At 43.8% G+C, this 144,179-nt stretch overlaps 5 protein-coding genes and 3 long non-coding RNA genes across 20 annotated transcripts; 4 read left to right on the top strand and 4 right to left on the bottom strand.

The window, feature by feature from the left end:
• Positions 1 to 66: 66 nt before the first annotated feature.
• LOC115168586 (leucine-rich repeat neuronal protein 4) lies at positions 67 to 2,601 on the bottom strand. Its single transcript, XM_029723992.1, has 2 exons — positions 2,406 to 2,601; positions 67 to 1,100 (listed from the first exon to the last, which is right to left on the bottom strand). The coding sequence occupies exon 2, from the start codon at positions 1,096 to 1,098 to the stop codon at positions 295 to 297; it is 804 nt and encodes a 267-aa protein (XP_029579852.1). The 5' UTR covers positions 1,099 to 1,100; positions 2,406 to 2,601; the 3' UTR covers positions 67 to 294.
• A 10,103-nt stretch (positions 2,602 to 12,704) lies between these two features.
• LOC115168572 (monocarboxylate transporter 8) lies at positions 12,705 to 50,696 on the top strand. The gene is made up of 8 exons (XM_029723976.1): positions 12,705 to 13,751; positions 36,996 to 37,140; positions 39,210 to 39,447; positions 39,596 to 39,850; positions 45,721 to 45,864; positions 46,363 to 46,591; positions 48,502 to 48,768; positions 48,939 to 50,696. The coding sequence occupies exons 1-7, from the start codon at positions 13,244 to 13,246 to the stop codon at positions 48,750 to 48,752; spliced, it is 1,770 nt and encodes a 589-aa protein (XP_029579836.1). The 5' UTR covers positions 12,705 to 13,243; the 3' UTR covers positions 48,753 to 48,768; positions 48,939 to 50,696.
• An 11,420-nt stretch (positions 50,697 to 62,116) lies between these two features.
• On the bottom strand, positions 62,117 to 86,307 carry LOC115168558 (coagulation factor VIII). Of its 3 annotated transcripts, XM_029723946.1 has the most exons (26): positions 85,974 to 86,307; positions 85,669 to 85,769; positions 85,419 to 85,541; positions 83,734 to 83,946; positions 82,596 to 82,772; positions 82,372 to 82,475; positions 81,853 to 81,973; positions 81,367 to 81,628; positions 79,785 to 79,950; positions 79,585 to 79,672; positions 79,110 to 79,327; positions 78,703 to 78,853; positions 78,346 to 78,555; positions 76,881 to 78,123; positions 75,958 to 76,123; positions 75,393 to 75,641; positions 74,972 to 75,200; positions 74,629 to 74,811; positions 74,311 to 74,427; positions 73,084 to 73,155; positions 72,611 to 72,696; positions 72,245 to 72,406; positions 67,784 to 67,928; positions 67,355 to 67,503; positions 63,071 to 63,253; positions 62,117 to 62,799 (listed from the first exon to the last, which is right to left on the bottom strand). In XM_029723946.1, the coding sequence occupies exons 1-26, from the start codon at positions 86,123 to 86,125 to the stop codon at positions 62,644 to 62,646; spliced, it is 5,226 nt and encodes a 1,741-aa protein (XP_029579806.1). In that variant the 5' UTR covers positions 86,126 to 86,307; the 3' UTR covers positions 62,117 to 62,643. The 3 variants fall into 3 exon arrangements, with proteins under 3 accessions (XP_029579806.1, XP_029579825.1, XP_029579815.1); XM_029723965.1 differs by lacking the exons at positions 85,419 to 85,541; positions 85,669 to 85,769; positions 85,974 to 86,307 and adding an exon at positions 84,319 to 84,327 and having other exon boundaries at positions 62,644 to 62,799; XM_029723955.1 differs by lacking the exons at positions 85,419 to 85,541; positions 85,669 to 85,769; positions 85,974 to 86,307 and adding an exon at positions 84,219 to 84,232 and having other exon boundaries at positions 62,644 to 62,799.
• Positions 73,479 to 73,871, bottom strand: LOC115168581 (uncharacterized). The gene is made up of 2 exons (XR_003870703.1): positions 73,734 to 73,871; positions 73,479 to 73,690 (listed from the first exon to the last, which is right to left on the bottom strand). It is a non-coding gene; the product is annotated as an uncharacterized LOC115168581 (long non-coding RNA).
• A 5,492-nt stretch (positions 86,308 to 91,799) lies between the features above and the next one.
• LOC115168501 (MORC family CW-type zinc finger protein 3) lies at positions 91,800 to 112,386 on the bottom strand. 6 transcript variants are annotated; one of them, XM_029723868.1, is made up of 16 exons: positions 112,118 to 112,386; positions 111,895 to 111,967; positions 103,178 to 103,310; positions 102,629 to 102,849; positions 102,263 to 102,410; positions 101,704 to 101,866; positions 101,052 to 101,180; positions 100,731 to 100,850; positions 100,380 to 100,483; positions 100,102 to 100,245; positions 99,812 to 99,928; positions 97,153 to 97,230; positions 94,015 to 94,332; positions 92,869 to 93,394; positions 92,481 to 92,650; positions 91,800 to 92,365 (listed from the first exon to the last, which is right to left on the bottom strand). In XM_029723868.1, exons 1-16 carry the CDS (start codon positions 112,154 to 112,156, stop codon positions 92,206 to 92,208), a joined length of 2,643 nt encoding a protein of 880 aa, XP_029579728.1. In that variant the 5' UTR covers positions 112,157 to 112,386; the 3' UTR covers positions 91,800 to 92,205. The 6 variants fall into 6 exon arrangements, with proteins under 6 accessions (XP_029579728.1, XP_029579712.1, XP_029579721.1 ...); XM_029723852.1 differs by having other exon boundaries at positions 93,970 to 94,332; positions 112,118 to 112,385; XM_029723861.1 differs by having other exon boundaries at positions 92,869 to 93,391; positions 93,970 to 94,332; positions 112,118 to 112,385.
• On the top strand, positions 110,785 to 120,343 carry LOC115168529 (synaptonemal complex central element protein 3). 5 transcript variants are annotated; one of them, XM_029723922.1, is made up of 4 exons: positions 119,022 to 119,102; positions 119,350 to 119,409; positions 119,801 to 119,909; positions 120,135 to 120,343. In XM_029723922.1, exons 3-4 carry the CDS (start codon positions 119,801 to 119,803, stop codon positions 120,293 to 120,295), a joined length of 270 nt encoding a protein of 89 aa, XP_029579782.1. In that variant the 5' UTR covers positions 119,022 to 119,102; positions 119,350 to 119,409; the 3' UTR covers positions 120,296 to 120,343. The 5 variants fall into 5 exon arrangements, with proteins under 5 accessions (XP_029579789.1, XP_029579766.1, XP_029579782.1 ...); XM_029723929.1 differs by lacking the exons at positions 119,022 to 119,102; positions 119,350 to 119,409 and adding an exon at positions 110,785 to 111,002; XM_029723906.1 differs by lacking the exons at positions 119,022 to 119,102; positions 119,350 to 119,409 and adding an exon at positions 111,361 to 111,799.
• Positions 120,344 to 123,728: 3,385 nt separating this feature from the next.
• On the top strand, positions 123,729 to 125,969 carry LOC115164704 (uncharacterized). Its single transcript, XR_003869969.1, has 2 exons — positions 123,729 to 124,351; positions 125,803 to 125,969. It is a non-coding gene; the product is annotated as an uncharacterized LOC115164704 (long non-coding RNA).
• A 5,575-nt stretch (positions 125,970 to 131,544) lies between these two features.
• Positions 131,545 to 132,625, top strand: LOC115164697 (uncharacterized). 2 transcript variants are annotated; one of them, XR_003869967.1, is made up of 3 exons: positions 131,545 to 131,957; positions 132,226 to 132,313; positions 132,550 to 132,625. It is a non-coding gene; the product is annotated as an uncharacterized LOC115164697 (long non-coding RNA). The 2 variants fall into 2 exon arrangements; XR_003869968.1 differs by having other exon boundaries at positions 131,545 to 132,102.
• The last annotated feature ends 11,554 nt before the right edge of the window (positions 132,626 to 144,179 follow it).

Below are 144,179 nucleotides of genomic sequence, written 5' to 3'. Positions count from 1 at the left end.
TGGCATGCACATCCCATTTTTATGCCCCACCAAGATTTACATGTTAAAATCACCACTGTACACAAGTTAATTTGCCAGCAAACAACCTGCAGTCTCTTTAGTCACAAAGCTTCTTAAGCTTTTGTTAGGGTTATTTAGTCCACAAAAGTCAAAAGTTATTATTTAATTTCCATATTCCTAAGTGCAGGATTCTGAACAACCTGAGCCCTGTGCTGGTGAGTCACTGGTGAGGGAAGCCATTTTGTCTCTGTCCCAGTTACTTTACTCTTACATTCTCTGCTACACAAAATTGCATCACAGCGTTCCCTCCGTGCTGTAGGAGGGGTTCCCCAGCCCCTCTGCAGAGTTTTCCCCTGTTTTACACGTCTGTCGCCTCCAGAGGACCAGGGCGACCAAGGAGAGGAGCAGGAGAAATCCCAGCCCCCCTCCGATGACCCCCACTCTTAGGGCCAGGTTGGTGGCCTCAGGGGGGTCGTAGCGGAGGCAGGAGAGCTCCGAGGGGGCACTAGTTCCCGCTATGTTCACTGCCTCCACACACACCTTGACACCTGCCTCTAGTTCCCCCAGCACCCCGCTCCGAGAATCACCCCTGAACTGGAGAGGCGCTCCCTTTCGATCTTCGATCACGACCCGGTATCCAGATACCACAGAGGCTGGAGCGCACCACCGTACCTCTGCCCCTCCATCAGTGCCTGGCACTAGCTTCTGGAGGTGTGGAGCGTGAGGGGGCTCGTCTACCCCGCTTAGCCCAGGGCAGAGGCACCCGGTCTGGGCAGAGAGCTGGGAGCAAGGAATCTGGTTGTCCTGGCAGGGGTGGTAGTCACAGGGTTTGGGCTGCATCGGAACCAGAGTAGAAGCTGATGAGGTTTTGCTGTAATTGGGAGGGGAATGGGAAGCTTTCGCTTCAGTGTAGTCATCTTCGTCGTAGTCAAAGCCCACGCCGGTAACATATTGGATCTTGGGGTGTGTGACCGTCGGGGAGGTGGGGATGGCGTGTGTGAGGAGGGGTCGGGTGTTGATGAGGTGGGTGGGAAGCAGGTCAGGGGTCAGTACTAGTAGAAGGAGCAGAGCCACCCAATTCCAGCAGAATGACATCATCTCTGTGGGACAGAAATGGAAAGATTATAACCACAAGTAGGAATTAACTACCACATTATTACCGTGTGAACCCGTACAGGAGGAGACACAGGATACAACAGACAGAAAGATACAGAACAATAATGTACTGTAGGACAACCGGTTTACAGAGAGCTAATGTACTGTGAAGACAACTGGTTTACAGAGAGATAATGTACTGTAGGACAACCGGTTCACAGAGAGATAATGTACTGTGAAGACAACTGGTTTACAGAGAGATAATGTACTGTAGGACAACCGGTTTACAGAGAGATAATGTACTGTAGGACAACCGGTTTACAGAGAGATAATGTACTGTAGGACAACTGGTTCACAGAGAGATAATGTACTGTAGGACAACCGGTTTACAGTGAGATAATGTACTGTGAAGACAACCGGTTTACAGAGAGGTAATGTACTGTAGGACAACTGGTTCACAGAGAGATAATGTACTGTAGGACAACCGGTTTACAGAGAGATAATGTACTGTGAAGACAACCGGTTTACAGAGAGATAATGTACTGTAGGACAACTGGTTCACAGAGAGATAATGTACTGTAGGACAACCGGTTTACAGAGAGATAATGTACTGTATGACAACTGGTTCACAGAGAGATAATGTACTGTGAAGACAACCGGTTTACAGAGAGATAATGTACTGTAGGACAACTGGTTCACAGAGAGATAATGTACTGTAGGACAACCGGTTTACAGAGAGATAATGTACTGTGAAGACAACTGGTTCACAGAGAGATAATGTACTGTGAAGACAACTGGTTCACAGAGAGATAATGTACTGTGAAGACAACTGGTTTACAGAGAGATAATGTACTGTGAAGACAACTGGTTCACAGAGATAATGTACTGTAGGACAACCGGTTTACAGAGAGATAATGTACTGTGAAGACAACCGGTTCAAAGAGAGATAAACTAATAAGGCTGATTCTCAAGGAGTAAAAAAAAAGTATCCACCACTAGTGCTCTCTTCTCAGTTGGCAGGGTGCCAGACAAATCTGTGGGAAACCCGAGCTGTACTCTCAACACATGCTAGTCCTCCTTTTAGCTTCCGCATACTTTCATCCATAGAATAACACATCATCAATCTAAATGATTTGATGTTGATTGAGTTGAGTTGATGTTGATTATGTTAATCAATCATTTGTCATATTTTTCATTGTTGTGAGAAAGTGAGAAAGATTAAAACAGTCATGCTCTCAAATGTATCACCATAGCAACCAATTGAAAGAAAACTAAAACAAACCAATGCGAGTAGTGATCTTTTACTATACCTGAATTGAAGAATAATAGGATATCTAATGTCTCTTTCCACTCTTCACTCTTCTTTGTTCTTTTCTGAACTCTCACATTCTCTCTCTCTTTCTTTCCACATCAGCGTCTTCTTTTATTCTCACCAAACTTTCCCCTCCTTTATAACACACCCTCATTTTCTCCCCTCTGTGCCCCTTTCTCTCTCTCTCTCCTTCTCTCTCTCTCTCCCTTTCTCTCTCTCTCTCCTTCTCTCTCTCTCTCCCTCTCTCTCTCTCTCTCTCCCTCTCTCTCTCTCTCTCTCTCTCTCTCTCTCTCTCTCTCTCTTTCTCTTTCTCTCTGTTTCGCTCTCTCTCTCTAGGTCCCCTTGGCTCTTTCAGGAGGGGGGATGGTGTACTGTTTGTTTGTGTCCCTCCTTGCATACCAATTTACTCATCAGTAGCAAGCTTGATGTGACTTTTTTGTGTGTGTGTGTTTGTAGGTATATTGTGTGTTGGCTGTTCATGACATCATTGTATGACAAAGTGCCCATGTATTTCTATGTGTAATGTATGTGAATAGAACACGAGTTTGGCATCAGATCATATTAAAGCATGTGACCCACATACTCACATTCAGGTGTGTACGAGAGTGTGTCAGCGTGTGTGAGGGTGAATGCTTGTGTGTGTGTGTGTGTGTGTGTGTTTGTGTGTGTGTGTGTGAGAGAGAGAGAGAGAGAGAGAGAGAGAGAGAGGGAGTGAATGTTTGAGCATGCATGTTTATTGTCACAATCCCCATGGTGTGCATTGTTGCAGACCTGAAGGAGAGGAGGAGGAGGACAGAGATTTGACTCCAGTCCTTATATGGAGGAGAGCTGGCAAGGTGAACAAGCTGGGACATGATAGAAGTAATAGCATCTGATTGAGAAAGACAGAGAGCGAGACAGGAAACCAGAATCAGAGCAGGAATCACCTAGCTTCCCCTTTGTCTTGTCCTACACCCCAAAACACAATACTTCCCTTTGTCTTGTCCTACACCCCAAAACACAATACTTCCCTTTGTCTTGTCCTACACCTCAAAACACAATACTTCCCCTTTGTCTTGTACTACACCCCAAAACACAATACTTCCCCTTTGTCTTGTACTACACCCCAAAACACAATACTTCCCCTTTGTCTTGTCCTACACCCCAAAACACAATACTTCCCTTTGTCTTGTCCTACACCCCAAAACACAATACTACCCTTTGTCTTGTACTACACCCCAAAACACAATACTTCCCTTTGTCTTGTCCTACACCCCAAAACACAATACTTCCCTTTGTCTTGTCCTACACCCCAAAACACAATACTTCCCTTTGTCTTGTCCTACACCCCAAAACACAATACTTCCCTTTGTCTTGTCCTACACCCCAAAACACAATACTTCCCCTTTGTCTTGTACTACACCCCAAAACACAATACTTCCCTTTGTCTTGTACTACGCCCCAAAACACAATACTTCCCTTTGTCTTGTCCTACACCCCAAAACACAATACTTCCCTTTGTCTTGTCCTACACCCCAAAACACAATACTTCCCCTTTGTCTTGTCCTACACCCCAAAACACAATAATTCCCCTTTGTCTTGTACTACACCCCAAAACACAATACTTCCCTTTGTCTTGTCCTACACCCCAAATACTACTGCTACACAACACCTCACCATACCCTGAAGTGCTATTGTTATCTAGTACTACTACAATCCACAACATGACACATCATCTTGACTATAAGTTGTAGTTACCTAATACTACCCCCAACATGTTACCTTAAGCCCAAAATATTACAAGTTGTAACTTTATTAGTGGGCGTTATGCAGGGGCTTATCTGAAGTTCAAGTAAATACTTGATGTATGAAGAAATGGAATGTATCAGTGGAGGCTCTTCAGAGGAGGAAAGGGAGGATCACCCTCCTCAGTTAATTTCATAAAAATGTAAATCTTAAAACATTTAAAAGTTATACTTTTAGATAATACGATACTAAATATAACCACATGTCACCAAATAAGGTCTACAGTAGCCTGTACAGCACTCTGTAGGGTAGCACCATGGTGTAGCCGAAGGACTGCTAGCTCCGGTCCTCCTCTGGGTACATTGACTTCAATACAAAACCTAGGAGGCTCATGTTCTCACCCCCTTCCAAAGACATACAAAGTAATTATGACATCTTCCAGAGGACGTCCTCCATCAGAGCTCTTGCGGCATGAACTGACATGTTGTCCACCCAATCAAAAGATCAGAGAATGAATTTAGTACTGAAAACATAAGCTACAATTAGCTAGCACTGCAGTGTATACAACGTGGTGAGTAGTTGACTCGAAGAGAGAGAAAGACAATAGTTAAAAAGTTTTGAACAAATTAATTTCTTCCAAAACAAAGGAGAAGCAAGAAAGAAAGAGAGAAAGAGAGAGATTTTGTCTTTTTTTCACTTTCAGTTTCACTTGCTTAGCTAGCAAATGCAGCTATCTAGTTTAGCCTACTGAAACACCCTGCTCAAACTGAGGGATGCTATGTTAGCTAGCTGGCTTTGATTTTCCAAAACAGCACTGGAACTTTTCCAAGTCAAGGTACGCTTTTGGTATTACTCACTTATTGCCACCAGGGCCCGCCGGTGTAACTGCTTACTGACTGTACACTAATGTTACTGCATGATTATAGCGAGTTTAACTAACGCGTTAGTTCTATTAGCTATGCTGACTATGACGTTAAGCTAATATGGTGACAACGATGTAGGCTGTGTGTAGCGGTTTGGCTTGGAAAGTTTTTTTCACCTGGTCACATACAGCTGATGTGTAATAAATCATGCTAACATGACATCACATAAATCATGCTAACATGACATCACATAAATCATGCTAACATGACATCACATAAATCATGCTAACATGACATCACATAAATCATGCTAACATGACATCTCTCACTGACAAGAATGGAAGAACACTGACAACATACACAAACATACTTTACCTTCAGCCTTTCCTCGTGTTTGTTTTGTTGTTAACTTCTACTTGAGTCTGGTTCTAACCAGATGGAAACAGGGGGACAGATGGAAACAGAGAACCAGATGGAAACAGGAGAGCAGATGGAAACATGGGATCAGATGGAAACAGAGAGCAGATGGAAACAGAGAGCACATAGAAACATGGGACCAGATGGAAACAGGAGAGCAGATGGAGACATGGGACCAGATGGAAACAGAGGGCAGATGGAAACAGAGCCCAGATGGAAACAGGAGAGCAGATGGAATCATGGGACCAGATGGAAACAGAGGGCAGATGGAAACAGAGCCCAGATGGAAACAGGAGAGCAGATGGAATCATGGGACCAGATGTAAACAGAGAGCAGATGGAAACATGGGACCAGATGGAAACATGGGGCCAGATGGAAACAGGGCCCAGATTGAAACAGAGAGCAGATGGAAACATGGGGCCAGATGGAAACAGGGGCCCAGATTGAAACAGGGTACCAGATGGAAACAGGAGGCAGATGTAAACAGGAGTGCAGACGGAAACGTGGCACATGTCAGACAATATCTACCAGCAGGGATCACTGGATATGTGCATGTTGGTACTGCTAATGTAGCAGGCCTTGAACAGTTCCTTAAAAACATAAACACCTATTCAGTCCATTTGTTTTCACATTGATGAATAGCCAACAAGTACTTTTAAGTGGATAATTTATCATGTACATTTCCATGAGTCTAGACTGTCAGGGACAATCATTGCTAGATGCTGTCTGGTCATGTACCCTGAGATGAAACCATGCATGTCCCTTCAGGAGACTGTCTAGCACAGTGTGTCACACAAAATATTGTTTTGTCTGAAAGTATTTTCCCCACTGCGTCACTGTGTGCCAATGACTACAGGTATGAGGGTGAGGGTGTCACCTTTCGATAGAAGAAGTTTGCTTCGAATGCGAACCACACCAGGATCACACACATCAGCTATGGAATACAGACAGGGACTATTGATTTGTTTTTGATCCACTGACAGGCATAAACCAGTGAATTGAATTACATAGAACGAACTGTATCACTTTCAGAACCCTGAGGGAAAAGAATGTGATGTGAGTCACAGCAGTGTGATAATGGTTCTGCCAGCGTCACCCCACTCCCTGCTGGCTGCTGCTGCATGTTCAGGCATGCTGAACATTACTTACATTACCTCTCTCATCCTCTCTCTCTCACACTCACTCAACCTCTCTTTCTTACCCTCCCTCTCTCCCACTCACCCTCTATCCCACTCACCCTCTCTCTCTTTCCCACTCACCCACCCTCTCACCCTCTATCTCCCATTCACCCCCTCTCTCTGCCACTTACCCCCTCTGTCATCCACTCACCCTCTCCCACCCTATCTCAATCAGTTCCGGTCTGATCCAGACAGCATGCATCATTCAGCCCTGCTGACGTCTCAGTCTTTCCTCTGTTGGGAGAGCAGCTGACCCCAGTCCCTGTCATTCCTCTGTGTTCTTGAGCCTGGACCCCCCGCCTCCACCTCTCAGGGGAATTAAAGAATCCCAGAATCATTGACCATCTTTCTCCTGGGCCCCCTGACCTTTGACCCCTTACATGTGTGAACTGCCGGAAAGTTCTAGAAACAGGACTCCTCAATCATCTATTTATAGGCTTCATAAAGGAGTGGGATGATGCTCCCACAGAGATAAATCCTATAATATAGGGATCTATGATTATAAAACAAAGTCATCAGTGCATCAAGCCAGAGGGATTGAAAGATCAGGAGAGACAAAGGACACTTATCTACAGCCATACACTGAGATCAGTCAACTGTTGCATGTTGGCCCCATCCAATGGAGAAAGTTAGCTATTGCATCACAGCTGTGGCCTACAATTAGGGCTAGTTGTTTTTTTTTTTTACTGTTATTTTCAGCATTGTCCACTACATTTACATTTTTGTCATTTAGCAGACACTCTTATCCAGAGCAACTTACAGTAGTGAATACATACATTTCATGCATTTTTTTTTTGTACTGGCCCCCGGTGGGAATCAAACCCACAACCCTGGCGTTGCACACACCATGCTCTACCAACTGAGCCACAGGGAAGGCTAGGGTTTGCTGCAGGTAGAAAATCTTAGGAAATGCTTTGTAATTGACACAAGCTGTCTTCAATCAATCAATCAATCAATCAATCAATCAATGTCTGGTTGTGTGAGCATTTGGTGGGGAGGTGTAGCTCTAAGATTTTTAATTGCACAAAGCCTATTATTTGGTAGGGAATACCATTTGTAGATCACTGATTCTACACCTCACTTTGCTCAAGCTGATCCTCTCCAATGGACTTGGAAGTAGTAGCTAAAAATGTGTCAAATAGGGGAAGTTTAGAGACGCAATGAGCAGTAGAAACAATAACAAAGCATACTCCTCGCACCTGTTTCAGTAAAAAGCTGAGGGATAGGGCTGGAGAAATGTAACTACTCTCAAATTCATAGATAGCTATGGATGCAAGGACGGACCATCCATGATATCAAAATTATAGTTTACTTTTAACCATGTTTTGAGGCTGTATAATGTTTGTTTACATTTACTTTGAAAACAAGCTTATTTTGGGTTCTGATGGTGTATGACCGTTGAATTAAACTCATGAGACATTTCTAAGTTATATTCTTGAAGAATTTTGGGTACTTTTCATTCATTTATTAGTCCAAAAATGGATATAGCAACTGCTAATTGCCCACTTCAAGGGAAGAGTCAATGAAACCAACTATGGAAGTATGTTGTAGCGAAATCGAGGCCTCGAGCCCAGATCTATTGACCGTCAAGCCAACACATTAACCATTACGCCAAGAGGTTTGACAGGGCTACCTCTTTAAATGCAGTCATAGAAGAAGCCTGTTTTACAAGCCTCAATTTCCGTCATTAGACGTAAATCGCATGTTTTAACAGCATTTTATTCTGATCTAAAATGCAGATGTATGGGATGTGATGGATACTGTGCATATTTTCCCTTAACACAGAGGCCGCACAGGGTTGTGTGCTTAATCCCCTCCTGTACTCCCTGTTCACCCACGACTGTGTGACCACGCACAACTCCAACACCATTATCAAGTTCACTGACGACACGACGGCGATAGGCCTGATCATCACTCATCGGCGACGATGAGTCAGCCTACAGGGAGGAGGTCAGTGAGCTGACAGTGTGGTGCCGGAGCATCAACCTCTCCCTCAACGTCAGTAAGACCAAGGAGCTGATCATGGACTACAGGAAACGGGGGGGGGGGGGGGGGGGGGGGGGGGGCAGCAGTGGAGCAGGTAGACAGCTTCAAGTTCCTCAGTGTCCAAATCACTAAAGACTTAAAATGGTTAAAACACACATGCACAGTCGTAAAGAAGGCGCGACAGTGCTTCTTCCTCCTCAGGAGATTGAAAAAGCCTGTCATGGGCCTGCAAATGTTGTTGTGATGGTGCCGGAGGGGAAGGCTGCTGTCTTATCGGCTCTTAACCAACCATGCTATTTTGTTTGTTTTTTCGCTTTGTTCGTAACTTGTTTTGTACATAATGTTGCTGCTACCATCTCTTATGACTGAAAATAGCTTCTGGACATCAGAACTGCGATTTCTCACCTCAAACTGGACAAAGAGTTCTTCTTCAATGAGTCAGATGGGAGGGATATAATACAGACACCCGACCAGGCCCAGATCCCCGTTATCCGCTGGTGAAGGAAACGCAGATTTCGCAGAAAGAGATCAGGGTGCCTTGTGAGGATTACGCGATGAGTGGCTAATCTGCCCATGCCTTCTGTCCTGCTAGCTAACGTTCAATCGCTGGAAAATAAATGGGACGAACTGAAAGCACGTTTATCCTACCAGCGGGACATTACAAACTGTAATATCTTATGTTTCACCGAGTTGTGGCTGAACAACGACATTAAGAACATACAGCTGGCGGGTTATACACTCTATCGGCAAGACAGAACAGCAGCCTCTGGTAAGACACGGGGCGGGGGCCTATGCATTTATGTAAACAACAGCTGGTGCACGATATCTAAGGAGGTCTCGAGGTTTTGCTCGCCTGAGGTAGAGTATCTCATGATAAACTGTAGACCACACTATCTACCTAGAGAGTTTTCATCAATATTTTTCGTAGCTGTCTACATACTACCACATACCTATGCTGGCACTAAAACCGCACTCAATGAGCTGTATACCGCCATAAGCAAACAGGAAAACGCTCATCCAGAGGCGGCGCTCCTAGTGTCTGGGAAGTTTAATGCAGGGAAACTTAAATCAGTTTTACCTCATTTCTATCAGCATGTTAGGGGAAAGAAATTCTAGACCACCTTTACTCCACACACAGAAACGCGTACAAAGCTTTCCCTCACCCTCCATTTGGCAAATCTGACCATAATTCTATCCTCCCGATTCCTGCTTACAAACAAAAATTAAAGCAGGAAGCACCAGTGACTCGGTCTATAAAAACGTGGTCAGATGAAGCAGATACTAAACTACAGGACTGTTTTGCTAGCACAGACTGGAATATGTTCCGGGATTCTTCGATGTCATTGAGGAGTACACCACATCAGTCACTGGCTTTATCAATAAGTGCATCAAGGACGTCGTCCCCACAGTGACTGTACGTACATATCCCAACCAGAAGCCATGGATGACAGGCAACATTCGCACTGAGCTAAATAGTAGAGCTGCCGCTTTCAAGGAGCAGGACTCTAACCCGGAAGCTTATAAGAAATCCCGCTATGCCCTCCAACGAACCATCAAACAGGCAAAGCATCAATACAGGACTAAGATCGAATCGTACTACCCCAGCTCCGATGCTCGTCTGATGTGGCTGGGCCTGCAAACTATTACAGACTACAAAGGGAAGCACACCCGAGATCTGCCCAGTGACACGAGCCTATCAGATGAGCTAAATAACTTCTATGCTTGCTTCAAGGCAAGTAACATTGAAACATGCATGAGATCATCAGCTGCTCCGGACGACTGTGTGATCACGCTCTCCGGAGCCGATGTGAGTAAGACCTTTAAGCAGGTCAACATTCACAAGGCCGCAGGGCCAGACGGATTACCAGAACGTGTACTCCGAGCATGCGCTGACCAACTGGCAGTGTCTTCACTGACATTTTCAACCTCTCCCTGTTTGAGTCTGTAATACCAACATGTTTCAAGGAGATCACCATAGTCCCTGTGCCCAAGAACACTAAGGTAACCTGCCTAAATGACTACCGACCCATAACACTCATGTCTGTAGCCATGAAATGCTTTGAAAGGCTGGTCATGGCTCACATTAACATCATTATCCCAAAAACCCTAGACCCACTCCAATTTGCATACCGCACCAACAGATCCACAGATGATGCAATCTCTATTGCACTCCACACTGCCCTTTCACACCTGGACAAAAGGAACACCTATGTGAGAATGCTATTCATTGACTACAGCGCAGTGTTCAACACCAATAGTACCCTCAAAGCTCATCACTAAGCTAAGGACACTGGGACTAAACACCTCCCTCTGCACCTTGATCCTGGACTTCCTGACGGGCAGCCCCCAGGTGGTAAGAGTAGGTAACAACACATCCGCTACGGTAATCCTCAACACAGGGGCCCCTCAGGGTTGCGTGCTCAGTCCCCTCCTGTACTCCCTGTTCACTCATGACTGCATGGCCAGGCACGACTCCAACACCATCATTAAGTTTGCTGATGACACAACAGTGGTAAGCCTGATTACCGACAACGATGAAACAGCCTATAGGGAGGAGGTCAGAGACATGACCGTGTGGTGCAAGGACTACCTCTCCCTCAACGTGATCAAGACAAAGGAAATGATTGTGGACTACAGGAAAAGGAGGACCAAGCACGCCCCCATTCTCATCGACTGGGCTGTAGTGGAGCAGGTTGAGAGCTTCAAGTTCCTTGGCGTCCACATCACCAACACACTAACATGGTCCAAGCACACCAAGATAGTCGTGAAGAGGGCACGACAAAACCTATTCCCCCTCAGGAGACTGAAAAGATTTGGCATGAGTCCTCAGATCCTCAAAAGGTTTTACAGCTGCACCATCGAGAGCATCCTGACGGGTTGCATCACTGCCTGGTATGGCAACTGCTCAGCCTCCAACCGCAAGACACAACAGAGGATAATGCGTACGGCCCAGTACATCACCGGGGCCAAGCTTCCTGCCATCCAGGACCTCTATACCAGGTGGTGTCAGAGGAAGGCCCTAAAAATTGTCAAAGACTCCAGCCACCCTAGTCATTGACTGTTCTCCCTGCTACCTCACAGCAAGCGGTACCGGAGCGCTAAGTCTAGGTCCAAGAGGCTCCTAAATAGCTTCTACCCCAAGCCATAAGACTCCTGAACAGCTAATCAAATGGCTACCCAGACTATTTGCATTGCCCCCCCCGAACGCTGCTGCTACTCTCTGTTATTATCTATGCATAGTCACTTTAATAGCTCTACCTACCTGTACATATTACCTCAACTACCTCTACACCGGTGTACCGGTACCCCCTGTATATAGCCCCGCTATTGTTATTTACTGCTGCTCTTTAATCATTTGTTATTCTTATCTCTTACTCTTTTTTAGGTGTTTTCTTAAAACTGCATTGTTGGTTAAGGTCTTGTAAGTAAGCATTTCACTGTAAGGTCAACACCTGTTGTATGTGACCAATACAATTTGATTTGATTTGAAATTCTGAAAAGGTCACACAGCTGTAACATTGAGATAATTTAGACTGTTTGCATCACTGCTTTGTATGGCAATAGCACCGCCCTCGATTGCATGGCGCTACAGAGGGTTGTGCGGACAGCGCAGTACATTACTGGGGCCGAGCTTCCTGCATCCAGGACCTCTATATCAGGCTGTGTGAAAAGAAGAGTCGGAAAATCGTCAGAGACCCCAACCACCCAAGCCATAGACTATTTAGCATTTTGGGGCTTTGAGTTTGCAAGAAAGGCATTTCATTGTACTTGTGCGTGTGACATTAAAACTTGAAACTTGATCAAATTGGCTGCATCATGGCTGAGTGAAGTTAAATCAGTTGCGATAAACCCGATACAACGCTGCGCCGAGAAATTGTTATATTGACACTTTTTCGCGGGAAACTGTAGCCTTCGACAGTTGCAACATTGTAACAATAGACCAACGTTGCTATATTTTGTGGAGAATGCTGCAGGCCCATTCCATCAACATCATTCATTGAGTTGCGGCTGCGGCTGCGCCTGCGCCTTCCAATGTAGTTCGAGTCGTGTATGGCAGAGGCAGCAGAAGGGGTGGGGCGACATTCGAGTCTTTCCGTAATCTCGTACTGCAGGAATTTTTAATCCATCCCTGAGCTCGGTCATTGGTGACGGAGGTCGTGGAGGCGGGGGTTATTTTCTGTGTTGGCACGGTGGTCCTGAAAACCCCGGTTCGAGAGATTCACATATTCCAATGTAACATTAAACCCATGAAAGAGGAGGAGCCGACACTCATTTGTTTACAGATTAGGCTACACGATGTGGACAGCGGTGACTCTGTGCAGCGCCAGGACGAGATTCAGTTGAGGTTGGCGAGCAGCAGACGTTTTCACAGGTTGATTTACATTTTTCACGGAGCAGGAAAGCAAAAGTGAAATATTTTCTGGCGTCATCATTTCCCCTGTAAATAGGCTTCGTGGACACCTGCTTTATACCATGATAAATAAATAAGACGTGCCTGTCCTTTCACTATACAACCGATTTTATAGCAGCACTTCGGATACTGAACTTGGTGCTGGGACTTGACTTTGCCTTCAATTACTGAAAGAGCAGAAAGAATCCTACTTTTTATTTTCTATAGACAGTCCTTGTCAATCAATAGGCTACTGTCGCTGTCTGATGCATGAGCGATGCACCCAGAACACAACAGTAACCCCTCTACTGGACAGGATAAAATGGGGGTCAACGGGATAGGAGAAAATCGGACCGAGGAGGAAGTATCGAGCGGCGAGCCGCCGACCGAAAACGGTGATGAGGCTACTGCTGACTCTGAAATTGAGCAGAACGCTGGTTCTCTCCAAGACCAAGAGAACCAGCGAGCACAGGAGAACCAGGGACAGGACCTGGGAGATAGCGAATGCAAGATTCCACATGAGGACAGTACTATCCAGCTCATCGAGGCTGGATGTCTCGATTGTAAACCCGGTGTGTCCCCGGATTCTCAGTCCCCGGCACCGATGCCAGGGCAGAGCCCCGGGTTCGTCCCACCCGAGGGCGGGTTCGGCTGGTTAGTTGTTTTTGCTGCTACCTGGTGTAATGGATCCATCTTCGGGATACAGAACTCCTTCGGTATCCTCCACATGATGCTGGTGAAAGACCACGCAGACCCCAATGACAAAACGTCGCAGTTTAAAGTAGGTGAGTCTGTCCTGTAACTGTTGCACCTGTTAAAGTTAGCCTACTGATGGTGACTTACTGTTGAAGGTAAGCGAGAAGGGTCAAATTAACCCAGTCAGAACTATACTGAACGAAAATATAAGTGCAACAATTTCAGCAATTTTACTGAGTTACAGTTCAAATAAGGAAATCAGTCAGTTGAAATAAATTCATTAGGCCCTGATCTATGGATTTCACATGACTGGGCCAGGGCGCAGCCAAGGAGGGCATAGGCTCACCCACTTGGAAGCCAGGCCCACCCACTGGGGAGCCAGGCCCAGCCAATCAGAATGAGTTTTTCCACACTAAAGGGCTTTATTACTGACGTAAATACTCCTCAGTTTCATCAGCTGGCAGGTCTCAGACGATCCCACAGGTGAAGAAGCCGAATGTGGAGGTCCTGTGCTGGTGTGGTTACGGGGCTGGTTGGACATACTGCCAAATTCTCTGAAATGACGTTGGAGGTGGCTTATGGTAGAGAAATGAACATTAAATTATCTGGCAACAGCTCTGGTGGACATTCCTGCCATCAGCATTCCAATTGCATGCTCGCTCAAAATTTGAGACGTCTGTGGCATTGTGTTGTGTGACAAAACTGCACATTTTAGAGTGGAGTTTTATTGTGCACAGCACAGCTTCTTGATATGTCACACCTGTCAGGTGGATGGATTATTTTAGCGAAGGAGAAATGCTCACGAATAGGGATGTAAACAAATTTGTGTGCAAAATTTGAGATACATTTTGTGCATATGGAACATTTCTGGGATCTTTTATTTCAGCTCATGGAACATGGGGCCAACACTTTACATGTTGTGTTTATATTTTTGTTCATTATAGAAGAATGCCCAGCATTGTCTCAAGAAGATATCGAAGTAAAACATGAATGACATTTTTGATTATTGATCGTATCCATCTTTGCTCTTCAGATGTGTCAGAGAATTTAGGCTACTACTTCAGTCTCAGCATCATGTGTCTACTTCAGCCTTCTTCAGTCTACTTCAGCCTACTTCAAGTTATTGTATAGACTATACCCAGGCCATATAGCACCAGAGTTGCCTTACGTTAACTTTCTGGTCACGGCTCTAATTCTTTCATACTGCTGGATAACATGCGTCCTTATGTTCTCCGCTCATGTTGTTCATTTATTTTCCATGTGACAAAGGCACTAGTGTGTGCCACTATATTGTGGCCTCAATCTTCACCCCCAATCTGTTTAGGATTACTATCAGGCTTTTCTTTTATAACACACACACACACACACACACACACACACACACACACACACACACACACACAGCTCTTTTGCCTCACTACATCAAGGCCGTCACAAAGCGTGTCAGAGTAGGAGTGCTGATCTAGGATCAGGTCCCATCCTGTTCATGTGATCTAATTCATTATGATCTATAAGGGAAAACTGAGGCTCTTAGTGTATACAGGCCCTGATGCAGACCAGGGATGACCTACAGTATAAGGGGTAACTCTTTAGTGTATACAGGCCCTGATGCAGGCCAGGGATGACCTACAGTATAAGGGGTAACTCTTTAGTGTATACAGGCCCTGATGCAGGCCAGGGATGACCTACAGTATAAGGGGTAACTCTTTAGTGTATACAGGTCCTGATGCAGACCAGGGATGACCTACAGTATAAGGGGTAACTCTTTAGTGTATACAGGTCCTGATGCAGACCAGGGATGACCTACAGTATAAGGGGTAACTCTTTAGTGTATACAGGCCCTGATGCAGGCCAGGGATGACCTACAGTATAAGGGGTAACTCTTTAGTGTATACAGGTCCTGATGCAGGCCAGGGATGACCTACAGTATAAGGGGTAACTCTTTAGTGTATACAGGCCCTGATGCAGGCCAGGGATGACCTACAGTATAAGGGGTAACTCTTTAGTGTATACAGGCCCTGATGCAGACCAGGGATGACCTACAGTATAAGGGGTAACTCTTTAGTGTATACAGGCCCTGATGCAGGCCAGGGATGACCTACAGTATAAGGGGTAACTCTTTAGTGTATACAGGCCCTGATGCAGACCAGGGATGACCTACAGTATAAGGGGTAACTCTTTAGTGTATACAGGTCCTGATGCAGACCAGGGATGACCTACAGTATAAGGGGTAACTCTTTAGTGTATACAGGCCCTGATGCAGACCAGGGATGACCTACAGTATAAGGGGTAACTCTTTAGTGTATACAGGTCCTGATGCAGACCAGGGATGACCTACAGTATAAGGGGTAACTCTTTAGTGTATACAGGCCCTGATGCAGGCCAGGGATGACCTACAGTATAAGGGGTAACTCTTTAGTGTATACAGGCCCTGATGCAGGCCAGGGATGACCTACAGTATAAGGGGTAACTCTTTAGTGTATACAGGCCCTGATGCAGACCAGGGATGACCTACAGTATAAGGGGTAACTCTTTAGTGTATACAGGTCCTGATGCAGACCAGGTACGTGCGGTTAGTTTGCACTTCTATAAATGATTCACAGTAGGTGAGGAGGGCTGAGGGACAGGCATTGTGGTATAGGTGAGGCTCAGTTGTTATTGAGCTGCAGCTCAGTTAGTGTTTTAATGTTTAACAGCTTAGGGGCCACCACAGACACTCACGGTGAGACCTTGAGTTGTCTCAACCACTTATATTGTTAGGATTGAATGTTTGTGGCTTTAGAATAAAACATGTTTGTGGCTTTAGGATGAAACTTGTTTGTGGCTTTAGAATGAAACATGTTTGTGGCTTTAGGATAAAACATGTTTGTGGCTTTAGGATAAAACATGTTTGTGGCTTTAGGATAAAACATGTTTGTGGCTTTAGAATGAAATATGTTTGTGGCTTTAGGATAAAACATGTTTGTGGCTTTAGAATGAAACATGTTTGTGGCTTTAGAATGAAACATGTTTGTGACTTTAGAATGAAACATGTTTGTGGCTTTAGAATGAAACATGTTTGTGGCTTTAGAATGAAACATGTTTGTGGCTTTAGGATAAAACATGTTTGTGGCTTTAGAATGAAACATGTTTGTGGCTTTAGAATGAAACATGTTTGTGGCTTTAGAATGAAACATGTTTGTGGCTTTAGGATAAAACATGTTTGTGGCTTTAGGATAAAACATGTTTGTGGCTAAAAAGAAAGCCAATTGTCTTTTCTCTAACGCTCTCTCAATTCTCAGAAAGGGTCTGACGATGGCCCCTAGGTTCATTTTTAGGACCGAGATATGTTTACCTCTGTATACATTCTTGCTATGGAAGTGTACACGTTCTCAGGTTTTCAACTGAAACTTTTAGGCCATCATCCAGGGGAGTGGTCTTTCCTCTCTACCAAAACAACGACCCCAGTTTAGTCAGATGACTAGTGTCAAGAATTCTCCCTCTCTTATTTTCCCTTCGTTAAGACTTTTTAAATGTTTGGTTCCAGTCAGGATCCTGATTTCTAATCTTGAAAAAGGCGTCCACTGTTCTCATATCAAAAGGAATTAGACTAGTGAACTAGTCAGATCCCCCAGCTCCACTAGCTCGCCCCGGGAAACAGTACGCTGCACAAGGGGCTTCTGAGGGGAGGACGGCTCATAATAATGTCTGGAACGGAGCAAATGGAATGGCATCAAACGCAAAGAAACCATGTGTTTGATGTTGTTGTTACCAGTCCACCTATTCCACTCCAGCCATTACCATGTGCCCGTCCTCCCCAATTAAGGTGCCACCAACCTCCTGTGGGGCTTATTGACTGCCTGGCACAGAATCACATCTCTCAGCTGAGCCCACCCTGAGTGCAGTGCCCAGGCCAGAACCCACTCCAAATACCTCTCTAGAGTGAGACATGAAGGAGAATTTACATTGATGTGAACTCTGTGAAATCAGTGCCCATTGCCCAGTTAAAAACATATCCACAGTAAGACAGACTAGTTCTCCTCATAAGAGCTATGAGGAGGGAAATGAGGTACCAATCACTTCCCAGTGGTGCTTGTTTTGATCAATGAGTCCAGATCTCTACGAAACATCATGTCATGTTTAGATTATTACTATGTAATTACTCAGGTACAAATAATGGCCTGAGATTATCTGGGGGTATCAACAACAATAGGTTAAGTGTGTAGAAGGATCCACATGTCAAGATGGAAGAAATCCTTTCATCAAAACAATAGTTTCATGATCTGAACCAGGTGGGTGAGAGGGGAATCAACAAAGGAGTGCCTGAGGCGGCAAGTTATGGAGGTATCACGGTGAAGCAAAGGAAGGAAGGAAGGAAGGAAGGGAGTGAGGGAGGGACATGTAAGAAAAGAGAACGAGGGGTGGAAGGAGTGAGGGAACATCCAGTTCCTTGAAGTTAATACCGTTTGCGTCCCAAATGCAGGTTGGCATTTATTGTCATGAATCTTGCCCTGGAGGCAGCGCTGAAGAGTGTTCACGAGCTGGCACAGCCACAAAGTCATAAAATCTGATTTTAAACATAACCCTAACCACACAGCTAACCCTAACCTCAAATTAAGACAAAAAAACACATTTTTGGTTTCATTCATTTTTACCATGTAGCAAATTTTGAATTTGCAGCTGGACCATCTAGCAGAAATTACAAATTTCTGCCTCCAGGACAAGATTAATGCCAATTTATATCAATATGCGTCCCAAATGGCACCATATTACCTTTGTGATACACTACTTTAGACCAGGGCTAATAGGGCACTGAATAGGGAATAGTGTTTCATTTGGGACGGACCCACTGTACATCTGAGAGCGTTGTCTTGGTGAATGCAGAATGGTGGAAACTTTGCTTTCACATATCAAATCGCATACTGACCAGTGATTAATTACCTGAAGGAGAGAAGGAAGGAAAGGAGAGAAGGAAGGAAAGGGGAGTGAGGGGAGGAAAGAGATTGAGAGGGTGATGGACATACAGTATGGGGTCAGTGATCCCAGGTCAGGGAGTTGCTAAAAGAGATACAGACTCACAAGGCTTGGAATGGCTATGGGTTCCAGTGAAATAGAGTCAGGGATTTATTGAGGGTGTGTGTGTCCTGTTATTGTAGCTTTCTGGACTCTAAAAGAACTTATGGCCCTGCTCATAAGGGTTATTTACTGTTAGCACCTTATGTCTTTATTCAACCACCGGAATTGCATTTTATGTTGGCTGTATTTGGGGAGTTGATGCCCTCGAGATGTCCTATGGCCTGAAACATGAATAGAGAGCAAACATGACAGTCTGGTGCCATTCATTTACAGCACAACAAACAAGAATCCTCTTACTCCATCTGTCTGGACCTGCTGGCTCAGCGCATTTTACTACATTTTATTTGCCACGAAAAAGAAATAGCTCATCTGGCTTACAGACTGAGGGAAACGTTTAAAATGCCTCAGATATCTCGCGCACGTTGACCAAGATTTAAACACTTAATGCTTAAAACATAGACACTAGTTTGTACATAACATTCCTGCGTACAGTACACTACAGCAGTGGTTTCCAACCAGGGGTACTAGGACCCTGGGGGTACTTGGCCTATCCACAGGTGGTACTTGAAAAGACTCCTGAGTCCATAGGGTTAGTGGTAAAATGCACACGAGGGGGTACTTCAGGGGTACTCGGGACAGAGCAAAATTCAGTTGGTGGTCCAGTAACCAAAAAAGGTTGTGAACCACTGCACTACAGCACAGTATTATGGTCAGTTAAACAGGAATAGAATACAGTTGTATGCAGTAATGGAACTATCCCTAAAATTGGCAGTTGGTCCATAATTTCAAAAATGAATCTATTCAACGGCCATCTGTATGCGGTCTCTCTCCAATCCTTCTGTTTCCATTATTGAACAAGATACTGTTATTACAGTACTGTTCGATAGACTAGCGTCCTGTCCAGGGGGTTTAGCTGTACATCAAGCTGCCTCATGCTAGCAAAAGAAAATACAAATAACAGTCTCCTGCCTTATGGCCCGTTCTGGCTCTGTCAAGACTACTCACTTTGTAAGACTATACATTATCATTACCATGCCTTATCATTTACCCATGAGTAATTAGCTTGTTCCGATACTTCACCCTCTCTGTAGTCTCTCTAGACTAGAGCAGCGACCAGCTACATTATAAATCCTAACAACTTGCAGCTTAAGGAATAATGTAGCGTGTTTGGCATTCCAGAAGGCTGTGGAATAGAATGGATCTCAATCGGATCAGGGCCCTTTGTCCAGTCCACTCCCTCCACTTCCTTCACATTTTAGAGCCAATCAAATACTTGTTGTGTTTGTAATTTAGGCCTCTTAGTTGTGCACAGAAGCTGCAAGGTAGTTTCACTCCTCATAGTGTATTTAGGCCCATTGAACAACCTGTTTTTCAGTTCACTATACTGTAACTGTGCTTATACTCCAGGCCAAGGACTGCTTTTTTTTGTGTTGAAGCTAAGCTAAGCAACCGATTAGACCCATTGAGCAATTTGTTTAAAAAGCACACTTTAGTGTGCAGCTGTGCATATAGCCTACTCATGCATACAGCAAATAGTGTGTATACCCAGCAAACCAAAATTGGTTCTGTGAACATTCCCAGAACATTCATTAGGTTGTCCAAAAAGTTATAAAACACAAAAGCTGTCCAGTTGTGCTGAAGATTATACCATGTTTGTATAAAGCGTTTGTCTGATGTTGTAAGAACATTCCCAGAACACATTCTGTTATTACATTAGTTGGAAATCTAATAAGAACCTCAGGAGAATGTTCTGTGGTGGTTGTGCACAACATTTTAGTAAATATTAGGAGAACATTCCAATGATATTTCATAAAAAAACAAAATGTTTTTGGGATGTTATCCAGGGGTTAGAACCGGTTCAGGGAACAGAACTGGTTCCAGAAACAGAACTGAAAACTGGAAAATAACGTCAATTTTCAAGGATCAGAAGTGGAACAGGGAATGAAAGTGATCCATACTGTTACGGCTCACTAGAATGATGGGGGTGAAGTCAGGCGCAGGAGACCACATATACGGAGTTGGGTGTTTATTTTCCTAATTCCACACAAAATCCAAATGTGAAAAATAAACAAGGAAAAACCGTACCAGACAAAAATAACCATGTCCACCTAAAGCGGTTGGAGCGCAGTCCAGTAACAGAAATCACGTCCTCTACAGAAATACTGGAAAACACACCACATAAACCCCACGAAAAGCAACAAACGAACAATCCCGCACAAAAACCTAAACCTAGACAGCAAGACTAAATACCCCACTAATTACCTAACTCAAAACAGGTGTAACACAAAACCAGACAAAACCAAACGAAAAGGAAAAGAGGATAGATGGCAGCTAGTATGCCGGCGACGATGACTGCCGAGCGCCGCCCGAACAGGGAGAGGAGCCACCTTCGGTAGACTTCGTGACACATACTGTTCCAGAACAGAACCATTATTTTAAAAGCATGGCAACAGGTTAATAACATCATTTTATGTTCCAGGCATATCTTTCTAGTCCCACAAAATAACACAACAAAGCGCCAATGCAAAGCCCTCACTCTGTCACTCAGAAACGTATTCCAGTGTCTGCCTGCATGCTGAAAATCTCTGCCTGTGTGTGTTTAGGCTCCTCCCCTTCCGAAGCATACAGTAGGCTACTGTACTGACATTACAGGCTTGATTCAGAAGATGGGGAGGGAGAGAGATTTTTTATTAGCTAGAGAAGAATGGATTAACTTTTTCAATGCTAGTTAAGGGTACTATAGGCCTAGTGATCACGTTTCATGTTGGATTTATTAACTACAAAAAGGTTTGACGTGTTTTTAATTCTCTGCCTGCTCTATCCACACTGATTGGTGAAGTAATGTATTGAGCTTAATGTAAAAAAAATAAAAATTGGTTTCAAAGGTTAAAAAAGGAACAGAAGTTAACAATATAAACATATGTTTTTTGGTTCGAACTGGCTCAGACCTTTCTTTAGCTGGTCAGAACAGTGGAATGGAATGGAAAAAATAGGGGTTCTGTTAAGAACAAACGATTGGAAAATACACTACATGACCAAAAGTATGTGGACACCTGCTCGTTGAACATCTCATTCCAAAATCATGTTTATTAATATGTAGTTGGTTCCCCGTTTGCTGCTATAACAGCCTCTTCTCTTCTGGGAAGGATTTCCACTAGATGTTGGAACATCGCTGCGGGGACTTGCTTCCATTGAGCCACAAGAGCATTAGTGAGGTTGGGCACTGATGTTGGGCGATTAGGCCTGGCTCGCAGTCATCGTTTAAATTCATCCCAAAGGTGTTCGATAGGGTTGAGGTCAGGGCTCTGTGCATGCCAGTCAAGTTCTTCCACACCGATCTCTACAAACTTTTTCTGTATGGACCTCGCTTTGTGCACGTGGGCATTGTCATGCTGAAACAGGAATGGGTCTTCCCCAAACTGTTGCCACAGTTGGAAGCACAGAATCGTCTAGAATGACAATGTTTTTGATTTAGCGTTAAGATTTCCCTTCACTGGAACTAAGGGACCTAGCTCGAACCATGAAAACATCCCCAGACCATTATTCCTCCTCCACAAAACTTTGCAGTTGGCACTATGCATTGGGGCAGGTAGCATTCTCCTGGCATCCGCCAAACCCAGATTTAGTCCGTTGGACTGCCAGATGGTGAAGTGTGACTAATCACTCCAGAGAACGCGTTTCCACTGCTCCAGAGTCCAATGGTGGCAAGCTTTACACCACTCCAGCCAATGCTTGGCATTGCGCATGGTGATCTTAGGCTTGTGTGCGGCTGCTCGGCCATGGAAAGCCATTTCATAAAGCTCCCGACGGACAGTTATTGTGCTGTCTTTGCTTCCAAAGGCAGTTTGGAACTCGGTAGTGAGTGTTGCAACCAAGGACAGATTTTTACGTGCTATGTGCTTCAGCACTCGGCGGTCCTGTTCTGTGAGCTTGTGTGGCCTACCACTTTGCGGCTGAGCCGTTGTTGCTCCTAGACGTTTCCACTTCACAATAAAAGCACATACAGTTGTTCGGGGCAGCTCTAGCAGGGCAGAAATTTGACAAACTGACTTGTTGGAAAGGTGGCATCCTATGACAGTGCCACGTTGAAAGCCACGGAGCATTTCAGTAAGGCCATTCTACTGCCAATGTTTGTCTATGGAGATTGCGTGGCTGTGTGCTTGATTTTATACACCTGGTGGCTGAAAGCTGAATCCACTAAATTGAAGGGGTGTCCACATACTTTTGATGATGTAGTGTAACTTTGGTTTCCAACCCTTGATGTTATCGTCCTAATGTTGGATAAAACCCTAACTAGAACTTAATGGGAATGTTCCCGGTTTGCTGGGACCAGTTAATGCCTTGAGCAGAAGCTGCAAGGTAGCTTACGTCCTCACATTGCATTAAGGCCAATTGAACAACACATTGAACAACCTGTTTACACTATACTGCAACTATGCTAAGCCTAGTAGGACTGCTTTTTCAGCAAGGGGGAGAGAACAGTGTTGCATGTAGGATCAGAAGAAAGTGGACTCTTTGTTTTCAGTTTAGCCGAGCAGCAATACTCTGATCATTTAAATTCAACAATTGCGAATAGTATTATTTCCATCACACTTGTAATAATGAATATGATATCATGAGATGTTCATTATTTAATAGTTAGTTACAGGATTCTAATAGAATAACAATGTATTGCTGTTTGCTGCTCCACTTTCATTCCTTTCATCATTGTTTTCTCTTGTCTATTGTGAGTGTGTTCAGATACCCATGATGCATCCCAAAAGTAGTGCACTAAATAGGGAATACGGTGTCATTTGGAACGCACACGCTGTGATTCTCTTAATGAGGCCTCGTAAACAATGCTGTCATCACCGGCTTAACTCACACAATTAGTGTCTTCCGTGGGGTCACTGTCTCTTTAAATAGCTAACAGCCTCCCCCCTGGCATCTGAGGAACAATCATGCAGTCAGGGGCCTGAGAGGAGGGAAGGGGGGAGAGAAGGAGAAAAAGAGAGCCTGTCACTATGCGTCTGTCACTGCTACTGGATCATGCTACTAGAAAGTGTTTCTCTCTCCCTCTGTGTGCTTCTCTCTCCCTCTGTGTGTTTCTCTCTCCCTCTGTGTGTTTCTCTCTCCCTCTGTGTGTTTCTCTCTCTCCCTCTGTGTTTCTCTCTCTCCCTCTGTGTGTTTCTCTCTCTCCCTCTGTGTGTTTCTCTCTCCCTCTGTGTTTTCTCTCTCCCTCTGTGTGTTTCTCTCTCCCTCTGTGTGTTTCTCTCTCTCCCTCTGTGTGTTTCTCTCTCTCCCTCTGTGTGTTTCTCTTTCCCTCTGTGTGTTTCTCTCTCTCCCTCTGTGTGTTTCTCTCTCCCTCTGTGTGTTTCTCTCTCCCTTTGTGTGTTTCTCTCTCCCTCTGTGTGTTTCTCTCTCTCCCTCTGTGTGTTTCTCTCTCTCCCTCTGTGTGTTTCTCTCTCTCCCTCTGTGTGTTTCTCTCTCTCCCTCTGTGTGTTTCTCTCTCTCCCTCTGTGTGTTTCTCTCTCCCTCTGTGTGTTTCTCTCTCCCTCTGTGTGTTTCTCTCTCCCTCTGTGTGTTTCTCTCTCTCCCTCTGTGTGTTTCTCTCTCTCCCTCTGTGTGTTTCTCTCTCTCCCTCTGTGTGTTTCTCTCTCTCCCTCTGTGTGTTTCTCTCTCTCCCTCTGTGTGTTTCTCTCTCTCCCTCTGTGTGTTTCTCTCTCCCTCTGTGTGTTTCCTCTCCCTCTGTGTGTTTCCTCTCCCTCTGTGTTTTTCTCTCTCTCCCTCTGTGTGTTTCTCTCTCTCCCTCTGTGTGTTTCTCTCTCCCTCTGTGTGTTTCTCTCTCTCCCTCTGTGTGTTTCTCTCTCTCCCTCTGTGTTTCTCTCTCCCTCTGTGTGTTTCTCTCTCCCTCTGTGTTTCTCTCTCCCTCTGTGTTTCTCTCTCCCTCTGTGTGTTTCTCTCTCCCTCTGTGTGTTTCTCTCTCTCACTCTGTGTGTTTCTCTCTCCTTCTGTGTGTTTCTCTCTCTCACTCTGTGTGTTTCTCTCTCTCCCTCTGTGTGTTTCTCTCTCCCTCTGTGTGTTTCCTCTCCCTCTGTGTGTTTCCTCTCCCTCTGTGTGTTTCTCTCTCTCCCTCTGTGTGTTTCTCTCTCTCCCTCTGTGTGTTTCTCTCTCCCTCTGTGTGTTTCTCTCTCTCCCTCTGTGTGTTTCTCTCTCTCCCTCTGTGTGTTTCTCTCTCTCCCTCTGTGTGTTTCTCTCTCCCTCTGTGTTTCTCTCTCCCTCTGTGTTTCTCTCTCCCTCTGTGTTTCTCTCTCACTCTGTGTGTTTCTCTCTCCCTCTGTGTGTTTCTCTCTCCCTCTGTGTGTTTCTCTCTCTCACTCTGTGTGTTTCTCTCTCTCCCTCTTTGTGTTTCTCTCTCTCCCTCTTTGTGTTTCTCTCTCTCACTCTGTGTGTTTCTCTCTCTCACTCTGTGTGTTTCTCTCTCCCTCTGTGTGTTTCTCTCTCTCTCACTCTCATTCTTTCTTGTTTTGAAGCATTCATACCTAATTCTTTATGAGTGCACTCTGGCTGTTTTATTATTCAGACCCTGGGCTGCTGTGAGAGAGGGAGAGAAGTGGGGGATGAGGGGAGAGAGGTGGAGGGATGGGGTGATGAGATGGAGGGGTGGAAGGTGGGCGAGTGAAGATGTTGAGAAGATTATAGGGCTCGGGCTGGATGGAATGAAGGGCTGTGGAGTTGGTCAAGCATCAAGGGTTTCTACTATATGCTTTCTGTGTCTGCCTCTGAAATGGCACCCTATTCCCTATATAGTGCAGTACTTTTGACCAGGACCTTGGTCAAAAGTAGTACACTATATAGTGATTAGGGTGCATTTTCAGATGCAGTCTGTCTTTATTCCCCCACTGGTCCGTTCTGCATGGTTTGCTTCCTTTTGGCTGATGTGAGTTACAGTTAGCCCTTTGTCTTAAAACAAACACCAACTAACTGGAGGTTTTACTGTAAAACAGCATGTTGTATGGAAAACATGTTGGATGAGTAATAGTCTCTTTCTTCTCATGTTCTATCATCAGTAACCCCAGAGAGGTCGAACCTTATATTTCTATCAACTCTACATTCTACAAGTCTCCTACATTGTAACAAGTTAGCTGATCTATATTTTACTTTAACCTGGGTCGCGGTCCAGTGTCACCTGTCATATCGACAAATATCCAGCTGTCATGTTTGCTTACTGCTTTGGCCGGGGATGAAGAAACATTGAATGGCTGCCAAGGGCAATATGGGGTCTGCTCAGATTTCACATCATCCCGACTGTCCGTTCTAATGTGTAACCAGTGGGCATGTTCAGTGACCCAGGACACGTCCCAAATAGCACCCTATTCCCTATATGGTGGACTACTTCTGACCAGAGTCCTATGGGCCCTGGTCAAAAGTAGTGTACTCTATAGGGAATAGGGTGCCTTTTGGGATGCAGTCCCATTCTGTTGGACCCAGAACAGACTGGAGACATTAAAGCTACCTTTGGCCCTTAAGACCCAGGGATGGTTTGCCCTGGAGGGTAAAGCATGTCTCTGCACAGTAGTCTGAACACATTAACCCCACTGGGCACAGTAGCACCGCATGTTATTATCATTGGCCAATTGTTATTTTCTAAGTTAAATAAGGAGGGTGGGGTACAACATGTTTCTATTCAGGTCAGGTTAACCCTACTGGGTACAGTAGTACCGCATGGACCTGGATCTCTATCCATGGCTGAGTCTGCTTTCTTAGCTAATAATAATAATAGTTTGGATTTTATATAGTGCTTTTCATTCCAAACACAATCTCAAAGTTGCTTTAAAAAACATGGTTATTATTAGAGCTGAGGCGATAAACGGAAAATGATCGACACCGATCACTTATTGCAGGCATTTTGCTGATATTGTTCATTAAGATAAGTAGCCTATACTAGAGAAATATCTAGTTTGAATTGAAATACGTTTGCTAATATGGGGGATTGTCAGTGGTGGAAAAAGGAACCAATTGTCATACTTGAGTAAAAGTACTTTAATAGAAAATGACTCAAGCAAAAGTGAAAGTCACCCAGTAAAATACTACTTGAGTAAAGTCTAAGGTATTTCATTTGAAATATACTCAAGTATCAAAAGTAAATATAATTGCTAAAATTTACCTAAGTATCAAAAGAAAGTATAAATCATAAAAAAATCCTTATATAAAGCAAACCAGACGGCATCATTTTCTTGTTTTTTAATTTTTTAATTTACTGATAGCCAGGGGCACACTCCAACACTCCGATATAATTTACAAATGAAGCATGTGTGTTAAGTGAGTCCGCCAGATCAGAGGCAGTAGGGATGACCAGGGACGTTCTCTGTTTAGTGAGTCCTCCAGATCAGAGGCAGTAGGGATGACCAGGGATGTTCTCTGTTTAGTGAGTCCTCCAGATCAGAGGCAGTAGGGATGACCAGGGATGTTCTCTGTTTAGTGAGTCCGCCAGATCAGAGGCAGTAGGGATGACCAGGGATGTTCTCTGTTTAGTGAGTCCTCCAGATCAGAGGCAGTAGGGATGACCAGGGATGTTCTCTGTTTAGTGAGTCCTCCAGATCAGAGGCAGTAGGGATGACCAGGGATGTTCTCTGTTTAGTGAGTCCTCCAGATCAGAGGCAGTAGGGATGACCAGGGATGTTCTCTGTTTAGTGAGTCCACCAGATCAGAGGCAGTAGGGATGACCAGGGATGTTCTCTGTTTAGTGAGTCCGCCAGATCAGAGGCAGTAGGGATGACCAGGGATGTTCTCTGTTTAGTGAGTCCTCCAGATCAGAGGCAGTAGGGATGACCAGGGATGTTCTCTGTTTAGTGAGTCCTCCAGATCAGAGGCAGTAGGGATGACCAGGGATGTTCTCTGTTTAGTGAGTCCTCCAGATCAGAGGCAGTAGGGATGACCAGGGATGTTCTCTGTTTAGTGAGTCCTCCAGATCAGAGGCAGTAGGGATGACCAGGGATGTTCTCTGTTTAGTGAGTCCTCCAGATCAGAGGCAGTAGGGATGACCAGGGACGTTCTCTGTTTAGTGAGTCCACCAGATCAGAGGCAGTAGGGATGACCAGGGATGTTCTCTGTTTAGTGAGTCCGCCAGATCAGAGGCAGTAGGGATGACCAGGGATGTTCTCTTGATAAGTCTGTGAATTGGACCATTTTCCTGTCCTGCTTAGCAATCAGAATACTTTTGGGTGTCAGGGAAAATGTATGGTGTAAAAAGTACATTATTTTCTTAAGGAATGTAGTGAAGGAAAATTTGTACAAAATATAAATAGTAAAGAAAAACTACAGATACACAAAAAACGACTTAAGTAATATTTTAAAGTAATTTTACATACGTACTTTACACCACTGGTGATTTTAAATAGGACAATTGATGGCCACAACAATTCAAACTAATAGTAGTTGTTTAAAGGAGAATAAAAAAAAACTGTGGTGCACTTTGTTATTAACTTATCGTTCTATTTATCATTATTGCATAAATTCAGGCAATTTATCACAATATGGATTTTTGTCAATATCGCTCAGCTCTAGTTGTTTTACAGTACAGGTTACATAAGGTGGGATACAACATGTTTCTATTCAGGTCAGGTTAACCATACTGGCAAAGTTTGAGTTTATTTATTTTTACAGGGACAGTGCACAGTAATCAACGCTTCAGTAAAAGTGCCGGTTTTAGCCAGCCGGCTAATTTTCAACCGCAGTCCCTGGGCAGGTTATTAAAAACAATTACAATACAGACAATCATTGAGCAGTGAGCACACGCAGAGCAACATAGGACAAGCAAGACGTAGCATACAGACAGAGCAACATAGGACAAGCAAGACGTAGCATACACGCAGAGCAACATAGGACAAGCAAGACGTAGCATACAGACAGAGAAACATAGGACAAGCAAGACGTAGCATACAGACAGAGCAACATAGGACAAGTAAGACGTAGCATACAGACAGAGCAACATAGGACAAGCAAGACGTAGCATACAGACAGAGCAACATAGGACAAGTAAGACGTAGCATACAGACAGAGCAACATAGGACAAGCAAGACGTAGCATACAGACAGAGCAACATAGGACAAGCAAGACGTAGCATACAGACAGAGCAACATAGGACAAGCAAGACGTAGCATACAGACAGAGCAACATAGGACAAGCAAGACGTAGCATACAGACAGAGCAACATAGGACAAGCAAGACGTAGCATACAGACAGAGCAACATAGGACAAGCAAGACGTAGCATACAGACAGAGCAACAAAGGACAAGCAAGACGTAGCATACAGACAGAGCAACATAGGACAAGCAAGACGTAGCATACAGACAGAGCAACATAGGACAAGCAAGACGTAGCATACAGACAGAGCAACATAGGACAAGCAAGACGTAGCATACAGACAGAGCAACATAGGACAAGCAAGACGTAGCATACAGACAGAGCAACATAGGACAAGCAAGACGTAGCATACAGACAGAGCAACATAGGACAAGCAAGACGTAGCATACAGACAGAGCAACATAGGACAAGCAAGACGTAGCATACAGACAGAGCAACATAGGACAAGCAAGACGTAGCATACAGACAGAGCAACATAGGACAAGCAAGACGTAGCATACAGACAGAGCAACATAGGACAAGCAAGACGTAGCATACAGACAGAGCAACATAGGACAAGCAAGACGTAGCATACAGACAGAGAAACATGGCACAAAAAGCAACAAGACAAAATCCATAAAAGCAACAATGTGTTTCCACACCTCACAAGCTACAGACAACATGGAAAGCGGCAATACACAGCTAGGGATTATGTTCACAAATCTGATTGACCTTTAGCCATGTCTTCATGTTTTTTTGTGAAAGTGTGATATGTGGTGCAGTTATATGTGTCTGATGGCAGTGTATTCCAGACATGGGAAGCTCTCACAGAGAAAGTGGATTTACTAAAGGTGCTTTTCCTTAAGGGAACTATACATTCACCTCTCATGGCAGACCTTATGGATCTGCTGCCTTATGTTTGAGTTTTCTGTTTAACAAAAGTACTGAGTGGAGGGGGAGCCAGGCCATTTAGGATCTTGAATACAAGACACGCGTCGGTGTATTGCACACGATTGTCCCAACTCAGGAGCTCATGCTTTCTGAGGTTGTAACAGTGATGAGAGCTATTGGGCTTCCTATCAAGCACTTTGAGAGCCTGTTTGTAGACAGACTGAATGGGTTTTAATGTTGTACAGCAAGCTTGGGCCCAACTAGTCAAGCAGTATGTTAAGTGGGGGAGTATCATGGATTTGAAGTACAGTTTTGCTACCTCTGTAGTCAAACAATTTCATATAAATTGGAAATTAGCTAGGTTGAATTTGGTTATTTGAATTACATTTTTCACCTGCTTTTTAAAAGAGAGGTTGGAATCAAGTATGATGCCAAGGTACTTAAAATCAGATACCACCTGGAGCTTCTCCCCTGACAATTAGACATCTGGCTCAGTAGCAAGAGGGCAACAGATGCAAACACGAGTCACTTAGCCACTTTGTAACCTGGACCATTACAGTAGTGAGTTCTTGTGCAGCTTGTTGTTTGCTCTTTGCATGCACATATATCACTGTATCATCTGCATACATTTGAACTTCAGACCCAGTACAGACTAATGTACAGGCTGAACAGGAGGGGCCCCAGTATTGACCCTTGGGGCACGCCCACATCATAGCTAAGAGTGGGCGACAGCTCATTGCTCACTCTGACACACTGAGTTCTGCCTTCAAGGTATGATTTCATCCATCTCAAGGCATCGGGGGAAAAGTTGAACTTAGACAATTTTGTGATGAGAATCTCATGGTTAACAGTATCAAAAGCCTTCCTTAGGTCCAGAAACACAGCCCCAACAACGCCCCCTTTGTCCATCTTGGACTTCACATTTTCCAGAAGAAAGCAGTTGGCCGTTTCTGTGGAGTGTTTTGCTCTGAAGCCAAACTGCATGGAGTGTAATGTGAAGGGGCTGTTGTTGAGGTGGGCAATCAGTTGTTCTGCTACACCACAGGTCCTGTAGTTACTCACGTCAGCAGGGTCATCCGATTTAAAGATGGCCGTTATTTTGTCGGACTTCCATACCCTTGGAAACAGCCCCAGACCAATAGATGTGGTAGTACAGCATGTAGTACAGCATGTTATTTTATAATTATCCCAGATCAGTGGTTATTAAACAGGTTACATAAGGTGGGGTACAGCATGTTTCTACATGCAGATAAGCCATATTGAGAAGCCTATTGCATGTTTTATGCAGGTCAACTAAGGATTCTGCATGTTTCTATGCAGTGCAGGTTAACCCTACTGTGCACAGATGTACAGCATGCTATTATTATAGATCAATGGTTATTCTACAGGTTATATAATGAGAGTACAACATATTATTATAGATCAATGGTTATTCTACAGGTTATATAATGAGGGTACAACATATTATTATAGATCAATGGTTATTCTACAGGTTATATAATGAGGGTACAGCATGATATTATTATAGATCAATGGTTATTCTACAGGTTATATAATGAGGGTACAGCATGATATTATTATACATCAATGGTTATTCTACAGGTTATATGATGAGGATACAGCATGATATTATTACAGATCAATGGTTATTCTACAGGTTATATAATGAGGGTACAACATATTATTACAGATCAATGGTTATTCTACAGGTTATATAATGAGGGTACAGCATGATATTATTACAGATCAATGGTTATTCTACAGGTTATATAATGAGGATACAGCATGCTATTATTACAGATCAATGGTTATTCTACAGGTTATATAATGAGGATACAACATATTATTATAGATCAATGGTTATTCTACAGGTTATATAATGAGGATACAGCATGATATTATTACAGATCAATGGTTATTCTACAGGTTATATAATGAGGATACAACATATTATTACAGATCAATGGTTATTCTACAGGTTATATAATGAGGGTACAGCATGATATTATTATAGATCAATGGTTATTCTACAGGTTATATAATGAGGATACAGCATGATAGTATTACAGATCAATGGTTATTCTACAGGTTATATAATGAGGATACAACATATTATTACAGATCAATGGTTATTCTACAGGTTATATAATGAGGGTACAGCATGATATTATTATAGATCAATGGTTATTCTACAGGTTATATAATGAGGGTACAGCATGATATTATTATAGATCAATGGTTATTCTACAGGTTATATAATGAGGGTACAGCATGATATTATTATAGATCAATGGTTATTCTACAGGTTATATAATGAGGATACAACATATTATTATAGATCAATGGTTATTCTACAGGTTATATAATGAGGATACAGCATGATATTATTACAGATCAATGGTTATTCTACAGGTTATATAATGAGGATACAACATATTATTACAGATCAATGGTTATTCTACAGGTTATATAATGAGGGTACAGCATGATATTATTATAGATCAATGGTTATTCTACAGGTTATATAATGAGGGTACAGCATGATATTATTACAGATCAATGGTTATTCTACAGGTTATATAATGAGGATACAACATATTATTACAGATCAATGGTTATTCTACAGGTTATATAATGAGGGTACAGCATGATATTATTACAGATCAATGGTTATTCTACAGGTTATATAATGAGGGTACAGCATGATATTATTACAGATCAATGGTTATTCTACAGGTTATATAATGAGGGTACAGCATGATATTATTATAGATCAATGGTTATTCTACAGGTTATATAATGAGGGTACAGCATGATATTATTACAGATCAATGGTTATTCTACAGGTTATATAATGAGGGTACAGCATGATATTATTATAGATCAATGGTTATTCTACAGGTTATATAATGAGGGTACAGCATGATATTATTATAGATCAATGGTTATTCTACAGGTTATATAATGAGGATACAGCATGATATTATTACAGATCAATGGTTATTCTACAGGTTATATAATGAGGATACAACATATTATTATAGATCAATGGTTATTCTACAGGTTATATAATGAGGATACAGCATGATATTATTACAGATCAATGGTTATTCTACAGGTTATATAATGAGGATACAACATATTATTACAGATCAATGGTTATTCTACAGGTTATATAATGAGGGTACAGCATGATATTATTATAGATCAATGGTTATTCTACAGGTTATATAATGAGGGTACAGCATGATATTATTACAGATCAATGGTTATTCTACAGGTTATATAATGAGGATACAACATATTATTATAGATCAATGGTTATTCTACAGGTTATATAATGAGGGTACAGCATGATATTATTACAGATCAATGGTTATTCTACAGGTTATATAATGAGGGTACAACATATTATTACAGATCAATGGTTATTCTACAGGTTATATAATGAGGGTAGAGCATGATATTATTATAGATCAATGGTTATTCTACAGGTTATATAATGAGGATACAGCATGATATTATTACAGATCAATGGTTATTCTACAGGTTATATAATGAGGATACAACATATTATTATAGATCAATGGTTATTCTACAGGTTATATAATGAGGATACAGCATGATATTATTACAGATCAATGGTTATTCTACAGGTTATATAATGAGGATACAACATATTATTATAGATCAATGGTTATTCTACAGGTTATATAATGAGGGTACAGCATGATATTATTATAGATCAATGGTTATTCTACAGGTTATATAATGAGGATACAGCATGTTATTATTACAGATCAATGGTTGTTCTACAGGTTATGTAATGAGGGTACAGCATTTTTCTACATGCAGATGAGCCCTATTGAGAAGCCTACTGCATGTTTTATACAGGATATCAGTTACAGCATGTGTATAAACAGGTGAACCTTACTGCTGTGGTCATGAGCACCATGTCGAAATGAACAGGTTAGATCGCGCTGACGTGTTCTTCTGCAGTGCACAGACGTGTTCTACTGCAGTGCACAGACGTGTTCTACTGCAGTGCACAGACGTGTTCTACTGCAGTGCACAGACGTGTTCTACTGCAGTGCACAGACGTGGGCTTCTGGAGGTTGTCAACGGGTTCGTTGTGAAAGTTTGAGGTTGTACATGGGTTGTAAATATGTTGCGGACAGGGCATAGACAGGTAGCAGACATGTTGTACTTTAGATAGACTGTCCAGACATTACAGACCTTCAGAAAGTATTCAAACCCCTTGACTTTTCCCACATTTTGTTATGTTACAGCCTTATTCTAAAATAGATTAGATGTTTGTTTCCCCCTCATCAATCTACACACAATACCCTATAATGACAAAGCAAAAAACGTTTTTTTATTCATTTTTGAAAATGTATAAATAACACTATTCAGACCCTTTACTGAGTACTTTGTGGAAGCACCTTTGGCAGTGATTACAGCCTTGAGTCTTCTTGGGTATGACGCTACAAGCTTGTGTAACAGTGTAGGTTCCGTCCCTCTCTTCGCCCCAACCCGGGCTCGAACCAGGGACCCTTGCACACATCAACAACTGACACCCACCGAAGCATCGTTACCCATCGCGCCACAAAAGCTGCGGCCCTTGCATTGCAAGGGGAAACCCTACTTCAAGTCTCAGAGCGAGTGACGTCACTGATTGAAACGCTATTAGCGCGCACCACCGCTAACTAACTAGCCATTTCACATCGGTTACACTTGGCACACCTGTATTTGGGGAGTTTCTCCCATTCTTCTCTACAGATCCTCTCAAGCTCTGTCAGGTTGGATGGGGAGCGTTGCTGCACAGCTATTTTCAGGTCTCTCCAGAGATGTTCGATCAGGTTCAAGTCCGGGCTCTGGCTGGGTCACTCAAGGACATTCAGAGACTTATCCCGAAGCCACTCCTGCGTTGTCTTGGCTATGTGCTTAGGGTCGTTGTCCTGTTGGAAGCTGAACCTTCACCCCAGTCTGAGGTCCTGAGCACTCTGGAGCAGGTTTTCATCAAGGATCTCTGTACTTTGCTCTGTTCATCTTTCCCTCGATCCTGACTAGTCTCCCAGTCCCTGCCACTGAAAATCATCCCCACAGCATGATACTGCCACCACCATTTATTTTTTTATTTCACCTTTATTTAACCAGGAAGGCTAGTTGAGAACAATTTCTCATTTACAACTGCGACCTGGCCAAGATAAAGCAAAGCAGTGCGACAAAAAACAACAACACAGTTACACATGGGATCAACAAAAGTACAGTCAATAACACAATAGAAAAATCAGTATACAGTGTGTGCAAATGGAGTAAGGAGGTAAGGCAATACATAGGCCATAGTAGCAAAGTAATTACAATTTAGCAAATTAACACTGGAGTGATAAATGTGCAGATGATGATGTGTAAGTAGAAATACTGGTGTGCAAAAAATTTAATAAAAACAATATGGGGATGAGGTAGTTGGATGGGCTATTTACAGATGGGCTGTGTACAGCTGCAGTGATCGGTAAGCTGCTCAGATAGCTGATGCTTAAAGTTCGTGAGGCAGCTATAATTCTCCAACTTCAGCGATTTTTGCAATTCGTTCCAGTCATTGGCAGCAAAGAACTGGAAGGAAAGGCGGCCAAAAGAGGAGTTGGCTTTGGGGGTGACCAGTGAGATATACCTGCTGGAGCACATGCTACGGGTGGGTGTTGTTATGGTGACCAGTGAGCTGAGATAATGCGGAGCTTTACCTAGCAAAGACTTAGATGACCTGGAGCCAGTGGGTTTGGCGACGAGTATGAAGCGAGGGCCAGCCGACGAGAGCATACAGGTTGCAGTGGTGGGTAGTATATGGGGCTTTGGTGACAAAACGGATGGCACTGTGATAGACTGCATCCAGTTTGCTGAGTATAGTGTTGGAGGCTATTTTGTAAATGACATCGCCGAAGTCAAGGATTGGTAGGATAGTCAGTTTTACGAGGGTATGTTTGGCAGCATGAGTGAATGAGGCTTTGTTGCGAAATAGGAAGCCGATTCTAGATTTAATTTTGGATTGGAGATGCTTAATGTGAGTCTGGAAGGAGAGTTTACAGTCTAACCAGACACCTAGGTATTTGTAATTGTTCACATATTCTAATTCAGAAGCGTCCAGAGTAGTGATGCTAGTCGGGCGGGCGGGTGCGGGCAGCGATCAGTTGAAGAGCATGCATTTAGTTTTGCTTGTGTTTAAGAGCAGTTAGAGGCCACGGAAGGAGTGTTCTATGGCATTGAAGCTCGTTTGGAGGTTAGTTAACACAGTGTCCAAAGAAGGGCCAGATGTATACAGAATGGTTTTGTCTGCGTAGAGGTGGATCAAGGAATCACCCTCAGCAAGAGCGACATCATTGATATATACAGAGAAAAGAGTCGGCCCGAGGATTTGAACCCTGTGGTACCCCCATAGAGACTGCCAGAGGTCCGGAAAACATGCCCTCCGATTTAACACACTGAACTCTATCTGAGAAGTAGTTGGTGAACCAGGCGAGGCAGTCATTTGAGAAACAAAGGCTGTTGAGTCTGCTGATAAGAATGCGATGATTGACAGAGTCGAAAGCTTTGGCCAGGTCGATGAAGACGGCTGCACAGTACTGTCTTTTATCGATGGCGGTTATGATATCGTTTAGTACCTTGAGCGTGGCTGAGGTGCACCTGTGACCAGCTCAGAAACCGGATTGCACAGCGGAGAAGGTACGTTGGGATTCGGAATGGTCGGTGATCTGTTTGTTAACTTGGCTTTCAAAGACTTTAGAAAGGCAGGGCAGGATGGATATAGGTCTGTAACAGTTTGGGTCTAGTGTGTCACCCCTTTATGAGGGTGATGACCGCGGCAGCTTTCCAATCTTTGGAAATCATTGGAAAAAGTCAAAGGGTCTGAATACTTTCCGAATGCACCTTACCTTTTGAGTGTGTCAATATTGAAAATAACCATGTATTCATGTGTAGATTATATTAACCATTTTCTTTGTCCCCCATCCCCTCTCCACCTGCCCTCCTTTTTTCTTATCTGTCCCATCTCACACAACCTTCAATCTCCCTCCCTCCCTCCCTCCCTACCTCCCTCCTCCCCTCCCTCCCACCCTCCCTCCTCCCCTCCCTCCCTCCCTCCCTCTGTCTCTACCTCCCTCCCCCTCTCCTACCTCCCTCCTCCCCTCCCTCCCTCCCACCCTCCCTCCTCCCCTCCCTCCCTCCTCCCCTCCCTCCCTCCCTCCCTCCCTCTGTCTCTACCTCCCTCCCCCTCTCCTACCTCCCTCCAGCCTGGGTGGGGGCCCTGGCGATGGGCATGATCTTCTTCTGTTCCCCGGTGGTCTCCATGTTCACCGATCACTTCGGCTGCAGGAAGACAGCTGTGGGCGGGGCCACTGTGGCCTTCATCGGACTCCTCAGCACTGCCTTCGCAACGTAAGAGAACCTTCTGTTCTAGAGCCCTTCTGGAACCCTCCAAACATTCTAGAATCATTAGAACACTCCACACCTTCTATAACTATTATAACCCATCTACTCTAGAGCCCTTCTAGAACCCTTCACAATTTTTAGAACTCTCCTTGAATGTTTTGCCACAACTTTTGCCTATCATATCATTTACACGTCCTGCCCTCAGTGACCTGAGAATTACACATTCATGCTAAGGTGTCACAGGCTCTGTTCCATATTGACACTAACTTACTGCTTATAAGGAAGTCATTTATTTGATATATATTCTAGGTGCTATGTTATGCTAGTGTGGGTAGTGTGGAACATCGCACAGTACTGAGAATGCCTACCTCTTCACCCATTATAATTAAAACTAGTTTTGCAGTGTTTACTTACAGTTGAAGTCGGAAGTTTACATACACTTAGGTTGGAGTCATTAAAACTCGTTTTTCAACCACTCTACAAATGTCTTGTTAACAAACTATAGTTTTGGCAAGTCGGTTAGGATATATACCTTGTGCATGACACAAGTCATTTTTCCAACAATTGTTTACAGACAGATTATTTCACTTATAATTCACTGTATCACAATTCCAGTGGGGCAGAAGTTTACATAGACTAAGTTGACTGTGCCTTAAAACAGCTTGGAATATTCCAGAAAATTATGTAATGGCTTTAGAAGCTTCTGATAGGCTAATTGACATCATTTGAGTCAATTGGAGGTGTACCTGTGGATGTATTTCAAGGCCTACCTTCAAACGCAGTGCCTCTTTGCTTGACATCATGGGAAAATCTAAAGAAATCAGCGAAGACCTCAGAAAAAAAAATTGTAGACCTCCACAATTCTGGTTCATCCTTGGGAGCAATTTCCAAATGCCTGAAGGTACCACGTCCATCTGTACAAACAATAGTACGCAAGTATAAACACCATGGGACCACGCAGCCGTCATACCGCTCAGGAAGGAGACGCGTTCTGTCTCCTAGAGATGATCGTACTTTGGTGCAAAAAGTGCAAATCATTCCCAGAACAACAGCAAAGGACCTTGTGAAGATGCTGGAGGGAACCGGTACAAAAGTATCTATATCCACAGTAAAACGAGTCCTATATCGACATAACCTGAAAGGCAGCTCAGCAAGGAAGAAGCCACTGCTCCAAAACCGCCATAAAAAGCCAGACAATGGTTTGCAACTGCACATGGGGACAAAGATCATACTTTTTGGAGAAATGTCCTCTGGTCTGATGAAACAAAAATAGAACTGTTTGGCCATAATGGCCATCGTTATGTTTGGAGGATAAAGGGGGATGTTTGCAAGCTGAAGAACACCATCCCAACTGTGAAGCATGGGGGTGGCAGCATCATGTTGTGGGTGTGCTTTGCTGCAGGAGGGACTGGTGCACTTCACAAAATAGATGGCATCATGAGGAAGGAAAATGATGTGGATATATTGAAGCAACATTTCAAGACTTGAGTCAGGAAGTTAAAGCTTGGTCGCAAATGGGTCTTCCAAATGGACAATGACCCCAAGCATTTTTCCAAAGTTGTGGCAAAATGGCGTAAGGACAACAAAGTCAAGGTATTGGACTGGCCATCACAAAGCCCTGACCTCAATCCTATAGAATATCTGTTGGCAGAACTGAAAAAGCGTGTGCGATCAAGGAGGCCTACAAACCTGACTCAGTTACACCAGCTCTGTCAAGAGGAATGGGCCAAAATTCACCCAACTTATTGTGGGAAGCTTGTGGAAGGCTACCCGAAACGTTTGACCCAAGTGAAACAATTTAAAGGCAATGCTACCAAATACTAATTGAGTGTATGTAAACTTCTGACCCACTGGGAATGTGATGAAATAAATAAAAGCTGAAATAAATCATTCTCTCTACTATTATTCTGACATTTCACATTCTTAAAATAAAGTGGTGATCCTAACTGACCTAAGAAAGGGAATTTTTACTAGGATTAAATGTCAGGAATTGTGAAAAACTGAGTTCAAATGTATTTGGCTAAGGTGTATGTAAACTTCAGACTTTAACTGTAACTCTACCCCTGCCCGCCCAGGTCCCTCAGCCTGCGGTATTTCACCTATGGGATCCTGTTTGGCTGTGGCTCGTCCTTTGCCTTCCAGCCCTCCCTGGTGATCCTTGGCCACTACTTCCGGCGGCGCCTGGGCCTGGCCAACGGCGTGGTGACGGCTGGCAGCAGCCTGTTCTCCATGGGCCTCCCAGTGCTGCTCACCAAGGTGGTGGAGCCGCTGGGCCTCAGCAGTACCTTCCAGATCCTCAGCCTCTTCATGCTGGTACTGTTGTGATGTGTTCAGTGATCATCCATGACACTGCCTTTTTGTTTACATCTTACAGATTTTTTTTGAATGATGTGACTCGTTGAAGTAAACGTTAAATTCATCTTTGAACAAGTGTTTATTTTCGTTCTCATCAACAAAACAGGTCCAGGCCCTGCTGGCCCTGACCTTCAGACCCCTGCTGCCCCAGAGAGCTCCAATGGGACCACCAGGACCAGGGGGCCCCGTCGGGTCAACACCTCAGGAAGGAGCCACTGCCCGGGGCAGCCGCTGGAGCAGGGCCCTGACCCAGGTCAGGAAGGCCTTTAACCTGAAGGTGTTCCACATCGTCACCTACCGGGTGTGGGCTTTCGGGGTTGCTACGGCCGTGCTGGGTTACTTTGTGCCCTACATCCACTTGGTAAGAGCTCAGGGACCATCAATATAATTTCTTGAAGATTTTACCATGTTCTTGATATTGTGTTGTATTTAGGGCACCGTTTTCAGAGACACCTGTGCTGTGAGTGAATTTATAATGATAGAATTATAATAATCTGCAGCACAATTTATGATGTGTAAGCTTTCCATTTAGAATGTTGCTGTTTTTGCGAAGGGAAATAATGCCGCCCTTACTGATTTTAGTGTCACCTTGATTGGCATGTTACTGTATGTTGGAAAACGAAACTTTCCAACCAAACGTTCACCAAGTCAACTTCAGAGGAAATCTGTAATATTGTTGTGTGTTAGGTTACATTGTGTGTTGGGTTAGGTTGTCATATTGTGTCAGACAGACCCACTTATCTAAAATAAGTAGCTAGTGACTAGAGGTCGGCCGATTAATCAGAATGGCCGATTAATTAGGGCCGATTTCAAGTTTTCATAACAATCGTAAATCAGTATTTTTGGAAGCCGATTTGGCCGATTTTATTTTAATTTATTAAAAACAATTTTTTTTTTAGACCTTTATTTAACTAGGCAAGTCAGTTAAGAACACATTCTTATTTTCAATGACGGCCTAGGAACGGTGGGTTAACTGCTTTGTTCAGGGGCAGAACGACAGATTTTTACCTTGTCAGCTCAGGGATTCAATCTTGCAACCTTACGATTAACTAGTCCAACGCTCTAACCACCTGCTTTACATTGCACTCCACGAGGTTACGCGAATGCAGTAAGAAGCTAAGGTAAGTTGCTAGCTAGCATTAAACTTATCTTATAAAAAACAATCAATCAATCATAATCACTAGTTAACTACACATGGTTGATGATATTACTAGTTTATCTAGCCTGTCCTGCGTTGCATATAATCGCTTACACGTTGCTCCAACCATAAACATCAATGCCTTTCTTAAAATCAATACACAAGTATATATTTTTAAACCTGCATATTTAGTTAATATTGCCTGCTAACATGAATTTATTTTAACTAGGGAAAATGTGTCACTTCTCTTGCAAACAGAGTCATGGTATATGCAGCAGTTTGGGCCGCCTGGCTCGTTGCGAACTGTGAAGACTATTTCTTCCTAACAAAGACAGCCGACTTCGCCAAACAGGGATGATTTAACAAAAGCGCATTTGCGAAAAAAGCACAATCGTTGCACGACTGTACCTAACCATAAACATCAATGCCTTTCTTAAAATCAATACACAGAAGTATATATTTTTAAACCTGCATATTTAGCTAAAAGAAATCCAGGTTAGCAGGCAATATTAACCAGGTGAAATTGTCATTTTGCGTTCATTGCACGCAGTCAAGGTATATGCAACAGTTTGGGCCGCCTGGCTCGTTGCGAACTAATTTGCCAGAATTTTACGTAATTATGACATAACACTGAAGGTTGTGCAATGTAACAGGAATAACGTTTTGTTTTCGAGATGATAGTTTCCAGATTCGACCATATTAATGACCTAAGGCTCGTGTTTCTGTGTGTTATTATGTTATAATTAAGTCTATGATTTGATAGAGCAGTCTGACTGAGCGATGGTAGGCACCAGCAGGCTCGTAAGCATTCATTCAAAATAGCACTTTTGTGCGTTTTGCCAGCAGCCCTTCGCAATGCATTGCGCTGTTTATGACTTCAAGCTTGTCAACTCCCAAGATTAGGCTGGTGTAACCGATGTGAAATGGCTAGCTAGTTAGCCGGGTGCGCGCTAATAGCGTTTCAAATGTCACTCGCTCTGAGACTTGGAGTAGTTTTTTCCCTTCCTCTACGTGGGTAACGCTGCTTCGAGGGTGGCTGTTGTCGATGTGTTCCTGGTTCGAGCCCAGGTAGGAGCGAGAAGAGGGACGGAAGCTATATTGCTACATTGGCAATACTAAAGTGCCTATAAGAACATCCAATAGTCAAAGGTATATGAAATACAAATCGTATAGAGAGAAATAGTCCTATAATAACTACAACCTAAAACATCTTACCTGGGAATATTGAAGACTCATGTTAAAAGGAACCACCAGCTTTCATATGTTCTCATGTTCTGAGCAAGGAACTTAAATGTTAGCTTTTTTACATGGCACATATTGCACTTTTACTTTCTTCTCCAACACTTTGTTTTTGCATTATTTAAACCAAATTGAACATGTTTCATTATTTATTTGAGGCTAAATTGATTTTATTGATGTATTATATTAAGTTAAAATAAGTGTTCATTCAGTATTGTTGTAATTGTCATTATTACAAATAAATAAAATAAAAAATTGGCCGATTAATCGGTAGCGGCTTTTTTGGTCCTCCAATAACCGGTATCGGCGTCGAAAAATCATAATCGGTCGACCTCTACTACTGACATTGTTGCATGGTGATGTGAGGAGTATCAAGGAGAAACCTTGTCACAGCAGTATGTTTATGAAAACTCCTGGAGGGATGAGGAAGGAGGACAGATGGAAAAAAGGAGGGAGGGAAGGAGTAGAAAGAAGGGAAAGAGATGGGGAGGGAGGGAGGGAAGAGAAGGGGGCGGTAGATGTGTAGTGTGACGTTCCGCTACATCTTAGATGTTTAGGCAGCCTCCCCACCGCCTGTCCTGTTTTCTCAGGCCCCAGAGCCAGTCCCAGATGTAAACAAAGCCACCGGCTTTTGTTGTGTGAGCGCCCATGCTGCTAAACTGACTCAGGAAGCTCTTTGCTTTAGGTCAGCCCTAAACATAGTATCCTATGGCCCTTGATGTTATTCTGGTGCCATGTAGTGCAGTATCAAAGCAGAGGAAACATTTCACATGAACTTGATAGGAGAGAGAAGCTTCTGGTCAGGAAAGGACTTCAGAGGGTTTTGTGTTTTGGATCAGATTCAGGTGTTGGGTGGAGAGGAGAGAAATCATTCACCTTTAGCTCCGCCCCTTCCTTCTTCACTGTTTACGGGTCTTCTGAGAGGAGGACGTGGATGAAAACATTTGTTATTCCAAAGAATGGTTACAGAAGTTTGGAATGTTATAAGGAGAACAAATTCCAGGTTCTAACACGACTCAGGATGAGACCCAAATGCAGACACAGGAGGCAGACCGTTTGTATCTCAGATGTTTATTACAAAACAGGGGGCAGACAAACGGAAGGTCCAGGGCAGGCAGAGGTCAGTAATCCAAGGCAGCATAAATCAGGGACAGAACGGCAGGCAGGCTCAGGGTCAGGGCAGGCAGAATGGTCAGAAACGGGAGGACTAGAAAACAGAAACTAGAGATACGGGAAAGCACGCTGGTAAGATTTGACAAGACAAGACGAACTGGCAACAGACCAACAGTTAATGCAGGTATAAGTACACAGGATAATGGGGTAAATGGGAGACACCTGGTTGGGGGTGGAGACAAACACGCGACAGATGAAACAGTTAAGGGTGTGACAGTTTCTCCATTGAAATCCCTTCACCAAGATTAAAATCAATGTCCTCTATGTAAGGTGATTTCAACATGGGAACAGAAAAAATCCATGATCACATGCAAGAAATTACTGCGCCTTTGAGGCGTAATTCAGTGTTTTTTTTTGCTGCTGTTTTGTTTGGCTGCTTCCAACCCCCACAGTGTTTGTATGTTTCCAGGGGGCTTGGTTTGGCTGCTTCCAACCCCTCAGTGTTTGAATGTTTCCAGGGGGCTTGGTTTGGCTGCTTCCAACCCCTCAGTGTTTGTATGTTTCCAGGGGGCTTGGTTTGGCTGCTTCCAACCCCACAGTGTTTGTATGTTTCCAGGGGGATTGGTTTGGCTGCTTCCAACCCCTCAGTGTTTGTATGTTTCCAGGGGGCTTGGTTTGGCTGCTTCCAACCCCTCAGTGTTTGTATGTTTCCAGGGGGCTTGGTTTGACTGCTTCCAACCCCTCAGTGTTTGTATGTTTCCAGGGGGCTTGGTTTGGCTGCTTCCAACCCCACAGTGTTTGTATGTTTCCAGGGGGCTTGGTTTGGCTGCTTCCAACCCCACAGTGTTTGTATGTTTCCAGGGGGCTTGGTTTGGCTGCTTCCAACCCCACAGTGTTTGTATGTTTCCAGGGGGCTTGGTTTGGCTGCTTCCAACCCCTCAGTGTTTATGTTTCCAGGGGGCTTGGTTTGGCTGCTTCCAACCCCTCAGTGTTTGTATGTTTCCAGGGGGCTTGGTTTCAAAGCAACAAGACACCTTTCCGTCATCTTCAATTTAAGCCTACTAGAAAGTGTGTGCCCTCTGGCCTGGAGGGAAGCAAAAGTAATTTGCCTACCTAAGAATAGTAAAGCTCCCTTAACTGGCTCAAATAGCCAACCAATCAGCCTGTTACCAACCCTTAGTAAACTTTTGTTGAAAAAAATGTGTTTAACCAGATACAATGCTTTTTAACAGTAAACAAATTGTCAACAGACTTTCAGCACGCGTATTGGGAAGGACATTCAACAAGCACAGCACTTACACAAATTACTGATGATTGGCTGAGAGAAATTGATGGTAAAAAGATTGTGGGGGCTGTTTTGTTAGACTTCAGTGTGGCTTTTGACATCATCGATCATAGTCTGTTGCTGTAAAAACGTATGTGGTATGGCTTTACACCCCCTGCTACTGTGGATGAAGAGTTACTTGTCTAACAGAACACAGAGGATGTTCTTTAATGGAAGCCTCTCCAACAAAATCCAGGTAGAATCAGGAATTCCCCAGGGCAGTTGTCTAGGCCCCTTACTTTTTTCAATCTTTACTAACGACATGCTTTGAGTAAAGCCAGTGTGTCTATGTATGCGGATGACTCAACACTATACACGTCAGCTACCACAGTGACTGAAATGACAGCAACACTTAACAAAGAGCTGCAGTTAGTTTCAGAATGGGTGGCAAGGAATAAGTTAGTCCTAAATATTTAAAAAACTTAAAGTATTGTATTTGGGACAAAATCATTCACTAAACCTTAAACAGCTTAATCTTGTAATGAATAATGTGGAAATTGAGCAAGTTGAGGAGATTTAACTACCTGTAACCCTGGATTGTAAACTGTCATGGTCAGAACATATTGATACAAAGGTAGCTGATGGGGAGAGGTCTGTCAATAATAAAGTGCTGCTCTACCTTAACAGCACTATCAACAAGGCAGGTCCTACAGGCCCTAGTTTTGTCGCACCTGGACTACGTTTCAGTCTTGTGGTCAGGTGCCACATAGACAGAGCAATGCGGGGCAACGCGGCTGGCCCTTGGATGTACACATAGAGCTAACATTAATAATATGCATGTCTCTCCTGGCTGAAAGTGGAGGAGAGATTGATTTCATCACTACTTGTATTTATGAGAGGTATTGACATGTTGAATGCACCGAGCTGTCTGGGGGGGTGGGTGTTTAAATGACTAGCTCACAGCTCAGACACCCATGCATACCCCACAAGACAGGCCACTGGAGAGCTCTTCACAGTCCCCAAGTCCAGAACAGACTATGGGAGGCGCACAGTACTACATAGATCCATGACTACATGGAACTCTATTCCACATCAAGTAACTGATGCAAGAAGTAGAATCAGATTTAAAAAACAGCTAAAAATACACCTTATGGAACAGTGGGGACTGTGAAGCAACACAAACACAGACACATGCATACACACACACGATAACATACGCACTATACACACATGTACACATGTATGTTGTCTTATAGATATGTGGTAGTAGAGTAGAGGCCTGAGGGCACACACTTAATATGTTGTGAAATCTGTTATGAATGTATTGTAATGCTTTTTAAATGTATAACTGCCTTAATTTTGCTGGACCGCAGGAAGAGTAGCTGCTGCCTTGGTATCAGCTAATGGGGATCCATAATAAATACAAATCTGAAAAGAAAATGGACATGAAAGTATTCCGCTTGTTCTTTTCCACCAGATGAACTTTGTGAAAGAGCAGTTCAAGGAGACCCAGAAAGAGTGGATCTTGTTGGTGTGTATAGGAGCCTCATCTGGCGTGGGACGCCTCCTCTTCGGGAAAGTAGGAGACCTCATTCCCGGAGCCAAGAAGATCTGGATGCAGGTGAGGTAATCCTCTTCAGCATCTCATTGTCAGCTTAATTTGAACAAATTCAGATTTTAAATATGGGTTAGCACATCAGCCACATCCCCTTAGTTTTTTTTTTCCATGAATGGTGATGGCTACTAAAAACTTCAAATATATTACTATTTCTGGTCAGATCCATTGGTCAAGTACTTGTTGCGCTTCATTTAGTTTACCCGGTAAAATGGAACCAATAGAATTGGTTGAACGTTTTTGACATGGATTTGACCCAAGTCGGTTGCCATATTGCCATGTTGGTCGGTTACTTTGTAGTTTCTGTATGAAGTGAAAGAGTGTATAAGGGACAAGGTATTAGTCAGGAGAGATGTATTGGACAACATTAACCTAAGACTCCTAAGAGTCTCTGACACGTTACACAATGCCAGTGTACTGTAAGTTACTTTGGATAAAAGCGTCTGCTAAATGGCATTCATTGTTATGTGTTTATTATATTGTCTCTGCTCTTCTCTCCCCCAGTCGGTGTCGTTCATGGTGCTGGGGCTGATGTCCATAATGATCCCCCAGTGCACTGTGTTTGAGGGGCTGATTGTGGTGTGTGTGTTCCTGGGGCTGTGTGATGGCTGCTTCATCACCATCATGGCTCCTATAGCCTTCGAGCTAGTGGGCCCCATGCAGGCCTCCCAGGCTATAGGATACTTACTGGGACTCATGGCCCTGCCCATGACCGCAGGACCCCCCATCGCTGGTGAGTACTATCGGTTCCTCAGTTTACTTAACACTGACCTCAAAGATTTGAAATGGCAGGTGATAAAGAGATGGTTGACTGCTATCTGACAGGCAATCGCTGCTGAGTATCACCTCAACGTTGGAGTGGAAGCCAAGGTGGTAAAAAGAGGGTTGCTTTCTCTTCAACAGGAACCTATTCCTTCCAATCGAGAAAAGTCCATTCTGTAGCTGGCATAGTGTTACCATATAAGTCCTTTGAGAATAGCCACATTCCATAGGGAATTGTAAACAGGGTAGGATTAGGATAATGTATTTTGTGTTTATCATGCCGTTGAGCTGACATGTTTCAGCCATATACATACGTATATTCACATCATTGGTCTTGGCTCTGAATGTAGCTGGTCTACAGAGTAAATAGAATGAGGTTGCATCCCAAATGGAACCCTATTCCCTATTTAGTGGACTCTTTTTCACAAGGGCCCATAGAGCTCTGGTCAAAAGTAGTGCACTATGTAGGGCAGGGGTAAATTTGAGATGCACACTGAGTAAAGTGACTGAGTTCCAGTTCCAGGGCTGGTGATTTGTTACAGAGGGAATAAGATAGTCTTGGATAGCGGATAGTTTAGTGATGGGTTGTAAACACTATGGCTGAATTTTCTGGGGCTCTACCACTCTCCATTGCCACCCTTCAGGCTCCACCGTCACTCCCCACATTCCTGTTCAGACCACCAGGGTGCTGTTCAGAGTGATGCAATGATTCTGATAGAAATGTATTATGTAGAACAAATATCATCAGTCATGTTGAATAGGAGTCATTTCATACATTATATTTCTATGTGCAACATTGAGAATAGTTTCCTCTGGCTGAATACACCCCAGAGGTCGCAGTGAGGAGGAGGAATCCTGCCCCATCAGCCGACAGCAGGAGCACCCAGACTGGACATAAGTCTGTCTGCTCGCCTCCCTGCAGACCTAGGTTCAAATAATATTCGATTAAAAAAAAAATACTTTGAGCTTTGCTTGAGTCTGCCCTGAGTGCCAGATGTGCGGAGTTTGCATGCTGCACTTTAGTGGACTATTCTGTTGGTTACATCACGCCAAGCAAGCTCAATCAAGCACGGATAAAGTATTTGAAAGATTGTTAATAATATTTGAACCCAGGTCTGTCTCCCGGCTCGTCCTCCTTCTCAGAGCCTCAGTGTTCTGTATTGACATTGCGTCCTGTGAGGCCTGGCTGAATCTCTCTCTCTGCTTAGTACCAGATGTTGGATGAGTTATATATCTCGTTTCCAGCTCTTGTTTATGGCAAGGCCACTTAGCTAGCTAGCTCCTTACTGAATATTTTGGCCAGTGTTGCCCATCACCCTGGACACACATTAGATACACTTTACTGAGGATTTTCTTTTATAAAATGTTCCCCAATCTAGTGGTACTCGTGGTTTCTATGGTTACCCTATAATAATAAAGCTTCTGACTGGAACTTCTTAGTCCACATTCACTCTTCACAGATACAGAGCAGCATTTAGGACTGCACGGTATTGTTTCTTGGAAGAACAGGCAAACCACTAAACCAACTTGAACAACCTCTCACAGTTATTAGAGATGCTGATGCTGTACCACCCGACAGCCTTGGAGACTAATAAACTATGACTTATCTTCTTAGAGATGTTTATGACCGCTAATTATTAGTTCTGAGCTACTTCCTGGAAGTAGAACAGACAAACGGGTGAATCTCAAAGCACATTGGAGCAAAAGATCTAAAGCTCCTCCCCTCAGATCTTCTCCACCAATGAATTTTGAGAAAGAAGCGTTGAGAGTGGACACAAGGAATCAAGGAAATACAATTAATTTGCTCAGTGATTCTCTCTTGAATAACGAGTAGTGGTTCCATACACTACATCTGAAACCTCTCCCTCCCTTGTCCCCCAGGACTCCTGCATGACTACTGTGGTGATTACAATGTGGCCTTCTACCTGGCAGGAGGCCCTCCCATCGTGGGGGGCATGGTGCTGTTCTTTGTGCCCCTGATACACCAACGGCAGCAGAGAGCCCTTGAGGGCCAGGGTGGTGGGCCGGAGGACCCCAGCTCAGATCACATGCTGCCCCCGGCAGGAGGCCCCAAGGGCTGCTCTAACGGAGAAATGTTGCCTGGATACACCGACGTGGAGACACACATCTGAGTAGCACTTCACTAAGGTATGAGAAGGGAGGGGTGGGGGTGTGTGTGTGTGTGTGTGTGTGTGTGTACACACGTAGGCATGCATGCAGACACAGACAGACAGACAGACAGACACACACACAGAAAGATAAGATCCTAGATTGAAATTGCAGGCATTTTCTCATGTTGTCCTTCTTCCTTCTCTCAGGGATTCTATTCACCAGCACCTGAGATCTGACCGTTCCTGCACCTCCTCCCTTCCCCCGGTCCCTGACCCCTGGCCCCTAACCACGGACTACCTGCTGATGTACCTCTCAACCTCTGACACAGTTTCTATAGGAACCCTCCTCCTGTCTATAGGAAGCCCCCTCCTCTCTGAATGCCATTAGTTCCTTATAGTGATCCCTGTGGTCTAAGGAGAGAGGGGGAGAAGGTTTTTTTGCCCTCTGAAGCAAAGGAGGAACACATCGCTGACCAACCTCCTTGAACGAAGAGACAAACGGCATTATCATAGGATCTGGGCTTCACACAATCCGAAACAGTGTTCTCTTTCCCTGTGGCTTTAAGCTCATCTAAAACGGGAATGCACACAATAGGTGTGTACCGTTTAGAGCTGGCCGCCTGGAAGAAATCATTTTTTAAATCCTATAGCGTCTGGAATCAGAGTATGTAAATGATTTAATATGCTTCAGTAGGTTTTTAAATGACAGATTATTCAGAAAGATAAATAGTAGTAGAGTAATTGTATGGAGTACTTTGTTCTACTCTGTCTAGACCACAAGCATCTCACACTATATTTCATATGTTCCTTCGGTCTCTAGGTGTTTCATTAGATAGGTCTAGGGCATAATATAGGACATTGGAAAGATTTCAGTTATTATGACAACTTATTGCAGTTACATTTTACAAGTCTCAGTTAATTTTGTTTATGATAGACCAAGGAAGAACACATATCTGTTTCAGTAGTGTGTTATACTATAGGTCTCCATGGTGATTCCCCCTTGGAAAAGCCACTAAAACAGTCACCTCAACCACATACGTACTTCTGCAGTTTTTCCATATGTAACCCGTGCCATGGTGGAGCTACAGATAGAGAGCCAGACCACACAGAATGGATTATTTACCGGCTTCTGACTTTGTCGTCTTAAATCTATTTTTTTAACAGTTATATTTCTAAGACTTTAAGTCAATCAAATTTTAATTGAAACTAAATACACCTCTCTGAGATGTTTTGCCAAATTTGTATTTACTCTGCAGATTTGTTTTTATTGTTTTAAGTTTCGAATGTTTTTTATTTGTTTTTACCGTCTGTTTCTTACAATGGCATTGTGATCTTGTTATTCCCATGGGGGTGAATCCTGACTTCCACTTTCAGACTCCCATTGACATCAATGTATGACTATGTGAAAATTCTACTTAAGTGAAAGTTTTACTTAATAAATGGAAGTTAGGATTCTCCCCATTATCAGTCAAGAATTGAGCCATAGATCTCCATGGTCCGGGGTCTGAAATCTAGCGGTGCTAATAATGATAATGAATCATCCACTGATATACAGTTGTTGAGAAATAAGACTGGCAGTTTATTACAAAGAAAAAGAACCTTTAGTCTGCAAGATTTTTTGGAAACAATCAAAATCTATATTAAGGGCATTGAGCTTTGTGTGTGTGTGTGTGTGTGTGTGTGTGTGTGTGTGTGTGTGTGTGTGTTAGTTAGGGCATTGGGCCACAGAATGATTGCCATTACATACATGCACTCATTGGCTATATCCTTTTTTCAGCCTGATCCCCATCGGTCCACATCAAACATCTTTGTTGATGAGTTTGCTGCTTCTTATCTTCAGATGACAACATACTGTTTGTTGGGTTCATACGTCGTCACGGTAATAACCAGATACTGCCTCATGGAGATTCTAACTCTAGTAGAGAAATTCATTAAATTGCAGTTGCTGTTACGTTTCATTAATGTTAAACGGACCACTTACCTCCTTGAGATGACATTTTCCGCACGACAGAATGGTTGAAAAGGAGTGTCCCAAATGGCACCCTATTCCCTATATAGTGCTCTATGGTCACTCGTCAAAAGTACTGCACTAGTAAGGGAATAGAATGCCATTTGGGACACAGTCTAGGCCTAATGGAGGACAGAGAGGGAAACAGAGAGAGGACAAAGACGTCAATACCTCAGTAATCTAGTTAAATATGTTGGCATTCTTCAAATCATGACATCATACTTCCAAGTGAAATGAAATGGTTGCTATTTTTTTTCTACAGTTGTTAGCTTCAGCGCCACTGAGCTGAACATACTGCCAAAAACTTCCAAAAACCCTATTCTCAAACTACAATGCTTCACTCCAGTTATTAATACTCGTTAGTACTTGTGTGTGTGTCTGCCTGTGCGTTCACTGTGTCTGTGTGTGTGTGTGTGCACTCAGATTTATGAGATTTACCTTCCCTCTCCCCCATCTGGCTGTGATCCATACTTTTTAAACTCTTTATTTTTCCGTCCTGCTGCTCTAAATGTCATTCCCTCTGACAGTTTAGTCCCTGCCATGTAATATAGATATGATCACTATGGTCCTTGCCTCCATTAAGGCTGCAGACTGAGTGGACTACTCTGACTGTTACCTCATTAAGTTCCTCGGTCTCTCTTCTGATGATCTCACCGCCATGCTGCTCCTATATCTCCTACGGCTGTTCTGAGAGCCCGCTAGCTCACCGTGCATTATCACCCTTAGCTCACCGTGCATTATCACCCTTAGCTCACCGTGCATTATCATCCTTAGCTCACAGTGCATTATCACCCTTAGCTCACCGTGCATTAGCACACTTAGCTCACCGTGCATTATCCCCCTTAGCGCACCGTGCATTATCATCTTTAGCTCACCGTGCATTATCATCCTTGGCTCACCGTGCATTATCATCCTTGGCTCACCGTGCATTATCACCCTTAGCTCACCGTGCATTATCAACCTTGGCTCACAGTGCGTTATCATCCTTAGCTCACCGTGCATTATCATCCTTAGCTCACCACGCATTATCATCCTTGGCTCACCGTGCATTATCATCCTTAGCTCACCGTGCATAATCATCCTTGGCTCGCCGTGCATTATCACCCTTAGCTCACCGTGCATTATCATCCTTAGCTCACCGTGCATTATCACCCTTAGCTCACCACGCATTATCATCCTTGGCTCACCGTGCATTATCATCCTTGGCTCACCGTGCATTATCACCCTTAGCTCACCGTGCATTATCAACCTTGGCTCACAGTGCGTTATCATCCTTAGCTCACCGTGCATTATCATCCTTAGCTCACCACGCATTATCATCCTTGGCGCACCGTGCATTATCATCCTTAGCTCACCGTGCATAATCATCCTTGACTCACCGTGCATTATCACCCTTGGCTCACCGTGCATTATCATCCTTGGCTCACCGTGCATTATCATCATTGGCTCACCATGCATTATCATCCTTAGCTCACCATGCATTATCATCCTTAGCTCACCATGCATTATCATCCTTAGCTCACCATGCATTATCATCCTTAGGCTATAGATGGAAGAGGAAACCTTGTTTGATCAAGCAGGCTGTAATACAAAATGTACTTTTTGATAATTAATTTTGATCGTTCTATAGTTGGTCAGAGAGCTTGCTGGCTCTTGCCAGGTTAAACCAGATTGAACCATTGTGAGTGCAGCATTCAGTCTGGTCTACCAGGCTATGCTCCTGTCTCACCATCTGTAGAGATGCAGAGTAAACTGTGCTGTTTGCTCGCTGTAGTCAAACACTACAAGATGTACTTTTGATCATTCTCTTGTTTAGTTTGCACGTGTCATTGTTCTGTTTGTGTTTTGATGAGATAGGCTATTGAGATATTTGATTTTTAACTACTGAGATAGAACCTATTTGGACACGAGTGGTTAATGACTGATAATGAAACATGCAGCCTTCATAGTGTTGTTTGCTTAACCAGTGTTTGGCTAGTCAAAGTCCTGTTGTCTTTGCAGCCTTGGTGGCCCAGCGGGGACAGTGGTTTCTGAGTGGGCACTAGTGCAGATTGCACCCTAAATGTCTAGGCCCAGTACCAGTTCAAGGAACGGTCACTGATAGGGTCACATGTTACATAGGCTTACATGTACACTATGAGAGTAGAATCTCATCATAAATCTACATATTTACACAGCTTAAATAACTCAATGTTTTAATTTTATGTTTCCTAATATTGTTGATATTTTAATTGTATCTCGCCCTATAGCAGCCATAACATTCTCAACCCGAGTGATCTTTTGGGAGTTTTCTCCCATTTTCTTTTGTCAAGATGTAATTTTTTTTGTCCAATCCAGCCCAGTGTGTGTTAGACAGGGCTGTCAGATAAGGTCAGATGCAGTCCTCTTTTTATTACATCCTTGGGCTGGTGTACACCATGGCTCTGTCCCAAATGGAACCCTATTCCTTATATAGCGGACTACTTTTGACCAGAGCCCTATGGACCCTGGTAATTGTTTTTACACTATATAGGGAATAGGGTGCCATTTTGGACGTATCTCTTGTCTTTATACTTCTGACCCCACTTATCTACCCTACCTACAGTCTCTTCTTCTATAGCTTTTGCCGTATCACCCATAGACTGTACACCACCCAGACTGTATCGCTCGTAGACTGGTCATCACCCTGACTGTATCACGTGTAGACTGCACATCACCCTGACTGTATCACCCATAGACTGTACATCACCCTGATTGTATCACCTGTAGACTTCACTTCACCCTGATTGTTTCACCCGTAGACTGCACATCACCCTGGCTGTATCACCTGTAGACTGTGCATCACCCTGACTGTACATCACCCATAGACTGTACATCACCCGTAGACTACACATCACCCTGACTGTATCACCCGTAGACTGCACATCACCCTGACTGTATCACCCGTAGAATGTGCATAACTCTGACTGTATCACCTGTAGACTGTGCATCACCCTGACTGTACATCACCCATAGACTGTACATCACCCGTAGACTACACATCACCCTGACTGTATCACCCGTAGACTGCACATCACCCTGACTGTATCACCCGTAGAATGTGCATCACCCTGGCTGTATCACCCATAGAATGTGCATAACTCTGACTGTATCACCTGTAGACTGCACATCACCCTGACTGTATCACCCGTAGACTGCACATCACCCTGGCTGTATCACCCATAGAATGTGCATAACTCTGACTGTATTACCTGTAGACTGTACATCATCCTTGCTGTATCACAAGTAGACTGTACAGTTGAAGTCGGAAGTTTACATACACCTTAGCCAAATACATTTAAACTCAATTTTTTTTTACAATTCCTGACATTTAATCCTAGTAAAAATTCCCTGTCTTAGGTCAGTTAGGATCACCACTTTATTTTGAGAATGTGAAATGTCAGAATAATAGTAGAGAGAATTATTTATTTCAGCTTTAATTTCTTTCATCACATTCCCAGTGGGACAGAAGTTTACATACACTCAATTAGTATTTGGTAGCATTGCCTTTAAATTGTTTAACTTGGGTCAAACTTTTCGGGTAGCCTTCCTCAAGCTTCCCACAATAAGTTGGGTGAATTTTGGCCCATTCCTCCTGACAGAGCTGGTGTAACTGAGTCAGGTTTGTAGGCCTCCTTGCTCACACACGCCTTTTCAGTTCTGCCCACACATTTTTTATGGGATTGAGGTCAGGGCTTTGTGATGGCCACTCAAATACCTTGACTTTGTTGTCCTTAAGCCGTTTTGCCACAACTTTGGAAGTATGCTTGGGGTCATTGTTCATTTGGAAGACCCATTTGCGACCAAACCTTAACTTCCTGACCGACGTCTTGAGATGTTGCTTCAATATGTCCACATAATTTTCCTGCCTCATGATGCCATCTATTTTGTGAAGTGCACCAGTCCCTCCTGCAGCAAGCACCCCCACAACATGATGCTGCCACCCCCGTGCTTTACGGTTGGGATGATGTTCTTCTGCTTGCAAACATCCCCCTTTTTTCTCCAAACATGACGATGGTCATTATGGCCAAACAGTTCTATTTTTGTTTCATCAGACCAGAGGACATTTCTCCAAAATGTACGATATTTGTCCCCATGTGCAGTTACAAACGTAGTCTGGCTTTTTTATGGCGGTTTTGGGAGCATTGGCTTCTTCCTTGCTGAGCGGCCTTTCAGGTTATGTCGATTATAGGACTTGTTTTACTGTGGATATAGATACTTTTGTACCTGTTTCCTCCAGCATCTTCACAAGGTTGTTCTGGGATTGATTTGCACTTTTCGCACCAAAGTACGTTCATCTCTAGGAGACAGAACGCGTCTCCTTCCTGAGCGGTGTGACGGCTGCGTGATTCCATGGTGTTTATACTTGCGTACTATTGTTTGTACCGATGAACGTGGTACCTTCAGGCATTTGGAAATTGCTCCCAAGGATGAACCAGACTTGTGGAGGTATACCATTTTTTTCTGAGGTCTTGGCTGATTTTCCCATGATGTCAAGCAAAGAGGCACTGCGTTTGAAGGTAAGCCTTGAAATTCATCCACAGGTACACCTCCAATTGACTCAAATGATGTCAATTAGCCTATCAGAAGCTTCTAAAGCCATGACATAATTTTCCAAGCTGTTTGAAGGCACAGTCAACTTAGTGTATGTAAACTTCTGACCCACTGGAATTGTGATACAGTGACTTATAAGTGAAGTAATCTGTCTGTAAACAATTGTTGGAAAAATGACTTGTGTCATGCACAAAGTAGATGTCCTAACCGACTTGCCAAAACAATAGTTTGTTAGCAAGAAATTTGTGGAGTGGTTGAAAAACGAGTTTTAATGACTCCAACCTAAGTGTATGTAAACTTCTGACTTCAACTGTACATCACCCTGGCTGTATCACCCGTAGACTACATCACCCTGGCTGTATCACCTGTCGACTGTACATCATCCTGGCTGTATCACCCGTAGACTACATCACCCTGGCTGTATCACCCGTAGACTACATCACCCTGGCTGTATCACCCGTAGACTACATCACCCTGGCTGTATCACCCGTAGACTGTATCACCCGTAGACTACATCACCCTGGCTGTATCACCCGTAGACTGTACATCACCCTGACTGTATCACCCGTAGACTAAATCACCCGGGCTGTATCACCCGTAGACTGTACATCACCCTGACTGTATCACCTGTAGACTAAATCACCCGGGCTGTATCACCCGTAGACTGTACATCACCCTGACTGTATCACCCGTAGACTAAATCACCCAGGCTGTATCACCCGTAGACTGTACATCACCCTGGCTGTATCACCCGTAGACTAAATCACCCGGGCTGTATCACCCGTAGACTGTACATCACCCTGGCTGTATCACCCGTAGACAACATCACCCTGGCTGTATCACTCATAGACTACATCACCCTGGCTGTATCACCTGTAGACAACATCACCCGTAGACTGTACATCACCCTGACTGCATCACCCGTAGACTGCACATCACCCTGGCTGTATCACCCGTAGACTGTACATCACCCTGGCTGTATCACCCGTAGACTGCATCACCCGTAGACTGTACATCACCCTGGCTGTATCACCCGTAGACTGTACATCACCCTGGCTGTATCACCCGTAGACTGTACATCACCCTGGCTGCATCACCCGTAGACTGTACATCACCCTGGCTGTATCACCCGTAGACTGTACATCACCCTGGCTGTATCACCCGTAGACTGTACATCACCCTGGCTGCATCACCCCTAGACTGTACATCACCCGTGGACTGCGTCACCCATAGACTGTACATCACCCTGGCTGCATCACCCCTAGACTGTACATCACCCGTGGACTGCGTCACCCATAGACTGCATCACCCTGACTGTTGCTCTTGTTTAATCTTTTAACTCATCTCTCCCTCTGTTATCTTTTGCACATGTTTCTGCTGTTATTTTCATCACAACGCTCACCTCAGATTTTCTACCAACTGTCAGCAATCTGTTCCTGAACCTCAACATTTCAGATATATATTTTTAGTTGTATTTTTTCAAGAAATGTTATAACAATAGATTTGAAATTAAGACTTATGCTGCTAGATAAACGTAATTTTTTCTGTGAAGTTATTTTGGATCTGTAGTAAAACACAATTTGTTATTGTTTTCTATTAAACCAACAATAAATGTTTAATATGATGAGAACTGCTTGAGTTTTCTTTGGCCAGCTGAGTAAAGCCATCCACTGCATTATACTGTATGCCTCTGGATATAACATACTGCCTGTAACACGTGTGTGTGTGTGACTCATTGCGAAATTCACTGAGGCTGAGCATCATGGTGTATGTTAGCCGCCCCCTGACTAACTGCCGTGTTTGCATATGTTCTAGTTTAAAGGATGTGATATTACGTTCGCTCTGACTAATTGGGAAACAGTGTATATGTTAGCCCTGTGACTAACTGCCATATTCTCATATGAACATGGTTTAGTTAGGTCCGACAGTAGCTATTACCATAAATGTGTTATGTGATGTTAAATGATGTGTTGTTTTAGCTCGGTCTCAATATGACTCGGGGAAATGAAATTATGCCTTTGTTATCCAACCCCTGACTGCCATATATTTCCGTATGAACACGGCTCAGTGCAGCCAGGCGTCAAGCTGTTGTCTGTGGCCCAAATGGCACCCTATTCCTTTATAGTGCACTACTTTTGACCAGCGCCCATAGGGTGCCCTATATAGGGAATAGGGTGACATTTGGATTGCACATGTTCTCTCCCTCTGCTCCCCGCTCTCCCATTTGACCCACTTTACTCACTCAGCAGCCAATCGGCCAATCAAACACAATTTAGCAAGAACGCTCCATTGAATGCCCCAGAAAAGAATCACCAGAATTCTGTTCAGTTCTTAGAACTACCGGCAGCCAGGCATATTGTACTACCCTGCTACACCCCTCTTTGGTGGCTACAATCACGCAAAGCAGGTCTGAGCCTGGCCTGTACTGGGATGGATGGATGGATGGATGGATGGATGGATGGACGGACGGATGGATAGCTTGAGTGAATGGGTTTTAAGTAGAACAGTGGTGGGGATCAGGGGACTGTGTGAATAGACACAACGGGGTTGTTGCCAAAATGCTGCACAAATGTTTTTTTATTACTTTCTGTTGCTTTCTCCTGTGTGTGTGAATGGGGTTATATATACAGAACAAAAATATAAACGCAACATGCAACAATTTCAATGAATGTACTGAGTTACAGTTCATATAAGGAAATCAGTCAATTGAAATAAATTCATTAGGCCCTAATCTATGGATTTCACATGCCTGGGCAGGGGCGCAGCCATGGGTGGGCCTTGGAGGGCATAGGCCCACCCACTGGGGAGCCAATCAGAATGAGTTTTCCCCCACAAAAGGGCTTTATTACAGACAGAAATGCTCCTCAGTTTTATCAGCTTTCTGGGTGGCTGGTCTCTGATGATCCCACAGGTGAAGAAGCCGGATGTGGAGGTCCTGCGCTGGTGTGGTTACACGTGGTCTGCGGTTGTGAGGCCGGTTCTACTTTTTAAAATGACTTTGGAGGCGGTTTATGGTAGATAATTTAACATAAAATTCTCTGGCAACAGCACTGGTGGACATTCCTGCAGTCATCGTGCCAATTGCACTCTGGCTCAAAACTTGACATCTGTGGCATTGTGTTGTGTGACAAAACTGCACATTTTAGAGTGGTCTTTTATTCTCCACAGCACAAGGTGCACCTGTGTAATGATCATGCTGTTTAATCCGCTTCTTGATATGCCATACCTGTCAGGTGGATGGATTATCTTGGCAAAGGAGAAATGCTCAATAACGGATGTAAAACAAATTTGTGCACAGAATTTGAAAGAAATAAGCTTTTTGTGAGTAAGGAACATTTCTGGGATCTTTTATTTCAGCTCATAAAACATGGGACCAACACTTTTTACATGTTGCGTTTATATTTTTGTTCAGTATAGATGGCTCTTGTAGGAAGAATAGGTTGGTTGGCCTGTAGGGACCCAGCAGTAGCTAACTGATGCACCAGCACAGCGTCTCCAGAAGAGGGAGCCGTCTCCGCTTCAGAACACAGTGAGTCATACGGTAGTCCTACAGAACACAACTAAACCCTATTGTTTCTAGGGACAACCCAAAAACTGCTAAACTTGACACATGTCATGTTCACTATGTAATGGAGCATGGAGAAATAAAATAAAAACCCACTATACCTTAGTACAGTATTACCACACACAGATCAACTGAACCATCTCATTGCATAACCATACATTCTTTGCCACATTGTGAAATCTACCTTCAGGGATTTGGCTCATTTTACGTACTGTGGAAACTACTACCAGACTACGCAGAATAATCAGTTACATGGAAATCCCATTACTTCCTTTACCATAAAGACCATCTTTAAATACTTCAATTACCGAAAGTAGAAACGTGTGTGTGCGCGCTTCAGGGTCCTTAGAGTTATTGTTGTGTGGACATGGGGTCTGTGGTTCCAGGAGGAAGAGATGTAAGAGAAATGATAAGAGTGTGGCAATAGTAGTCCCCAGTGGTACGAGTCACACCTATTAACTTCCTTCCTATTCTGAAACTTCTCTCACACCAATCTGACACTAGAGGACCTGGAGCTCCTTTGATGGTGTCACATGATCTATATTGTTGTTACAAACTAACTTACACACCCATAGGAAGGAGGGTTTGCCAAGTAATAACAGAGTCCAGTCATCATTACTTACATGACTAAGTAAAGTAAGTAAGCCTGGTCCGAACCACAACAGCTCGTAGGGGCAAGTTAGAGCCTATGTCCTGTTTCTGTAGCGTGAGGAAGCTTGATGTACAAGTACACCCCCTGGACAGGACGTTAGTATGATTAAGACCTATTAAGGTTTTATTGGAGCAAAAACCAGGTGAATATACATGATCCTGTTCCCATTGTGATAGGGATTGTGTTCTGTTATTGTTTGGTCAGGGATAAAGTGTGACATGTTGTGCTACTGTCTGTCTGTCTGTCTGTCATCCCACCAGGCACAGACGTCAGCTCAACGTCTAGTTTTGATTTATATTTGGTTGAGTTGTCAAGGAACAAGAATTCAACGTGAAATCAACAAAACATGTCACCATGTCATTGGATTTAGGTTAAAAGTTATGTGAAAAAAATAGGCAATGCCGTTACGTTCAAATCCAATCAGTTTTCCACAATGATTCAACGTCATCACATTAGATTTTTGGGGTTGAAAGGACGTGGAAACAACGTTAATTCAACCAGTTTGTGGCCAGTGGGATGTTTTTGCCAACATTTGTCCAGCAGAGTTGTCTGTTTGTTTTCCCCATCCAAACCAAACATGGCTTTGTGGTCAACTTCCTCAGTGAGGGGCTGATAAGGAGAAGATTTATGTGCCGCGTCCACAAACACACTGCTCATTGTACTCCCTTTCTCACACACACTGCGGTCTCTCTATCTTTCTCTCTCTCCCCCTCTTCCTCTCTCTCTCTACATCTTCCTCTCTCACACTGCTGTATTTCTCTCTCTGTTTTTCTACTACACTGAACAAAAATAGAAACGCAACAATTTCAAAGATTTTGCTGAGTTACAGTTCATATAAGAAAATCACTTAATTGAAATAAATTCATTAGGCCCTGATCTATGGATTTCACATGACTTGGAATACAGGATATGCTGATGGTCACAGACACCTTAAAAAGAAGGTATGGGCGTGGATCAGAAAACCAGTCAGTATCTGATGTGACCACCATTTGTCTCATGCAGCGTTACACATCTCCTTCTCATAAATTTGATCTGGCTGTTGATTGTGGCCTGTGGAATATTGTCCCACTCCTCTTCAATTGCTGTGCAAAGTTGCTGGATATTGGCGGGAACTGGAACATGCTGTCATACACATCAATCCAGAGCATCCCAAACATGCTCAATGGGTGACATGTCTGGTGAGTGAATATGCAGGCCATTTCAGTTTCCAGGAATTGTGTACAGATCCTTGCGACATGTTGAAACATGAGGTGATGGCAGCCGATGAATGGCACGACAATGGATCTCGTCATGGTATCTCTGTGCATTCAAATTGCCATCGGTAAAATGCAATTGTGTTTGTTGTCGGTAGCTTATGCCTGCCCATACCCTAACCGCCCACCACCATGGGGCACTCTGTTCACAAGGTTGACATCCACAAACAGCTCGCCCACATGACGCCATACACGCGGTCTGCCATCTGCCCGGTACAGTTGAAACCGGGATTCATCCGTGAAGAGCACACTACTCCAGAATGCCAGTGGCCATCGAATGTGAGCATTTGTCCACTGAAGTCCGTTATGATGCCGAACTGCAGTCAGGTCAAGACCCTGGTGACGACGACGAGCACACAGATGAGCTTCCCTGAGACGGTTTCTGACAGTTTGTGCAGAAATCCTTCGGTTGTGCAAACCCACAGTTTCATCAGCTGTCCGGGTGGCTGGACTCGATCCTGCAGATGAAGAAGCCAGATGTGGAGGTCCTGGGCTGGCGTGGTTACACGTGGTCTGCAGTTGTGAGGCCAGTTGGACATACTGTCAAATTCTCTAAAATTACAGTAGGGAAATTATCATTCAATTCTCTGACAACAACTCTGATGGACATTCCTGCAGTCAGCATGTCAATTGCACGCTCCCTAAAAACTTAAGATATCGGTGGCATTGTGTTGTGTGACAAAACTGCACACTTTAGAGTAGCCTTTTATTGTCCCCAGCACAAGGTGTACCTTTGTAATGATCATGCTGTTTAATCAGCTTCTTGAAATGCCACACCTGTCAGGTGGATGGATTATCTTGGAAAAGGAGAAATGCTCACTAACAGGGATGTAAACTAATTTGAGGACGACATTTTAAAGAAATCCACTTTTTGTGCGTATGGAACATTTCTAGGATCTTATTTCAGCTCATGGATTATGGGACCAACACTTTCCATGTTGCGTTTATATTTTTGTTTAGTATAGATTATAGAGATTTCTGAAGAACCGTATTGTCATCTTTATATCGTCATTTTCTTTACGAGTGGAACAATGGCCATATCAATCACACTTGCCACATGGCTTGAGAGACTGTGACAAGTGGATAAGACTGAATAACAGTCGGTAGAGACGGGAATGAAGTAAAGGAAGGTGAAACCACCCTCCATAATCATAGAGAAACACAGAGCCACTGCCAGTATCCCCCTGGGCTGGAGCAAAGGAACAAAACAAAAACAAAGAGAACTGTTTGCTGTCACGGAGATGGTGAACAGGACAGGAAGAAAAATAATGGATGTGTGTGTGTGTGTGTGTGTGTGTGTGTGTGTGTGTCGCAACACTGACCTCTGAAACCAGACAACACTGACCTCTGTTTATTTAACAATATAAACTCTATCCCTCTCTCCTCAGTGCATATGATATATTGCACGTACAGTACTGTATAGTATACTGTGCATACATCCATCCAGACAGAAAATAATAATTATATTGTACTATTTACATGTGGTTGATCACAGCTGGAATGTCAGAAGTCATAGTGTTAGTAGCAGTATACATGGTAAATGAGACGAACAAACTGTCCGCGAGTCAATCTTCATAAACTGACGTAATGTGTTGATAGTGGAGTGACCATTCTCAGCTGAAGCTCATCAGTAGACAGTTACAACAGTATATCATATAAATAATATCATATATGACCGTGAACCTAGCTAAACAAACCTCTTACCTAGATTCACTTACTCTGTTCCTCCATCAATGACATGACTATTTCATGATCATCACGTCACTGCTATACTCATTAAATATTCTCTAGGGAGATGATGACGATGAGGTGGGCCTGAGTGTGGAGCTGCACAGTGGGGCCCCCTGCCCTGTCTCTGTTTCTCAGAGACGCTGCTGGGTGTCACAGCCCATGAACTCCAGGCGCAGGGCTATGTCGTTGACCCAGCCTCTGGGGTGGATCCGTATGAAGCGGGCGAATAGAGGAGGATCAAAGAGGTTCAGCATCTCCTCATCTGGCTCACTGTTCCCCAAGAAGATCTGGGATTAAGGAGGAGGCAGAGTCAAACAGAGCTGGCTCACATAAATCACAGTTCCTAAACTCAAACTCAAACATGTTACTGCTTTGTCACTATTTGCACTCTTTACAACATCAGGTTTTGTTACATCTGCCTGGTAGCATTTTGCCTTTAATAATCTTAACTTCTCTGAGGTTTCAAATCACATTTGACCCTGCATGCTAAGGAAGGTGTGTGTGTACTGAAACGTAGCCTGTGATAAATCTCAAGATAATGAGTGATGTGTGTGATACCTTCTCTCTTTGCAATTCCTCATCAACCACGTTGGACCAGGAGTGACCTTCATCGCTAATGGTTACAGAGAACTCTGTCACCATCATTTGAGTCAGAATAGACCACGCCCCCTGAGTCACAACCCCTGTGATGCGTTTTATAACCAGGAAGTCCACCTGCAGCCACTCATGGGGGTTATTGGCCTGGAGGAGAGAGGGAGGTAGGGGGGGTGGGTTATAACAGGTGCAAAACATTAAGAGATACACTGTGCACAGCAGTGAGTCTAGGTCCAGATGCTGGTTTTGGCAGGAACAAGTATTAAAAACAAGATTTAAAACAGTTGAAACAAAGGACGGAGGAAAATGGAGACTGACACAGGGGGAAAAAAACAAATTTACAACACTTCTACCACAGCATGTGACCATTACAATTGTTTGTATCTCTTGATTGATTCCTAGAGTGTCTTCTAGGGAAAGAACATCAAGCTCAAAAAAGGTTACTCTCGCAATTGATATTGGTCACTGATTCTACATTATTTCTCCACCTATCCTTGACTATTCAGTTTCAGAGAACACTTGGCACAGTTGACCTCTATCTACCAATTACAAGTGTTGCTCACATACCAACCCTTAAAAAGAAACACCAATCTGATAAGTTGGAAAAACACCATTGTCCAGTGTTTTCAGAGGAAGGCAGTAAATGTGATTAGCTAAAGAAGGGGAGAGAGATAGAGACAATATTTTTTATTTATTTTACCTTTATTTAACTAGGCAAGTCAGTTAAGAACAAATTCTTATTTTCAATGAGGGCCTAGGAACAGTGGGTTAACTGCCTTGTTCAGGGGCAGAAGGACAGATTTTTACCTTGTCAGCTCGGGGATCCGACCTTGCAACCTTTCGGTTACTAGTCCAACTCTCTAACCACTAGGCTACCTGCCGCCCCAACAATGGAGAGGGGCCACGAGAAAGAAAGAGGGAAAGACAGAACACCTACCTGGAGGTGACTGCATTCCCTCCCCAATATGCCCCCCTAGACACAACTATGACAAAACAACCTGCAACAAGCTGTTGCAGCCCCGTTGCATGCTGGGTCTGTACATAGTCAATGGTAGGCTTCGAGGGGACTCCTACGGTAGGTACGCCTACAACTCATCCCTTAGTTTATCACAGACCTCAACCCAGAGTCTCTCAAAGCATTCAGTCAGCTCACTGACATCCCTATCAGATCACAGCAAAATCACACTCTACTTGAAGAGAGAAATACTCAATCATGAGGCATCAAAGCCGAGGAAACGGCATACTATTAAGAAACACTATAGAAGGAAGGAAAGTAGTGTAGAAACCTACCAAAAAACAATTGGCAGCAACAAATTCAATCCCTTTTTAGTTTGATGAAGAATGCAAAACCCCGAGAAAGGAATTAAGGAACCTATCCAACCAAAAACACAGAGACCCAGAAAACCTCAGCCTACGCCTTCACTATGATGAAACACTAAAACAATACAGAAATACCCTAAGAACTCAGCTCAATGTAATTGAAGAATCCATAGAATCGAACCCCTTCTAGGAAAATTGGAACACACGAAGAGCTATCTATCCAAAATGGAGATGTATGGATAAAGCACATCTTTTCGGCTCTATAACAAAGAGCAAACAGAAAAAACATATACAGTGGCAAGAAAAAGTATGTGAACCCTTTGGAATGACCTGTATTTCTGCATATATTAGTCATACAATTTGATCTCATCTTCATCTAAGTCACAACAATAGACAAACAGTGTGCTTAAACTAATAACACATAAATTATTGTCTTTTTCTTGTCTATATTGAATAGATCACTTAAACATTCACAGTGTAGGTTGGAAAAAGTACATTATGTGAACCCCTAGGCTAATGACTTGGAGTCAGGAGTCAGCTAACCTGGAGTCCAATCAATGAGACGAGATTGGAGATGTTGGTTAGAGCTGACTTGCCCTATAAAAAAACCTCACAAAATTTGAGTTTGCTATTCACAAGAAGCATTGCCTGATGTGAACCATGCCTCAAACAAAAGAGATCACAGAAGACCTAAGATTAAGAATTGTTGACTTGCATAAAGCTAGAAAGGGTTACAAAAGTTTCTCTAAAAGCTGTCGCACGCTGTTGCTACTCTCCCTAGGAGTGGCAGTCCTGCAAAGATGACTGCAAGAGCACAGTGCAGAATGCTCAATGAGGTTAAGAAGAATCCTAGAGTGTCAGCTAAAGATTTACAGAAATCTCTGGAACATGCTAACATCTCTGTTGACGAGTCATAAAACACTAAACAAGAATGGTGTTCATGGGAGGACACCACGGAAGAAGCAACTGCTGTCAAAAAAAAAACATTGCTGCACATCTGAAGTCGGCAAAAGTGCACCTGGATGTTCCACAGCGGTATTGGCAAAATATTCTGTGGACCGAGGAAACTACAGTTGAGTTGTTTGGAAGGAACACACAACATTATGTGTGGAGAGAAAAAAAGGCACAGCACACCAACATCAAAACCTCATCCCAACTGTAAAGTATGGTGGAGGGAGCATCATGGTTTGGGGCTGCTTTGCTGCCCCAGGGCCTGGACAGCTTGCTATCATCAACAGAAAAATGAATTCCCAAGTTTATCAAGGCATTTTGCAGGAGAACGTAAGGCTATCTGTCCGCCAATTGAAGCTCAACAGAAGTTGGGTGATGCAACAGGACAACGACCCAAAACACAGAAGTAAATCAACAAGAGAATGGCTTCAACAGAAGAAAATACGCCTTCTGGAGTGGCCCAGTCAGTCCTGACCTCAACCCAATTGAGATGCTGTGGCATGACCTCAAGAGAGCAGTTCACACCGGACATCCCAAGAATATTGCTGAACTGAAACAGTTTTGTAAAGAGGAATAGTCCAAAATTCCTCCTGACCTTTGTGGAGGTCTGATCCGCAACTACAGAAAACGTTTGGTTGAGGTTATTGCTGCCAAAGGAGGGTCAACCAGTTATTAAATCCAAGGGTTCACATACTTTTTCCACCCTGCACTGTGAGTGTTTACACGGTGTGTTCAATAAACACATGAACAGGTTAAATTGTTTGTGTGTTATTAGTTTAAGCAGACCGTGTTTGCCTTTTGTTGTGACCTAGATGAAGATCAGATCAAATTGTATGACCAATTTATGCAGAAATCCAGGTATTTCCAGAAGGGTTCACATACTTTTTCTTTCCACTGTACATGATCAACTACAAATCTTAGAATCAGCTATTAAAGATGACTAGAACCCACTGGATTCTCCATGTACATTGAATGAACTACAGGACAAAATACAAACCCTCCAACCCAAAAAGGCCTGTGGTGTTGATGGTGTCCTAAATGAAATGATAAAACATACAGACCACGAATTTCAATTGTCTATATTTAAACTCTTTAACATCATCCTCAGCTCTGGCATCTTCTCCAATATTTGGAACCGAGGACTGATTACCCCAATCCACAAAAGTGGAGACAAATATGACCCCAGTAATTACAGTGGAATCTGCGTCAACTGCAATCTCTGAAAAATTGTCTGCTGCAGACTCCAACATTTCCTCAGTCTGTGTAAACAATGTCCTGAGAAAATGTCAAATTGTCTTCTTACCAAAATACCATATGACAGACCACGTATACACCCTGCAAACCCTTATTGACAAGTATTCTCATGCTTTGTTGATTTCCAAAAAGCTTTTGACTCAACTTCACATGAGGGTCTGCTATACAAATTGATGTAAAGCGGTGTTGGGGCAAAAACATATGATGTAAAATCCATGTACACAAACAAAAGTGTGCATTTCAAATTGGCAATAAACACACAGATTTATTTCCAAAGGGCTATGGGGTGAGACAGGGATGCAGCTTGTAAATACAACCAATATTTATCTGTTTATTTATCTTCCCATACTATAACTATTTGCACATTGCTAAAACATTGATATGATATGGACTTTCTACTAGTCTTTCGAAGAAAGTAATATAGCTAATATAACTTATAATATCTGGTATATAACTGATAATATAATACTTGAAATGTCTATCTTTTTTAAACCTTTTTGAGTGCAATATTTACTGTTCAATTCTTCTCACTTGTGTTTATTTAACTTGCTTTAGCAATGTAAACACGTTTCCCAATAAAGCCCTTTTATATTGAATTGAATTGTGAGAGAGATAGAGAGACTTGACACATCATAGAAAAATATAAGTGCCAGTAACAGAGGAAGGGGATGGTAGGAAAGTGTGTGTGGTTTGACTTTGTGTATGTGTGTTGTGAGTGTGTACCTTGGGTCGCCATGCGTTGGCGCTACCGTCCTGGCGGAGGCGTGCGAGGGCGGGGCTCCAAGAGAGCCTCCAGGTCTGCAGGAAGGAGGAGGCTCTGAAGCTGCTGTCTGGGACCAACCTCCTCTGGAGACCCAGGGGGAAGGAGCAGCCTGACAAACACACACACACACACACACAGAAAGATAAGATCCTAGATTGAAATTCCGGTCATCTTCTCATGTTGTCCTTCTTCCTTCTCTCAGGGATTCTATTCACCAGCACCTGAGATCTGACCGTCCCTGCACCTCCTCCCTTCCCCCGGTCCCTGACCCCTGGCCCCTAACCACGGACTACCTGCTGATGTACCTCTCAACATACACCACCACTAAACGTAATCTCAGCTGTTACAAACTGTTACAAAAGGTGTTCCTAACTGCCACAGGGACTCACTGTTGAGGTCACAGCCCAGCAGCTCCATGCGAAGAGCAGGGTTCCTCTGGATGGTGACAGGCTGCAGTCTGATGTAGCGCCCCAGGATTGGGGGAGACAGATGGTTCTCCTTCACCTTTGAGCCATCCAGGTTACCGTTAAATATCTGAAATTAACAGAAGTCAACAGTAAGTACAAGAGGTGGCATTGTAGTATTTGTGATGTTCATGTTAAATTAGTGTGTGCCCCTTTAAGAGCGCTAACAGGAGGGAGAAACAGAACATACAATTTAAGAGTACAGGACAAAATGTAAATAAACAAGCCCAGGGTTCACATATTCCTCACACTGGATTCCCCTATTATTACTAAGCCATCAGAGTCAAAGCCCCATCTAAGCCGGAGGAGGGGTTCTACGTAAGCAATAAGGCACGAGGGGGTGTGGTATATGGCCAATATACCATGGCAAAGGGCTGTTCTTACACATGACGCATCGCGGAGTGCCTGGACACAGCCCTTAGCTGTGGTATATTGGCCATATATCACAAACCCCGAGGTGCCTTATTGCTGTTATAAACTGGTTATCAATGTAATTAGAGCAGTAAAAATACATGTTTTGTCATACACGTGGTATATGGACTGATATACCACGGCTGTCAGCCAATCAGCATTCAGGGCTCGAAGTTTAGTTTATAATAATCTATATGGAATTGTTTTAAGAAGGTCATACCAAGAATCGTTTAGCTATTTGATTTTGAATTTTAAGACCCCTTGAAGTAGCCCATACAAATGCATAGAATAACAGATTCACTACATTGAACAACAGATAGTCCCCCCCCACAAAATCAAAATTAAGTTTGTTCTGAAGTGTCTGTCCTACATCTGAGAGATATAAGAAATATCAGGAAACTTTTTGGGGGAATATTTAATATATTTTTGGCATTAAACAGTCTCCATATATTTCCAATCTTTTTTTAAAACTGGTACCTGGGGACCTTCAGACGAGTCTTGTGAGGCCTGTGGGCATCCTAGAGCAGAACAACCAACATGTACATGTTCGTGAGAGTCTCACCTTTGCACACATATTAGTGTGTAGCCCGAACAGTTCGGACGCTACAGACAGAAGTTGGCAGATCGACTGTACCAACATCAGACGAGTGGAGGTCGTAGAAGAAAAACGGACAATACCGTCGTGTTCGTGAGAGTCTCCTCTTTCCATAGAGGGGTCATAATAGTTTGCAGGCCAAACCGTTCGGATGCTACAGAAGACCTATTTCTCTCGTGGTCTGACAAACACCGCTCTGACACCTTTCACCGCAGATGCGGAAGTGCTACATTTTTTAAAATGTATTATAATTTTTTTTATTTCACCTTTATTTAACCAGGTAAGCCAGTTGAGAACAAGTTCTCATTTACAACTGCGACCTGGCCAAGATAAAGCAAAGCAGTGCGACACAAACAACAACACAGAGTTACACATGGAATAACACAGGTACAGTCAATAACACAATAGAAAAGTCTATATACAGTGTGTGCAAATGAAGTAAGATTAGGGAGGTAAGGCAATAAATAGGCCATAGTGGCGAAATAATTACAATTTAGCAAATAAACACTGGAGTGATATATGTGCAGAAGATGAAAGTGCAGGTAGAGATACTGGGGTGCAAAGGAGCAAAAAAATGCAAAATAACAATATGGGGATGAGGTAGTTGGATGGGCTATTTACAGATGGGCTGTGTACAGGTACAATGATCTGTAAGCTGCTCTGACAGCTGATGCTTAAAGTTAGTGAGGGAGATATGAGTCTCCAGCTTCAGTGATTTTTGCAGTTCGTTCCAGTCATTGGCAGCAGAGAACTGGAAGGAAAGGCGGCCAAAGTAGGAATTGGCTTTGGGTGTGACCAGTGAAATATACCTGCTGGAGCGCGTGCTACGGTTGGGTGCTGCTATGGTGACCAGTGAGCTGAGATAAGGCGGGGCTTTACCTAGCAAAGACTTATAGATGACCTGGAGCCAGTGGGTTTGGCGACGAGCATGAAGGGAGGGCCAGCCAACAAGAGCATACAGGTCGCAGTGGTGGGTAGTATATGGGGCTAAGGTGACAAAATGGATGGCACTGTGATAGACTGCATCCAATTTGCTGAATATAGTGTTGGAGGCTATTTTGTAAATGACATCGCCGAAGTCAAGGATCGGTAGGATAGTCCGTTTTACGAGGGTATGTTTGGCAGCATGAGTGAAGGAGGCTTTGTTGCGAAATAGGAAGCTGATTCTAGATTTAATTTTGGATTGGAGATGCTTAATGTGAGTCTGGAAGGAGAGTTTACAGTCTAACCAGACACCTAGGTATTTGTAGTTGTCCACATATTCTAAGTCAGAACCGTCCAGAGTAGTGATGCTAGTCGGGCGGGCAGGTGCAGGCAGCGATCGGTTGAAGAGCATGCATTTAGTTTTACTTGTATTTAAGAGCAGTTGGAGGCCACGGAAGGAGAGTTGTATGGCATTGAAGCTCGTCTGGAGGGTTGTTAATACAGTGTCCAAAGAAGGGCCAGAAGCATACAGAATGGTGTCGTCTGCGTAGAGGTGGATCAGAGACTCACCAGCAGCAAGAGCGACATCATTGATATATACAGAGAAGAGAGTCGGCCCAAGAATTGAACCCTGTGGCACCCCCATAGAGACTGCCAGAGGTCCGGACAACAGGCCATCCGATTTGACACACTGAACTATATCAGAGAAGTAGTTGGTGAACCAGGTGAGGCAGTCATTTAAGAAACCAAGACTATTGAGTCTGCTGATGAGGATGTGGTGATTGACGGAGTCGAAAGCCTTGGCCAGGTCAATGAATACGGCTGCACAGTATTGTTTCTTATTGATGGCAGTTAAGATATCGTTTAGGACCTTGAGCGTGGCTGAGGTGCACCCATGACCAGCTCTGAAACCAGATTGCATAGCGGAGAAGGTGCGGTGGGATTCGAAATGGTCGGTAATCTGTTTGTTGACTTGGCTTTCGAAGACCTTAGAATGGCAGGGTAGGATAGATATAGGTCTCTAGCAGTTTGGGTCAAGAGTGTCCCCCCCTTTGAAGGGGGGGATGACCGCAGCTGCTTTCCAATCTTTGGGAATCTCAGACGACACGAAAGAGAGGTTGAACAGGCTAGTAATAGGGGTTGCAACAATTTCGGCAGATAATTTTAGAAAGAAAGGGTCTAGATTGTCTAGCCCGGCTGATTTGTAGGGGTCCAGATTTTGCAGCTCTTTCAGAACATCAGCTGACTGGATTTGGGAGAAGGAGAAATGGGGAAGGCTTGGGCTAGTTGCTGTGGGGGGTGCAGTGCTGTTGACCGGGGTAGGGGTAGCCAGGTGGAAAGCATGGGCAGCCATAGAAAAATGCTTATTGAAATTCTCAATTATAGTAGATTTATCGGTGGTGACAGAGTTTCCTATCCTCAGTGCAGTGGGCAGCTGGGAGGAGGTGCTCTTATTCTCCATGGACTTTACAGTGTCCCAGAACTTTTTTGAGTTTGTTTTGCAGGAAGCAAATTTCTGCTTGAAAAAGCTAGCCTTGGCTTTTCTAACTGCCTGTGTATATTGGTTTCTAACTTCCCTGAAAAGTTGCATATCACGGGGGCTGTTCGATGCTAAAGCAGTACGCCACAGGATGTTTTTGGGCTGGTCAAGGGCAGTCAGGTCTGGAGTGAACCAAAGGCTATATCTGTTCCTGGTTCTAAATTTATTGAATGGGGCATGCTTATTTAATATGGTGAGGAAAGCACATTTAAAGAATAACCAGGCATCCTTTACTGACGGGATGAGGTCAATATCCTTCCAGGATACCCAGACCAGGTCGATTAGAAAGGCCTGCTCGCTGAAGTGTTTTCGGGAGCGTTTAACAGCGATGAGTGGAGGTTGTTTGACCGCGGACCATTACGGACGCAGGCAATGAGGCAGTGATTGCTGAGATCCTGGTTGAAGACAGCAGAGGTGTATTTCGAGTCATAGGCGGATGTGATGTATTGAGACGCATCCAATGCAAAAAAACAGATCTCTCTTTTTTATGGGGATTTTGTATTGTGCTAATTGAATATTTTCGCGGGGGCAGACATCAACCTTAGGGGGCTAAGAACAGCTACACCACAGTATTGCATAGAATTACTCTACCTTGCATAGAATTACTCAAAATATTTTAGGCATGGATGACATTTACAGTAACAAAAAGATACATGCACCTGTTCTCACTACCTGCTCTCACTACCTGCTCTCACTACCTGCTCTCACTGACTGCTCTCAGTGACTGCTCTCAGTGACTGCTCTCACTGACTGCTCTCACTACCTGCTCTCACTACCTGCTCTCACTACCTGCTCTCACTACCTGCTCTCACTGACTGCTGGTTTGTATGGTACACAATTAAGCTCATGCTTTGTGGGTACAGTACTAGCCAGTAGGTACTGGTACAGATGGTTAAGGTACATGTAAGATACTGACATAGGATGGCGTGGTACTGTTCCCCCTGTAGTTAGTCCAGGTCTCCTGGTCTAGGCTGTAGGAGAGGGTGAAGTGCACGATGAAGTAGTCCTTCAGGCCCAGAGAGGCTCTGGCACCCTGGGTCTGAATCCCATGGAGCAGAGTGGGTCTCTGGAGGTCCACCTACATAGGAGACAACAGGAGACCAGAGTTGGGGCCAGGTCCATTTCAATTCAGTCAATTCAGGAAGTGAACTGAGGAAAACATAAATCTACTGAATCGAAATGGAATGGACCCCAACCATGCAAAGGACAGGGGCAGCTAAACCAGATGGCCTTTCAATCTACAAGCATCTTTCATAGAAGAACAAGAAGTTTAGTGTTGAACCTGGATCCATGATTTCTGATTCGTGCCCATCCAGGCGTTGACAGAACCAGATAGCTCCAGCCTCGCCAGCCTGGCCTCCCAGTTACCTGGCAACACACATATGCATTCAATCCCACTGGCTAAATGTATGCAGGCCTGACACAGAGTAGAGTATACTTTGTTTTCATAAACAGTGTGTCACTGATTCATCATGGTAACACTTCTCCATTTTAGAGGCTTACTTATGCGTATACTGTGTATGAGCCTACTTCCTGACTTCAAATAAATTAATAATAATAATTTATTGGATTTTTATAACGTTTTTCAAGTGTTCAAAGTGCTTTTACATAGCAAGGGGGAACTCACCTCTTCCACCACCAATGTGAAGCAACCTTTTTTCTGTCAAAACGCTTGCCACACATCAGCTATCATGATGGAGAGGTGCGTAGTAACATTCTTGTGTTAACATTCTTGCATTGCTGAAACTTGCTTACCTATGTGGTCTGATGCCGTGATCTGGGAATCGTCTATTCTTCCCGACCTCAACCCCAGAGGCTGGATGCATCCTGCCAGGTAATCTCAGAAAATTACATTATAGTATTTGTATTGTCCGCATTTCACAAAAAATAACCAACAATGTCATTCTAAGACATTCCAAATAACATATTTCACACTTCTGTCTCAGTCTACTGAGTAAAGCTGTTGTGAGGTAACTATGTGTGGTACCTACATGGGTTGTGAGGTGTGGTACCTACATGGGTTGTGAGGTGTGGTACCTACATGGGTTGTGAGGTGTGGTACCTACATGGGTTGGGAGGTGTGGTACCTACATGTGTTGGGAGGTGTGGTACCTACATGGGTTGGGAGGTGTGGTACCTACATGGGTTGGGAGGTGTGGTACCTACATGGGTTGGGAGGTGTGGTACCTACATGGGTTGGGAGGTGTGGTACCTACATGGGTTGGGAGGTGTGGTACCTACATGGGTTGGGAGGTGTGGTACCTACATGGGTTGTGAGGTGTGGTACCTACATGGGTTGGGAGGTGTGGTACCTACATGGGTTGGGAGGTGTGGTACCTACATGGGTTGGGAGGTGTGGTACCTACATGGGGTGTGGTACCTACATGGGTTGTGGGGTGTGGTACCTACATGGGTTGGGAGGTGTGGTACCTACATGGGGTGTGGTACCTACATGGGTTGTGGGGTGTGGTACCTACATGGGTTGGGAGGTGTGGTACCTACATGGGTTGGGAGGTGTGGTACCTACATGGGTTGGGAGGTATGGTACCTACATGGGTTGTGAGGTGTGGTACCTACATGGGTTGGGAGGTGTGGTACCTACATGGGTTGGGAGGTGTGGTACCTACATGGGTTGTGAGGTGTGGTACCTACATGGGTTGGGAGGTATGGTACCTACATGGGTTGTGAGGTGTGGTACCTACATGGGTTGGGAGGTGTGGTACCTACATGGGTTGGGAGGTGTGGTACCTACATGGGTTGGGAGGTATGGTACCTACATGGGTTGTGAGGTGTGGTACCTACATGGGTTGGGAGGTGTGGTACCTACATGGGTTGGGAGGTGTGGTACCTACATGGGTTGGGAGGTGTGGTACCTACATGAGTTGGGAGGTGTGGTACCTACATGAGTTGTGAGGTGTGGTACCTACATGGGTTGTGAGGTATGGTACCTACATGGGTTAGGAGGTGTGGTAGGCTACTTACGTGGGTTGTAGACCAGTAGTTTAGCCCTCATGCCGGCTAGCTGGTGCTCTCCTACTGTACACTCCACCATCCAGGTCCCCACCGTGGTCGGCCTCATCTCCACTGTGCCAAACACACCTGGAGAGGGGGACAGAGACCAAGGTGGGACAGGTGACATTCTTGATTGATTCATTATGATTGACTATTATTTTATTGTATGGGTATGTGTATGTGTGTGTGTACAGTATGTGTGTGTGTGCATTTGCGTGGTTGTGTGTGTGTGTGTGGTAACTGTGGTTGTGTATGTGTTTGTGTGTGTTTTTTAGTGTGTGTGTTTACCAGGATAGAGGTTGTACACCCCCATGCGATGCTCCTGCTCCTTGTGAATGCTGAAGGGCAGACCGTGGAAGTGGGCGGCGTGATACTCCCCGTTGCCCCCGACATTCAGCAGGTGCCACCTGACTTGCTGGTGCTGGGCAACCATCAGACCAGGAAGTGTCTCTGCCACGTAGCCGTTTATCGCTACGGTAACAAGGAAAGATTTTCCAGAGAAATGAATCTCAAACAATCGATCAGATATGAGTATGAACCTAAACAAACAGAGAAATTCACTAGAAATCTATTTTAATGTATTTATTATGAAACTAGTATTGATATTAGGAGGGAGTCTGAGTAACTCTACCTGCAAACTTGTTGCTGAGCTGAAACCAGGGGTCATCTCTCCGGGCCTGGCAGGGCGGGGTGCAGTACTGACGGATGTTCTCGTCCAGGTACCAGCTCTTGGTCTCGTCGAAGGTGTGGAAGAGGAGGGCGTACTCCTGTAGGTTGGGCTGTAGGTTCAGTTGTGGGTGGAGGGTGCCTGGTTTACAGATTACTAAGGGGCCAATCAGACCGGAGTGGAGGTCCTTCACCTGTTGAGGGGTGAGAACAGAACACAAAGCCACACAGTCAAATACACACGCCAGAACAACAAAGTGCATGCAGGGAAAAGCATGTCAAAACATTGATAAGCTGTCTAACGAAAATAAAATACACTTATGAGGCCTAACTATGAGCTAGCTTTTTAATATACAGGTAGAGGAAATGTTGACAGTTTCACCTGCCTTATTCTGTGTAGAGTAGTAGGCCCCGGCCTTACAGTCAAACTCTGCAGCGGTGGGCCCCTGCTTCCTGGTGATCCTCCAGGTGTAGACCCTGACCTCCCCAGGCTGGACCGCCTCCCCAGGGACCCCCGCCACCCCAGCCCTGGAGGACCCCCACTGGGTCTGGGTCCATCCATCACCCTGGGTCTTATCATACACTCCATGGAGGTGCAGGGAGTACGGCCTGGACGCCATGTTCTTGAAGGTCACCTGTCGAGATCAAGATCAAGATCAGCATTGAGACAAAAAAACAGGTCAAGATTAAGATCAAGTGAATGTTTAACAGTATTATATACAGAATCTGATATCTGAGAATATGCCATGAAAATAATATTGCAGTGAATTCAGGGGGTAATGCAACCTGGATGCAAACCATGGTTCCTGAAACTGTCCAACACCTTAGCCATAACACCAAGAACTCCGAAACACCTTGATGAGGTTACTAGTAGTTGAGCTAAGGCCACCAAAATATGAATTGATTTGAAACATCAGTGAATTAATAAGATGATCATTGATCTCCACTCACGGTAAGGAGGTCGTTGATCTCAGCTTTAATGATAGGACCCATGAGTCCCAGATGTTCTTGCAGCTCTCCTCTGGTGACGGGGATCTGGAAGTCTCTCTCACTGTAGGCCCTGAACACCACCTTCTTATATTCCGTCAGGAACTTCCTCATTCCCCTACGCCTCTCTCTGGGGAGGGAACAGTTGGGAGTTGATGAGCTGATCAAAAGCCTGATAAAAGACAGCTTGCCGTTGATCAATAACCTGATAAAAGACAGCTTGCCGTTGATCAATAGCCTGATAAAAGACAGCTTGCCGTTGATCAATAACCTGATAAAAGACAGCTTGCCGTTGATCAATAGCCTGATAAAAGACAGCTTGCCGTTGATCAATAACCTGATAAAAGACAGCTTGCCGTTGATCAATAACCTGATAAAAGACAGCTTGCCGTTGATCAATAGCCTGATAAAAGACAGCTTGCCGTTGATCAATAGCCTGATAAAAGACAGCTTGCCGTTGATCAATAACCTGATAAAAGACAGCTTGCCGTTGATCAATAACCTGATAAAAGACAGCTTGCCGTTGATCAATAGCCTGATAAAAGACAGCTTGTCGTTGGAACGTTGGTAAATAAAGTATTGCATCGGAGCTACTAGAGAGCAGCTTTTCATTGTCTTTTAGATTGAGCTGATCAATCAGAAACAGGATTTCTTTAATTAACAGATAGGGTCAGACACAGACTCGGCCTAGTTCTAGACTAAGAGGCATATTCAATTGAGATTCTCCATAGAAACCTATAAAAAATGTATATTCAAACAGATGGGGCCAGACACAGATTAAGTCTAGTTCTAGACTAAAAAGCATATTCAATTGAGATTCTCCATTGAAAGTGCTGCTCAAAGACTAAACATAAGTGTTCCAGATACTTACAAAAACCAAACACTACCTTGTTTTTATGAGCTGATGTGGTTTCCTGATCCCATAGTCCCATGTGATCTCCTGTGCAGCGATGTAGTAGCTGCGGTAATGTCCATCTGTGGTCCTCAGGTCCAGGTTGTCCTCTGTCCCCATGTAGGGTGTCCCAGTGTCCTTCTCACTATAGTCATCATACTCCAGAGACACTGCGTTCCTGGGAGCCGTCTCGTTGTCATTGGAGACATTGGAGAAGTCTAACAAATCCAGTAGAGGTGTGTCCGGATCTGTGTGAGTGTTGTTGTTTAGGGGATGCACCTCCCCAGCTTTCTGCTCCTCCCTCTGCTGCTGCACCTTCAGCTGATCCGGGAGTGCTTTCAAAGTGTTTTTCAGGGGGTCTAGATCCCTCCATCCATCTAACTCCAACATTAGAGGGTCCTTATCTGCGTGATATGTGTTTAGAGGATGTGAATCTCGATCCAACTCCCCCTTTTGTCCCTGCTCCTCCTGCTGATCCAACACCTCCACCTTCTGCTCCTCTCTCTGCTCCTGCTCCAGCGCCTCCCCATATACCCGACCCTTCCACTCCTTCAGCACCTCCTCCTCACAGTTCTCCGCTAGCTTGTTGCTCTCTCCACCCTCCAAACTGGCCTGGCGTCTCTGTCTTCCGTTCCCCCCCTGCTCCCTGCCCAGACCTCCCTCCTCTACCTCCTCTCCATCCTCTCCTCCTTCTACCCTGGCCTGGCGTGTTTGTCTCTTCCCCCCCTGCTCCCCACCCAGGCCCCCTCCCTCCTGGGTCTCTGAAGCCTTCCACTCTCCATCCTTTTCCAGTTGCTTCAGAACGTCTGTGGGGATCCCTCCCTGGGAGAGCAGGTTGTCCTCCTCGTCAGCAGACGACACCGTCACATACCTGACCTCACAGATTGACCTCTGGTCCCCTGCCTTAAATGTGACATTGTTATCAGGCCCGTGGTCCCCAGATTCTCCGATGGCGACTTCGTTATCTGTGTAATTTCCTGTTTTCGGTGTTGTTGTGTTCTGGTTTAAGCTGGGTTGCTTCCTGCAGATTCTGACGGCTACGGTCCTGTTCTGTAGCCGGGGGCGGAGGGATCTGGGTTTGAAGAACTGGTCTACGTAATCAGGCAGGACGTCCTCCAGGCCGTACTCTAGGTCCTCGTTGTCCACAAGCAGTTCAATGTTACAAGACAGGACGGAGTAGCGGGCGCTCATCCCACGGCTTTTCAGGCTACTGTCGAAAGCACTGATCTCCCACTCACCTGAGGATGAAATAAACATCAGCTCACAGCACTTCAGAAAAGAATCTCTCAGGTCAGGGTCAGGTTTTAGTAGGACGCACCGTAGTGAAACCTGTGTTCTTAATGGACCTGTAGCACCTCTCTGTTTCAAAAATGTTCTTCCATTTTATGCCTACTGAACACAACTGCAGCAGCATCAAAAACAGCAATGGCTGACAAACAAACATTGTCATTTGACCTTACCAATTAGCTCGGTCTCCATGGTAACAGTTTCCCCGGACATTGGGAAGAGTGTGAGAACGGACTCATACACGTTGTCTCTCATGAAGGGGTTTCCTGTGAAGTAGACGGACAGGAAGTCGCTCTGTGTCCCCACGTTGGCCAGGTGCCAGAAGGTCACGTCATCCTTACACAGCTGGATCATCTGCCCATTGAACATTATCCCGTTCACATCTGTAAACAAAAATGAGATCAAGATCCAGATTAAAATCTAAAACATAGGAGGGGGTGACAGAGCAGACATGAAGGAGGTGTCACCACCTTCATCAGGAAATAAGGGAAGTTAGCCTACAAGATAACCAGACAGGAAAACGCACTTACTGTAGATGACATTGGAGTTGTAGAAGTCAGGGTCTGTAGGGTTGACCATGGAGGGGTCTCTGCTGTACTTCTGAATGTTGTCATTGATGTTCCAACTCTTGTTTTCATCAAACACAGCGAACATCAACTGCTTCACTTTATCTGGGCCCACCTGCCCAGGACATCGTAGATTAGGAAAACCGCAACATCTCACATACTCTCACACTGCTACAAACAGCAACATCCAAGTTATCAGTGTATGACTTGAGCACGCTGCAGGAGAGATAATGCATTGATATGTCATATTAGGACAGTTTCCCGGACACATCTCTATTTGCCATTGAACGTTATTCTTATTCCAAGACTTAATCTGTGTCCGAAAAAACAACCCGTGTGTCATTATGGACATATGAAGTGGCGAGTCTCACCAGCCGCCCCCTGGTGTCCATGGAGTCCTTCTTGCAGATGAGGAGTGGTCCTACGAGGCCAGTGGCCAGGTCTCTCTCAGGGTTGATGGTACTCTGATACAGACGGGTCAGACACTGGGGGTCTCTCTCCAGGGGCCCGTCCTCTGCTGTTAGCTTCCACACGTACCCATATGTCCCGTTGGGGGGTACAGCCAGGGAGCGAAGGTCCTTTTCACCCTCTACACACACACACATAGACACCACGGGGGGAACAGGAATGACTAGGAGACTAAGAGATTTTATTAGTGTAATAGAATTACTATTAGACTAATAAAATTACTATAAAATCACTTTTTATGAGATTCTCCAGACCCCAACATATAAACACACCACATATGATGACTATATTCCACCAAGGACTTAGTTATGATTCTAAACCTAAATGCATAGCCAGTAATATTATCTTATCATAATGCCACCTTTTTGTTTATCTTACCATTCCCTGTTTTACGCAGTGGAGAAATCGTGGTGAGGCCGTTTGGATACATGTTGAAAGGACGACTTGCTAGGTTCTTGAACACTATCTGAAGAAACAATGAGAATGATCTTTACTTTCTTTACTATCTATTCAGATACATCTTTTTTGTTTACATGCTTTTTTTTGTTTGTTTGTTTTGTTGATTGTGGTACACACACCTGGAAGTGTTCGTCTACCTGTCCTCTGAGCAGTGGTCCCAGCAGTCTTTTAACAGGTGATTTCCTCTTGGTGAAGGTCTGGTCAGTGTATTCTACATACACCACCTTCTTATACTCATGACCCAGCTGATGAGGCCCCCTGGGGAAGTATTCCGATAACAGTTGACTGGAACACAGAGACAATGGAGGGAGGGAAGTATCAGCATCGTTAGTATCATGAACTCTGAGCAATGCTATCTCTCCCTTTCTGTCCTAGTCTTTTTCGGTCCTCCCTCCCATCTGAACTCTTACTATACACAGTCTCTCTGACCCTCTCCTTTCCTCGGTCCTCCCTCCCATCTGAACTCTTACTATACACAGTCTCTCTGACCCTCTCCTTTCCTCAGTCCTCCCTCCCATCTGAACTCTTACTATACACAGTCTCTCTGACCCTCTCCTTTCCTCAGTCCTCCCTCCCATCTGAACTCTTACTATACACAGTCTCTCTGACCCTCTCCTTTCCTCGGTCCTCCCTCCCATCTGAACTCTTACTATACACAGTCTCTCTGACCCTCTCCTTTCCTCGGCCCTCCCTCCCATCTGAACTCTTACTATACACAGTCTCTCTGACCCTCTCCTTTCCTCGGTCCTCCCTCCCATCTGAACTCTTACTATACACAGTCTCTCTGACCCTCTCCTTTCCTCGGTCCTCCCTCCCATCTGAACTCTTACTATACACAGTCTCTCTGACCCTCTCCTTTCCTCGGTCCTCCCTCCCATCTGAACTCTTACTATACACAGTCTCTCTGACCCTCTCCTTTCCTCGGCCCTCCCTCCCTCTCTCTCTCCCTCCCTCCCTCCCTCTCTCCCTCTCTCCCTCCCTCCCTCTCTCCCTCCCTCCCTCCCTCTCTCCCTCCCTCCCTCCCTCTCTCCCTCCCTCCCTCCCTCCCTCTCTCCCTCCCTCTCTCCCTCCCTCCCTCCCTCTCTCCCTCCCTCCCTCCCTCCCTCTCTCCCTCCCTCCCTCCCTCCCTCTCTCCCTCCCTCCCTCTCTCCCTCCCTCTCTCCCTCCCTCCCTCTCTCCCTCCCTCCCTCCCTCCCTCTTACTTTCCATTTCCTTTTCACTCCCATTCTCCCACCTTTACCACCTATTCCTTCACCTACTCCTTCTTTCCTCCCTGTATCGCTCTCCCTCTCTATCTCTCCCCCTCTCCCTCACTGAGGTGGGGTATCCTACCTGTCTCCCTCACTGAGGTGGGGTTTTGTACCTGTCTCCCTCACTGAGGTGGGATTTTGTACATGTCTCCCTCACAGAGGTGGGGTTTCCTAGTCTCCCTCACTGAGGTGGGGTTTTCTACCTGTCTCCGTGGCTGAGGTGGGGTTTCCTACCTGTCTCCCTGGCTGAGGTGGGGTTTCATACCTGTCTCCCTGGCTGAGGTGGGGTTTCCTACCTGTCTCCCTGGCTGAGGTGGGGTTTCCTACCTGTCTCCCTGGCTGAAGTGGGGTTTCCTACCTGTCTCCCTGGCTGAGGTGGGGTTTCCTACCTGTCTCCCTGGCTGAGGTGGGGTTTTCTACCTGTCTCCCTGGCTGAGGTGGGGTTTCCTACCTGTCTCCCTGGCTGAGGTGGGGTGCGTAATCCCAGATGATCTCCTCAGCAGCAATGTAATGGACCCAGATTTTGTTCTTCCTCCCTCGGGAGCGCCCCACAGCCTGACCTTTCCCAGGCTTAAACACAAAGGTCTCAAACATGTCATCTCCATATTCATAGTCCTCCTCATTCTCAGACTGCTGGACCTGACGCACGTCAGGACCGGGCACCGTCACAGGCTCTGGGCAGTCCTCCACCTTAAAGACAGCACTCATACCCGCTGGAACAAAAACATACAGAGACACCTTATAGCAACTCACAAGACACCTTATAGATGCAATAGGAACACCTTATAGCACATTCTCAACCCCATAATAATTCATGCTACTCTGGCTCAAATGTACAAATGTACTCTGTTACCTCACACAGGAGTGCCAACTCAAATTGGGAACTTTGAAATTGATCAAAACTTTATTTCACAACTTTGAGAGAACATACTCTTACCGTGGCGGTGTGCTTGGATCTGACAGCTGATGAGGAACTTCCCCTGAGTGCTGGGCTTCATCTCTGCTGTGGTGAAGGTCATAGGGGTCATCTCCACAGTAACCTTACGGTGGGCCATCACCTGGAATGACAAGGGTAGAGTTAGGCTCAGACTGAAATGCTGCTGAACTGGTTACACATTCTTACAAACGACTTATTTTTTATTTAACCAGGCAAGTCAGTTAAGAACAAATTCTTATTTTACAATGACGGCCAACAGTGGGTTAACTGCCTTGTTCAGGGGCAGAACGACAGATTTTTACCTTGTCAGCTCGGGGATTCAAACTAGCAACCTTTCAGTTACTGGCCCAATGTTCTAACCACTAGACTACCTGCCGCCCCTATCTGCCGACTTATAACAACTGAACTGGCAAAATTATCGAAAGGAAAATCTTGGTTGATTGTCACATATGACCATTAGTTATGATTTGTTGACAACTTTAAGTAAACCCTGATTTGAACTTGAATTATCTGATGTACCTGTAGAGTGTGATCCTGGAACTGTATGGAGTGGATCTCTGGAGCCGTCTCCATTCCAATGAGATGCCAGAACACATGATCTCGTCCCTGGCACATCATCAGACCTACACACATACCAAACAACCAACCCACACAAAAACCTCTTTTTGAGTCTTCTACTACAGCATACTTAACAGGACTGAACTGTTGACTCTATACAGTAACATGCTAAACCAGCTCCTGACCTGGTAAAGTTGAGTTGACGTATCCATTGATAGTGTGGTACTGTTTTCTCACACTGGCCTTCTTAAATCTTTCCCGGAAACTCCCCACCTCTCCGTACCAGCTCTTACTCTCATCAAAAACAGCAAAGAGCAGAATAAACTCTCTGCTTTTCCGAACTCCATTATCTGTAAATGCAGCTAGGAGAACCCAAGGGAAGCAGAGAATACAGGTAACACATTAGTCGATTTCTCTGAATATCACAGGGTACATTTGGTGAATTTACGCATTTAGTGAATTGAGGCATTTGGTGAAATTGCTCATGTGGTGAAATTACTTGTTTGGTCCAATAACTCATTTGTTTAATAATCAGGTGATGTGGCAGTCTGGGTATTAAGATTCATCATGTGCAGTAAACTATTGACAATCCCTACTTAGTAAGGTGATTCAGACCTCCTTCAATACACAAAACCTTTCCATTAGGTAGGACATGATCACTGTATGACTGAGAGCAGAGCACATTATAAGTCCCAGTCAGCTATGAGTCCAACAGCCACATTCATTTCCTCCTTTACCAGGCAAATATATGTCACAGTGGGTCTGACTGTACTGTAAGGGGAGTGTGATACGTAGAGAGAAAGTTGTGGAGGGTGTGTGGGAGTAACATAGCAGGAATAAAGTTGTGGAGTATCTGACTGTAAGGTGAGTGGGAGTAACATAGCAGGAATAAAGTTGTGGAGTATCTGACTGTAAGGTGAGTGGGAGTAACATAGCAGGAATAAAGTTGTGGAGTATCTGACTGTAAGGTGAGTGGGAGTAACATAGCAGGAAAAAAGTTGTGGAGTATCTGACTGTAAGGTGAGTGGGAGTAACATAGCAGGAATAAAGTTGTGGAGTATCTGACTGTAAGGTGAGTGGGAGTAACATAGCAGGAATAAAGTTGTGGAGTATCTGACTGTAAGGTGAGTGGGAGTAACATAGCAGGAATAAAGTTGTGGAGTATCTGACTGTAAGGTGTGTGGGAGTAACATAGCAGGAATAACGTTGTGGAGTATCTGACTGTAAGGTGTGTGGGAGTAACATAGCAGGAATAACGTTGTGGAGTATCTGACTGTAAGGTGTGTGGGAGTAACATAGCAGCAATAACGTTGTATCTCTAACTTGATTTGCAGATGAGCAGAGCCCCGATGAGCCCAGAGTTGAAGTCCTGTACAGTGTCCACCTGGGATGAGTAGGAGTAGGTGAGGCATTCTGGGTCTCCCACGGTCGGACCGTCTTTAGGGTTGATGTCCCAGACGTACTTGTAGTATCCTCCTGGAGCAACAGCATCATCCTCCTTCTCCTGGCTAGACGTGGCGTCATCGTATCCGGCTCCTAAAGAGAAAGAGATATACTGCTAGGAATATACGCATGTACACACAGAGACTGACATAGCAGATACACACACACACACACACACACTTGTTCACGTAATTCAAGACAGTAAATAGTGGGTAAGCCCTTTATTGGATTCAGTCTACTTTATAACACCAGTGCTAGGATGTGACAGTGGCTTACAGTTTACGGTAAGTTGTAATGTAGGTAGACATGCAGATTTTGTGTTTACGGTAAGTTGGTAAGTTAGTAGGTAGACATAAAGACATTACCCTCAGACTGTTTCCAGTAGTAAGTTAGTAGGTAGACATAAAGACATTACCCTCAGACTGTTTCCAGTAGTAAGTTAGTAGGTAGACATAAAGACATTACCCTCAGACTGTTTCCAGTAGTAAGTTAGTAGGTAGACATAAAGACATTACCCTCAGTCTGTTTCCAGTAGTAAGTTAGTAGGTAGACATAAAGACATTACCCTCAGACTGTTTCCAGTAGTAAGTTAGTAGGCAGACATAAAGACATTACCCTCAGACTGTTTCCAGTAGTAAGTTAGTAGGTAGACATAAAGACATTACCCTCAGTCTGTTTCCAGTAGTAAGTTAGTAGGTAGACATAAAGACATTACCCTCAGACTGTTTCCAGTAGTAAGTTTGTAGGTAGACATAAAGACATTACCCTCAGACTGTTTCCAGTAGTAAGTTAGTAGGTAGACATAAAGACATTACCCTCAGTCTGTTTCCAGTAGTAAGTTAGTAGGTAGACATAAAGACATTACCCTCAGACTGTTTCCAGTAGTAAGTTAGTAGGTAGACATAAAGACATTACCCTCAGACTGTTTCCAGTAGTAAGTTAGTAGGTAAACATAAAGACATTACCCTCAGACTGTTTCCAGTAGTAAGTTAGTAGGTAGACATAAATACATTACCTTCAGTCTGTTTCCAGTAGTAAGTTAGTAGGTAGACATAAAGACATTACCCTCAGACTGTTTCCAGTAGTAAGTTAGTAGGTAGACATAAAGACATTACCCTCAGACTGTTTCCAGTAGTAAGTTAGTAGGTAGACATAAAGACATTACCCTCAGTCTGTTTCCAGTAGTAAGTTAGTAGGTAGACATAAAGACATTACCCTCAGTCTGTTTCCAGTAGTAAGTTAGTAGGTAGACATAAAGACATTACCCTCAGACCGATTCCAGTAGTAAGTTAGTAGGTAGACATAAAGACATTACCCTCAGACTGTTTCCAGTAGTAAGTTAGTAGGTAGACATAAAGACATTACCCTCAGACTGTTTCCAGTAGTAAGTTAGTAGGTAGACATAAATACATTACCTTCAGTCTGTTTCCAGTAGTAAGTTAGTAGGTAAACATAAAGACATTACCCTCAGACTGTTTCCAGTAGTAAGTTAGTAGGTAGACATAAAGACATTACCCTCAGACCGATTCCAGTAGTAAGTTAGTAGGTAGACATAAAGACATTACCCTCAGACTGTTTCCAGTAGCTGACCCCCACAGGGCTGATACTGTAGGGCTGGGACGCCAGGTTCTTAAAGTGCACCACCACCCTGTCACTGGCCTGGGCATGGATCACCGGACCCTGGATACCTGCAACACAAAACACTCTGTTTAGCTCTCTCTCTGTGTGAGTGTGTGAGCGTGTGTGTGGTAGCGTATAATTCCAAAGATATACTTAAAGTAATTAATAATGAATAAATAAAGTTAGTACACATACCTGCCCATGTTGGTGTAGGCTTGGGGACTGAATATGTGGAATCAGTGAATTCTCTATAAACAGCTTTTATGTATTTCTGAGGGGGATCCTTGGTCCTCCTCCTGCAAATTCATAATCAACATGGATATTTAAAAAAAGGCTTATAAATCAATGATTAAAACATGAAAACAAATAAAATAGGCTACATGGTGATATACATTTGAAACTTTTAGTTGAATAGAAAAGCCTACAACAAAATTGACGCAAAAAAAAATTTTAAAAAATAATTTGGATAGATATTAGGTAATGACTTGAGAGAACTTCACCTTTGTTCTGATGCGGGGTCAGCGCTGCCCCAGTAGAGATAGTCCCAACCGATCTCAACCGCGGCGATATAGAACTCTCTCGTGGTAGGTACGGCCAGGGTCTCCTCCACCCCGCTGAGGACGCAGAGGAGTGATATCAACAGCGTTCTCATCGCAAGGCACGCGCACCTGTCTGACTGAACGTCAATTCACTGGTGGTCGAGAAGTCAGATCCTCTGACCGGACCGTAGCAGGCAACTTACTACCGTTATTTTCCGTTAGGGGGGATATTTAAAGGGAAAGTTCCAAACCAGAGAGATGGTCACAGGTAGAGAAAGACAGAGTGTGTATAAATGTGAAGGAGGAGTGAGAGAGATAAAGGGAGAGAGAGTGTGTGTATGTGTGGGATCTGTACAGTGGCGACCAGTCATTCAGGGCAGGTGGGGCAGAGCCCCACATTTTTTGCAAAAATTAAAAATAATAAAACATTTTTTTTGCATGTTATTTTGGCATTAATACGTGTCACATATCAGTTTGCAAACAATGTAATATATATATATTAATATATATGTATACACTGCTCAAAAAAATAAAGGGAACACTTAAACAACACAATGTAACTCCAAGTCAATCACACTTCTGTGAAATCAAACTGTCCACTTAGGAAGCAACACTGATTGACAATAAATTTCACATGCTGTTGTGCAAATGGAATAGACAACAGGTGGAAATTATAGGCAATTAGCAAGACACCCCCAATAAAGGAGTGGTTCTCCTGGTGGTGACCACAGACCACTTCTCAGTTCCTATGCTTCCTGGCTGATGTTTTGGTCACTTTTGAATGCTGGCGGTGCTTTCACTCTAGTGGTAGCATGAGACGGAGTCTACAACCCAGACAAGTGGCTCAGGTAGTGCAGCTCATCCAGGATGGCACATCAATGCGAGCTGTGGCAAGAAGGTTTGCTGTGTCTGTCAGCGTAGTGTCCAGAGCATGGAGGCGCTACCAGGAGACAGGCCAGTACATCAGGAGACGTGGAGGAGGCCGTAGGAGGGCAACAACCCAGCAGCAGGACGGCTACCTCCGCCTTTGTGCAAGGAGGAGCAGGAGAAGCACTGCCAGAGCCCTGCAAAATGACCTCCAGCAGGCCACAAATGTGCATGTGTCTGCTCAAACGGTCAGAAACAGACTCCATGAGGGTGGTATGAGGGCCCGACGTCCACAGGTGGGGGTTGTGCTTACAGCCCAACACCGTGCAGGACGTTTGGCATTTGCCAGAGAACACCAAGATTGGCAAATTCGCCACTGGCACCCTGTGCTCTTCACAGATGAAAGCAGGTTCACACTGAGCACATGTGACAGACGTGACAGAGTCTGGAGACGCTGTGGAGAACGTTCTGCTGCCTGCAACATCCTCTAGCATGACCGGTTTGGCAGTGGGTCAGTCATGGTGTGGGGTGGCATTTCTTTGGGGGGCCGCACAGCCCTCCATGTGCTCGCCAGAGGTAGCCTGACTGCCATTAGGTACCGAGATGAGATCCTCAGACCCCTTGTGAGACCATGTGCTGGTGCGGTTGGCCCTGGGTTCCTCCTAATGCAAGACCTCATGTGGCTGGAGTGTGTCAGCAGTTCCTGCAAGAGGAAGGCATTGATGCTATGGACTGGCCCGCCCGATCCCCAGACCTGAATCCAATTGAGCACATCTGGGACATCATGTCTCGCTCCATCCACCAACGCCACGTTGCACCACAGACTGTCCAGGAGTTGGCGGATGCTTTAGTCCAGGTCTGGGAGGAGATCCCTCAGGAGACCATCCGCCACCTCATCAGGAGCATGCCCAGGCATTGTAGGGAGGTCATACAGGCACGTGGAGGCCACACACACTACTGAGCCTCATTTTGACTTGTTTTAAGGACATTACATCAAAGTTGGATCAGCCTGTAGTGTGGTTTTCCACTTTAATTTTGAGTGTGACTCCAAATCCAGACCTCCATGGGTTGATAAATTGGATTTCCATTGATTATTTTTGTGTGATTTTGTTGTCAGCACATTCAACTATGTAAAGAAAAAAGTATTTAATAAGATTATTTCTTTCATAAAGATCTAGGATGTGTTGTTTAAGTGTTCCCTTTATTTTTTTGAGCAGTATATATATATCATTGAGTTAATAAAGCCGAAAACAAACAGTCTCTTTTTTGTTTTCTTTCAGCCTAGCTCAGTGCTTTCTCTGGTGGTGGGGCAAGCCAGCAGAAAATATGGAGCATTGCGCCGTGATTGGCTCAGTGTTCTGTCAGTCATGGGGACACTACGTCCCCGCCAAGTCTAAGGGTAGATCTAGAAAATTCAAGTCTCTTGGGTGCTGCCATATATTTACATTATAGTGCCCATCCAAGAAGGCTCAAGGTCATTGGCCACAGAGAAAATTATGTCAAATCATGTTATATCTAGGACATCATACTTTCAAAATATTAGCTAGCAGACATCATCATGAATCAAGTCGACAATCGATTGGCAAATCCTTTTTAATCCTTATCGTATGAAGAGAAATTATAGATAAAACGTATCAATGCTCATCGGCCAATGGACATAAACATTACACAAGTTGGAAATCTCAAATTCAGTGGTTCGGAAGGAATCAATGGCTAACTGCAAGCATTGCAAAGCAATCATTAGCATGCTATTCAGTGGAGTGGCTGTGTGGTCTCAAGTATAAGATTAAGGGTCTCTTTTCCAAGTTTAAAATTCAAGTGAGCACAGCACAAGGCGAGTCCAAAATGTATTGTATGCTACTGCATAAAATATGTAATATGCCAGGGAGATATGTATACTGTAGCTAAGAAAGTAATACTAAGTGTATGTTGTGTAGTAAACTGTTAGTAGCCCATGTGCCTCACCCTAATAATTTGGTCTTGTTTCACCTCTTAATTTCACCTACTGTTCTGACTTGGTGGTGCACATGTAGCCTTTAACCTGTTTTTGAGAAATGCAATCATCGAATATTGTAATAGTTTCATTGTCTGCTTATATGCCCCCTTTATTTATCCTACGGTTCTGATTTGGTGTACAGGGAGAACACTGTAAGAACGGCCCATGTTCTGAATTCTGCCGCTGTACATATCAAAAGTGCTGAACAAATAGTTATATTGACTACGTCCGTCCTATCTCGTTCATTAATGTCTTAATCGAAATGATGGATTGCCTCTTATCCCCTTGTCGTCCCCTTATGCCATAGCTTGTACATCTCAATTGTCAGTAGAAACCATATTTGTTTAAGCAAGTAAGCCATATCAGCTGTTTTTTTTTTAAAAGGCAGTAAATGAGGCTGAATGAACAGCTTCGTTTGCCAGACAAGACAGTGGTAAGGTGTTGGGATTCTGCTGTTAGGGCCTACATAAAGCTGTCCTAACAGTTTGCAGGCCTCATCTGTCACCGTTATAGTGCAATTCATGTATTGTTTAGTGGCTTTCCTGGCATGCATCCCACTTTGTTTATTTTGCCCCACCAAGATTTACATTCTAAAATCGCCACGGGTGAGTTGGAAATGGTGAAGTTAAACATGTCTGTTTCAGAGCTCCTCACAGTAAAAGAGAGTAAAAATGATGGCCACTCTGCCTACCTGTGGTCAATATTGTCTACTGCAGAATTTGATGAACTTTTGTTAGCAACTTCTCATTGGTTGAATTCAAACACACTTGACAACTTGCTTCAGACAAAAGGGGTAAGGTGAAAACAAAAATGTTGCATGTTCCACTCAAGTCAGACAAAAGATCACAAAATTCTTATATCTGGTTGATTTTCTTTAAAAAGATATACAAGCAAACAAACAGTAAAAAATTGTAACGACAGGGTTGGTTAAGTTCAGGCTTACAGTATTTAGAATTTTCCATGGCACATTTTCAGATATTAAAATGACAAAACAATTAAACATATTAAAAACAGTAGCAATGATGAAAAACAAACAGTAATATGCTTCTCTCACACAAGCCATGGTCTCTGAATGACAAGGATAATTGAAGCAGAGACCGCTGGTTACCAATATGGATCCTTCCCATATGGTGAAGGTAAAACTTACAGTATAGCAAGCTGATCGGAGTACAGTATTACAACTCTCAACATCTCACACTCAGTGAGTACAGTATAACACATCTGAACTGTGGCAGGACCAATTGGAGATAAAGTATTTACAATGTGACAGTCAGTGGGGATAATGCAATGTGAGAGTCAGTAGGGCTATTGGAGGGTCATCCGTTACAATGTAAGTCCGTGTGTGGATAATGTGTTGTGGACATTGCACCAGGGGTTCCAGGTTGGTATGAGCAAAGAAACAACATGTTACCTACAGTACAGTCGTGAAGTTTTGAGAATGACAAATATTAATTTTCACAAAGTCTGCTGCCTCAGTGTCTTTAGATATTTTTGTCAGATGTTACTATGGAATACGGAAGTATAATTACAAGCATTTCATAAGTGTCAAAGGCTTTTATTGACAATTACATGAAGTTGATGCAAAGAGTCAATATTTGCAGTGTTGACCCTTCTTTTTCAAGACCACCGCAATCCGCCCTGGCATGCTGTCAATTAACTTCTGGGCCACATCCTGACTGATGGCAGACCATTCTTGCATAATCAATGCTTGGAGTTTGTCCAAATTTGTGGGTTTTTGTTTGTCCACCCGCCTCTTGAGGATTGACCACAAGTTCTCAATGGGATTAAGGTCTGGAGAGTTTCCTGGCCATGGACCCAAAATATCAATGTTTTGTTCCCCGAGCCACTTAGTTATCACTTTTGCATTATGGCAAGGTGCTCCATCATGCTGGAAAAGGCATTGTTCGTCACCAAACTGTTCCTGGATGGTTGGGAGAAGTTGCTCTCGGAGGGTGTGTTGGTACCATTCTTTATTCATGGCTGTGTTCTGAGGCAAAATTGTGAGTGAGCCCACTCCCTTGGCTGAGAAGCAACCCCACACATGAATGGTCTCAGGATGCTTTACTGTTGGCATGACACAGGACTGATGGTAGTGCTCACCTTATCCTCTCCGGACAAGCTTTTTTCCGGATGCCCCAAACAATCGGAAAGGGGATTCATCAGAGAAAATGACTTTACCCCAGTCCTCAGCAGTCCAATCCCTGTACCTTTTGCAGAATATCAGTCTGTCCCTGATGTTTTTCCTGGAGAGAAGTGGCTTCTTTGCTGCCCTTCTTGACACCAGGCCATCCTCCAAAAGTCTTTGCCTCACTGTGCGTGCAGATGCACTTACACCTGCCTGCTGCCATTCCTGAGAAAGCTCTGTACTGGTGGTGCCCCGATCCCGCAGCTGAATCAACTTTGGGGGACGGTCCTGGTGCTTGCTGGACTTTCTTGGGCGCCCTGAAGCCTTCTTCACAACAATTGAACCGCTCTCCTTCAAGTTCTTGATGATCAGATAAATGGTTGATATCCTTGCCTGTGAAGCCCTTTTTGTGCAAAGCAACGATGACGGCACATGTTTCCTTGCAGGTAACCATGGTTGACAGAGGAAGAACAATGATTCCAAGCACCACCCTCCTTTCGAAGCTTCCAGTCTGTTATTCGAACTCAATCAGCATGACAGAGTGATCTCCAGCCTTGTCCTCGTCAACACTCACACCTGTGTTAACGAGAGAATCACTGACATGATGTCAGCTGGTCCTTTTGTGGCAGGGCTGAAATGCAGTGGAAATGTTTTTGGGGGATTCAGTTCATTTGCACGGCAAAGACTGCAATTAATTGCAATTCATCTAATCACTCTTCATAACATTCTGGAGTATATGCAAATTGCCATCATACAAACTGAGGCAGCAGACTTTGTGAAAATTAATATTTGTGTCAACTTTTGGCCACGACTGTAGACTGGTGAAAATAAGTACTAATGCAGAAAGTGAGTTCGAGAGTGCAGAGTGAGTTCTAGAGTGCTGAGAGTGCGTTTCTAGCGGTCTGCGAGTGGGTTCTAGAGCACTGAGAGTGAGTTTCTAGCGATCAGAGAGTGAGTTTCTAGCGGTCAGAGAGTGAGTTTCTAGCCAGTCAGAGAGTGAGTTTCTAGCCAGTCAGAGAGTGAGTTTCTAGCCAGTCAGAGAGTGAGTTTCTAGCCGGTCAGAGAGTGAGTTTCTAGCCGGTCAGAGAGTGAGTTTCTAGCGGTCAGAGAGTGAGTTTCTAGCGGTCAGAGAGTGAGTTTCTAGCGGTCAGAGAGTGAGTTTCTAGCGGTCAGAGAGTGAGTTTCTAGAGCACTGAGAGTGGGTTCTAGAGCGGAGACAGTGAGTTGGCGTCTATGATCTGCTGCAGGATGCTGTCTACGTCTGGCGTGTCCAGGCTGATGCCCTGCAGGTCCAGGTGGGGCAGAATGGCTGACAGCAGAGCCACCACGTTCCCTCGGATTTTGTGGAGATTCTCCAGCACAATGCTGGGGAATACAGAGAGTAGAAAGTTAAAGAGAATACAAAGCTAGAGAGCCGATGGATTGTGTGTGTATTTCTGTCTTTCTGTGTGTGTTTCTGTCTCTGTGTGGGTAAACACACCGGGAGCTCTGGTCCCTGGTCACTGGGCTGTCAGTCTGTCTCAGCCTGCTCTGGGGGTCAGTCTTCTCCCTCCTCAGTCTGCCCAGCTCAGGCTGTTCTCTCTGGGGCTGGACACCATCCACAACCAGCCCTGGAACCCCTGGGCCACCGGGGGACGCAGAGCTCTCACACTGTAGAGAAACAAGAGGGAGTGGGATAAAGTTCTCTATAAAAGTTTAAATTCAGAACAATTGACAGCTAGAATACAAGTTTAAACCAATAAGAAGGCATGGAAATAACCATTTTATAATGTTCTTCATGTATTCTAATGGGGAGAGTACGTCTTTTGATTTCCCTAATCTTGTAAAACAATCAGACCTTTAGGAAATTCCCAGTTAACCCTACTTACCTCCATTTGGTCCAGTTTGGTTACCATGGCCACCGGTGTCTCCACCCCCACCCCACCAGCTGCCTTATCCCCAGAGGGAGCCTCTGTCATCACCACGTTGTCTGGCATTGCTGGGAGTGCAGTGGACCCCAGTATCCTCCTCAGCCTCTGAGCCTCCTTCTCCAGTCCAGCCAGTCTCTGGACCAGGGCTCCCCTGTCTGACCCAGCCCCCTCAAGGGTCAGAGCCCGGGGCCAGGGGCCCTCCGGACGACTCAGGGGGGACACCACCACTGTCTGGGCTGAGGGGAGGGAGGGAGGCCAGGCAAGGCTGGAGCTGGGCTGGGAAGGGCCTACTCTGGTGGCCCCCAGTAGTGCCTTCTCCCCCTTGGTCTTGTCTGTCAGTCCAGTCAGTGTCTGTGGTTCGTTGACATCTTTCCCAGTTTGTTGCACCTCTTGGACCTCATCAGCGAACGGGTGTGGCTCCGCCCATGGTTGTGGTCTCTTGTCCATGTCCCTGGGCGGCCATATTGACTTACGCTTGTTTCTGCTGAGAGAAAGAGAGACTGAGTGTGTGTTTGTATCTATCTATATTTGTTTTGTGTGTGTGTGCGCATATGTACAGGTAACTGCCAAAATAAAGGAGAAACTTGAATAAATGAGTGATACAAATTATATTGAAAGCAGGTGCTTCCACAAATGTATGTTTCCTGTGTTAATTAAGCAATTAACATCCCATCATGCTTAGGGTCATGTATAAAAATGCCCAGTTGCCCTTTATGTTGACTACTATGGCTAGAAGAGATCTCAGTGACTTTGAAATAGGAGTCTCAAAGGAGCATAGGCCGTTTAAAGGGTGTGTCTGTGTGTTTTTCAGTCACCAGATCTCAACCCAAAAGAACACATATGTAAGATTCTGGAGCGGCGCCTGAGACGTTTTTCACCACCATCAACCAAACACCAAATAATGGCACTTCTTGTGGAAGAATGACGTCACATCCCTCCAATAGAGTTCCAGATACAGGTAGAATCTATGCAATAGTGCATTGAAGGTGTTCTTGCTCGTGGTGCCCAACACCCTATTAAGACACTTTATGTTGGTGTTTCCTTTATTTTGGCAGTTACCTGTATGTGCGTTTGCATGCGCGTGTGGGTGCGCATGTGTCTGACCCAGACTTGGACTGTGCCATGTTGTGCTCCTCATCCTCCAAAGTGGCCACCAGTATAGCCACTGTCTTATTCAGCTCACTGTCCTCAGTCTCCTCTGTGAGCAGAGAAAGGGGGGCATCAGGGGGTAGGGGGCGGAGGAGGACCGGCTCAGATAGAGGGAGGGGGGTATCAGGGGGTAGGGGGCGGAGGAGGACCGGCTCAGATAGAGGGAGGGGGGTATCAGGGGGTAGGGGGCGGAGGAGGACCGGCTCAGACAGGCCTTGTGGGAGGACATGGTGCTTCCGCGGACGGCCTCGTTTTCTGACCAGGCCTTGGTCCCTTTTTAGACACAGAGTGGAAACAGAAGTGAATGAACAACCGAGCTACAGGGCTGAGTACAGTATAGATAAGCATAGTAGAGTAGGCCTAAAGTCTGTTATAAATATAAGGAAAAAATTCAACTGAAGGAGGAAGTCAGGTCTGCTCTGACACTGTGGTTTTGACCACACCGGATCTCTCACATTTATGCTGAGAATAACAATGTAAAACTCAGACGGCAAACCACAAACTGACACATGCACACAGAGTGCAAATACATGGCATTGAATGCACACATGCGTAGCCACTAGCCACACACACGAGCACACCCATGCACACAGACATCAAACAAAGTGCCAGTGCAGACGTTAACTGGCTGTGCATCTGGAGTTGAGGGATGGAGTGAGAGTAGCGTGGAAAAGAGAGTAGGGTAGAAAAGAGAGTAGGGTGGAAAAGAGAGTAGGGTAGAAAAGAGAGTAGGGTAGAAAAGAGAGTAGGGTGGAAAAGAGAGTAGGGTGGAAAAGAGAGTAGGGTGGAAAAGAGAGTAGGGTAGAAAAGAGAGTAGGGTAGAAAAGAGAGTAGGGTGGAAAAGAGAGTAGGGTGGAAAAGAGAGTAGCGTGGAAAAGAGAGTAGGGTGGAAAAGAGAGTAGGGTGGAAAAGAGAGTAGGGTAGAAAAGAGAGTAGGGTGGAAAAGAGAGTAGGGTAGAAAAGAGAGTAGGGTGGAAAAGAGAGTAGGGTGGAAAAGAGAGTAGGGTAGAAAAGAGAGTAGGGTGGAAAAGAGAGTAGGGTGGAAAAGAGAGTAGGGTGGAAAAGAGAGTAGCGTGGAAAAGAGAGTAGGGTGGAAAAGAGAGTAGGGTGGAAAAGAGAGTAGGGTAGAAAAGAGAGTAGGGTGGAAAAGAGAGTAGGGTGGAAAAGAGAGTAGGGTAGAAAAGAGAGTAGGGTGGAAAAGAGAGTAGGGTGGAAAAGAGAGTAGGGTGGAAAAGAGAGTAGGGTAGAAAAGAGAGTAGGGTGGAAAAGAGAGTAGGGTGGAAAAGAGAGTAGGGTAGAAAAGAGAGTAGGGTGGAAAAGAGAGTAGGGGTGGAAAAGAGAGTAGGGTAGAAAAGAGAGTAGGGTGGAAAAGAGAGTAGGGTGGAAAAGAGAGTAGGGTAGAAAAGAGAGTAGGGTGGAAAAGAGAGTAGGGTGGAAAAGAGAGTAGGGTAGAAAAGAGAGTAGGGTGGAAAAGAGAGTAGGGTGGAAAAGAGAGTAGCGTGGAAAAGAGAGTAGGGTGGAAAAGAGAGTAGGGTGGAAAAGAGAGTAGGGTAGAAAAGAGAGTAGGGTGGAAAAGAGAGTAGGGTGGAAAAGAGAGTAGGGTAGAAAAGAGAGTAGGGTGGAAAAGAGAGTAGGGTGGAAAAGAGAGTAGGGTGGAAAAGAGAGTAGGGTAGAAAAGAGAGTAGGGTGGAAAAGAGAGTAGGGTGGAAAAGAGAGTAGGGTAGAAAAGAGAGTAGGGTGGAAAAGAGAGTAGGGTAGAAAAGAGAGTAGGGTGGAAAAGAGAGTAGGGTGGAAAAGAGAGTAGGGTGGAAAAGAGAGTAGGGTGGAAAAGAGAGTAGGGTGGAAAAGAGAGTAGGGTGGAAAAGAGAGTAGGGTAGTTAAGAGAGTAGGGTAGTTAAGAGAGTAGGGTTGAAAAGAGAGTAGGGTAGAAAAGAGGGGTTGGGCGATAATGGCCAAAATATCATGGTATGACACTATTTTATGTTTTGATGAATAAAAGTTCTACATTTGCTTTATGAGTAGTGTGACCCTAGGGTGGCAACACATATATTCTAAGTGATTTCAATGGGTTTTTCTCCATTCTGATTGGTTTATACTGTTCAATTCAACTTCAACCTAAAATGATTTCCTGCATTTCCATCAATTTCTGCATTTTCTGCACTCATTTGAGATCATTTCCACACTGCCACGATATGGGCAAAAATACTAGGCCTTATTTTTAACCAAATGTTGCAAATGTTGTGATTTAGATCAAAACACTTGGGTGAACTTTTGGAATCATGGAAATAGAATGATTTTTATAATTCTATAGTTAGAATATAAATAATAGTGGGCACTTTGAATCCAGTGTAGTTTAACATGACTACGAATGAAAATGGCATGGACGAGTTATTTCGACAGGGTAGGATCCAAAGTGATGTTCAGTGTTTCCTAGGGGACCCTATAATCGTTGGCTACATTAAATCTTTATTCATGCTTCGTCTATTCCTCTTTGATTTAGAAGATACTGTTACACAAACAACATGCTGATTTAAGCCTCCACCAGTACTGGTATCAGGCTGTATTAGCTAGCTACGTTTGCTCTGACTCAGCACTTTTATTAGCTATTTAGCTAGCCAGCTAACTAGAGAATTAGCATTAGTGGCTAACACAATTCAGCTTAACTTGTTAAGAAAATACAAACTAGCTGTTTGCAGATGTAAGAAACACAAACTAATATTGTAATTATAGAAAGCTTGTGGATTTATATTAAGATTAAAGTGGAAACAACATCGTTGTCATCAACATTGTTGCATGGTCAAGCTACAACAAATACGCTCCTTGAGTGACAGGGGGAGGGACTAGGTCTGTGTGAAAAGTGGCATGGAGAGAGAGAGAGAGGAGAGGGATGACTCAAGTAGCGGAGTGAACTATAAAAATGGACATTACACACGGCGTATCACATTTAACAAACCAAACATTAAAATGAGAGTAGAGGAAAGAGTAGAGGTGAGAGTAGGGTAGGGTAGAGCGTAGGGTAGGGTGGACATGAGAGTAGGGTGGAGTTGAGAGTAGGGTGAAGGAGAGAGTAGGGGCGGGTGGTGGAATATTTACTTCTTGTAGGTCTTCTTCGGGTAGCTTGGCGTTAACTCTGCTTCACTCTGCTCGGCTTCCTCTGGCAAAGAGCAGCTCCTGAAATACACACCACAGGTCAGGTAATGAAGTACAGTTGACGAGAACAAAGACCACCTCACATGCAAACACACTCATGAAAACGAACGCATGCACACTCATTGACTCCATTTCTCTGTCTCTCACCCCGTCTCTGTCAATTCAATTAAATGGGCTTTTTTGGCATGGGAAACATACAGTGCATTTGGAAAGTATTCAGACCCCTTGACTTTGTCCACATTTTGTTACATTACAGCCTTATTCTAATGGATAAAAAAATATCCCCATCAATCTACACACAATACTCAAAATGACAAAGAACAAGGTTTTCAAAAATGTTTGCTAATTTACTAACAAACAAAAAAAAATCACATTTAATAAATATTCAGACCCTTTACTCAGTACTGTGTTGAAGCACCTTTGGCAGCGATTACAGTATTGAGTCTTCTTGGGTATGACACTACAAGCTTCGCACACCTGTATTTGGGGAGTTTCTCCCATTCTGCTCTGCAGATCCTCTCAAGCTCTGTCAGGTTGGATTGGGAGCGTTGCTGTACAGCTATTTTCAGGTCACTCCAGAGATGTTCGATCGGGTTCAAGTCCGGGCTCTGGCTGGGCCACTCAAGAACATTCAGACTTGACTCCTGTGTTGTCTTGGCTGTGTGCTTAGGGTCGTTGTCCTGTTGGAAGGTGAACCTTCACCCCAGTCTGTGGTCCTGAGCGCTCTGTAGCAGGTTTTCATCAAGGATCGCTCTGTACTTTGCTCTGTTCATCTTTGCCTCGATCCTGACTAGTCTCCCAGTCCCTGCCGCTGAAAATCATCCCCACAGCATGATACTGCCACCACCATACTTCACCGTAGGGATGGTGCCAGGTTTCCTTCAGACGTGACACTTGGCATTCAGGCCGAAGAGGTCAACCTTGGTTTCATCAGACCAGAGAACCTTGTTTCTCATGGTCAGAGTCTTTAGGTGACTTTTGGCAAAAACCAAGCGGTCTGTGTGCCTTTTACTGAGTGGCGTCCGTCTGGCCACTCTACCATAAACGCTTGATTGGTGGAGTGCTGCAGAGATGGTTGTCCTTCTAGAAGGTTCTCCCATCTCCACAGAGTAACTCGAGAGCTCTGTCAGAGTGACCATCGGATATCCCTTACCAAGGTCCTTCTCCCCCGTTTGCTCAGTTTGGCCGGGCGGCAAGCTCTAGGAAGAGTCTTGGTGGTTCCAAACTTCTTCCATTTAAGAATGATGGAGTCCACTGTGTTCTTGGGAACCTTCAATGCCGCAAACATTTTTTGGTACCCTTCCCCAGATCTGTCCTTCGACACAATCCTGTCTCGGAGCTCTACGGACAATTTATTCAACCTCATGGCTTGTTTTTTTGCTCTGACATACACTGTCAACTGTGGGACCTTATATGGACATGTATGCCTTTCCAAATCATGTCCAATCAATAGAATTTACCACAGGTGGACTCCAATCAAGTTATAAAAACATCTCAAGGATGAACAATGGAAACAAGATGCACCTGAACTCAATTTCAACTCTCATAGCAAAGGGTCTAAATACTTATGGAAATAAGGAGTACATATATATTTTTTTTAAATTGCAAACATTTCTAAAAACCTGTTTAAAAAAAGAAAATAATAATATGCATTTGTCACATGCGCCGAATACAACAGGTCAGGTATTGTCTGTAGATTGCTGAGAGATTAGATTTTTTTAAATCCATTTTAGAATAAGGCTGTAATGCAACAAAATGTGGAAAAGGTCAAGGGGTCTGAATACTTTCCAAAGACACTGTTTGTTCAAGAGGGTGAGGCTCAAGCTGCATCCCTGTCTCACCCCCTGGCTCTGTGGAAAGAAATGTTTTTTTGCTAATTTTAACCACTTACTTGTTGTTTGAGTACACGTATATAATATTGTCGTATGCTTTTCCCCCCCAACACTGTTTTCCATCAATTTGTATAGCAGACCCTCATGACAAATTTAGTTAAAAGCTTTTTTGAAATCAACAAAGGCTGAGAAGACTTTGCCTTTGTTTTGGTTTGTTTGTTTGTCAATTAGAGTATACAGAGTGAATACGTGGTCTGTCTACGTGGTCTGTCCTACGGTAATTTGTTTCAAAAACTATTTGACATTTGCTCAGTACATTGTTTTCACTGAGGAAATGTTCAAGTCTGCTGTTAATGACAATGCAGAGTATTTTCCCAAGGTTGCTGTTGAAGCATATCCCACAGTAGTCATTAGTGTCAAATTTGTCTCCACTTTTGTGGATTGAGGTGATCAGTCCTTGGTTCCAAATACTGGGGGAAGGTGCCAGAGCTGAGGATGATGTTAAAGAGTTTAAGTATAGTCAACTGGAATTTGTGGTCTGTTTATTTTATCATTTCATTTAGGATACCATTAACACCACATGCCTTTTTGGGTTGGAGGGTTTGTATTTTGTCATGTAGTTCATTCAATGTAATTGGAGAATGCAGTGGGTTCTATTAGTCTGTCTGTCTGTCTGTCTGTCTGTCTGTCTGTCTGTCTGTCTGTCTGTCTGTCTGTCTGTCTGTCTGTCTGTCTGTCTGTCTGTCTGTCTGTCTGTCTGTCTGTCGTACCTGAGCATGGTGTTGGGGTTCTGGCTGCAGTTCCAGTGTTCAGGGGTGGAGCTGTAGTGGCCTTCTGGGACACGCCTCCACTTCAGACAGTCCTCACACTGCAGCCACACTGGACTCCTACACACATGTACAAACACATGCACACATACGGCACATGTTGTTATAGACACACAAGTTAAAACACACACTTTTAATTTCCTCTTTCTTAACCACAAGCCATCCATGTAAGCCCTGTACTTGCACTGTGACGTCCAACACACTTCAACCTAAAGACAAACATAAAAACTCACTCCTCCCCTTCCTCCTCCTCCTCATCTGAATCTTCCTCTTCATTCCTCTTTTCTGCTGCCAGGAACTCTCGTTCTCTCGCCTTTTTCTCCATCATCTCATTCCAGTAGTCGTTGAGCTTCAGCCCCAGGGAAGACAGGGTCAGCCTGTTTCAAACCACACAAATACAGTGAGGAGGTTCCCATCCAGAAGTTAAAATAGCATGTCAATCTGACAATCAGCTCTTCTGATTCATGATAATACTGACTAATTTATGTGTATGAGTGTGTGTGTGTTTTACCTGTACTCTTTGGTGTATTCAAAGTCTTGCTTGTTGTGAGCTGGCTTCAGGAAGTTGCACTCAATGACCCCAATAACTCCGACCCCTGCCCTCTGACCTGATGACTGAAGCAGAGAGGGAGGGAAAAAAGAAGAGAGAAATATAGGTCAAGGAAAAGTAGAGGGAGAGGTGGGGAAAAAGTACAGTAAATATAGACAGAGTGAGATGTAGAAAGAGGGTGATTTAGAGGGAGGGAAAATAGGAGCACAGTATCGTCTAAAACTATTAAATCAAACCCTCACGCTATATCTCATATATCTTGTTTGTTATTGACAGATGAATTAAAGACTGTAATGTTGAGTTTATCTGTACCTTGATCTGGTAGCCAACCTTCTCATAGGACTTGATGAGGCGGTTCTTGTGGTACATCATGATGCCATAGTGGTCTTTGTTTTTACGGTTGAACCCAAAGGTGACCTTAACCCTGTCTTTCTGATAGAAACGGTTAAGGTTAAGTTTAATGGGCGTACGCCAAGACTGAATCCTGTACAAGTGACCACAGTACTTTGCATCGTCAATATTTAAGTTAATTAAGTTAGGTTAAATTAAGTTATATTACTTACAGAAGACTGATAAACACAATTATTGATAGAAATGAATGGACAAACAGATTCTAGTTCTACAGAAGGATACATTGAATTGGGGTTTATAAACGTCATTCTCGATCTGTGACAGGCTCTTGGCAACCAGCTTGGTCTGAACCTTCTTCTGTCGCAGGATGATCTGAGTCCGAGGCTTCAGGTACAAGATGCTGAGGTAGGCCTGTGAGAGTGATAGAGTGTGAGATAAAAAAAAGGTGCGAATGAATGATACTTTATTTGGGCTCCCGAGTGGCGCAGCATCTAAGGCACTGCATCTCAGTGGTTTGATTCCAGGCTGCATCACAACCGGCCATGATTGGGAGTCCCATAGGGCAACGCACAATTGGCCCAGCGTCGTCCGGGTTAGGGTTTGGCTGGATTAGGCCGTCATTGTAATTAAGAATTTGTTCTTAACTGACTTGCCAAGTTAAATAAAGGTTAAAAAAAAAAGAAAAAAAAAGAAATGTATAGACATTTTTGAGGGGACTTCCTGTTCAGAATCCTATTCAAATCATCAAACCTTCCTTTATCACTCTGTATGGCTATGCTGCATTCAAGGTTACAATCATCTGGTGAATAGAGTTGCAAAGTGACTGAAGAGTTGACAGTGAACTTTCTCTTAACCACCCTAACCGGTCTCTCATCACTTATTCTCATTGTAACGCATCACTTCATCAATTCATCTTTTCTTAGTTATCACTCACCCTCAGGGAGTAGTCCATCTCTGGGATGGTGTGGTCAGTCCTCTGCGGTCCAGGGAAGCTCTTCTTCCTGCCTCTAGTCTTGGTCTCCTCTGAGTGGATCTCTGGCATCCGGATGTCAAACTCATCGGTCTCGAAATCCAGCTCCGGCTTACCATCTTTGTTCCTGTACGTGATATTGTAGAACTCATTACTCTTGTCAGCTTCCTTCTTCATAGAATTATCAAATACTTATCTGTATTTAATGTTTAATGGGCCACTGATCCCTTCTGCTTTCGGAGATGATACCCAATACCGTTTCATTACTAACAAATGTGTGTGTGTAACAGTTTTGCTTCCATCCTTCTCCTCGCCCCAACCTGGGCTTGAAGCAGGGACTCTCTGAATACATCGACAGCAGTCACCCTCGAAGAATCATTACCCATCGCACCACAAAAGCGTCAAGGGAAACAACTACTTCAAGGTCTCACAGCAAGTGACGACACAGATAGAAACGCTACTGGGGTGCACCGTTAACTAGCTAGCCATTTCACACTGGTTACATATGTGTGTGCATCTTGACCTGCGTATGTTCCAGATGAGGATCTTGGTGCCCTTCTTGGAGAGGATGGAGTCAAAGTGCTGCAGCAGCTCCTGCTGGGTGTGGATCAGAGAGTGGGTCAGGATGGCATTCAGACTGGCCTCAGAATCCTCAGTCACTACCAGCATCTGTAAGACATAGTTAAGGAGAGCAACCAGGATACACACACACACACACACTTTTTCTTTCACTCTTTCTAATACACACACATGCATGTACTCTCTCTTCCTCTCTGTCTCTCTTCCTCGCTCTCAACCTCAATTGCTTTATTGGCATTTAGGAAACATTTCCAAAGCATCAATGGTACTGCATTGGGTCCTCTCTCCCCCTCTCTATGTGTAAGGATATTGGTCTGTTGGTTGAAGGGCACAATGGGGACGATGACAGCCTGTGCCTTTATAGCCTGTAGGTAGCTCTGGGACAGCATGCCGACGGTCAAACAGCCTCCGTTCTTAGTGAAGATCAGAGCGTCACGACCCAGACGCATGGAGCCAGACTTAAAGCCGTTTCCATAGACACCGATGGCCTGGTGGCTTCCCTTACCAGAACCTTTCTCTGTGAAACCAAAACTGAACAGACAAAGAGAAGGGGTGGGGTGAGATTGCAGCGTTAGTTGGAGAGGTGTGTCTGTATTGGTGTGAAGAGAGATAGTGTGTGTGTAGGACGTGTGTGTGATATAGAATGAGGGGGAGACAGAACGATTGTGTGTGTGTAAACGTGTTTCGGTGAGAGAGGGAGAGTGGGCGTGAGTGAGAGAAAAGAATGGTGTGAGTGAAAGAAAAGGGACTGCTATGTGTTAGTAACTCATATGTCATTTATGTATGGTTAATTACAGTATAACAGTTCACATAGCAGTGTGTGTGTGTATAGACAACTGTACGTATGTGTGTTTCTCACCTGAGCATCTTGTGCAGTTTGCTGGGGGTCATGCCGCTGCCGTTGTCAGTGAAGGCCAGACAGAGCTGCTGTTGCTCCTCCACCACATCTATCCAGATCTGCCTGGCTGTCACGCCTGGGTCTGATGCATTATCTACACAGCACAAAGTCAGTCAATCAATCAGTGAATGCATCTATAAAGCCATTTCTACATGAAAAACTGTTGTAGAACAAGTTGTAAACATCTTACAGTGCTTCACAGGGGCGTACTGTAATGATTAAAATCAGTTGACCAAGTTATCCTGAAGCAGGGGCGTACTGTAATGATTAAAATCAGTTGACCAAGTTATCCTGAAGCAGGGGCGTACTGTAATGATTAAAATCAGTTGACCAAGTTATCCTGAAGCAGGGGCGTACTGTAATGATTAAAATCAGTTGACCAAGTTATCCTGAAGCAGGAGCGTACTGTAATGATTAAAATCAGTTGACCAAGTTATCCTGAAGCAGGGGCGTACTGTAATGATTAAAATCAGTTGACCAAGTTATCCTGAAGCAGGGGCGTACTGTAATGATTAAAATCAGTTGACCAAGTTATCCTGAAGCAGGAGCGTACTGTAATGATTAAAATCAGTTGACCAAGTTATCCTGAAGCAGGGGCGTACTGTAATGATTAAAATCAGTTGACCAAGTTATCCTGAAGCAGGGGCGTACTGTAATGATTAAAATCAGTTGACCAAGTTATCCTGAAGCAGGGGCGTACTGTAATGATTAAAATCAGTTGACCAAGTTATCCTGAAGCAGGGGCGTACTGTAATGATTAAAATCAGTTGACCAAGTTATCCTGAAGCAGGGGCGTACTGTAATGATTAATATCAGTTGACCAAGTTATCCTGAAGCAGGGGCGTACTGTAATGATTAAAATCAGTTGACCAAGTTATCCTGAAGCAGGGGCGTACTGTAATGATTAAAATCAGTTGACCAAGTTATCCTGAAGCAGGGGCGTACTGTAATGATTAAAATCAGTTGACCAAGTTATCCTGAAGCAGGGGCGTACTGTAATGATTAAAATCAGTTGACCAAGTTATCCTGAAGCAGGGGCGTACTGTAATGATTAAAATCAGTTGACCAAGTTATCCTGAAGCAGGGGCGTACTGTAATGATTAAAATCAGTTGACCAAGTTATCCTGAAGCAGGGGCGTACTGTAATGATTAAAATCAGTTGACCAAGTTATCCTGAAGCAGGGGCGTACTGTAATGATTAAAATCAGTTGACCAAGTTATCCTGAAGCAGGGGCGTACTGTAATGATTAAAATCAGTTGACCAAGTTATCCTGAAGCAGGGGCGTACTGTAATGATTAAAATCAGTTGACCAAGTTATCCTGAAGCAGGAGCGTACTGTAATGATTAAAATCAGTTGACCAAGTTATCCTGAAGCAGGGGTGTACTGTAATTATTTCCCAGTTTGGGGAACCCTGCTATAGCCTAACCAGAAGGTGTGAAGTAGGTGAACTGCTATCTATTATATTCTTAAAAGGCCTTGTGCAGTCCAAATGATATTTTCCTGTGTTTTATATCATATTGTGCAACAGCTGATGAAACTAACACAAAGTATTAACAAATTTGATCAGTGTTATTTCCTGATAGTTGCTGGTTGAAAATACAATCTACACAGGACCTTCTTGTCAGCAAGGGCAGGTGTTTTGGCTTTCCATGGTGACATATAGGAATAAGCTGGAATCATATTACACAGGCTCCGCCGCCTGCAGCATGTAGCAGGGGCTACAGTCCATTACGGATTACAAAGGAAGACCCAACTGTGATCTGCCCGACGCTGCCTCTGTACCAGACCAACTCAATGCATTTTATGCACGCTTTGACAACAACATCGTGTGAGGGCCGTCACCGACCCAGAGGATTGGGCGATCTCGCTCTCTGAGGCCGACGTGAGAAAGGTTTTTAAATCAGGTCAACACCCACAAGGCCCGACAATATTCCAGGGCGCGTTGTCAGAGCATGCGCAGAACAGCTGGCAGGCATATTCACGGTCATTTTCAACCTCTAATTGTCCCAGACTGTAATCCCCACATGTTTTAAGATGACCACCATCATTCCTGTCCCCAAGAACTCTAAGGCTTCATGCCACCATAACTACCGCCCTGTTGCACTCACTTCTGTAATCATGAAGTGCTTTGAGAGGCTGGTTATGGCACACATTAACTCCACCATCCCAGACACCCTAGACCCACAACAATTTGCATACCGCTCCAACAGATCCATAGATGACGCAATCTCAATTGCTCTCCACACTGCCCTCACCCACCTAGGTAAGAGGAATACCTACAGTATTTGAGAATGCTATTCATAGAGTACAGCTCAGCGTTCAACACCATTATCCCCTCCAAACTTCTTGATGGGCCGACCCCAGGTGGTGAGGGTAGGCAACATCACCTCCGCCACACTGACCCTCAACACAGGGGTGTGTGCTTAGTTCCTTCCTGTATTTGCGGTTACCCACAACTGTGGCCACGCACAACTCCAACACCTCATCAAGTTTGCTGACGACATGATGAGTCAGCCTACAGGGAGGACAGTGACCTGGCAGTGTGGTGCCAGAACAATAACCTTTCCTTCAACGTCAGTAAGACCAAAGAGCTGATCGTGGACTACAGGAAACGGGCATGTCGAGAGCTTCAAAGTCCTCGGTGTCCAAATCATTAAAGACTTAAAATGATGCAAACACACGTGCAGTCGTGAAGAAGGTGCAACAGCGCCTCTTCCCCCTCAGGAGGTTGAAAAAGTTTGGCATGGGCCTTCAAATAGTTCTACAGCTGTACCATTGGGAGCATCTTGACTGGCTGCATCACTGCCTGGTATGGTAATTGCACCGCCTTTGATCGCATGGCGCTACAGAGGGTGGTGTGGACAGCCCAGCCGAGCTCCCTGCCATCCAAGACATCTATATCAGGTGTTGTGGTAGGAAACCCAGGAAAATTGTTAAAGACACCAACCATCTGAGCCATAGACTATTCTCTCTGCTTCTGCACGGCAAGAGGTACCGGTGCATCAAGTCTGGCACCAACAGGCTCTTCAACAGCTTCTATCTCCAAGCAATAAGATTGATAAATAGCTACACAGACTGAGTTAACCTTGCATCTTTATTGATCTTTTGTTTTTTGCACACTCACAAGGCCCTACAGAATCACAAACACACTCATAATTTGCACATACATTTATACTGACTCAACACAAAACCCACACACATACAAGCTGCTGCTACTCTGTTTACAGTTGAAGTTGGAAGTTTACATACACTTAGGTTGGAGTCATTAAAACTCATTTTTCAACCACTCCACAAATGTTTTTTTAACAAACTATAGTTTTGGCAAGTCGGTTAGGACATCTACTTTGGGCATGACACAAGTAATTTTTCCAACAATTGTTTACAGACATATTATTTCACTTATAATTCATTGTATCACAATTCCAGTGGGTCAGAAGTTTACATACACTAAGTTGACTGTGCCTTTAAACAGCTTGGAAAATTCCAGAAAATTATGTCATGGCTAGAGGTCGACCGATTATGATTTTTCAACGCCGATACCGATTATTGGATGACCAAAAAAAGGGGGTCGGTACCGATTAATCGGCCGATTATTGTTTTTTTTTATTGTTTTTTTTGTAATAATGACAATTACAACAATACTGAATGAACACTTATTTTAACTTAATATAATACATCAATAAAATCAATTTAGCCTCAAATAAATAATGAAACATGTTCAATTTGGTTTAAATAATGCAAAACAAAGTGTTGGAGAAGAAAGTAAAAGTGCAATATGTGCCATGTAAGAAAGCTAGTGCCTTGCACAGAACATGGGAACATACGAAAGCTAGTGGTTCCTTTTAACATGAGTCTTCAATATTCCCAGGTAAGAAGTTTTAGGTTGTAGTTATTATAGGAATTATAGGACTATTTCTCTCTATACGATTTGTATTTCATATACCTTTGACTATTGGATGTTCTTATAGGCACTTTAGTATTGCCAGTGTAACAGTATAGCTTCTGTCCCTCTCCTCGCTCCTACCTGGGCTCAAACCAGGAACACATCGACAACAGCCACCCTCGAAGCAGCGTTACCCATACAGAGGAAGGGAAACAACTACTAGTCTCAGAGCGAGTGACGTTTGAAACGCTATTAGCGTGCACCCGGCTAACTAGCTAGCCATTTCACATCGGTTACACCAGCCTAATCTTGGGAGTTGATAGGCTTGAAGGGGTGGAACATTCCAACAGGAATCTGTTCCAAAAAAAGTAAAAGGTTGCCAACCAACAACGCATACAAAGTAGCAACGCATACAAACCTAGCTAACTAGCTGCCGAATAGGCATCAACTCACCACGTAGCTTATTCTTAATGTTTGTCCTCACAGACATGTGAGGACAGGCATTTTTCGGAATAAACGTGATGAGTGAAAAACGCAATGAAATAGACCACTCCCTACCCGGTATCTTATTCTGCCGCTATACAACTTTGTACGCGTTGTTTTTTGGAAACCTTGTTATTTACGAAGTTTTTGGAATAGATTCCTGTTGGAACGTTCCACAAATTATACCCACCCAGGTTGAAGTCATAAACAGCGCAATGCTTGAAGCACAGCGAAGGGCTGTTTGAATGAATGCTTACGAGCCTGCTGCTGCCTACCACCGCTTAGTCAGACTGCTCTATCAAATCATAGACTTAATTATAATATAATATACACACAGAAATACGAGCCTTAGGTCATTAATATGGTTGAATCCGGAAACTATCATCTCGAAAACAAACGTTTTTTTCTTTCAGTGACATACGGAACCGTTACGTATTTTATCTAATGGTTGGCTAAGTCTAAATATTCCTGTTAGGCATTGATGTTTATGGTTAGGTACATTGGTGCAACGACAGTACTTTTTTCGCAGATGCGCTTGTTAAGTCAACACCCGTTTGTCGAAGTAGACTGTGATTCAATGAAAATTAACAGGCACCGCATCGATTATATGCAGCGCAGGACACGTTAGATAAACTAGTAATATCATCAACCATGTGTAGTTAACTAGTGATTATGTTAAGATTGATAGTTTTTTATAAGTCTAATACTAGCTAGCAACTTACCTTTGCTTCTTGCTGCCCTCGCGTAACAGGTAGTCAGCCTGTTAATCCTTGTGGAGTGCAATGTAAGGCAGATGGTTAGAGCGTTGGACTGGTAACCGAAGGTTGCAAAAATGAATCCCCCCTGAACAAGGCAGTTAACCCCCGTTTCTAGGCCGTCATTGTAAATAAGAATGTGTTCTTAATCTGACTTGCCTAGTTAAATAAAGGTGTAAAAAAATAAAAAATAATAGTAATAATAAAAAAATAAAAATACATTTAAAAAAAAAACAATTCGGCAAATCGGTGGCCAAAAATATCGATTACCGATTGTTATGAAAACTTGAAATCGGCCCTAATTAATCGGCCATTCCGATTAATCGGTCGACCTCTAGTCATGGCTTTAGAAGCTTCTGATAGGCTAATTGACATCATTTGAGTCAATTGTAGGTGTACCTGTGGATGTATTTCAAGGCCTACCTTCAAACTCAGTGCCTCTTTGCTTGACATCATGGGAAAATCAAAATAAATCAGCCAAGACCTCAGAAAAACAATTGTAGACCTCCACAAGTCTGATTCATCCTTGGGAGCAATTTCCAAACGCCTGAAGGTACCACACTCATCTGTACAAACAACAGTACACAAGTATAAACACCATGGGACCACACACCTGTCATACCGCTCAGGAAGAAGACGTGTTCTGTCTCCTAGAGATTAACGTACTTTGGTGCGAAAAGTGCAAATCAATCCCAGAACAACAGCAAAGGACCTTGTGAAGATGCTGGAGGAAACAGTAAAATGAGTCCTATATCGACATAACCTGAAAGGCCACTCAGCAGGGAAGAAGCCACTGCTCCAAAACCGCCATAAAAAAGACAGACTACGGTTTGCAACTGCACATGGGGACAAAGATCATACTTTTTGGAGAAATGTCCTCTGGTCTGATTAAACTAAAATATAACTGTTTGGCCATAATGACCATTGTTATGTTTGGAGGAAAAAGTGGGATGCTTGCAAGCAGAAGAACACCATCCCAACCGTAAAGCACGGGGGTGGCAGCATCATGTTGTGGGGGTGCTTTGCTGCAGGAGGGACTGGTGCACTTCACAAAATAGATGGCATCATGAGGATGGAAAATTATGTGGATATATTGAAGCAACATCAAGACATCAATCAGGAAGTTAAAGCTTGGTCGCAAATGGGTCTTCCAAATGGACAATGACCCCAAGCATACGCCAAAGATGTGGCAAAATGGCTTAAGGAACAAAGTCAAGGTATTGGAGTGGCCATAAAGCCCTGACCTTGTGGGCAGAACTGAAAAAGCGTGAGCGAGCAAGGAGGCCTACAAACCTGACTCAGTTACACAAGCTCTGTCAGGCTATCCGAAACGTTTGACCCAAGTTAAACAATTTAAAGGCAATGCTACCAAATACTAATTGAGTGTATGTAAACTTCTGACCCACTGGGAATGTGATGAAAGAAATAAAAGCTAAAATAAATCATTATTCTTTTATTCTGACATTTCACATTCTTAAAATAAAGTGGTGATCCTAACTGACCTAAGACGGGATTTTTACTAGGATTAAATGTCAGGAATTGTGAAAAACTGAGTTTAAATGTATTTGGCTAGGGTGTATGTAAACTTCCAACTTTAACTGTATCTTATCCTGTTGCCTCGTCACGTTTACATTTGTCATTTAGCAGACGCTCTTATCCAGAGCGACTTACAGGAGCGATTAGGGTTAAGTGCATTGCTCAAGGGCACAGACAGATTTTTCACATAGTCGGCTCGGGGATTCAAACCAGCAACCTTTCTGTTACTGGCCCAATGCTCTTAACCACTAGGATACTTGTCGCACAGTCACCTTACCCCTAGAAATATCTACCTCCATCACTCTAGTATCCATGCACATTGTAAATGTGGTATTGGAACTGACCCTCTATATAGTATGCTTACTTACTTGTGAACTTCATATTTCTCATGTTTGTTTTCCTGTTATTACATTGTTATTGAATTTCTGGGTTTTGAGTTTGTAAGAAATGCATTTCACTGTACTTGTGTATGTGACAAAACTTGAAACATCTCCAGGCGGTAAATTGGTTAATAGACCAATAACCAAAGGCATTCCAAACCTCTCTGCCAATAACAACTAGTTTTTCAGTTTTCCCTCTCCACTCAGACAGTCCTAACAAAATTCTTGCTTGAGAAATAGTTATTCGTTAGTTATTTTAATGGAAATCTATTACAGTAAGGTACTTCATTGTTACCCAGAAATTATTTAATATTGATATAAAAACGGCTGCATTGGGCCTTTAATCAGTCACAACACAATGTGCTTGTTTGAGTTGAAAAGTGAAGTTGGGGAGGTGCATCAGCAACAGCCGAAAGTCGGACACGGATGTGGTTTTGCAACAGGAAGGCTCAGTGCAACATGTCAGTGTTGCCATGGTTTCTAAAAGGTTATATGTAATGTCAAAATAAATACACACACTCAAAAACTGTAAATATAGATGTGTACATTGTACTATCCATTGGTGAAAGAGAGACTCAAATATCATGTTCAACTATACATGAATCGCAGCAAAGTTAGTTCCTGTTTAGTTCCGTCTTTGGTCACATTTGTGTGGGTCAAACAAAAACACCCTAATGATTAGTTGCCTTCCACAATTCAGGTGATGGCTGCAGGAGGAAGTTGAAGAGCAACTGCGGAAATTTGCAGGTGACTACAGACAAAACTTCATGACCATTGATGATGTGGTTTTTGTAAAGTATATGCAATCATCATGTAGGCAGACAATTTTTATCCCCATAACGCAACACACTTTGGAAGGTGGTGACCAACGACGGTATGTATCTTCAGTGCTTGACTAAAGTAGGTGCCGGAACTGTTTATATTCAGGTGCAGGAGCTCCACAATACTTTTGAGCTAATATTCTAAGAGGAACAGGAGCTCAAGCAGTAGCAAATTTGAGGTGCTGGTACTCAGCTACGTGAGCTCCTGCCCAAGTCAAGCACTGCGTATTTTAACCAAATGCAAGTCTCCAGTATACACCTCACGTGGGGTTATTCCAAGCATGCAAATCGTAGGCTTTTACAAGCCAACAGACAATGCACACGGCACCAACCAACTTGTCAATTCCAACCAATGATCATGCACAGAGTGGAGGTTTCTCAGCGCTGACTGGTTGAAACACATCTACAGATAAAAAACGAACATGAATATAAAACATTCTACGCGCATTACAAGTGGTGTTACGGCGTTGATACTGCGTCGAGAAAAATACGTTCTGCATGCCTGGCAAGCGACGTCATGTCATAATAAAGTTACTGTAGGCAGAACTTTTTCCTCCAAGTTATGGCACTTCATTTATTATACTTACATTTTCTAACTACAGTTATGTATATGCGACACATTGCGATGAGAAAAGAACAGGTGGATGATAGACTGTCGATGAAGAGCGCGCACCACAGACATGGCGTCTATAATATTTTTTTTACGCGGAAGCCATGTCACCAGTAAGTTTTTACGCACACACATTTGCAACGTTCCTACCTCCAGCAGAAGGGGAAATGAAAACACAGAAAGTATCAAAATTAAAGTTGTCTGTTACCTATTAGTTCTGCAACTGCGCTGAAAGGCCACGTATGACTTGTTGAATTACTATTCAGGAAGGACGGACTCATCTGCAAAAAACAACAACTTCGATATTTAGTAACTTTCTTTATAATAAAATCAAAACGTCAACAACCAATATAGACTATAAGAACGAATTCAAATGCAATAGCTCATAACCCGTTTTTGTACAATAAATAACTTATTTTAAAAATACATACGGAACTGAGACGAATCCCATGCTCGCTAAGCCTCGCCATGTTTTTACAGTGAAAGCCAGTTGTAGGCAAACGACACAGACAGTAGAGTTTAAACTCTGTGTCTACGTAGTGAGTAGCGACAGGCCACACAAACAGGTCCGTCTTGCCGCGTTCACATTCTAGTCGGAACTAGGAAACTCTGAAATGTACGACTTGCTAGCCTAGTTATACCAGGGTCCTGTTCAACCAGATAGCAAGTCGGAAATGTCAGAGTTTCCTAGTTCCGACTAGTACATACACGCGGCATCTGTTCAGCCCGCCGGGGGAGGTCGTCACTAGCTTCTACCGCAAAGTCATAAACCACGCCCATTTCGACAATTTGTTTAAAAAATGTTTTAAATAACCCTAACCGTAACCACACTGCTTATCCCCCGGGGAGCTGCAAGGTGGTGCACCTGCTTTTCCCCCGGTGTTTTAGACGTATGGTTTCAAAGTTCAGAAAAGCTTTCGCAGAATAGAATAACAACTTCTATCGACAATGAGAGTGCCAAAGTAGTAAGTGTTGATGTGGTCTAAAACTAATAGTGTAGTAACGGAAACGCCACAATACGCCCCTTGTGCGCACAGAAGTCGTTTTTTTTAATCTGCCTTTTTAAAATAGAGGTGAGTTTGGTTTGGACAAACAAAAGCAGGCCTGTGTGTTCTAGCTCTAGTGGACATTGAACCTTGACCTTACAGGCTTATCTCCTGGGTATTGAAACAGACCACAGAATGTTGCACCATTCAGCCATACAAACAACTTCCTCTAGTCCAGCGATTCACACAAGTGGGCTTATAGGACCCCCAGGGGCCTCATAACATTCAGGGGGTCCCTTAAAGCAGGGTCTCTGGATAAAATGATCACATTGAAAATAATAGCCGCAATGCCAAAATATCTCACATTTTAATGTAATAACTGTTTTACAGACATTAAAACATTGGGCGATTTCATATACAGTGCATTCAGAAAGTATTCAGACCACTTCCCTTTTTCCACATTTTGTTACATTACAGCCTTATTCTTAAATAAAACATTTTCCTCATCAATCTACACAATACTCCATAATGACAAAGCGAAAACAGGTTTTTAGATTTTTTTTCACATGTATAAAAAATAAAAAACAGAAATACCTTATTTACATAAGTATTCAGACCCTTTGCTATGAGACTAAATTGAGCTCAGGTGCATCCTGTTTCCATTGATCATCCTTGAGATGTTTCTACAACTTCCACCTGTGGTAAATTCAATTGATTGGACATGATTTGGAAAGGCAAACACCTGTCTATATAAGGTCCCACAGTTGACAGTGTATGTCAGATCAAAAAAAACAAGCCATGAGGTTGAAGGAATTGTCTGTAGAGCGCCGAGATTTGATTGTGTCGAGGTACAGATCTGGGGAAGGGTACCAAAAAAATGTGTGCGGCATTGAAGGTACCCAAAAACACAGTGGCCTCCATCATTCTTAAATGGAAGAAGTTTGGAACCACCAAGACTCTTCCAAGAGCTGGCCGCCCGGCCAAACTGAGCAATCAGGGGAGAAGGGCCTAGGTCAGGGAGGTGACCAATAACCCAATGGTCACTCTGACAGAGCTCCAGAGTTCATCCTTGGAGATGGGAGAACCTTTCAGAAGGACAACCATCTCTGCAGCACTCCACCAATCAGGCCTTTATGGTAGAATGGCACCTAAAGACTCTCAGACCATGAGAAACAAGATTCTCTGGTCTGATGAAACCAAGATTGAACTCTTTGGCCTGAATACCAAGCGTCACGTCTGGAGGAAACCTGGCACCATACAGTAAAGCATGGTGGTGGAGCATCATGCTTTGGGGATGTTTTTCATCAGCAGGGACTGGGAGACGAGTCAGGATTGAGGGAAAGATGAACCGAGCAAAGTACAGATGAAAACCTGCTCCAGAGCGCTCAGGACCTCAGACTGGGGTGAAGGTTCACCTTCCAACAGGACAATGACCCAAAGCACACAGCCAAGACAACGCAGGAGTTGCTTCGGGACAAGTCTCTGAATGTCCTTGAGTGGCCCAGCCAGAGCCCGGGCTTGAACTCGATCGAATATCCCTGGAGAGACCTGAAAATTGCTGTGCAGCGACACTCCCTGTCCAACCTGACAGAGCTTGAGAGGATCTGCAGAGAAGAATGGGATAATCCTCCAAATACAGGTGTGCCAAGCTTGTAACGTTATACCCAAGAAGACTCGAGTCTGTAATCACTGCCAAAGGTGCTTCAACAAAGTACTAAGTAAAGGGTCTGAACACTTATGTAAATGTAATATTTTTGTTCGTTTTTTTCTTAAAAAATGTCTAAAAACCTGTTTTTGCTTTGTCATTATGGGGTATTGTGTGTATATTGATGTGGAAAAAATACAATTTACTCCATTTTAGAATAAGGCTGTAACGTAACAAAATGTGGAAAAAGTCAAAGGGCGTGAATACTTTCCGAATGCTCTGTATGAGGTGTTCCATGTCATTTCAGCAAGCCATGACACCCACCATCAGATTGTTCTGAAATTGTATCTGTAGTTAGAAAGGCAAGATTGGCATTCCTGAAACATTATTTTGTTGAAATGTTATTAAATCCCCAAGAAATTTGATTGCACCGAAATTGGCTATTTAAAATGTATAGGATTCAGATAATATTAAATAAATATAGTACCAACGTCCAATTTGGAACAAACTTCTTCTTACAAATGAGTATGAGGAATCCCCCAAAAACAGTCTAAAGCCACCCACGGACCCCGACACCCAATGCCAATCCAACCCCAACAAACATTATACAGTATCAGTTCTCTATGTTTGACAAATAGTATGAAGCTGTGGCTTGGAGTATTTCTTCTCCATACTATGTAATGTATTCCCTGTGAATCTGGTAATGTGTTTTTCAATAACTTATTGAAGTCACTTGCTTTATTTACCATAAAGTAGTGTGATAGGACCAGGTGTTGACCACTAGATGCCGCTGTTCCTGCTATATCCTGCTATATATTGTGTTATTGACTGTACGTTTGTTTATCCCATCTGTAACTGAGTTGTTTGTGTCGCACTGCTTTGCTTTATCTTGGCCAGGTCGCAATTGTAAATGAGAACTTGTTCTCAACTGGCCTACCTGGTTAAATAAAGGTGAAATAAAAAATAAAATAAAAAAATAAAATATCACCACACCGAGTTCTGCTAGGAGCAAACAGAACCTAGTATGCCGGCAGCTTTAAGCTACATTAGTTCAAATGGTTTCAATGTTATGGTGTCTAAGGGTCTTCAATGGTAAAATTCCCAAACACACTCTGTATAGTGTTTTGTGCATGGTAAGGGTGTTGGGTTCTATTAGGGTTGTCACAATATTTTAGTCCCTAGCCCATTTTTCCATCAAAGTTTTGGCCAGGAAAAGTCTTTATGAGAATTGCACCATAGGGATTGCATCAGAGAGCGGCCACTTGTTGGACTATTCAAGTAGAGTTGGTTTGAAGAATTAGGTTGCTAAGAGATGGACAAACTGAATTGCTTTCATGGAGGACTAGCATGAACCGTGAGGATGACCACACAATCAGTATTGGGTACAATCACTGGAGAAGACAGAAAAAAGCCATTTTACAACCTATTTGATGTGATAATTACATTGTTTGCTCTATAACCGTTTAGTTCATATGCCTTGCGACTGTGATATATATAGGCCAAGACAATAAGAAGATACCGTGGCAGAATAAATACAACCACACCTTTGTTTCATCACAAAACCGGAGAGCAACCTCTGTCCACAAAGCATATTGCATGTAATTAACATTTACAGTGCATTCGGAAAGTATTCAGTCCCCTTGACTTTTTCCAAATGTTATTACATTACAGCCTTATTCTAAAATTGATTAAATCAGTTTTTTTCTTCATCAATTTACACACGATACCCCATAATGACAAAGCAAAAACAGTTTTTTAGAAATGTTTGTAATTTATTCAAAGTAAAACAGGGGCCTCCCGAGTGGTGCAGCGGTCTAAGGCACTACAACAGACCCGGGTTCCATCCCAGGCTGTGTCGCAGCCGGCCGCGACCGGGAGACCGGCGGTACACAATTGTCCCAGCATCGTCCGGGTTAGGGGAGGATTTGGCCAGCATGTCCTTGTCCCATCGCACTTTAGCGACTACTTGTGACGGGCCGAGGGCATGCACGCAGACTTCGGTCGAAGCATTGGTGTGGCTGGTTTCCGGGTTTAGCGAGCTGTGTGTCAAGAAGCAGTGTGGCTTGGCGGGATCGTGTGTCGGAGAACGCATGGCTCTCGACCTCCCGAGTCCGTACGGGAGTTGCAGCGATGGGACAAGACTGTAACAACCAATTGCATATTACGAAATTGGGTTTAAAAGGGGTTTAAAAAAGTATTCAGATCCTTTATGTAGTACTGTGTTGAAGCACCTTTGGCAGCGATTACAGCCTCGAGTCTTCTTGGGTATAACATTACAAGCTTGGCACACCTGTATTTGGGGAGTTTCTCCTATTCTTCTCTGCAAATCCTCTCAAGCTCTGTCAGGTTGGATGGGGAGCGTCGCTGCACATCTATTTTCACGTCTCTCCAGAGATGTTTGATTGGGTTCAAGTCCGGGCTCTAGCTGGACCACTCAAGGACATTCCAAGCCGCTCCTGCGTTGTCATGGCTGTATGCTTAGGGTCGTTGTCCTGTTGGAAGGTGAACCTTCACCCCAGTCTGAGGTCCTGAGCGCTTTCATCAAGGATCTCTCTGTACTTTGCTCCATTCATCTTTCCCTCGATCCTGACTAGTCTCCCAGTCCTTGGTGCTTATAAACATTCCCACAGCATGATGCTTCCACCACCATGCTTCACCGTAGGGATGGTGCCAGGTTTCCTCCAGACGTGACGCTTGGCATTCAGGCCAAATAGTTCAATCTTGGTTTTATTAGACCAGAGAATCTTGTTTCTCATGGTCTGAAAGTCTTTTAGGTGCCTTTTGGCAAACTCCAAGTGGGCTGTCATGCGCCTTTTCCTGAGGAGTAGCTTCCATCTGATGCAGAGATGGTTTTCCTTCTGGAAGGTTCTCCCATCTCCACAGAGGAACTCTGGAGCTCTGTCATTGTGACCATCAGGTTCTTCGTCACCTCCCTGACCAAGCCCTTCTCCCCCGATTGCTCTGACATGCACTGTCAACTGTGGGACCTTATATAGACAGGTGTGTGCCTTTCCAAATCATGTCCAATCAATTTAATATACCACAGGTGGACTCCAATCAAGTTGTTGAAACATTTTAAGGATGATCAATGGAAACATGATGCACCTGAGCACAATTTCAAGTCTCACAGCAAAGAGTCTGAATACTTACGTAAATAAGGCATTTCTGTATTTTTTTGTAAGAAATTGGAGCTAATTTCTAGAAACCTGTTTTCGCTTTGTTATTATTAGAATAAAGCTGTAACGTTACAAAATGTGGTAAAAGGGAAGGGGTCTGAATACATTCCGAATGCACTGTATATAAAAAAGTATGTGGACATCCCTTCAAATTAGTGGATTCGGCTATTTCAGCCTCACCCGTTCCTGACAGGTGTATAAAATCGAGCATACAGCCATGCAATCTCCATAGACAAACATTGGCAGTAGAATGGCCGGCCTTACTTAAGAGTTCAGTGACTTTCAACGTGGCACCGTCAAAGCCCTTATCCGTGGTATACTGGCCATATACCACAAACCCCCAAGGTACCTTGTTGCTATTATAAACTGGTTACCAACCTAATTAGAGCAGTAAAAATAAATGTTTTGGCATACCCGTGGTATACGGACTGATATACCACGGCTGTCAGCCAATCAGCATTCAGGGCTCGAACCACCCAGTTTAAAATTACAAATAATTTGTAGACTGCATATTGACTTCAAGAAGCCCAAACAGATATGGTTGACTAAAACATAATAATTTCAAACCTTACTTGCATTTGTATACAATCACTTGTCTCTCTTTTATGTGTGGGAATACTTGGGAACAGATTTCTTAAATTAAAATCATTTGGAGCTCATTTCCTGGAGTTTTTACAGTCTTTTAATGTCCAACAATGAAAATGTAGAAAAATTTAATTAAACAATTTAGCCCGGCGGGCCACCAGTTGGGGAACCCTGATCTAGTGGAAAGCCTTACCAGAAGAGTGGAAGCTGTTATAGCAGCAAAGGGTGACCAACTCCATATTCATGCCCATGATTTTGGAATGAGGTGTTCGACGAGCAGGCGTCCACATACATTTGGTCATGTAGTGTATTTTCATAATGAGACAAATCTATCGGTTTTCTACCCAAAGTTGCAAAGGATCAGTGTCATCTAGTGGTCAAAACCTTGTATTTTCACCCTACTTTATGGTAAATAATGCCTTCAATTTCAATTACTAATTTCTCTGAACAGGGGAAAAAATACATCTCCAGATTCACAGGGGAATACATTACATAGTATGGAGAAGCAATTATACAAGCCACGGCTTCATACTACTTGTCAAACATAGAGAGCCAACCGATACTGAATACTGGTTGTTGGGGTGGGATTGGTGTGAGGGTCCATGGGTGGCTTTTTATATTTGGGGGGGATTCCTTCGTGTCTTACTCATTGGTAGGAAGATGTTTGGTCCAAATCAGACGTTGGGCACTATATTCATTGAATGTTATCTGAATCCTAAAAATTAAAATGGTCAATTTGAGTGCAATCAATTAGCTTAATTTCTCTGAGATTAAATTATATTTAAACAAAATCATGTTTCAGGAATGCTAATCGTATCTGTTACTAACTACAGAAATTATTTCTGAACAATCTGAGATGGCGGGGTTGAAATCCTATTTTTTGTGTTTTTTTGAGGTGGAACAACCCGTATATCATTGAATATCAGGAATTGTTATTATTGTTATCAGGAATGCTTATTAATTAGTGGCCATTGGCTCCAGCACATGACAGGCTGGGTTCGATTTGTCTCTGGGAAATTCCATGGTAACAGAATTATGCCGAGACTCATTTATCACTTTAAATTGTATACCAAACAAAAACCATTGATTTGAAAGTTTAACAAACCACATAACTCTATCCACAGAATACAATTCGAGGGAGATTTTATAGCAGATCTGTTACCAAAGTTTTCATATCTGCAGTTTTCCAGTAAAATATGTTTTTACTATGTAAATTGTTAGAAGTAATACTTTTATTTATTGGCATGACGATCCGCAAATGTGTTCCTCAGTGCGCGCGCAATCTTTGCTAACAAACAACGAAGATAAAATAGACTCCTAGCTAGAGCATCGTAAGTATTTTTTTCTTGATTTTTAAATATTAATAACTAAGAATATGATTATTTTATTAAGGTACTCGAAATTGTGTTATTTAAACCAAACTTGATACAAGCTCACAGACTGCTTCATTTGTTTGGATACATTTTAGCAACGGTTTGAAGTCAGCTAGCTAACGACATGAACCTGTCAATCAAATGCCGCCAAAATAAAACGGATTTGAAAACGTATAAACTAGTTTATCCACGGCCACACCTTATGCTTATTTACCGTATACGTATTTATCCCAATCATTCTGGTGCGTTCATGAATCATTTACAGTGTGGTTGCTTTTGGTTGCAACAATTACAGTAACGTTATTAGTTAGTGTTTCAAATGTTTAATGAGAATATATGGGGTTTGTAGATGGCTGCTTCTCCTTCATCCTGCGACCATCAAGAGGACTGGGGCGAAGAGATGATGGAGTTGAACAAGGATTTAGAGAGAATGATTGAAGACGTGGAAAATATATCAGGTATGGCAACTAGCTTTATTAAGCATCTGTATGATGTACCTATTGTTATTCTGAGATAACTCTCCACCACCATTCAATTTACTACCAACCCTTTTTTATTACATTTAGAAAAGGGAATTACACACATCCATTATCTAAATTACGCCTTGTGTTTTAAATCCTACTCTGTACAACCCAATACTGACACCAACTGCCCTATCCCTCATCTCCCCTGTGGTTTCATAGTACAGCTGACGTGGATGGCCTATGACATGGTGGTGCAGCGAACCAGTCCTGATCTGGGGGACTCCATTCGTCGGCTGGAGGAAGAGTTCCTCCGCTGCAGGGCTGTCATCTGTGGCTCCCCTGGGGAACAGGAGCCGAACCAGGGGCAGGGGATGGGATAGGAACTGGGACAGGGGCTGAACCAGGGGCAGGGAAAGGACCAGGGGATGGGATAGGAACTGGGACAGGGGCTGAACCAGGGGCAGGGAAAGGACCAGGGGATGGGATAGGAACTGGGACAGGGGCTGAACCAGGGGCAGGGAAAGGACCAGGGGATGGGATAGGAACTGGGACAGGGGCTGAACCAGGGGCAAGGAAAGGACCAGGGGATGGGATAGGAACTGGGACAGGGGCTGAACCAGGGGCAGGGAAAGGACCAGGGGATGGGATAGGAACTGGGACAGGGGCTGAACCAGGGGCAGGGAAAGGACCAGGGGATGGGATAGGAACTGGGACAGGGGCTGAACCAGGGGCAAGGAAAGGACCAGGGGATGGGATAGGAACTGGGACAGGGACTGAACCAGGGGTAGGGAAAGGACCAGGGGATGGGATAGGAACTGGGACAGGGGCTGAACCAGGGGCAGGGAAAGGACCAGGGGATGGGATAGGAACTGGGACAGGGGCTGAACCAGGGGTAGGGAAAGGACCAGGGGATGGGATAGGAACTGGGACAGGGGCTGAACCAGGGGTAGGGGATGGGATAGGAACTGGGACAGGGGCTGAACCAGGGGGAAAGGACCAGGGGATGGGATAGGAACTGGGACAGGGGCTGAACCAGGGGTAGGGAAAGGACCAGGGGATGGGATAGGAACTGGGACAGGGGCTGAACCAGGGGTAGGGAAAGGACCAGGGGATGGGATAGGAACTGGGACAGGGGCTGAACCAGGGGCAGGGAAAGGACCAGGGGATGGGATAGGAACTGGGGCAGGGGCTGAACCAGGGGTAGGGAAAGGACCAGGGGATGGGATAGGAATTGGGACAGGGGATGAACCAAGTTATGGGGATGGAGTGTCCTAGACCTGTACATACCACCTCCATCCCATTGACAGATGTGATTGGCCGTGATTCACCAGGAATATCTGATGTTCTGAAATGGACCTTAATCCAAAAATAGTAGTCTGAAATGGACCTTAATCCAAAAATAGTAGCCTGCGTCCTGTATGCTTGTCTACAATGTTGTTGCAGTTATATGTAGACTAGTCTCATCTCTGCAGCAGCAACCACTGCCCCACACTGCATGCTGTCTAAGATGAGTAGCAGGATGTATGGTGCTGTTGTATGTAGGTTATCGTTGTGTGTTATGTACCTTTGGATGGTGCTGTTGTATGTAGGTTATCGTTGTGTGTTATGTACCTTTGGATGGGTGTTCAATTAGCTTTAGTGTTGTGTTCTGAATTTGTGGTTTGGTCAAGTAGTAAGATAAACTTCAATAACGAATATTGACTGTCAGCTTGTTTATTGGGATGCCAAAAGGAGTTGGCAAAATGTGCATACACGTGTTGACATTCTACATATTGATAGTCACATCCTAGTCATACCCCCAGCAGTCATGGTACTGTAGAGTTGTACTTAAGGCTTACAGTTTCTAAAGCCTTTATCTCATTCTTCAGAGTAGTATGTACACTGAACAAAATTATAAACGCAACAATTTCAAAGAATTTACTAAGTTACAGTTCATATAAGGAGATCAATCAATTTAAATAAATTCATTAGGCCATAATCTATGGATTTCACATGACTGGGAATAAAAATAAAAATAAAGTAGGGGTGTGGATTAGAAAACCAGTTTGTATCTGGTGTGACCACCATTTGCCACATGTAGCGCAACACATCTCAATCACATCAGGCTGTTGATTGTGGCCTGTGGCATGTTGTCCCACTCCTCTTCAATGAGTATGTTTACATGTACACTAATAATTCAATATTAAAACGGATTATGGCAGTAGGCAGATTATGAAAAGTTTAACAACGGCTGGACTCCACCTTAAATAAATTGAAATGGGTTGCGGGATCCTGGTACATAATCCAAAGACCAGAAATAGGACAGCAGTCCGCTAATTAAACTGACATTGACATACAGTATGGGCCCTTTTTCAGGTGCCAGGCAATGGCAATCAATGTCTCAACAACAAGACCTCACACAGAGAGGGCTGTGGGGGAAACATGACAATCTAATAAAGATACATAGACAATCAATACAATTACATTATGATGTCATTACCAAAGTGTTCGGCTTATTGACAACACTACAAACAACAAGAAAAATAACATTCCTCATTAAGGGGAAAGAGTGCACAAGCGGTTTATCCAATATGCCTGTCTTTAGAGAAGTAATTTATCCCCAGCTCTCGTACCTGGTCTTCACAAATTCAATGCCCATATAACGTAGGCAGATTATGCAATAGCCATGTAAACACCTTACTCTGCTTATCTTAATTGGCGTACGGTCAGAATCGAGGTAAGCATATGCCAATGGTTTTCTGAGCAATCTTTTGAATTATTAGGACATGTACACACCTTAATCATCGTTCCAGTGGTGTATTTGATCTGTGCGCAGTCGTAGTTTTCACATACAAACGTTATATGTCCGAACTCAGAATCAAATATGCTTACCAAAAATAACATGTTTGCTGTGGTAGAACGTTTTTTTGATTGGCGATTTTCTGCATTTATCAGAGTGCCATCAGGTAACCTGATTTCAGATGTGTCGATGCAAACAGGATTGTTAGGGGAATTGTTCTTCTTGCAAAACATGTAAACGTTTTAATCAAACTATTATAGTAATCTGATTATCCACAATCACATTATTGTGTGCATGTAACCGTACTCAATGGCTGTGCGAAGTTGCTGGATATTGGTGGGAACTGGAAAACGCTGTTGTACACATTAATCCAAATCATCCCAAACATGCTCTTTCGGTGACATGTCTGATGAGTATACAGGACAGGGAAGAACTTTGAAATGTTCAGCTTCCAGGAATTGTGTACAGATCCGTGCGACATGGGGCCGTGCATTATCATGCTGAAACATGAGGTGATGGCGGCGGATGAATGGCAGGACAATGTATCTCGTCCCGGTATCTGCATTCAAATTGCCATTGATAAAATGCAATTGTGTTTGTTGTCTGTAGCTTATGCCTGCACATACCATAACCCCACCGCCACTGTGGGGCACTCTGTTCACTACGTTGACATCAGCAAACCGCTCGCCCACACAACACCATACACTGTCGGCCATCTGCTCAGTACAGTTGAAACCGGGATTCATCCGTGAAGAGCACACTTCTGCAGCATGCCAGTGGCCATCGCAGTTGAGCATTTGCACACTGAAGTCGGTTACGACACTGAACTGCAGTCAGGTCAAGACCCTGGTGAGGACGTCAAGCGCGCAGATGAGCTTCCCTGAGATGGTTTCAGACAGTTTGTGCAGAAGTTCTAAGGTTGTGCAAACCCACAGTTTCATCAGCTGTCCGGTGGCTGTTCTCAGACGATCCCGCAGGTGAAGAAGCCAGATGTGGAAGTCCTGGGCTGGAGTGGTTACAAGTGGTCTGTGGTTGTGAGGCCGGTTGGACTTACTGCCAAAATCTCTAAAACGACGTTGGCTTATGGTAGACAAACATTTAATCATCTGGCAACAACTCTGGTGGCCATTCCTGCAGTCAGCATGCCAATTGCACGCTCCCTCAACTTGAGACATCAGTGGCATTGTGCACATTTAGAGTGGATTTTATTGTCCTCAGCACAAGGTGCACCGGTGTAATGATCATGCTGTTCAATCAGCTTCTTGAAATGCCACACCTGTCAGGTGGATGGATTATCCCGGCAAAGGAGAAATGCAAACTAACAGGGATATAAACAAATTTGTGCACAACATTTGAGAGAAATAAGCTTTTGTTGCGTGTAGAAATTTTTGGGATCTTTGAAAGATGAGACCAACACTTTACATGTTGCGTTTATATTTTTGTTCAGTGTATGTTGATGAATGTTTGAATGTAGACTATTTCGTTCTACGTGAACCAGTGGCCATGCAGGTTGACTTTACACTGACTGAGTGTAATCTAGTTGACTGGTGTTTCAGATGGAGAGAAGAGAGAGGAGCACAGAACAGGGTGACTACTGATCTGGACCACATTCTGAAGGGGCTGGACTCCATGTCTGAGTGTTTGGACAGACTGGCATGTACGTATGTCTGTATCTTTTCTTTACCCCTCTGGGCCCTCTCCTTTATCTACTACAGTGTTCTCAACCCTCTCCTTTATCTACTACAGTGTTTCTCAACCCTCTCCGTTATCTACTAGTGTTCCCCAACCCTCTCCTTTATCTACTACAGTGTTTCTCAACCTTCTCCTTTATCTACTACAGTGTTTCTCAACCCTCTCCTTTATCTACTACAGTGTTCTCAACCCTCTCCTTTATCTACTACAGTCTTCCCCAACCCTCTCCTTTATCTACTACAGTGTTCCCCAACCCTCTCCTTTATCTACTACAGTGTTTCTCAACCCTCTCCTTTATCTACTACAGTCTTCCCCAACCCTCTCCTTTATCTACTACAGTGTTTCTCAACCCTCTCCTTTATCTACTACAGTGTTTCTCAACCCTCTCCGTTATCTACTAGTGTTCCCCAACCCTCTCCTTTATCTACTACAGTGTTCTCAACCCTCTCCTTTATCTACTAGTGTTCCCCAACCCTCTCCTTTATCTACTACAGTCTTCCCCAACCCTCTCCTTTATCTACTACAGTGTTTCTCAACCTTCTCCTTTATCTACTACAGTGTTTCTCAACCCTCTCCTTTATCTACTACAGTGTTTCACAACCCTCTCCTTTATCTACTACAGTGTTTCACAACCCTCTCCTTTATCTACTACAGTGTTTCTCAACCCTCTCCTTTATCTACTACAGTCTTCCCCAACCCTCTCCTTTATCTACTACAGTCTTCCCCAACCCTCTCCTTTATCTACTACAGTGTTTCACAACCCTCTCCTTTATCTACTACAGTGTTTCTCAACCCTCTCCTTTATCTACTACAGTGTTCTCAACCCTCTCCTTTATCTACTACAGTGTTTCTCAACCCTCTCCTTTATCTACTACAGTGTTCCCAACCCTCTCCTTTATCTACTACAGTGTTTCACAACCCTCTCCTTTATCTACTACAGTGTTTCCCAACCCTCTCCTTTATCTACTACAGTGTTTCTCAACCCTCTCCTTTATCTACTACAGTGTTCTCAACCCTCTCCTTTATCTACTACAGTCTTCCCCAACCCTCTCCTTTATCTACTTCAGTCTTCCCCAACCCTCTCCTTTATCTACTTCAGTCTTCCCCAACCCTCTCCTACCTAGGGAACTGTCAGACAATCTACACCCTCTCCTACCTAGGGAACTGTCAGACAATCCACACCCTCTCCTACCTAGGGAACTTTCAGACAATCCATGTTGTTCTAGCCCTACAATGCCACATGCAGTTCAACTAATCAACAAATCCACTGTTTTTAAATAAAAGGCCTACATTTTGGTAGACTCAGTCCTTTTGATTTAAACCTATTTTAAAAAGTGCACAGAGCTAGGCCAGCTTTGTCAAATAGACACGTTTATTTTACAGTGTGTTTTTTAGTAAATCTTTTCTTCTGTTCAGTGCGGGCACAGCTGAGACGGTGTGACCTGATCGTGTGACTTCAGCCACCCAGACAAGATGGCCTCTCTGAATAGAGCCGAACAGGGGGTGGGTGACCTGGCCAAACATGACCTCAGGCTGAGGAGTGAGGGAGAAGATGAGGAAGACGGAGGAGAATGGAATGGAAATGAAGGTGAAGGAGAGGATGTTTGTGTGTGTGTGTGTGTGTGTGTGTGTGTGTGTGTGTGTGTGTGTGTGTGTGTGTGTGTGTGTGTGGAAAGCATGGAGCCAATAGAACTGGATAGGGACCATCAATTGTCCACATATTTACACTTGTAATAAACCAATTTTTCTCTCAGCTTAATAATGATCACAACCTAAAAAGGACAGGTGAAGACCAGTATAATATATACAACTTCACTACATTTAGCTTACGACACGCAACTTCATAACATTAACCTAAAAACATGAAAATAAACCCTCCATTGTCAATTGGCTACTGTAGCTAATACAAATCTGGTTCCCTCTCTTCTCTTCTCCCTACCAGCTACTTTATACACGTATTTTTCTTCCCTTTTATTTAACCAGGTGAGTCATTGAGAACACACACTGCTGGTTATGGTCAGAGTAGTGCAGTAGACACAGTGTGTGTGTGTTCTCAATGCGGCAGGCAGCACTGGCTCTGTGCTCCAGGTCCTCTCTCCATGTCTATGAGCAGCAGAGGGTGTGTGTGTGGTGGTCTATCATATCCTTCACTCCTGGGAAGGAGCAGCATCATAGAATGGGAAGAGCCATTAGTTCGTTTATGACGTGTTGACATTCATTGTCATGAATCTTTCCCTGGATGCAGCTCTGCAGAGTGGTCACTAGCTGGCACAGCCATAAAATCTGATTTTAAACCTTACCTTAACCACACTACTAACCCTAATGCCTAACCCTAACTTTACATTAACACCAAAAAGTAAAAACAAATTCTTAGGAATTCTTATGATATAGCCAATTTTGACTTTACAGCTCGACCATCTAGCTCTAGCGGAAATCGCTCAGTTCTGCCTCCAGGGTAAGTTTCATGACAATAAATGTCAACCTGCAATGTGTTAAAGATTCAAAGCAACCATTTTTATTGCAATATCAAATCAATTCTGGGTAACAATTAAGTACCTTGCTGTGATTGTTTTCAATTAAAATGGTCAAAATAAACAAAAATAGCTTCTTAGCAAAGAGCAATTGACATATTCACACTTGTAATCAAACACATTTTTCTCTCAGTTTAATGAGAGAAACACAAGACATATGAGGCAGGGTCTACAGACAATCATGGACTACAAAAATAAAACCAGCCACATCACGGACACCGTCTTGCTGCCAGACAAACTAAACACCTTCTTTACCTGCTTTGAGGATAATACAGGGCCACCAACGCGGCCCGCTACCAACGACTGTGGGTTCTCCTTCTCTGTGGCCGACGTGAGTAAGACATTTAAACGTGTTAATCCTCGCAAGGCTGCCGGCTCAGACGGCATCCCTAGCCGTGTCCTCAGAGCATGCGCAGACCAACTGGCTAGTGTGTTTATGGACATATTCAATCTCTCCCTATCCCAGTCTGCTGTCCCCACATGCTTCAAGATGGCCACAATTGTTCCTGTACCCAAGAAGGCAAAGGTAACTGAACTAAATGACTATCGCCCCGTAGCACTCACTTCTGTTGTCATGAAGTGCTTTGAGAGACTAGTCAAGGAACATATCACCTCCACCTTACCTGACACCCTAGACCCACTTCAATTTGCGTACCGCCCCAATAGGTCCACAGACGATCACACTGCACACTGCCCTATCCCATCTGGACAAGAGGAATACCTAGGTAAGAAAGCTGTTCATTGACTACAGCTCAGCATTCAAGACCATAGTACTCTCCAAGCTCATCATTAAGCTTGAGGCCCTGGTTCTCAACCCTGCCCTGCCCTGTGCAATTGGGTCCTGGACTTCCTGACGGGCCGCCGCCAGGTGGTGAAGGTAGGAAACAACATCTCCACTTCGCTGATCCTCAACACTGGGGCCCCACAAGGGTGCGTGCTCAGCCCCCTCCTGTACTCTCTGTTCACCCGTGACTGCGTGACCATGCACGCATCCAACTCAATCATCAAGTTTGCAGACGACACAAAAGTAGTAGTCTTGAATACCAACAAAGACGAGACAGCCTATAGGGAGGAAGTGAGAGCACTCAGAGAGTGGTGTCAGGAAAACAACCTCTCACTCAACGTCAACAAAACAAAGGAGAGGATCGTAGACTTCAGGAAACAGCAGACGGCGCACTCCCCTATCCACATCGACAGGACAGTAGTGGAAAAGGTGAAAAGTTTTAAGTTCCTCGGCGTACACATCACGGACAAACTGAAATGGTCCACCCACACAGACAGTGTGGTGAAGAAGGCGCAACAGTACCTCTTCAATCTCAGGAGGCTGAAGAAATTTGACTTGTCACCTAAAACTCTCACAAACTTTTACAGATGCACAATTGAGAGCATCCTGTCGGGCTGTATCTCCGCTTGGTACGGCAACTGCACTGCCCACAACCGCAGGGCTTTCCAGAGGGTGGTGCGGTCTGCACAACGCATCACCGGGGGCAAACTACCTGCCCTCCAGGACACCTACAGCACCCGATGTCACAGGAAGGCCAAAAAGATAATCAAGGACAACAACCACCCGAGCCACTGCCTTTTCACCCCGCTACCATCCAGAAGGCAAGGTCAGTACAGGTGCATCAAAACTGGGACAGAGAGACTGAAAAACAGCTTCTATCTCAAGGCCATCAGACTGTTAAACAGCCATCACTAACACAGAGAGGCTGCTGCCTACACACAGACTTGAAATCATTGGCCACTTTAATAAATGGATCACTAGTCACTTTAATAATGCCACTTTAATAATGTTTACATATCTTGCATTACTCATCTCATATGTAAATACAGTATTTTATACCATCTATTGCATCTTGCCTATGCTACTCAGTCATTGCTCATCCATATGTATATACTGTATTTTATACCATCTATTGCGTCTTGCCTATGCTACTCAGTCATTGCTCATCCATATGTATATACTGTATTTTATACCATCTATTGCGTCTTGCCTATGCTACTCAGTCATTGCTCATCCATGTGTATATACTGTATTTTATACCATCTATTGCGTCTTGCCTATGCTACTCAGTCATTGCTCATCCATGTGTATATACTGTATTTTATACCATCTATTGCGTCTTGCCTATGCTACTCAGTCATTGCTCATCCATGTGTATATTCTTATTCCATTCCTTTACTTAGATTTGTGTGTATTAGGTAGTTGTTGTAGAATTGTTAGATATTGCTGCACTGTCAGAACTAGAAGCACAAGCATTTCACTACACTCACAATAACATCTGCTAACCATGTGTATGTGACCAATAACATTTGATTTGATTATTTGGCTACCTAATAAAATCTGGTTCCCTCTCTTCTCCCTACCAGCTTCATTATTTCAGATATCTCTTCCCTTGTACACCTTTTTTATTTGTTTGTCTGTTATTTAACAAGGTAAGTCATTGAGAACATGTGCACACACACACACACACACACACACACACACACACACACACACACACACACACACACACAGTGTCTCCTGCGCTGCTGGTTCTGGTCAGAGTGGTGCAGGGTGCAGCAGGCAGCACTGGCTCTGTGCTCCAGGTCCTCTCTCCATGGTTATGAGCAGCAGAGGTGTGTGTGTGTGTGGTGGTCTATCATCTCCTTCACTCCTGGGAAACTCTGCATCAGCAACACAGCAGCAGAATAGATTTGAAAGAGCCATTGGTTTGTTTGTGTAAGCAGGTTGGCATTTATTGTCAAGAACTCTGCAGTGTTCACTAGCTGGCACAGCCACAAAGTCATAAAATCGGATGTTAAACCTAACCCTAGCCTCAACCCTAACCACACTGTTAACCCTAATGCCTAACCCTAACCTTAAATTAAGACCAAAATGCAAATTTTTGTTTTCATGAATTTTTAAAATATAGATAATTGTGACTTTTCAGCTGGAAGAGCAATTCCTCAAGCAAGAATTTAGCTAGGACTGTCTGGGAGTGGTCTGAGTGGGGAGGGGGAAACTGAAAAATAGCTGTTATTGGCAAAGAGGTTTGGAACTCTCCCTTATTGGTCTATAAACTAATTTACCACCTGGTGATGTCACCAGGCAAGCCAAAACTCCATCCCACAAAAACAGGCTGAAATTTCAGGTGGCCTTTTCAAACAGCTCGTACACTAAAAGGGCATCATTTTCACAATTTCAACGTATTATTCCAATATCATTGTGGAAATGTATATAAAACACAGGAAAATCTTGTTTTTGACTGCACTGGGCCATTAAGGCATCAAGTCAACAAGTGGGTGGTGTTTATCTGTGCACAGCCAATAAACCCTACAGCCTGAGTCCCTGATCTGTTTGTAAACTGTAAGCTGCTTTAGACAAAAGCGCCTGCTAACTAGATGACCAATGTTTAATTGCCTTTGCATGCTAAGCTGAAAACCCTTGAATTCCCCTGGCTGGTCTAGTGGTAATGACGACGAGACACAGTGTTGGCAAAGCTTTTAATCCGGCCTAGTCACCTTTGACATAACCTCTATCTTTTCCCACTGTCATTCTCTCTCACTATCTGTTCAATAACATTATCTTTAAAAATTATTGAAAAAAATAAGTAGAATTCTTGTTTGTGAGGGGATCCCTTGACGGAGCAGAGAGGAGGCTGTTTGTTTACCTCACTACCCATGAGGCCGGTGCCCAGGTGGTATGTGTTGCCTTGGTGACATATCTGAATGTTGTAGACCTTGCCTTGGTTCAGCACCATGAGGGTGTAGGACTGCTCAGAAGAGCCTTGGAACTGACCCTCACCAGAAACACTCCATCCTGAAGCACACACAGCTACATTGATACACACACATAGTGTGTGTGTGTGTGTGTTTGTTAGTGAGGCCCACCAGGGGAGGGGGATTCCTGACCTTGTTAACCTATCTGAGAGATGCTTCAGCCTGGCCTCTGGTCACTAGACCGCCATACCAGCCAGGGTCCATGTGTGGGGAACTGCAACCGACCAAAATTGTTAGAATGCAAAAAAGAAAGAAAAAAACCCATTGTATGTAGAATCTAGATCCACCAACATCCTAGACCGGTTGTGCCTGGTGTTTTGTGTGTGGACCCTAAAAGAAGAATGCAGCCATGGCCCAAATGTTTGCATACTGCAACAGTGGCATCAGACCCCTACAGTTTCTTTCATGTTACCATCCGTCCATCTCTTACCCTCCTCCCTCTCTCTGTCACTCTCTCTTCCCCTCTCTCTAGCTGGCCAAACCTCCCACAACCAGATTAGACCCCTCCCCTCAGAGGCCATTCAAAGCTGCAGGCTTTGTTATTCTTACCATGTTATCTGAGATCATACTGTCTGTCTTTTAGCTGCTTGTGTTGATATTGTAAAAAGCAGGACTATTCCGATGTGATCAGCACCATGAAAATAAGGAATAGGAGGATAGTGGTTTAGAGCAGGGTTTCCCAAACTGTCCTGGGGCCCCCCCTGGGTGCACGTTTAGGTTTTTACCCTGGCACTACACAGCTGATTCAAATAAGCAAAGCTTGATGATGAGTTGGTTATGATGAGTTGGTTATGTGAATCAGCTGTGTAGTGTTAGGGCAAAAACCAAAATGTGCACCCAGGAGGGGCCTCAGGCCTGAGTTTGGGAAACCCTGATTTAGAGGTAGACCAAGCTCACCGACGTAAAATTAGGACAGAAAATCAGGACAGATTACATTTGAGTCATTTAGCAGACACTGCTACGCACTGGGACAATCATTGCATTCTATGAGGTAGCATTCAACTAAGGTAGGTAAAACCATAGAATTAAAAAGACTATGAGGTAGCATTCAACTAAGGTAGGTAAAACCGTAGAATTAAAAAGGCTAGAGCGGACATGGGCCTAATCTAATTCAATGGTACCTGAGCTAAAACAACCTATCAGATCATACCTCTGCAACATCTTTAAATGCTTATCCCCAGCCCCTTCTGTCCCCCTGATCGATCGAAGCAAGAAGCCTGGACAGTCTGCTCCCTCCAAGAAACAACCTCCTCATCATCACCAAAACATCTCCTACAAGTTACTATCTGTCAACTGTCTGTTGTCCTGTTGATTTAGTCTCCGAGTCTGTTTATTCAGGTCAAGTCTTGGGGCAATTAGAAAGGCATTGTCAGTGTGTGGAGACCCATTATTCTATGGCAAAGACAAAGAAAAGTCAACTTCGGTAGGAACAGATAGCCACCATTATGACTACTATTGACTAGTAGGTTGAGAATGTAATGTTTTGCCTAACTTCTATCTTTCTTGTGTCTGGTGACTACCCACGGTGACTACCCACGGTGTCCAGGAGAGGGCAGTTAATTCAGCTCTCCCCAGCCCGCCATAGTGAAGCCACCTCAACTAAAGGCCCCAGAGCCACCAGACAATTATAATGGGTAACCTAACCTTGACCTTTCCATTCCCATGAACCCCTTGGCTGTATCTCAAAGGTGCTTCTTCCCCTTCTCAGTTTTACTATTGAAAGACAGTCTTGATGACAACAATTAATGGAATTGGGTTTTTACCAGTTCAAGTTCACTCAGTAAATTCAGAGTGAGAATTAGAGGAGAATAATTGAGATGAAGATCAATACTCCTAACATATTGTTCTAGAATATTTTCTCTACCAACAGATCCAGCTCCAGTAAACCTCCTACTCCTCCTTCTCACCCACCTTCAAAGGTCCCCAACACAAAACCAGGCACATGGGAGGTGAGCGGATAAATCAATCAAACACTCTTTTTATATCAATAGTTACATCAGCAGAGCCTTTATGAAAAAAAACACTAAGTTTTAATGATGAGAATGATACACTGCATGTAATTAGTGTCACTGGCCACCTGATGGCACTGTTGCAGTATGCAAACATTTGGGCCATGGCTGCATTCTTCTTTTAGGGTCCACACACAAAACACTACAAAACCGCCCAAGCACAACCAGGCATAAAACCCCCATAGATACAGTGCCTATGAATTGAACAGCATTCAAAAACGGGTGTAAAAACCGCACACTAGAGAAGACCGGTGTGTGCGGTCTAGAGTGGGTTTTTTTCTTTCTTTTTTGCATTCTAACAATTTTGGTCGGTTGCTGTTCCCCACCAATGGACCCTGGGTGGTATGGCGGTCTAGTGACCAGAGGCCAGGTTGTATCATCTCTCAGATGGGTTAACAAGGTCAGGAATCCCCCTCCCCTGGTGGGCCTCACTAACACACACACACACAGTGTGTCTCAATGTAGCTGTGTGTGTTTCAGGATGGAGTGTTTCTGGTGAGGGACAGTTCCAAGGCTCTTCTGAGCAGTCCTACACCCTCATGGTGGATGTGTGGCTTGGTACCAATGTCATGTCAAAGTCAGAGTGTTTTACAGTACACACACACTCACAAACTCTTCTGAATACCAGGCTTCTTCATATCTATCTATCTATCTATCTATCTATCTATCTATCTATCTATCTATCTATCTATCTATCTATCTATATATATATCGAGAGATGTGTGTATATATAGAAATCCATAATTTTGGGGTGGCAGGTAGCCTAGCGCCGTGGGCAAGTAACCGAAAGATTGCTGGATCAAATCCCTGAGCTGACAAGGTAAAACCTTAACCCACCCAATTTGTTCTTAACTGACTTGCCTAGTTACATTTTTTTTAAATCATGCTCTTTCTCTGCCTTTTCATTAGAAGATTCAACAGCTCTTTCATGGCTACACTTACTCAGACACACCACATATAGTAACCACATCACGGTTATTATAAACCACTGACTGATACACTACACGTACGCAACGAAGCGCACACATATCCCAGTGTGACAGCCTGAAGTGTCCCGCTTGCGTCACCTCATTAGCTAGCTTTTGAGGTGTCGCGATCGGCTAAGACTCTTGAGGGAGGACGGTCACGTGTGTTTGGGAGGCAGAGGTCCCGAGTTCGCACCGGGTATGGGTTGAAGTGGTACTCGCTAAGCAAGTAGCGTGACGTCCTTTACACGCACCAACTGTATTTATATGTGGGTGACTATCATTTCCACCCTCTGTAACAGACCGATTAAATGGTCTCAGTAAAATACTTTCAAGGAGGTTTTTGTGTGGTAGACTGGTTAAGACTTGCTTAAGGGACCAGAGTTGCTTCACAATTGTTACTTTATCTGAATATGAATTTACATAGTTTTGACTTTGGACTTGAATGGTGGGAAACTTCTGAAGATCGCTCTCTGTCGTCTTCTGTAATGGTACAGTTACAGCATAGATCATTAAATAAATGTAATTAACCATCTTAGTTTTATCACAGAAAAAAAAGATTCATGAAAGCAAGAGCAACTGCACACACACACACCTACATACAAAACCAACGAACCCTCACGCACCCACAAATACACACACACACACCTACATACAAAACCAACGAACCCTCACGCACCCACAAATACACACACACACACCTACATACAAAACCAACGAACCCTCACGCACCCACAAATACACACACACACATTCTCAACACCAGCACAACCCCTCACACCAATGCACACTCACACACCAGTGTCATGTTCGAGACCGATTCATGACCAAGATTGGGGGGGGGGGGGGGGGGGTCTGAGATCGAGTCAAGACCATAAAAATGCCAGTCCAATTCAAGACCATGATTGGAATTTTGTCAAATCAACACATAATAAGAGTTGAAAACGTCCAGTATGTCTGTGTTCATATTTCAGAACAACATATGGATTCTTTACACATTCAGAATAGTGAATAAATGCATGTTGAGGAAAAATAGAGCCACTCTACAAATCATTACTAACCCAAACACAGAGCGGAACAATGGGCCTTCTACACCTTCTGTCACGTCCTGGCCAGTATAAAGGTTAATTGGTATTGTAGTTTGGTCAGGACGTGGCAGAGGGTATTTGTTTTATGTGGTTAGGGGTGGTGTGTTTGTTGTAGGGCAGTTGATTTAGGTATTCCGGGGTTTTTGGGCACTGTTTGATTTTCATGTATTCTATGTTTAGTCTAGTGTGTCTGTTTCTATGTTTGGGTTCATTGGGGTTGGGACTCTCAATTGAAGGCAGGTGTTGTCTATTTGCCTTTGATTGAGAGTCCCATATATGAGGGTGTGTTTGTGTTTGTCTTTTGTGGGAGATTGATTTTGCACTGTGTTTTATATAGCATGCAAAACTGTCATTCGTCGTTCTTGTTGTTTTCTTGTTTTCTCGTGTTCAACGTCATTTAATAAATTAAGATGATGAGCACCAACTCTACTGCGTATTGGTCCACGTTCTCAGACGACGATTTCTCTATATCATCGGAAGATGAAGAAACTTGTGACACCTTCAGATTTGTAAAATACGCTAAGGATTTATACAGTAATCATTATAATAATATTTTGTAATAATAATTATAATATTATCTTCAATAATGTTATAAGGGCACAGGGCGAGACCCAGATGCAGACATGGGAGGCAGATGGACCGGAGTCTACACAGACCGGTGTGCTATAGCCAGATAGGGCTACAGTAGGCCTTAATACAAACAAGCCATTTGCCACACGAGCATGCCATCATTCACTTTGAACTGGACTGTGTGTTTACAGGCAGTTACAACAGCACGACTTTAGATCATTAGAAAGCATTCACCAAAAGCAACAAAATACACTAAATTAATTTCTGCAAATACTATATGTAAACACCACAGGAATCCTCTTACATTTGGGAACTTTAAAGTCCTATTGATCAAACAACCAAGAAAAGATAGGCTCTCTCTCTCAGTTATTTTACATTTACATTTAAGTCATTTAGCAGACGCTCTTATCCAGAGCGACTTACAAATTGGTGCATTCACCTTATGATATCCAGTGGAACAACCACTTTACAATAGTGCATCTAAATCTTTTAAGGGGGAGGGTGGGGGGGGTTAGAAAGATTACTTTATCCTATCCCAGGTATTCCTTAAAGAGGTGGGGCTTCAGGTGTCTCCGGAAGGTGGTGATTGACTCCGCTGTCCTGGCGTCGTGAGGAAGCTTGTTCCACCATAGGGGTGCCAGAGCAGCGAACAGTTTTGACTGGGCTGAGCGGGAACTGTGCTTCCTCAGAGGTAGGGAGGCGAGCAGGCCAGAGGTGGATGAACGCAGTGCCCTTGTTTGGGTGTAGGGCCTGATCAGAGCCTGAAGGTACGGAGGTGCCGTTCCCCTCACAGCTCCGTAGGCAAGCACCATGGTCTTGTAGCGGATGCGAGCTTCAACTGGAAGCCAGTGGAGAGAGCGGAGGAGCGGGGTGACGTGAGAGAACTTAGGAAGGTTGAACACCAGACGGGCTGCGGCTTTCTGGATGAGTTGTAGGGGTTTAATGGCACAGGCAGGGAGCCCAGCCAACAGCGAGTTGCAGTAATCCAGACGGGAGATGACAAGTGCCTGGATTTGGACCTGCGCCGCTTCCTGTGTGAGGCAGGGTTGTACTCTGCGAATGTTGTAGAGCATGAACCTACAGGATCGGGTCACCGCCTTGATGTTAGTGGAGAACGACAGGGTGTTGTCCAGAGTCACGCCAAGGTTCTTAGCACTCTGGGAGGAGGACACAATGGAGTTGTCAACCAGCCTTCCCTGTAGCTCAGTTGGTAGAGCATGGTGTTTGCAACACCAGGGTTGTGGGTTTGATTCCCACGGGGGGCCAGCACAGAAAAAAAAAAAAAAAATGTATGAAATTGTATGCATTCACTACTGTAAGTCGCTCTGGATAAGAGTGTCTGCTAAAATGACTAAAATGTAAATGTAAAAAAAATGTGATGGCGAGATCATGGAACGGGCAGTCCTTCCCCGGGAGGAAAAGCAGCTCCGTCTTGCCGAGGTTCAGCTTGAGGCGGTGATCCGTCATCCACACTGATATGTCTGCCAGACATGCAGAGATGCGATTCGCCACCTGGTTATCAGAAGGGGGAAAGGAGAAGATTAATTGTGTGTCGTCTGCATGGTAATGATAGGAGAGACCATGATAGGATATGACAGAGCCAAGTGACTTGGTGTATAGCGAGAATAGGAGAGGGCCTAGAACAGAGCCCATGGGGACACCAGTGGTGAGAGCATGTGGTGCGGAGACAGATTCTCGCCACACCACCTGGTAGGAGCGACCTGTCAGGTAGGACGCAATCCAAGCGAGGGCCACGCCGGAGAGGGTGGAGAGGAGGATCTGATGGTTCACAGTATCAAAGGCAGCAGTTGGGTCTAGAAGGATGAGAGCAGAGGAGAGAGAGTTAGTGTGGAGAGCCTCCATGACACAGAGAAGAGCAGTCTCAGTTGAATGACCAGTCTTGAAACCTGACTGATTTGGATCAAGAAGGTCATTCTGAGAGATAGCAGGAGAGCTGGCCAAGGACGGCACGTTCAAGAGTTTTGGAGAGAAACGAAAGAAGGGATACTGGTCTGTAGTTGTTGACATCGGAGGGATCGAGTGTAGGTTTTTTCAGAAGGGGTGCAACTCTCGCTCTCTTGAAGACGGAAGGGACGTAGCCAGCGGTCAAGGATGAGTTGATGAGCGAGGTGAGGTAAGGGAGAAGGTCTCCGGAAATGGTCTGGAGAAGAGAGGAGGGGATAGGGTCAAGCGGGCAGGTTGTTGGGCGGCCGGCCGTCACAAGACGCAAGATTTCATCTGGAGAGAGAGGGGAGAAAGAGGTCAAAGCACAGGGTAGGGCAGTGTGAGCAGGACCAGTGGTGTCGTTTGACTTAGTAAACGAGGATCGGATGTCGTCGACCTTCTTTTCAAAATGGTTGACGAAGTCATCCGCAGAGAGGGAGGAGGGGGGGGGGGGGGGAGGAGGATTCAGGAGGGAGGAGAAGGTGGCAAAGAGCTTCCTAGGGTTAGAGGCAGATGCTTGGAATTTAGAGTGGTAGAAAGTGGCTTTAGCAGCAGAGACAGAAGAGGAAAATGTAGAGAGGAGAGAGTGAAAGGATGCCAGGTCCGCAGGGAGGCGAGTTTTCCTCCATTTTCGCTCGGCTGACCGGAGCCCTGTTAGTTATGCACATAAACAACAACAAGATCAACAACTAATGCTAGCCAGAGTAAGATGAGCTCAAATCTAACGAAGGAACATTAGATAAACCCTATCAAACGTTTTCAGCTAGTTGGCCATCAAAATTGTACTGATAAAAGATGGGGAATGGTAGCCTTCTCGTCCTTCTGCAGCCTGCCTGACAATGCATGCTAGTCCCAACCAAGCATCCAAGCTAACTGGCTAAAGTTGGCTAGTTTGCTAGCTAGCTACACTACCGGTCAAAAGTTTTAGAACACCTACTCATTCAAGGGTTGTTCTTTATTATTACTATTTTCTACATTGTAGAATAATAGTGAAGACATAAACTATGAAATAATACATATGGAATCATGTAATTACCAAAATAGTGTTCAATAAATCAAAATATATTTTATATTTGAGATTCTTCAAATAGCCAACCTTTACGCTTGATGACAGCTTTGCACACTTGGCATTTCTCAACCAGCTTCATGAGGTAGTCACCTGGAATGCATTTCAATTAACAGTTGTGCCTTCTTCATTTGTGGAATTTCTTTCCTTCTTAATGCATTTGAGCCAATCAGTTGTGTGGTGACAAGGTGGGGGGGTTATACAGAAGATAGCCCTATTTGGTAAAAGACCAAGTCCATATTATGGCAAAACAGCTTAAATAGCAAAGAGAAACGACAGTCCATCATTACTTTAAGACATGAAGGTAAGTCAATACGGAACATTTCAAGAACTTTGAAAATTTCTTCAAGTGCAGTCGCAAAAAACATCAAGCGCTATGATGAAACTGGCTCTCATGAGGACCACCACAGGAAAGGACCCAGAGTTACCTCTGCTGCAGAGGATAAATTCATTAGAGTTACCAGCCTCAGAAATTGCAACCCAAATAAATGCTTCACAGAGTTCAAGTAACAGACACATCTCAACATCAACTGTTCAGAGGAGACTGTGAATCAGGCCTTCATTGTTGAATTGCTGCAAAGAAACCACTACTAAAGGACACCAATAAGAAGAAGAGACTTGATTGGTCCAAGAAACATGAGCAATGGACATTAGACCGGTGGAAATTTGTCCTTTGGTCTGGAGTTCAAATTGGAGATTTTTGTTTCCAACTGCCGTGTCTTTGTGAGATGCGGTGTGGGTGAACGGATGATCTCTGCATGTGTATTTCCCACCGTAAAGCATGGAGGAGGAGGGGTTATGGTGTGCGGGTGTTTTGCTTGTGACACTGTCTGTGATTTATTTAGAATTCAAGGCACACTTAACCAGCATGGCTACCACAGCATTCTGCAGCGATATGCCATCCCATCTGGCTTGGGCTTAGTGGGACTATCATTTGTTTTTCAACAGGACAATGACCCAACCAACACACCTCCAGGCTGTGTAAGGGCTATTTTACCAAGAAGGAGAGTGATGGAGTGCTGCATCAGATGACCTGGCCTCCACAACCCCCGGCCTCAACCAAATTGAGATGGTTTGGGATGAGTCGGAAAGCAGCCAACAAGTGCTCAGCATATGTGGGAACTCCTTCAATACTGTTGGAAAAGCATTCCAGGTGAAGCTGGTTGAGAAAATTCCAAGAGTGTGCAAAGCTGTCATCAAGGCAAAGGATGGCTATTTGAAGAATCTCAAATATAAAATATATTTTGATTTGTTTAACACTTCTTTTGGTTACTACATAATTCCATATGTGTTATTTCATAGTTTTGATGTCTTCACTATTATTCTACAATGTAGAAAATAGTAAACATTAAGGAAAAACCCTTGAATGAGTAGGTGTTCTAAAACTTTTGACTGGTAGTGTACTTCCAGACACAAATGAGAGAACACTTCACTCTGACCATTTTACTCATCGTAGCAGAGCTGGTTAGGCTGTTTACATGTTATCTAGAGCGATCTTGACTAACTATTACTTTTTTTGCCTAAATTTACTGACACCGGTCATATTTAGTGGGTGTTTCTCATTCGTAAATTCATCAGTTGTTCTTCGCACTAGCACACAGATGAGAGTGCTCTGAAATCGGAGTAGATAGCCAGAGTGAATTTGCGAAAGCAAGAGATATGCTAACTGGATAACAGTCGTTCAAGTTCTTTCTAGCTAACCAAATGACACCTGCGCCTCTAGCTGTGTATAGCCACCGAGAAATGATATGAGGGAAAAAAGTAATTCACTCACCCACACCTCCAATGACATGACATCCTCCTAGCAGCTAGCTATCTAGCTAACGTTAGGCTCCATGTTTTTAGCTTGCTACATAAATAGATATGCTAGCCTATTAGCCACGTTATAACTGACTTGCAATCATTGCCCTTGCTAGTTTGATTGTATTGGTATTCCCAGCCTTAGTTACTTTTGTCCATTTTTTGTCCAGAATATTGAGTCATTGAAACTGAAACAGTGCATCCAGAATGGAGGCAGCAAACAATTTACCAGGCCAGCTGTGATTTACAACCTGATAGCAATATTTGTTAGATTACCAAGAAATGTATTGGTGAATTATATTGATCATGCATTGAACTGCATCCATCTATTCTGCCAACAATGCCTTAGTGTACATGATGGAACATTGAGTCAAATACAACCTATTTTTAAAACCTCTTATTAAGTTGGTTTTGTAGCATAAACTGGGAATTTTATATTTTTGAATGATATTATGATTGTCTGTTTATTTCATATCTGCAAAGTAGTTCAAATGCTGTAGTTCCACTTTAAACTTGGTTAATTTGTGTGCTAAACTTGAAATGCTTTTTTGCAATGGGAAGTAATAGTTGTACATTTCAATTGGGAAATGCTTAATGGTTGTGTTTTTGTATTCTTATGATTGGGACCTACTGGCTTATGTCCTAGTTTATGGACTGCTTATCCTTTAACATCATGCTGTGTGTGACTGCTGTCTTTCCATCGGTCCTATGCAGTGGTGTAGTGGTGCCTGGAGAAGTAGGTATACTCAAATATTGTCAAAAACGGCCTGCCCAGTGAAGGAAAGGCACCCTGTGTAAAGAAATCCTAAGTTTTATTTGAAGAGTTTTCCTATAGATTTTTTTTTAGATTATCACTCTCAAAATCACACTTTTTTTAAAATAGAAAAAATACAAAACATGTGATGGTCTAAGACCACAACAATGCTTAAACAACATCATTCTGATTGGGTGGGCCTGTCAGGGCCTGGCTCCCCAGTGGGTGGGCCTCTGTCCTCAGGCCCATCTATCTCTACGCCCCTGATGGAAACAGGGCATGATGACATTTGCGCATCACAAATAGCCTACTAACCAACAATTCGGACTAAACTTTTTCAATACCTGGTTTGCATACCCATTGTTGTCTTATTTAACATTTACTGGTAGATATCATAAATTGAAATGTCTTTCCTACCCTACCGGCTACCGATGTTTTTATTCTGTGAGCTGCTACATGCCAAAACCAGTTGAGAGCTGCACACTCCTGCTGTCTGCAGATGCTATTCTGCTGAAACTAGGCTGTGTGTGGCACGCATGTGAATATATTTCACGTGCTTTGCGATTGTGTAGGATATTTTGTGCATTATTTCTCTATTGTACTACATAATTGATAAGTCGTATACACTACTTTGATACACATGAGTAGAGATTAAGGAGTGAGTATAGGCAATGCCCACTGAAATACAAGTGGGTATATGGTTAGTATCTGCGTATACCCTCCACTACACCACTTGCCCTTTGTGTTTTACAAAAAGTGCACTCCTACTGTACATGAGTGCGCTGGTATTACGGTTGCTGTCCTTTCAGAATCAAGAACCTGTCACACAATGAAGGTCAACAGGTTCGCCACTGCGCAAACATGTCTACAATATATATAAAGCCTGTTAAGATAATGTTTCGAGAAAGGAGTGTATATATTTGGCCTGGAGGAGCGGTTTTATGCGCTGACTGAATGGAAGTTTTTTTACTCCGCTGGTCTCAGTTGGTCTCCGGAAGAAATTACAAGTCCTCACCGTCCAAGACCGAGTACAATTGTTTCCGACACTGACACAAGACCGAGACACTCAATATGTGGTCTGGAGACCAGTCTCGAGTACTACAACATTGACACACACACTCTTACCAGAAAGCATGCTCCGTTCATGCTGGTCATCAGGATGCTGGTCATCAGGATGCTGGTCATGAGAACGTCACACATCAGGACAGAGGTCACAATCACTTTCTTAGTGTATGCAAATGAGCTGGGTCTATATTCATAAAGTGCCCGAGTGCTGATCCAGGACCAGTTTTGGCTTTTAGATTCTAATGAATGGACTGGGAGAACCTGGTCCTTGATCAGCAGTCCTACTCTGAGAGGTATCATACAGGCCCTGATCTGTCTATTATTTAATTTAAATGTTTTATTTATTTAACTGATCTGTCTCATATTAACTGCTGGCACTCATATGGGAAATTCAATTCTAAAACAAAATAAAAAGAAAGATGAGAATTGTAATTCTGATGAACTACTGATGTTAAGAGCTACATTATCTACTGAAGAACACAGGTCTTACATTGTCCACGCTCACCCTCTTCATATAGTTAGCTAGACTGCTCACCTCTGAGCTGGACAAAACTCATCTTCTGTCCAAAGCTTTCCTCTAGTCTTATTAAGCCTTGAGTCCAAAGCTCTTTTACTAGATCTAAGGCCCTTCTGTTGGTTAGAGTCCAAGGCCCTTCTGTTAGTAGGTCCAATGCCCTTCTCTTAGTAAGGTCCACCGTTTTTGTAAAGTCCTTGGCTTTTCTGAAGTGTGAGTAAGTTCCACGGCTTTCCTCCTAGACAATCCACACAAGGGAATCAGATCCACACTCCAGGAAACCTCAGGGAATGTAGACGAGAGTTAACAGTAAGTCTCCCCTTGTTAGTCTTGTGATGGGTCTTAGCTGCTAAACCATGCTCATCCTGTTAGCCATATAGGTGGATAGATAAATACTTAGCATTAGTTTACTGATGATGGTACTGTTTCTACAGGCCTCCCTGGTGTCTCTGTAACTGTGAGTTCAGCGGAGGAGGCAGTGTGGACTTGAGTTTGTCACCCCTACCTTTCCTGTCACAGGCGGTCAAAAGAGGAAGTCTTATAGGCCACAGAAGATGTAAAGAAGAGAAGAGGGAGTGGCCCACTATCGGCCCTGGTCTAAAGTAGTGCACTATATAGCGAATAGGGTGCCATTTGGGATGCAAACCTAGAGCTAGCCCGCTCCACTGTGTAGGCCTATAGACAAGCCTTCTCTATACTTAAGTGATGATGAGTGGCTAAATGTATCACTACCCATGTGACTTTAAGTGTTATAGAAGATCATCTGTAATATCAATATGTCGCAAACCAGGTCTAAGGTCATTATAATTGACTCTGGTCCTTTATCATATGGTCCTCTCCCTCTGCATCAGACTGGCTGCTATGTGTAGTAACTCAGCCTGCCTAGATATAACATTACATTTCAGACTAATAGGTGTCGTCAAACACAGAGACCTAGCTACAGTTGCTAGTCTCTCTCTCTTTTGACCCTCCTATTGTAAGATTGTTTAGGGACAGAAAGACAGTTTGCGCCTCCATTACTATATAGTAAGTTGAGTTTAATATCTGCCCAGCAACAGTGATTATTAGATGACATGTGATTGTGTCCTGAGTCTCTACGTGTTTAAATAGACAGTCCAATTCTGATATTTTGACCAATCGGACGAGCTCTGAAAAAGACAAGATGTCAAAAGATCTGATGTGATTGGTTAGTGGGACCAATCAGTGGGAAAAAGTTCAGAATTGGGCTGAATGTCTAAATGCAGCCTATGGCTCAAATTATGTCTTATTCAGCCTGGTTCCAGTATTTGATGTCTGATTCAGTCTGGTTCCTGTATTTGATGTCTGATTCAGCCTGGTTCCTGTATTTGATGTCTTAATCAGCATCTTTGATTTGATTTGCCTGTATTTGAAAACCAAACGCATAGAAATAAAATGACATGAATGTAGCTCTAAACCCCATATTATATTCTTCACACTCCAATATGGTGGCCAAACGTCCCACTTGGATCATAGCATTTAAATTTGAATATCTATTTTACTGCATTTCTAGCTACATTGAGGGAAAAAAGTATTTGATCCCCTGCTGATTTTGTACGTTTGCCCACTGACAAAGAAATGATCAGTCTATAATATTAGTGGTAGGTTTATTTGAACAGTGAGAGACAGAATAACAACAAAAATATCCAGAAAAACGCATGTCAAAAATATAAATTGATTTGCATTTTAATGAGGGAAATAAGTATT

The sequence above is a fragment of the Salmo trutta genome, chromosome 3 (assembly GCF_901001165.1).
Source record: "Salmo trutta chromosome 3, fSalTru1.1, whole genome shotgun sequence".
NCBI classification, from domain to species: Eukaryota; Metazoa; Chordata; class Actinopteri; order Salmoniformes; family Salmonidae; genus Salmo; species Salmo trutta.
Note: the sequence above shows the minus strand (reverse complement) of the source record. Positions and strands in the feature narration are given on the sequence as shown.

Bases quoted from the DNA above. Each gene is read 5' to 3' on its own strand.
- LOC115168586 (XM_029723992.1), bottom strand. From the start codon at position 1,098: ATGATGTCATTCTGCTGGAATTGGGTGGCTCTGCTCCTTCTACTAGTA.
- LOC115168572 (XM_029723976.1), top strand. From the start codon at position 13,244: ATGCACCCAGAACACAACAGTAACCCCTCTACTGGACAGGATAAAATG. The intron at 13,752-36,995 runs GTGAGTCTGTCC...ACCTCCCTCCAG, and splicing joins AACGTCGCAGTTTAAAGTAG to CCTGGGTGGGGGCCCTGGCG. The intron at 46,592-48,501 runs GTGAGTACTATC...CTTGTCCCCCAG, and splicing joins CGCAGGACCCCCCATCGCTG to GACTCCTGCATGACTACTGT.
- LOC115168558 (XM_029723946.1), bottom strand. From the start codon at position 86,125: ATGAGAACGCTGTTGATATCACTCCTCTGCGTCCTCAGCGGGGTGGAG. The intron at 82,476-82,595 runs GTCAGGAGCTGG...GTATGTGTGTAG, and splicing joins CGTCAACTCAACTTTACCAG to GTCTGATGATGTGCCAGGGA. The intron at 62,800-63,070 runs GTATCACACACA...CCTTAATCCCAG, and splicing joins AGGAATTGCAAAGAGAGAAG to ATCTTCTTGGGGAACAGTGA.
- LOC115168529 (XM_029723906.1), top strand. The intron at 119,910-120,134 runs GTATGGCAACTA...GTGGTTTCATAG, and splicing joins AGACGTGGAAAATATATCAG to TACAGCTGACGTGGATGGCC.
- LOC115168501 (XM_029723852.1), bottom strand. From the start codon at position 112,156: ATGGCGAGGCTTAGCGAGCATGGGATTCGTCTCAGTTCC. The intron at 100,484-100,730 runs GTACAGATAAAC...TCTCTGCTTCAG, and splicing joins AGGTTGGCTACCAGATCAAG to TCATCAGGTCAGAGGGCAGG. The intron at 92,651-92,868 runs GTAAGTAGGGTT...GTTTCTCTACAG, and splicing joins CCAAACTGGACCAAATGGAG to TGTGAGAGCTCTGCGTCCCC.